This window comes from Poecilia reticulata, chromosome 10 (assembly GCF_904066995.2).
Source record: "Poecilia reticulata chromosome 10, P_reticulata-male-v2, whole genome shotgun sequence".
Lineage (NCBI taxonomy): Eukaryota > Metazoa > Chordata > Actinopteri > Cyprinodontiformes > Poeciliidae > Poecilia > Poecilia reticulata.
Genome location: NC_088839.1, coordinates 19557361 through 19693742, shown reverse-complemented (window position 1 = coordinate 19693742; position 136382 = coordinate 19557361). Strand labels below are relative to the sequence as shown.

The 136382-nt window shown below is 40.5% G+C and overlaps 14 protein-coding genes and 1 long non-coding RNA gene across 28 annotated transcripts; 8 read left to right on the top strand and 7 right to left on the bottom strand.

Moving 5' to 3' along the window:
• The first annotated feature begins 3661 nt into the window (after positions 1-3661).
• ints5 (integrator complex subunit 5) lies at positions 3662-10224 on the top strand. The gene is made up of 4 exons (XM_008420420.3): positions 3662-3932; positions 5216-5468; positions 6278-8278; positions 9180-10224. Exons 1-4 carry the CDS (start codon positions 3676-3678, stop codon positions 9885-9887), a joined length of 3219 nt encoding a protein of 1072 aa, XP_008418642.2. The 5' UTR covers positions 3662-3675; the 3' UTR covers positions 9888-10224.
• Positions 10225-11651: 1427 nt separating this feature from the next.
• ganabb (glucosidase II alpha subunit b) lies at positions 11652-29028 on the top strand. Of its 4 annotated transcripts, none has more exons than XM_008420415.3 (25): positions 11652-11810; positions 12553-12654; positions 12758-12866; positions 14956-15083; positions 15204-15383; positions 15560-15625; positions 17392-17449; positions 17536-17617; positions 17707-17803; positions 17884-18064; positions 18192-18345; positions 18564-18799; positions 19479-19605; positions 19713-19792; positions 20065-20205; positions 20390-20486; positions 20619-20720; positions 21550-21793; positions 22073-22137; positions 23136-23212; positions 23293-23367; positions 23510-23623; positions 23715-23824; positions 23987-24087; positions 27718-29028. In XM_008420415.3, exons 1-25 carry the CDS (start codon positions 11791-11793, stop codon positions 27822-27824), a joined length of 2853 nt encoding a protein of 950 aa, XP_008418637.2. In that variant the 5' UTR covers positions 11652-11790; the 3' UTR covers positions 27825-29028. The 4 variants fall into 4 exon arrangements, with proteins under 4 accessions (XP_008418637.2, XP_008418641.2, XP_008418638.2 ...); XM_008420416.3 differs by lacking the exon at positions 11652-11810 and adding an exon at positions 11879-12025; XM_008420418.3 differs by lacking the exon at positions 11652-11810 and adding an exon at positions 12433-12457.
• Positions 29029-29953: 925 nt separating this feature from the next.
• Positions 29954-38249, top strand: LOC103471424 (pre-mRNA-processing factor 39). Its single transcript, XM_008420414.3, has 15 exons — positions 29954-30079; positions 31495-31727; positions 31831-31956; positions 32045-32163; positions 32578-32745; positions 33275-33455; positions 33743-33847; positions 34500-34617; positions 34701-34855; positions 34930-35056; positions 36004-36275; positions 36563-36747; positions 36830-36904; positions 37589-37751; positions 37883-38249. Exons 1-15 carry the CDS (start codon positions 30022-30024, stop codon positions 37961-37963), a joined length of 2166 nt encoding a protein of 721 aa, XP_008418636.1. The 5' UTR covers positions 29954-30021; the 3' UTR covers positions 37964-38249.
• A 1336-nt stretch (positions 38250-39585) lies between these two features.
• On the bottom strand, positions 39586-43019 carry ubxn1 (UBX domain protein 1). 2 transcript variants are annotated; one of them, XM_008420413.2, is made up of 10 exons: positions 42938-43019; positions 42481-42545; positions 42338-42391; positions 41735-41844; positions 41511-41607; positions 41237-41428; positions 40906-40957; positions 40700-40822; positions 40291-40474; positions 39586-40165 (listed from the first exon to the last, which is right to left on the bottom strand). In XM_008420413.2, the coding sequence occupies exons 2-10, from the start codon at positions 42537-42539 to the stop codon at positions 40125-40127; spliced, it is 912 nt and encodes a 303-aa protein (XP_008418635.1). In that variant the 5' UTR covers positions 42540-42545; positions 42938-43019; the 3' UTR covers positions 39586-40124. The 2 variants fall into 2 exon arrangements, with proteins under 2 accessions (XP_008418635.1, XP_008418634.2); XM_008420412.3 differs by lacking the exon at positions 42938-43019 and adding an exon at positions 42702-42720.
• Positions 43020-48016: 4997 nt separating this feature from the next.
• ehd1a (EH-domain containing 1a) lies at positions 48017-66266 on the top strand. Its single transcript, XM_008420410.3, has 6 exons — positions 48017-48816; positions 54593-54690; positions 61318-61559; positions 62206-62376; positions 64179-64343; positions 65139-66266. Exons 1-6 carry the CDS (start codon positions 48428-48430, stop codon positions 65673-65675), a joined length of 1602 nt encoding a protein of 533 aa, XP_008418632.1. The 5' UTR covers positions 48017-48427; the 3' UTR covers positions 65676-66266.
• Positions 66267-69475: 3209 nt separating this feature from the next.
• map1lc3cl (microtubule-associated protein 1 light chain 3 gamma, like) lies at positions 69476-71206 on the bottom strand. The gene is made up of 4 exons (XM_008420407.3): positions 71101-71206; positions 70937-70992; positions 70740-70846; positions 69476-70412 (listed from the first exon to the last, which is right to left on the bottom strand). Exons 1-4 carry the CDS (start codon positions 71156-71158, stop codon positions 70223-70225), a joined length of 411 nt encoding a protein of 136 aa, XP_008418629.1. The 5' UTR covers positions 71159-71206; the 3' UTR covers positions 69476-70222.
• On the top strand, positions 70356-71549 carry LOC145553081 (uncharacterized). The gene is made up of 2 exons (XR_014089271.1): positions 70356-70441; positions 71124-71549. It is a non-coding gene; the product is annotated as an uncharacterized LOC145553081 (long non-coding RNA).
• A 1847-nt stretch (positions 71550-73396) lies between these two features.
• Positions 73397-87801, top strand: LOC103471420 (uncharacterized). The gene is made up of 4 exons (XM_008420408.3): positions 73397-73976; positions 81539-81758; positions 82125-82373; positions 83129-87801. Exons 1-4 carry the CDS (start codon positions 73737-73739, stop codon positions 85636-85638), a joined length of 3219 nt encoding a protein of 1072 aa, XP_008418630.1. The 5' UTR covers positions 73397-73736; the 3' UTR covers positions 85639-87801.
• Positions 87802-87803: 2 nt separating this feature from the next.
• On the bottom strand, positions 87804-91337 carry ttc9c (tetratricopeptide repeat domain 9C). 2 transcript variants are annotated; one of them, XM_008420406.3, is made up of 4 exons: positions 91104-91337; positions 89909-90263; positions 89630-89812; positions 87804-88374 (listed from the first exon to the last, which is right to left on the bottom strand). In XM_008420406.3, exons 2-4 carry the CDS (start codon positions 90240-90242, stop codon positions 88217-88219), a joined length of 675 nt encoding a protein of 224 aa, XP_008418628.1. In that variant the 5' UTR covers positions 90243-90263; positions 91104-91337; the 3' UTR covers positions 87804-88216. The 2 variants fall into 2 exon arrangements, with proteins under 2 accessions (XP_008418628.1, XP_008418627.1); XM_008420405.3 differs by having other exon boundaries at positions 91030-91333.
• A 147-nt stretch (positions 91338-91484) lies between these two features.
• LOC103471417 (zinc finger protein ubi-d4) lies at positions 91485-100709 on the top strand. 5 transcript variants are annotated; one of them, XM_008420403.3, is made up of 11 exons: positions 91485-91628; positions 92918-93078; positions 93223-93330; positions 93492-93685; positions 95861-95953; positions 96662-96746; positions 97167-97301; positions 97894-98025; positions 98155-98267; positions 98841-98922; positions 99239-100709. In XM_008420403.3, the coding sequence occupies exons 1-11, from the start codon at positions 91597-91599 to the stop codon at positions 99322-99324; spliced, it is 1221 nt and encodes a 406-aa protein (XP_008418625.1). In that variant the 5' UTR covers positions 91485-91596; the 3' UTR covers positions 99325-100709. The 5 variants fall into 5 exon arrangements, with proteins under 5 accessions (XP_008418625.1, XP_017162639.1, XP_008418624.1 ...); XM_017307150.2 differs by having other exon boundaries at positions 95858-95953; XM_008420402.3 differs by having other exon boundaries at positions 93489-93685.
• Positions 100710-101773: 1064 nt separating this feature from the next.
• LOC103471415 (sodium/potassium/calcium exchanger 3-like) lies at positions 101774-112295 on the bottom strand. 3 transcript variants are annotated; one of them, XM_008420399.3, is made up of 17 exons: positions 111776-112295; positions 111548-111646; positions 109965-110041; positions 109793-109867; positions 109540-109624; positions 108876-108979; positions 108378-108452; positions 107376-107401; positions 107244-107297; positions 107015-107151; positions 106160-106248; positions 105460-105706; positions 104502-104668; positions 104303-104417; positions 103905-104037; positions 102974-103039; positions 101774-102799 (listed from the first exon to the last, which is right to left on the bottom strand). In XM_008420399.3, the coding sequence occupies exons 1-17, from the start codon at positions 111882-111884 to the stop codon at positions 102781-102783; spliced, it is 1677 nt and encodes a 558-aa protein (XP_008418621.2). In that variant the 5' UTR covers positions 111885-112295; the 3' UTR covers positions 101774-102780. The 3 variants fall into 3 exon arrangements, with proteins under 3 accessions (XP_008418621.2, XP_008418620.2, XP_008418622.2); XM_008420398.3 differs by having other exon boundaries at positions 103925-104037; positions 111776-112293; XM_008420400.3 differs by lacking the exon at positions 101774-102799 and having other exon boundaries at positions 103901-104037.
• A 773-nt stretch (positions 112296-113068) lies between these two features.
• Positions 113069-117726, bottom strand: LOC103471414 (uncharacterized). Its single transcript, XM_008420397.3, has 12 exons — positions 117509-117726; positions 115808-115855; positions 115557-115715; positions 115306-115417; positions 115130-115180; positions 114864-114941; positions 114435-114491; positions 114259-114318; positions 114072-114136; positions 113831-113984; positions 113499-113563; positions 113069-113390 (listed from the first exon to the last, which is right to left on the bottom strand). Exons 2-12 carry the CDS (start codon positions 115828-115830, stop codon positions 113198-113200), a joined length of 1017 nt encoding a protein of 338 aa, XP_008418619.1. The 5' UTR covers positions 115831-115855; positions 117509-117726; the 3' UTR covers positions 113069-113197.
• A 514-nt stretch (positions 117727-118240) lies between these two features.
• zdhhc24 (zDHHC palmitoyltransferase 24) lies at positions 118241-123064 on the bottom strand. Its single transcript, XM_008420396.3, has 3 exons — positions 122445-123064; positions 121172-121449; positions 118241-120966 (listed from the first exon to the last, which is right to left on the bottom strand). Exons 1-3 carry the CDS (start codon positions 122747-122749, stop codon positions 120674-120676), a joined length of 876 nt encoding a protein of 291 aa, XP_008418618.1. The 5' UTR covers positions 122750-123064; the 3' UTR covers positions 118241-120673.
• A 503-nt stretch (positions 123065-123567) lies between these two features.
• On the top strand, positions 123568-128200 carry LOC103471412 (uncharacterized). 2 transcript variants are annotated; one of them, XM_081611601.1, is made up of 9 exons: positions 123596-123738; positions 124190-124671; positions 125124-125211; positions 125321-125794; positions 125877-126015; positions 126569-127216; positions 127290-127439; positions 127507-127541; positions 127630-128200. In XM_081611601.1, exons 3-9 carry the CDS (start codon positions 125127-125129, stop codon positions 127725-127727), a joined length of 1629 nt encoding a protein of 542 aa, XP_081467727.1. In that variant the 5' UTR covers positions 123596-123738; positions 124190-124671; positions 125124-125126; the 3' UTR covers positions 127728-128200. The 2 variants fall into 2 exon arrangements, with proteins under 2 accessions (XP_081467728.1, XP_081467727.1); XM_081611602.1 differs by lacking the exons at positions 127507-127541; positions 127630-128200 and having other exon boundaries at positions 123568-123738; positions 127276-127439.
• An 807-nt stretch (positions 128201-129007) lies between these two features.
• On the bottom strand, positions 129008-135702 carry pola2 (polymerase (DNA directed), alpha 2). Of its 2 annotated transcripts, none has more exons than XM_081611600.1 (18): positions 135330-135702; positions 134623-134747; positions 134239-134327; positions 134077-134134; positions 133859-133968; positions 133440-133639; positions 133198-133286; positions 132003-132155; positions 131417-131479; positions 131284-131335; positions 131066-131190; positions 130913-130951; positions 130754-130827; positions 130530-130638; positions 129647-129753; positions 129504-129560; positions 129297-129423; positions 129008-129199 (listed from the first exon to the last, which is right to left on the bottom strand). In XM_081611600.1, the coding sequence occupies exons 1-18, from the start codon at positions 135412-135414 to the stop codon at positions 129047-129049; spliced, it is 1815 nt and encodes a 604-aa protein (XP_081467726.1). In that variant the 5' UTR covers positions 135415-135702; the 3' UTR covers positions 129008-129046. The 2 variants fall into 2 exon arrangements, with proteins under 2 accessions (XP_081467726.1, XP_008418615.1); XM_008420393.3 differs by having other exon boundaries at positions 130524-130638; positions 135330-135699.
• Positions 135703-136382: the final 680 nt, after the last annotated feature.

Sequence of the window (136382 nt, the reverse complement as noted above, 5' to 3'; positions counted from 1 at the left end):
CGAACGAATGAATGAATGAATGAATGAATGAATGAATGAATGAATGCAGCAACTTTAAACTCTTTCATACTTTTAGACTTTATTCCTCTTTTTATTAATCATGTTAAAAGCGTTTTCAATGTATTTTGTTGGTAATTTATGGCGTAAACTAACGCAAAGAAGTGCATCAAGCCTGTCAAGAAATGTCTGAATACGTGGCATTCATTTTGTATTAAGGACTCCTGCGTCAATTCTTTATAGAGCCACATTTCACTGTAATTACAGCTTGAGAGGCTTTTAAGGAGTGTCCCTACCAGCTGAGTACACTGAAAACTCTGCCTATTATTCTTTACAAAATAACTCAAGCTCAGGAAGTTTGGACAGGATTGTGACTGTAAGCACCAAATATCAAGTACTGACATATTCCTCAACTCCAATCTCAAGCTCTTTGCAGCTTCTAATATTTAATTTCCGTTTGGGATCAGTTTAGTGTTTTTGAATTTGAATTAATAGCTTTTGTTCACAGATTACCTACATGGCTCCATCCATCTTGGTTTCACATTGTTTCACATTTCCTTGTGTTTCCCCAGACATGACTTCAGGCAAACTAACTGAGACCTCTAATGGTTTTCTTCTCGGCACTTTTCCACAGAAGCCAAATGTGTAGAATGTTAAATAGTTTCTCTGTCAACAAACTCACATCTGAGGTATGTCTGCAGCTGTAACATATACTATTTGTAGTTTTGTGGTATGTTTAAATCTTGGAATATTGTTTTAAAACTTAACTCTGTTTTAAATTGAGTTATTATTCATTACATCTTTTGGTTTCACTCTCAGCAATATAAACAAACTTGTTTGTTGATTTTTTTATAATTGTTCTGTTTATGCCCTTTCTTTCCATTTGTCCAGTACAAATGAATGACTAAATACATTTTGATAAATTGGTTGACATAAATTTAGAAATTGTTTTATGCTTCAATGATATGAACATGTTTTGGTTCCTATCATTGTTTTAAATTGAAATCAACATGTAATAAAAACATCTTTCAGCATCCTGAAAAGTTCTGGTCTTTTAATGACTTTGGTCAAAGGTGCCCAATAAAAGGGCTTGTGTGTACATTATATTGTTTGCATATTATATTGTAATATAATTACTCATCTTTATGGGCGTTTTGAAACACACAGAAAGATTGTATCTTGGAGCATAAAATTTTATCATAGTTTGAGATAACAAAAGAAGGATGTTGATGCAATAGACCTTTACTGTAAATTAGTAAGCAAACAGTATGCTAACTTTGATTAACCAGAGGTTAATCAGGATGAGTCAAACCATCACTTATTAATCATTTAGTCAGAGTTGCACAGATGGGGAAGACGGTGATCTGGGTTTTACACAAAGAAATATTCATTTTAAATTAACAGACTCAAGGTAAAACTTCTTCCTTTATCTCTGATCAATACATTCAAATGAAGTATTGTCTTTCTTTAGACATTACTGTTATTGATATCTGGCCTGAGTAAATATCCAGCTTGGTGAGAGGACTCTGCCCTCTATCCTCATCACTCATGGCATTTCATCACACATCTTACATGTGATGAAATGCTGGGATTCTAAGAAAGAAAATATTGGTTTTTGGACTGTGCTGGTTAGATTTCTTTTAGTTTCTTTAAGTATCTGGATTTATTAAGTTGTCATACATAGAAAGATGACCGGTCACCAGAGCACCACATGCCTGATGGACACAATCATGTGCTGTCAAACTCATGAGGAACCATGAAGAAACTTTGCTTTTGTGGGTGAGAACCACAACACTGCACGCTCAGGCAGACAGCTGCAAAACTCACATCTGCTGAGAGTCGTGACTGTCACAATTTAAAATCTTAGATTCTACTTGATGCACCTATTTCACATTTTTATACAACAATTGTTTGGATTTTCAAGTGAATGAAAAGCTGAAGCGATATTTCTACTTTTTTTTTACCACACATTGCTAGATAAAGTAAGCTCTGTGATCAAATGTAATCACTGCATATTCATCTAGTAGTAACCAATTACATTTACTTGAGTAACTTTTTGGAAGACATGTACTTTTAGGAGTAGTCTTACTACATCAGACTTTATACTTTAGCTTAATATTATTATGAGATGTCGCTACTCTTAGTTGGGTAAAATGTTTTAATACTCTATTCACTGTGAGTAACTTCACTGAATAAAGAACAAACATGTTTCAACCAAAAATACATGAGACACAGAGACAAACCTGCAGTTCATGTTAAAGTGAGACCTCTTGTTCGCACACAAGCTTTTCTTTTTTTATATTATTTTCCAACTGTGAAGCCTGTTGTGACATTTGTGTGTGTGGGTGTGTTTCTTCTGATGTAAATTGTTTATTTATTTGTATCTTTTTGTTTTCATTTTAGTCCTTAAAATACCAGACTTTGGACATAACTTTATAAAAATTTTTTGATGTCTGATGACACAATTGTAAAATATTGAGTCAGACATTATGATCATTTCATAGCCTTTTTACCAATTTTTTTTTTCACTCTTACTTGAGTGATGTCTTGGAGATCTGATTTTAAATTTACTCGAGTAAAAATATATTGAGATATTGATACTGTACATGAGTAAAACTTTTGGTTACCCACCTCTGTTCATCCACCCATTCATTTTCTTCCACCTATCAAAGATTTGGTCACAGGATGGAAACAGACATCCCTCTTTTCAGCAACACTATCTGACTCCTTTAGAGTAATTTTAAAGTTTTACTAAGAAATAGTAATAGTTTCTCCACAGAGTAACTGGTCTGTACTGGGCCCTCTTCCTCCCAGTTGGATGCATTCAGGAAGCATCTTTATCAGTTTGTCACATTATTTCTGCCCCACCCTCCATCTCCCCCTGCAGGGCATCACTTCTGCAGAGGTTACTGATCTTATCTCAAATTAAAAACTTGTCTTAAAAATGCTTTGTAACATCACTGGTTAAAAGGGAAAGTAATAAGAAAAAAAGTTAAAATAGTTATGGACAATAAAGGAAACACATAAGGAAAAGGAAATACAGACATTAACAGCTGAAATATCACCCATAGGAAAGTTTCTTTGGAATAAACATATAAATTGGAGGAAGGCATGGATGATTTAAAAGGTCACATAATTTCAAAATGTTGCACAAACTTACCCTCATAACAATAAACTTGGATTAACTTGGTAAGGATTTATTACATTTATTAAACTTTCGTCTCTTCTGGGTTTTGGGCAGGCATGGAGAAAATTGTCAATAATAAAATTAAACACTATCAAAACCATGCTTATAAATCTTATAGTAAAGTTTGCACTGATGTACTGATAAAATTTTGTTCTTCATAATTAATCTAGTGCTCCTGTTAGGGAACTTCAACATGAGGTAAAATTCTCCATATTTATCCCAAACGTCTACGTTTTCTCAATAGACTACCATTCATATGTAAATACTTTAAAGTAATCTTCAAATAAGAAATCAGAAGTCGCATGTTCAAAGTTTATATTTGATCGACCCTGAGTGACAAGAATCACAATGCGGCTTAGTTATGGCATAATTTTAAAAATATGTCTGTAACAAAAGATTTAAAAAAATAATAATTCGAAAAGGAAAAGAAACGAAAGTTAAAACCCACAGTCGCCGCTAGGTGTCGCCAGTGAGAACACTTGGTGGATGTCATGCTTCCGGTTTTAACGGCAAAAGAAGTTCCAACTTCCGGCTGTGGACCGCCCTATGGTTGTATTTGTTCTGAGTTTCATGAAACAAACACCCAAAAAGCTCCAGATAAACCCCCTGCTCGAGGCCCTGAGACCTACGGACGGGTTAGATGTGCCGGCTTGGTGCTGAAGGATTCCGCCATGTCTGTGGTTTTTGACGGGAGTCCGCTGAAAGCGATGCAGAGCCCCCACAGCCACACAGCTCCGGCCGCTCTGAGGTAGGAGGAGGAGCCCTCAGCCGACAGGACACAGACATGTTCTCTGTCACATCGGAACCAGCTCCAGCAGCAGGGGTCCATTCAGTTCGGGATGTATACAGATTGTCTGTTGGTGTTGGAGCTGTTCAGCACTCTGTATGCTGTTTATCTCCCCAGCCGATACACATTGTATCTATCCCAGAAGGGAAATTAATTGCATATAATTACAGTAGAATAATTTTTTAAAATGTAAACATCATAGATTATGCGAGAAGATAAAAATAGTACCATTGAGAAAAAAAGAGTATGACGAATAAAATGCTCATTTTAGAGACGCCGTCTAAAGAAGCTTTAATAATCTGAATGTAAAGACATAACAGTTTGAGTCCCTTAGTAAAGTATTCATATCTCTGGAGCCATTAAATATATTTTTTTTTTACATAACCTTGAACTTAAATGCGTTTTATTAAGATTTTTATGTCATATAAAGTAGGGCTGCAACTAACGATTATTTTAGCTATTGATTAATCGGTCAGACAATAGGTTAAAAACATTGACACTATATGCAGATTTTCATTTAAGATTTTTTTGTACAATAATAGAAATACAGAAAAATAAAAATAGAAATAACTTGATAACTATTATTTTTTATTAATTGATTAATGAATTGATAGGATAAGGTGCTTAATAAGATAACCTTTTTGCAGAATTTGAAGCTAAAACAATATTTACAGAGGCTTCTTTTATTGTAGATGCAAAATGTATGTATTTTTTCTATAGTTTTGGCTTAATTATTGACCTAAGCTTGTCAGAGTTTGTCAGGAAACTCTGACAAATTTTCTAATTTGTCAAAGTTTCCTATTTAATTGTAGGAAAACTTTCTTTCTAACACTTGATCTAATCCCCAGGCAGCTCTGGTTGTATGTTTAAGGTCTTAATTCAGCTGGAAGATGAACCTCCACCCCAGTCTTGGGTGTTTTGCAACGTCTAACAGGTTTTCTTTCAGGATTGTCCGGTATTTAGCTCCATCCATCTTCACATCAATTCTGACTGATTTCCCTGTTAGGCTGAAACAAAACATCCCACTAATATGCATCACTGTATTGACTGTATTTTCACATTTTCGTGCAGCTTTATGTTTACATTTTTAGCATTTTCCGTGGATGGGGCTTTTCCAGGTGAAATCAATTACCAATTAAATATTGTATGTACTACAAGTTTATAACTAACTTTTACAGATTTTTTTTCTTTAGCAACATCTTATCATTTGTTGTCCTACTTTAATCCTGTCCTTTCCCTCGCAGTGCCCAGGAACTATCCCAGGAGATCAAGTCCTTCATCAGCGGCGTCGACGCCGTTCAGGGCCGGAAGCTCAGCGTCAGGGAGCACGCCCGCTGCGCCGTGCGGTTGCTGCGCTCGGTCCCGGCCTGCAGGGGCGCCGTGCTGGAGCATCTGAGGGGCGTGTACGACGAGCATGTGTCGACGTTTCTTCACAACCTGGAGACGGAGGGAAACGCCAGCTCTGGGGCGACCTCCAACCTGGAGGACATCATACAGGTGAGACTTCATCCAAGTTTCCTGCGAAGCCTTAAAATATTTAGAAAAGTGGTTATTTCCATAATTGTTTAGCGAGCTGCAACTAATGATTATTTTAGTAATCGATTATTCTGACGATTAATCGGAGAACACTTACGGGAAAATGTCTTGTTAAAAGTGGAACTCGTACTTTTTCATTAATATTAGGAATTATTGACTTAAACATGCTGCTATTTCCTGCTGAAAAGTTACTTGTGAGTTACTTTTTTCTTATTTCCAGTGTACAAAAATGTTTGCACGAACAGTTGGAATAACAATACTTGCTAAAATTTGTGTTTTTACAGTTTTAGTGTCATAGATTTTGGTAGGGCTGAAACAATTGAATTAATAATGATGAATTGATTTGCTGAAACAATTGTCAACTAATTTAGTAATCAATTACTCATTAATTGGAGTGTTAAGACAAAAAAAACGGCATTTGCCATTTAAACTCGTATTAAAAAATAGAAATTTGAAAAAACTTCTGTGGTTACATAAAAAATGTGCAAAATATGTCCATTTTTGTGTCTGATTAATCATTGGGTCTAATCGGTAAACTAATTAATAACTAAAATAATCATTAGTTGCCCTAGAATGAAGTGCATCTTAGTTGCTCCAGATATAAATAAAAACAGTGACATGATCCTGAAAAAGAAGCTAAATTTGGCAACTCGGTGATGAATGTTTCCCAAATGTCTAGAATATTCTGAAATCTTGGAATATAAGGGATTATGTTCCATGTATCAAATATTTGTGTGGCTTATTCCTTCATCCCTTCCTGCCTGCTGCAGGAGGTCCATGGCGTCCTGTCGGAGTTCATCCGTCTGAACCCGCGGGCCTGGGCCCCGCTGGTCTCCACCTGGGCCGTGGACCTTCTGGGCCAGCTGAGCAGCAAGCACGCCGGCCGCAGGGTGGCCCCCCACTCCTCCAGCCTCAACGAGCTGCTGCAGTTGTGGATGTCCTGCGCTGCCACGCGCTCCCTCATGGAGGCCTACTCCCAGTGCCTGGCGGCCATGTTGGCCTGGTGTCCGGACGCCTGCGTGGACGCACTGCTGGACACGTCGGTCAAACACTCGCCACATTTCGACTGGGTGGTGGCTCACATCGGCTCCGCCTTCCCAGGAACCATCATCAGCAGAGTGCTGGCCTGCGGGCTGAAGGACTTCTGCTCCCACGGGGCCAAAGATCAGGGGCCCCTGGTGGAGAAAGGCAGCAGAGTGCCGAAGATCGGCTCCGTGGTGGGGATCCTGGGCCATCTCGCCGTGCATCACTCCGACAGCATCAGGAAGGAGCTGCTCAGGATGTTTCAGGAGAGCTTGGCCCCCTCTACTCCTCTCTCTCCCTCGTCCTCCTCCACTTCCTGGGAGGCGTCCCCCCAGCTGCGGCGCGCCGCCGTGCCGTTCCTGCTGCAGCTGGCCGCCATGTCTCCCAACCTGTTCGGAGCCGTGTCTTCGGAGTTGGTGGAGCTGCTGCGGCCTGCGGTGCTGCTGCAGCTGCAGGCTCTGCTGCAGGGCCTCCCCAGGGAGGAGCTTGACAACATGCTGGGGCTGGCCGTCCACCTCATCAGCCAGAGCCCCACGGGGGGCGCCCGGGTCTTGCGCTTCCTGGCAGACACGGCGACGCCAGCATCCGTTATCATCTCCGGTCCGACGCCGTCGCCTCACGAAGGAGTCCGAGAAGGCTGCGACCGCCTGCTGCAGATGCTGCTGCTGCATCTCCACAAACTGGTCTTCAACCGCTCAGAGGGGTCAGATGTCGGCCCTTTCGGTTCAGCCTCCTCTCAGCCACAGAGGGTCATCCCGTTCCTGGAGGAGCTGCGCTCGCATGTCGCTCCTCTCTGCGCAGAGACGCTGCGCCTGGAGAGGAAGCGCCACCTCTGGCTGCATCAGCTGCTGTGCCTTCTGTCGGTGTACGGCGGTCCCAGCGTCGCCACGGAGACTCTCTGCCAGCTCCTCACCCAGGCTCGCAACCCGGAGGAGCTGGCCCTGGCCTGGCAGCTCCATGCCACGCTTTCGTCCTGCATGGTCGGGCTCGTTCCGGCTGCCGTGGCGCACTGCGTGGCTCAGATTCACACGCACACGCTGGGCCGGCGGCAGCTGCGGCAACTGCTGCTCAACCTGGCTGCGGCACTGCAGAGCCAGGAGGAGGAGAAGAAGGCAGCAGCAGGAGCAGCAGGAGCAGCAGGAGCAGCAGGAGCAGGAGCTCAGTCCTCCATGGCCGCCCAGATCGGCTCTGCAGTCTCTGTGCACCTCCACGATTTCGGGCCTCTCCTGCTCCACGGCGACCCGGCCGTGTCTCACGCCGCCGTGCGTCTGCTGTCCTGCAGCCCGCTGCCCCGCACTGCCTCCCCCGCGCACCTGCTGCTGCTCTCCAGAGCCGCCGTCACGCATTTCTTCCTGACACTGCGGAGACGTGGGGAGGCAGGGAAGACGGGCCGAGACGCGGGGCAGTCGGGCGAGGCTGTGAGCTGCTCGGTTCTGCTCCTCACCCGGTTCGCGGCGTACTCCGCCCTCACCCTGAAGGCCATCATTCAGCAGCTAGTGGAGGGGGCGCTGCACAAGGGCAACGCTGAGCTGTTTGGCGGCCAGATCGCCGACATGTCTGGAGCTCCCGTGGCCTCTCCGTCCGTGTCCCCTGACCTGGGCGCATCTCTGCTGGACATTAACTGTCGGTTCGGCACCACGGTGAACTTTTCTGGCAGCGTGTGGTCGGTGTTCCACGCAGGAGTGATCGGGAAGGGACTGAAGGCTCGCACTGCTGCAAATCTGCCCGATCCATCAGGAGTCATCCAGGTGGGTTACTGATGGAGTTCTGATCAGAGGTTTAGTCATTATGGACACCAATACATATTAATGATGATCCTTTAGCGATTAATTTTAACAGCTAGATCAACGAAAATACACAAAAAATTTATACCTGGGCACCAGTTCATTCATTTCCCCTTGAAACAATTTAATGGGGCGTTATTATGTAATGTAACTTTTTTATCCTTATATCATGTTATGTTGTTATTCCCTCATCCAAAACATACCAGGATTGTTGCCTTGACTGTTTGAGAAATCCTCCAATCTTTATGGCAACCAGTCAGCTGTACAAAACACTTGGGTGGGCCTAGCACCGCCTTCAAGGCGCAGCTCCTACTCAGAGCTGCAGTTTCCAAGCTTCAGACTCACAAAGCAGTCCTCTCCTGCAACTCCCTGACTCGGCTCCTTCAGACTAGCCAGCAGCAATTGGCAAACACCTGGTGGAACTGCACATCTGCTGAGCTCTAATTTAATCGTAAAAATGTTGTTAAAGAGTTAATAGAGGAGTCATGTTGTGATAACTTCCTGAAGGCCGAGTTTCTGAAAGAGCAGGAGTTTTTAAAGAAACAGGCCCGATTTCAAGGCATTAAATTTCAAAGTCTGATTCCTTTTAAGTCATATATGATATATCTAACATTTTTATAGCAACTGTTGGTTCAGTCTTATAGCTAATTATGCTATAAAATGGCACATTGTGCCTGGAAGACACATAATACTGCCCCTTTAAATAATTGAAATGAAGGTTAAAAAGAAATGTAAATACTAACTGTATGCCAACTGCTGACCATCACTTTGTCAATATAGTCGTTGATTCCTTCACACTTACAGGGTCTAAATCAATAAGACCAAAGCCAGTTGTGTAAGCGGCTTTTCTGTATTTTCTCTGCAGAACATCCAGACTCTACTAGCCGTCATCGTTCAGTGCTGCAGTTCGTCCAGCCTCAACGGCTCACAGTCGCCGTCCGATCCCGAAGAGCCGCCACCCATTAACGCCGAGGCAGCCAAGGTCATTGCCGTCACGCTAGTGGAAAACGTCTGTCCAGACGTGGCCAACGGGGAGCTGTCCTGGCCCCCCGAGGAGCACGCCCGCACCACCGTGGAGCGAGACATCCACATCCGGCGGTGCTTCGAGGCCCACCCGGTCCTCTTCCCCCTGCTACAGGTTGTGGCAGCCGGACGGCCGGCACTCTGCTACTGCTCCGCCGTGCTCAGAGGCCTCCTGGCTACGCTGCTGTCCCACTGGGAGGGTTCCCGCGAGGCTTTGTCAACAGACTCTCCTTGGCACCTCCAGGCCTCTTGCCTGCTGGTGTCCTGCATGGGCGAAGGCCAGCTCCTGCCGCCTGTGCTGGCCAACGTACACGAGGCTTTCGCTCATCTGACCCCGTTTGAGGTGAGGCTGCTGCTCTTGGCCGTCTGGGAATACGTCAGGGGCAACGGGCCGCTGCCCCAGAAGTTTGTTTTCAGCTCAGACAAAGGCATGTTCTGCAGGGATTTCTCACGGGACGGGGACGTGTCTAGGTACGTGGCACCGATCCACAGCGTCCTGCATAAAAACATCGACACACTGGGACATCTGTGCTGGCGGTTTCAGCTCTGAGAGGGAAACAAACTGGAGATGCAAGTCAGCAGTTATTGTCAAACTGAGAGATTACTGTTGTTACTTAAAGAGTGGACTGAATATTCATAAATGTAAAGCTTAGTGTATAAGTTTGTGTTTCAGATTATATTTTCTGGTACTTTTCCATTCAACTTCTATTAGAAAGCCCTGGGAACTGTTTAACTGTAAAAAAAGATAGTTTTCAAACATAATTTGTCATTTTGGTTCCAGAAAAACCACTAATTCTAGTTGTTGTGTAAACATACTTTTCATCTTTTGTTATAGGAACAAACTTGTTTACACCACATTGCAAAATAAATCTCCATTTAGTCGTAAACTGCTGCTGAATTTGTACTTATTTGCTGCATCATCAGGTCGAACTGGAGATCATTACAGGTAATAAGTTTTAAACGGATATTCTTCACACATCTTTAGCTTCTAAATTAAAATCAGTCATATTTCATTTCTAGTTCTCCAGGTAATTCAACATGGTGATTTCTCTGCTGGTTTACCTAGAGCTGTGTTACAGTGACTAATGGAGGAATGAAACATGTACAATGTCTGCACCAGCTACATGTAAAACTTCATAATCTACAAACATTGCTAGTGATGCCTTAAGAGAACTCAACCAGGTCTTCAAGAGTCACTTAGAGAGCAACATCTATCTAGATCTTTTGCATCTTTCTACCATTAGGAAGCAGGTTTATTTATCCCCAAAGTGGACGATTTCTTGAGGCCTTTTATGCATTTAGCTGTTGTGTTTTTTTAATTATTTAACATGAATTGCGCTGCCTGGAGTCCTGATAATTGTGTAAAAGTTTTGTTTGTTATTGTCGGCTCTGCTGGGCAGAAACAGTATTTTATTTCTATTCAATTCAGTGGACTCTAAATACAAGATAACAGAAGCAATGTCTTTACCAATAACATAAAACCAATTGTCATCAGCAAACCAGCATACAAATATAGAAAATCAATTACATGACAAAAGCTAAGAACTGAACCTTGGGGTACACCTTTATTTAATTTTCAAACTGATTATTTCTTGCCTTCAGATTTTCAAGACAAAAATACTTTAATTTACAAAAAGCAGGGAAAATTCTGTGTATTCAGTTTATGTCAAATTAAATCTAGTAATACAACTTACATGCTGCATATTTTCTGTAGTCAATCTGAAGAAGGCTGCTTCTGTTCTGTGGACTACTGTGGAGATGATGGTGCAACGGGTTCTTTAACATATCAATAAAATGGGCAACCATTTTCATGAGACTGCTTTTCAACAACAGAGGGTTTTCAGTCAGAATCTTCTTCAGATTCGCTATAATTCAGACTGCTTCTGGAAATTCTTCTTGACCACAGCCATCTACAACACCACTGAAGAGCCTGGTATAACCACCTACAACATTTAAGTTCCCTTTGGGGTTGATAAAGTACTTTTGAATTTAATTTGGCCAAAAAATATAAACAGAATAAAGTATAAAAAAGTTCAGATTGATTTATATGTCAATTTTACAGGTAAGGTTACACTTTAACTCATAGCAACGATCTAAGAACACTAGGTGGCTCTTGCAGCCAACAGGCACAGTTTATATTGAGCACCACAATAGCCTGAAATAAATCCAACGTGACAAATCCGGGATGAATGTGTGCGCTTCACTGAGTGGATCTTGGAGGTGACGTGTCCGACCCTGAGAGGATAAATATTCCCAAGAAGTTCCCATGTCTGCTCCATTAAACATTATTCGCATAAATAAATGACTGACTTTTATATTAATCCTCCCTCTCGGTTTGTTGTTGGATTAAAAATTGAGCACTCATTTTTAGGTCATTTGCTGAGAATCTTCCTTTTTAAACGATCTTTGTTGCAGAGTGAAAGGGGGCGGAGCCAAACGGGATCCGAATCGAGATGGCCACCTTCACTGAGAGGTAAAGACGGAGCAGTTCCGCTCTTTTTATTCTTTATTTTTCACCGCTTTCATTCGGTTTTTCTTAGCTTGCTGGCAGGGATTATAAGTTTTGGGTTGAATTTAGTAAATGCAGAAGTCATTAAAGGTTTGGACGCCGTGAAGGAGCCCAGTACTAGTGGAAAAGTCTCCATCTCCGTTTCAATTGAATTAGCGGCTCGGCAGGATGTTAGCAAGGTTAGCATGATAGTGTTCTGATTAACAGAACTTATTCGTACTCTTACAGTTGTCACTCATGTATTGCTCAACCAAAGAGTCGTATAGTGTTGCGGTTATTTCGTTTAACCAGTATGTAACGTGTTTTTTAAATTAATATGGGCACAGATTAATTTTAGCAGTCGTTAGCCGCTGTGTTAGCTAATACGGTCTTGGCAATAGTCCAAACACGTTAATTTGCATCGGTAAGATTTGACAGGAATAAAGAGACGCGTTCGATGTAGTTTTGCCCTTTTAAAATTCAAAAAGCAGTGTTCAGCACTCTATTTGAATACACTTCGTGTGGTTGCAGGATTTAAATGGTAAAGATTTAACTACAATTGATTTAAGGGCGTATTTTATAATCACAACGAGCTCAAAGTTCAGGTGTGTGGTTTAACAGCTCCTCCTCAGGTTTGTAGAGCGTCCCCTCGGGTAATTATTTGGCTATTGCTCAATCAAACCAGAGTGCATGAACTGGAGATGTGCTGTTGGTTTTTCCTCCGCAGGATGGGGCCTGTCTTGTTGCTCTGGGTGGCCGTGTGCCTCAGTGGGTCCTGGGCTGTGGACAAGGGCAACTTCAAGACCTGCGACCAAAGTGCTTTCTGCAAGTGAGTGGAACATGGAAAAGTGATGAATTTACTGAAAGGCACATTTTCAAATACAAAGCACATGCCTGATTTATGACTGATGCCTGTTTTTACCTTGTGCCAGGCGCCAGCGAGCGATGAAGCCCGGAGAGTCCCCTTATCGGGCCCTCCTGGAAACCATGGAGCTGACCAACACCAGGCTCACCCTGCAGCTCATCAATGACAATAACAAGGTAGATTAAAGTTGGATGATCACTTGGGTACATTTACATTAAGCCTTAATGTAAATTTAATTAGCTCTACATTCTTAAGAGAATGAAAAATTTATGAATAATAGACTTTGCGGTATTCTGATGTAATTATTAATGTAATTATATTAGTTGTGTTACCACCCCCACGGCACTGATGATGATGAGGCTTTACTTCCGCGGCAGAGGCTCCGCCGAACCCCTGGGGTTCGATCGAACCCAGGTTAAGAACCACTGCATTAAGGGTTTTAAAGATAAAAATGGATCTAAAACTTTTCTATTTTAAGAATTGGGTAAATCTTGTAATCTTTAAGGAAATGCTCTTATGTTGTAGAACTCTGGGACTTTTAGTCACGATTATTGCACGTGTAATAGATTCAATACCGGGTTGGCAGAAGGGGGAGGATATCTTACTAAAACATAAGTTTGCCTTTACTTTTACTCTAAACATAAATCTAATCTAAAGTGAAATAGCTTACAAAGAAAAATTAACATTCTTACATTAATGAAAATTGACCCATGATTTTTTTATAAAGCTTTTAACTTATATTCTACAGTATTTAAATTATGTGCTGCTATTTTTTTAGTTAAACATTGCCTGCCTGAAACATAGGGTTAATATTCACATATTTAACCCAACAGTAGTTAACTCTAAACATCACTGAAACAGTAACTTTTTCACAAAGATGGATTTAACATCAGCTGTAATTTCCAAGACTCCCACGTTTTCCATTCAAACCATTAAGACACAATGGTTTTCAGTTATTGACTTGCACATCTTTCTGTTTCAGATTCATAAAATGCACAAGTATGTTCAACATTATAAAGGTAGCACCTTGATATTTGATGCATCATATGGGAGCTCTGTAATATATAACTAATGTGTACATATTTTTAAAGTGATGAAAGTCGACTTTGACTAGTCGCCGTCGTAGAAATGCAGAAGAGACTCCATGGTAAATGACAGGCTTTGTTACCTACAGAATATGTACAGCAAATTTCATCTGCTTGGAGAAATTATTTATTGAATGAACTCTGCTTTAAAACTTGCGACTAGTCGAGCACTAGTTAATCTAATCTGATGCCCCCCATATTGAATCACAATTTTCAAAGCTACTATAGTTGTGGTAATGGAAAGTACTCTTCTAACTATTCTAGTAAATCTGCAACAGGATTAAAAGGTAAGACCCAACATGTTACAATAGTCAGGAAAAGATAAGGGAACAAAACTTTATTACCACTATACTGTGTGTGGCGTGATCAGACGCTTAAAAATAACAGGGAGATCAGATGAAACGATTTGAATGGGCAAAACTCTGAATATTATAAACACTGTTAATTGAAGCAGCTGTGAAGTATGGCTGACTGCTTGGCTAAAACAAGAATGAATGAAATTAAGGCATCATAGTCATACAAAATCAGTCTCAGATTTATTTGATTATTCTTAAATTTTGACCTAATTGCAGAATTCTGGAGCATATTTAGTTTTTCTGCACAGACTTTACACTTTTTTTCTTTTGCCTTAATCTTTATTTGATCAATATTTTGTTAGTGTGTGGAATCTGAACTTTAAGTTGAATTTGAATCATTTTAGAATATAATTATTACTAAATCATTTTATTACTTAAAACTGTAGACATCACTGCAGCTGTGCTTTTCTTTTTCCACCACCAGGCTTGTTAAAATAAACTAATAGTCTGTTGTTCACAGTAAGAAAGGAAGGCTGAACCTTTTCTAAATATTTTTGCAGAGACTAAATAAAAGTTAGTTCCAAGAAGTTAAACATCACACATGTGGAAATATGATTTTAGCAGATTAAAAGCACATCATTGTGTCGGTCAGATCTGCCTCAAGGCAACATTCCTTCACAGAAACATCAAGAATGACCTTTCAATTGGATTAAGTATGACTTGCTATCATCAGAGCTGCGGTTTGTTCTCCATGCAGTCAAACTGCATGAAATGCTTTCTATGGCAAAAGTTGAAATTGCAGCGAGTTCCTTGTGTTTCTGGCTCAGTCCAATCAGCGATGTTGCTGCGGTGTTGAAGAGAAATCTGCTGATCTCTGCTTTCAGGTGCGTCTTCTGCTCGAGCTCTACCGTCTCCAGGGAAACATAACGAGGGTGAAGATTAACGAGCTGAAGCCTCTGAAGCCTCGTTATGAAGTCCCAGACGTGCTCATCAGGGAGCCGCCGACCGAGCCGTGAGTGTTTCATGAGATTTCCCTACTGCGTGGCGGATTCGTTTTTAGTCCGAGTCGAAAGTTTAATTCCACTAATTCAGAGTACTTGTCCCCTAATTGGAAGTTTTCCCTCCGTCCCAGTCTGTCTCTCCTGTCCCAGGACGAGAACGGGGTGGTGCTGTCCCTGGGAGCGGAGTCCCAGCGGGTTATCGTCAGCGCCCGGCCCTTCAGGCTCGACATCGTGGAGGGACGCGATGTCCTGATGTCCCTGAACTCGCGAGGCCTGCTCGGTTTTGAGCACCTGAGGATGCGCAAGGACACGTGAGAGTCCACACACACACACACACACACACTTCCACACAAAGCCCTGTCTTTCTTTTTTTTTTATCCACGACGCCACTCTGTGGATAAATTCAGTTTCTGTTCCCATGATATGGTTTGTTTTTTCAGTGCTGTCTCTGACTCGTTGTTCTGTCCTTTTCTCCCTATCATCCTAGTTTCTCCTATAAAGTAACTAGCACAGTGGCTAGCGTGTGGGATAATATCAAGAGGGTATTCTCTAGGTAAAGACCCTTAATGTGTATTCTGTTCCTTGTGCCTCTGCTGCCCGTAGTTACATAAGACACAGGGTCTCCCATCACACCAAGTTTATTTACCCTGAAATTAATGTGACTGTAGGTTAGGGTGTGTGTGGGTGACTGTGTGCATGGAGGTGTTTGGATATAGTTTTAAAACTGAGTCATCCTCACATTCAGACACTTAAAAAAATCAATCTGATCATTAGAAAAATATGCACGGTTAAATTTTAGCTCTGGCATTGATTTAAACAGATTGTTTTGAAACCGTTAACTCATTCATTGTCACAGCAGTAGGTCGTCTGATGATCTGATCCAAATCTTTTAACTGCTTGATTTACAACATGTGGCAAGTAAAGAATGGAAGGTGTAGATTTGAGTATTAATAACTCTTAAACTTTCTCACATTACAGCCACAAACTACTTTATTGAGAATTTATCTGATGAGCAACACAGAGTGGGATATAGTTAGTTATTAAGTAGAAGTAAAGCAATTTGATCTAAAGTTTTTAGATCTGAAAAGTGTGGCATGTATTAGTATGCATCACCGTTACATTATAGAAACAGGTTTTGTTGTGATTCCAGTTGAGTCTTTCAGTTTGTGTCCACCAGCTTTATACATCTAGAGACGGAATTTATCTTCATAGAACTGACCAAGCTCAGTCAGATTGGATGGAGAGCGACAATGTAAACAGCAGTTTTCAAGTATAAAAAAAGCTTCTGTAGATTGTGCCCATTTTTTTTTAATTTGATTAATCATCAGAATAACCAATAGAATGATTGATTAATAAAATAATCGCTAGTTGCAGCTCTAGTATTTTCTTGATCAGCCTCCTTCTGAAGAAAAGCATTCCTGTGGTGCATTCAGGGAGACGTGCAGGTTGTTATCACACCAACCTTTTGAGTATAAGCCATAAACCTTTATGTATGCACTCTCTCCTATGTTGTGAATTGGAAAAGTTTGCCTTTCTTTGAACACTTTTTATTCTTGACTCTTCTCCAGAAAGACCAGTTTTGTGGAATAGTTGTCAAATTATTTTACCCTTGAAACCTTTAGCCTTGTAGCTAGCACTAATGATGACTCCGTGTTGCTCTGTCTCAAAGTTAAAGCGTTATAAATACTCAAGTTCCCATACTGAATGTCTGTCTGAGCCCACATGCAGTCTGTCCCCTCAGGCTTTGCTGATCAGCTCCTGTCAGCAACATCTCTCTTTGTGGTTCTACTTCTGATTGCAGTTTTGCTTTAATTCAAGGTCATTTTAAATCGCTTCCTCTGGACATTAACAGGTCGGGCCGGCTGCCCACTGCAAGTTTACTGCTCAACATCACATATTTCTACAGCTCAAGGATTTTTCTTTCTTTTTTTTTTTTTGAGCTGCTGCTAGGGTTAAACTCTGGTGTTTTTGGATCTTCTCAGTTCTATCTGGGGGGTTTTAAGGTGGTGTACGCTGCAACGTGTTGAGCTCTGGTCTTTCAATACCAAGCCTGAAGTAGCCACAAGGCAGGGAGTTGTTTAGTCCATATTTGTGATCAAAGCTAGATCACTCTGTTTTGTAGTTTTATTTAGTCGTCTCTGCAGTGAGGGGACAATCATTAATCCTGCACCCTGTTCCATGTTGTTTTATTTACCTTTAACTATAGTTTAGTTATCTCAGCATATTATTACCTCTCATGAGACGGTGGCCAAAGTGACGCTCTTTTTTTTTTTTTTTTTTTTTTTTTTTTTTTTTCTGTCCATCCTTCGCTCTGAGCAGTCAAGCCGACCCGGAGGCTGAGAACAAAGAGGGGACAGACCCGGCGAACCCGGCCGAGGTATTTGGAGATTCATTGTTTGGCTCTTTAGGTTTTATCTCGTGGTTTCTGCTCCTCCGTGACTATTTTTGCCTTTTGACTACCAGACTGCAAAAGAAGAGGAAGAGAAAGTAGAAGACGGGATGTGGGAGGAGACGTTTAAAACGCACACAGACAGCAAACCGAGCGGTACAGCATGCAGTTTTAGCTTTAGCTGAAGGTGTTTGTATGAGAAAGGATGAGAGTCGAAATGTTTTACCCGTCGTCTCTCTCCTCAGGTCCTTCTGCCGTTAGTTTAGACTTTTCGTTGCCAGGCGTGGAGCACGTTTACGGCATCCCAGAACACGGAGACAGCCTCAAGCTTAAAACAACAGAGTGAGTCCCAGCTGCAGGTTTCGTCTATCAAAGCCTCAAACGCAGAAGTGACACGTGAATCCCTCTGGTTTTGTTTTCAGTAGTGGGGATCCGTATCGTCTGTATAACCTGGATGTTTTCCAGTATGAACTGTATAACCCGATGGCCCTGTATGGATCAGTCCCAGTGATGTTATCTCACAACGCTCGGCGTACTATGGGCATCTTCTGGCTCAACGCTGCAGAAACCTGGGTGGATATAAGTTCAAACACAGCAGGAAAGGTAAAGTCTGCTCTCCCTGACCAGAGATTAACCAGCAGCATTCACTTCCTGGTTTCCTCTTAAAGCCACAAAGATTTTGAAAATGAGTCTGGGGAATTTCCAAAGCCCATTCTGTTCATTTCTCCAGACGGTGTTTGGAAAAATGCTGGATTATGTCCAGGGCTCCAGCGAGACGCCACAGACGGATGTTCGTTGGATCTCAGAAAGTGGAATCATAGATGTCTTCCTCATGCTGGGACCGACTCCCAGAGACGTCTTCTCTCAGTACGCCTCTCTAACAGGTGAGAAAGAACATGAAATGAGATATAAGCTTTAATTTCCTTGGTTTCATGTTACCTTTTGGCTCCTTCTGAGTAGATTTTAAATGGCGACTCTCAGAATTGTTGATTTGCAAATGAGAAAAATAGTTAAAAACATCTGCAACAATTATATCCATTTCTTGCAACCAGATGGCAGAGATCATCTTGTGTCTGACCTCTTTGGTCCTTCTGCCCCTCAGGCACTCAGGCCTTCCCCCCTTTGGCCTCACTGGGATACCACCAGTGCCGCTGGAACTACAACGACCAGGAAGACGTGCGCTCAGTGGACGCCGGCTTCGACGAGCACGACATCCCCTACGACTTCATTTGGCTCGATATTGAGCACACAGACGGGAAGCGCTACTTCACCTGGGATCCTCACAAGTTTGCATCACCAAAGGAGATGCTGCAGGGTCTCCAGGACAAGAAACGCAAGGTACAGCTGACAAGATGGTCTGTTATTCACAGATTATTATATTTGTTTATTAAGACCCTCAAGAGTTCTTATGAAATCTGGAGTTTGTTTTTTATCCTTTTCCAAATCTCGATATTTATCTATTTTAAATAATTGTTGAATTACCTAATAGACAAAACAGAGATTCTTGAAAGAGACGGGCAGTAATAGATTGAGATATATATATATATATATATATATATATATATATATATATATATTTAAGTTTGTAGTAATTTAAATTTATTTACCATTGTAAGAAATTTATTGTCTGGTTTCATTGTGAAGCCAAATCATTCAGAAATGAACAAAAGGTTTTCCAGACTTGAAATCTTCTTTTCTTCTTTTAGAATCTGCAGGTTAATAAAACCCAGGTTTGATAAATCTGTTTTATCCATTTTTGTCCAGATTCTATTAAAAAGGAGCAGAATATCTATTTACCATGTTGCTCTATTTTCCTGATTTGTGGATTTGAGATAAAAGTTTTGCACTTAAATATCCAGAACATTCTAAAACCTGTTGGAAACATAGAAATCTGAATCTGGAAAAGTGAAGAGCTCTGAAATTAAAATGTGCCTAAATGTTTTATGCATCTTTAGAGCTTTAGAAGTAGATTTTAAACTCTGTTGGCTTGAAGCTCAGCACGTTTTATTCCTTCCAGATGGTTGCGATCGTCGACCCTCACATCAAAGTGGACACAAACTACAAGATCCACAACGAGATCCGCTCTCGGGGTTTCTATGTGAAGAATAAAGATGGCGGAGACTACGAAGGCTGGTGCTGGCCTGGTAAGACTCCTACAACTCTGGCATGGTTTTATTTTTTTTTTCTAGAGATTAAAACCAGATTTGTTCATCTTCTCTTCTGTTTTCCTTCGCTGCTGATGAATAAATAGGGAGTGCAGGTTATCCAGACTTCACCCGTCCTGACATGAGGGCCTGGTGGGCCAGCCAGTTTGCGTACGATCAGTATGAGGTGAGTTGCTCATGTGGAGGTTTGTATTGTTGTAAATAATATGAACCATTCAGCTGTGCAGGGTAAAGCTAGAAAACGAGGCTCAATTAGAAGCTGCGTTTTATTAAATGTTGGCAACTAATTCAACTTTGGAAACATTCACAACACAACTCTCTTTGCTTACATTTGAGGCTCAGACATGATTACCACCCTGGAACTTATTGCATTGTTTCACAGTTTTTAGGTTGTTTTGTGTCATAGTTTAGATTAAACAGAGTGTGTCCGCTGTGCAGGGCACCATGGAGAACTTGTATACATGGAACGACATGAATGAGCCGTCCGTGTTCAACGGGCCGGAGGTCACCATGCACAAAGACGCGATGCACGAGTCCTGGGAGCACCGCGACGTGCACAACTTATACGGCCTTTATGTGGTGAGCGAGTTTAAACCGAGTCACACTATGATTTTTAGGCCACTCTTCTGTCTTTTTTGATTCTAACTAAATATGGAAAGAGTGATTTATTGTAACTATATTTGGTACGTCTACTTTTTGCTAGAAATGATCTTGTTAGGAAATGTAAAGTAGTGATGAAATTCTCTGTTTTCCCGGCCTGCAGCACAGGGCCACAGCAGAGGGTCTGATTGAGAGGTCTGGGGGAGTCGAGAGACCTTTTGTCCTCACCAGAGCTTTCTTTGCTGGTTCCCAGCGCTATGGTGAGGCCGCCAGCACCTTTACCTTCAGATTACCCGCTAACGTCGACTCAACATCTGTTACAAAGATGAAACATACAACATTAGACCAGCCTTTTTATATGTAAAATGTGTTTTGTTTTTTTTTGGATGCAGGTGCTGTGTGGACCGGAGACAACGCTGCAGAGTGGGACCATCTGAAGATCTCTATCCCCATGTGTCTGAGTCTGGGCCTGGTGGGAATCTCCTTCTGTGGTGGTGAGTTCATAAACACACAGCTTAGGTTGATGGTTATATTTGGCTTTTTAAGAAAATTACTGCAATTACTTTAACATACTTGTTGTTTTTTTGTTTTTTGGGATCTTATTTAAATTACTTGCATTATTAATTTTATGTCCCTTATGTTTTTATTTATATTTGAATTGAGTAGCTTGTCAACAAATAAACAATTTCCCTTTGGGGACCAATAAAGTATATTCATGTTATTTTTATACTTCATGTACTTTACAAAAAATAAAGCATGAAGTTGTTGAAGTTTAACATTTACCTCATTAATAATTACAGAAACCTGCCTTGGTTGAGTAAAATAATAATTCTTATCAGCACTGTGGAAATAATCCAATTTAACACCCTGCAGTGTTTGGTAATGTCACTATGGAAACAGGTCTGCTCTGTTGCCATAGTGATGGCAGAAGTTCCCCCACTAATGAAGCGGCAGTTATTTTTCAGTTATGTTTGGCTTGAATTATGCTGCCAGCTGTTCAGACTTTATTGAAATTAATTAATTTGTGTTTAAAACAAAATGAGATCTGGTTTGAGAAAAAGCTTGAAGATCAGTTTGTTGCTTTTAATCAAACCCTTTGGATTGAAAAGTCAGTTTCCTAAACTAAATGTAAAGTTGTGCAATGATCATACAAAACATATTCTGTGTTTAAAAATCTCTCTGATCTCAGGTTTCTATTTAGTTTTAATTTTATCTGTAGATAACTTTATATGCACAGTTCATATTGTTTTTAGATTTTTTTTTTTTTTATTCAAGTGAATTTCCCCACTGTGGGATTAATAAAAGACTGTTTTTATTCCACAGCTGATGTCGGCGGGTTCTTTAAGTCGCCAAGCACCGAGCTGCTGGTGCGCTGGTACCAGACGGGGGCGTACCAGCCCTTCTTCCGGGCCCACGCCCACCTGGACACGCCGCGCCGCGAGCCCTGGCTGTTTGGTCCAGAAAACACGGCTCTGATCCGCGAAGTCATTCGCCAGCGCTACACGTTCTTGCCTTACTGGTACCAGCTGTTCTACCTCGCATATCACACTGGAGAACCCGTCATGAGGTGAGGACAGGGAAAGCTCTTTCCCTCTCATGTGTATCGCTGATGCTCAGAGGAGTGAGGTGTTCATTTGTAACATGATGCAATTATTGTTCATCAGGAAGATTTTTTTGTTTAAATCTTTGAGCTAAACGATCAAGGAGACGAATATAAAAGCGATTGCTGCATTATTATCCCTACTTTGGTTTTTTTCTTAAAACAAGAAAGATGTTGTCCTACTGCACAGAAAAGCTTTTTTCAGGTAAATAATAATCTGACTTGTCTGGTGTCTGTCTGTTGCAGGCCACTTTGGGTGGAGTATCCCCAGGATCCTGCTACTTTTGCTCTGGATGATGAGTTTTTGCTCGGTGAGGCACAAAACGCAAATCTCTCTCTGTAATGAGTACGAAGAGTTTCATCAGATTATTTCATGAATCTAATTACAAACTAGTTCTACCCTAGAACTATTGTGCAGCTGTTTTCTCTCTGGTTTCTCTTAATTCTTACTTCATTTAAAATTGCAAAAATGCAATGAATAAATAAATATAATGTAATTACAGACAGTAACGCAATCATTAATCTAGTGTGGAAGTAGTTCAAAAGTCTTTTTTTTTTTTTTCTTTTACCTTTTGTCAAGTCTTTGCCAAAAATATTCCAGTGGAAAATCATATAAGTGACTGTATAAGGTCAGCAAAAAGTTCAGCATAGTTACCAGTAATGTTCCAAACTTTTGTTTGGCTCATACATTAGAGGATTAAATTAATTACGTTTACATTAATCACAAACTTGTTTAATAATTCACTAACCACACGTTGCACAAATGGCATCAAGTCATTCGTCAAAAATGCAGTCATTACTCTTGTAGCATAAACAGAAAATAAAGCCAGGAATAATTCACACTTCACAACAAAAAAAATCAAGTTTTTGAGCTTCCAAAAGGTTGGTCTTGATCAAGTCAGACTGAAAGATGTTTCATTCTGATCGCCATCTTGGTTTTCTAATGATAATATAAGAACATTTGAACATTTTCACACAGAAAGAAAGAAACTATAGAAAATGAATACTAATTACATCTACTTCAGAGGCTGCTGGTGTCTTTAAGGTAGAAGTTTAGCTTACAAGATGTTTGCAGATGCTTCACTTTGATTGTCCAACTTATTTTTCAGCTTAGAAAATGGAAGGAAAATGAATAACCTGTTTCTGCTGCCATCTTGTGGCCAAATATGTTACACTATGCAGGTTTAAAATTGGTCTTTACCAATTAAATGACTCGCTGTGTAGCTTGTTGTTTTTTACTCATGAAATCAGGATTTTTGGATAGTAAAACATTCATAATGTTTCTCCTGTTTGTTGGTTTCTGCTGCAGGCCGAGACCTGTTGGTGCATCCTGTAACTGAAGAGGGAGCCAGAGGCGTCACCGCTTACCTGCCGGGGAAACACGAGGTGACCGACTCGCTCTGCAGCACGTTGTGATGGTTTTTAAGTTCAGGAGGTGATGGTTCCCCCTGCGTGTCTGTCCTCAGGTCTGGTTTGACATCCACACCTTCCAGAAGCACAACGGCGGCCAAAACCTTTACATTCCTGTCACCATGAGCTCCGTAAGCCGTCACAAAAATTTAATATACAGTTACAATGGATTTTAATGACGTCTCATTTTCCTGCTTTAGAGTAGTTTTTAACCTCTGCTGTATTCTGTCACAAGTTCACTGATTTAGCCGCCTTTTTGTGCTTCCTTGCTAGATCCCGGTGTTCCAGCGCGGCGGCTCCATAATTCCCAGGAAGCTCCGAGTCCGCAGGTCCTCCACCTGCATGGAGCACGACCCGTACACTTTGTATGTGGCTCTTGATAATCGGGTAAAGAAACTTTGCGCCGTCTAAGAGCAGCTGCAGGATTCTGCTGAATCTGCTGGGTGGTTCTAATCAAAGCTCTGCTGTTGTTCAACAGAGAACGGCAGAAGGAGAGCTGTACATCGATGACGGACACACCTTTAACTATGAGAAGAAAGAGTTGATGCACAGGAAGTTTTCCTTCGCCAACGGCGTCCTCTCCTCTGTGTGCGTTGCATAATTTTAGCGTTTCTCTCTTCCCTGTTCTTCCAGCTCAGATCTTGACACTAAAGAATGAAACTCAGGATGATAAAAGTGCAGATTTATCTACTACTGTAATGGTTACACCTCATGTTTGAAGTTGAATTTGTTCCTCTGTCTTCCCCACAGTGACCTTGAACCAAACGCCCAGTTTACAACCAAGTCTTGGGTGGAACGCATCATCATACTGGGAGCCAGTAAACCCAGCATGGTTACTCTTAAAACTGCTGGTGAGTGATTGATGTTCTTCGTCACATGATGCAGGAATGTAAAATAAAGATTTTAGAGTTTTATAGGAAGGTAGAGGCTTAAGATTAAAAATAATGGATTCAAAACACATTTAAAAAGTGGTTATTTTAAGCTCTTGTATTTAAGAGTTATTGGAGGATTGTAATATTCAAGTTTAGAAGTAAACTAGAAAAATAACTAATTGATCTGTCACATTAACAAAGTTTGCTGCATAATAAATTGCAGGGCTTAAAGAGCTCCGGCCGGGGGCCGGATTTCCGGCTTTTGGCCAAACGGTCCGCCTCAACCAAACTAGTCTCCGGGCTTTAAGAGCTCCATCTGGGGACCAGACTTTCAAGCAAAGCGAGCATTGGACCAAACGGCCCGCCTCAACTGAACTGTAGATAATAGACAAAGATGTCTGCCAATCAGAATTCTAGCTCCCGTGTTCTTGACCAGTGACTGTAAAACGGTTTATAGAAAAGAAGCGCATGCGTTCGGTTCAGCGATTAAATCAAATGCGATATGAAAGAAAATGGAGTTTGCCTCACCCCGATAAAGAAACACGTTTACTTGAGAAAGGAATTAAAAACAAGTGGCACTGGGCATGGCTAGAGGAAAGGGGACAAGACGGGAAGTTGGCGGAAATTTTTACAAAAGGGGGGCGCTGGGATTCCTTTGGGGGGCGTTTGGTCGAAGGTAAACTTTACACCTTACAATCACAACAATACCAGTTTAGACTTTGAGCAACCGGGTAAAACTGTATTTCGTAACATTAAATCATGCCTGGCTGCAACTCTATCGATGGCAGCTCTTCTTCTATTCAGTGTTTGTAGCTTTTGGTGCAGCTCCTCTCCTGCTAGTAGCTTCACCATCAGGTCAGCGTTACACTGGCTGATGACGTTGCTGAGATTTACTTTGTCTGGTGTCTGATTTTCTAATATTTTATGTTTTATTGAGAATTTTTGTACATATGTTTTGGCAGTTCTGTGATCATGTCAAAGCAGCAACTTATATTAAAAAGTGTTTTATTGTCCGTCTGGATGCTGCCCGCTTCCATGGAAGGACAACAGAAAATCGCTCTTATAAAGATGTAATTGCTAAAATCACAATACTTTGTATCCCTCTGAAAAATGAACCCATTTAAATAAAGAAATCCCTACACGTGTGATACCATGATGGAGAACGTTAATTTTATAGCGTTAACACCGGTGCTGTAAGTGGTCCGGTATGAAACGGGTGCGATAGAACAACACAGCTTTTAAATTTCAATAATCAAAATACTGAAATTGTTGTTTTAAAAGGTTTATGTCAGTCTGCCTTTTCCCTATCGATACGTTTCACGACAGCCCTGCACCTTAAGGGGTTAAAAAAAAAAAAAAACCGATGCGCACATTGCGCTAAACTCTGAAGCAGGACATAAAACGGAGCGACGAACTAGATGTGAATAATGGCATAAAAACAGAATCCGACGCTGAACAGTGAAAAAATCAACACATGATGTGAAACACATGACGATTAGGCGGCTCAGCAGGTGATGAGTGAAGATTACTGATGGTCAATAAACGATCAAATAAATGTAGCAACAGGAAAGAAACTAAAGTGGACATAGCAATAAACCGAGAGATATATAATAAATGAAACTAAATGGAAATGAATGAAGAACAAAATCAAAAAACTAAGAAACTAAAGTAAACAGGAATAACTGGTATGGCAAGACCTTCGAGCATACTTATACAGAGGACGTATGCAAGAATAAACGGACACCATTTCCAGATAAAGGTAAAAATATTGTTGAAATGTCATGGGTTTGTTGAGACCACATCTATACTGAGAATAAATATATCTTACAGACCATACAGTAAAGAACTGATCACTATTTATGTTAATTAGATTTGATATATTTATTTCTTCAATATTTTTTTTATGTCAGCGTTAATGTCATGAGGCTGATGACTCCATGACACTTCAATTTGACTCATTAGGATTGATTAAGAACCAGATTTGTTCTTTGTAATTTCTGTCCGTAAAATTATCTATAATCAATAGACAGGTTATATAAAGATATAATCCATGTTCTGTCTCATATTTGTATGGCATTAAAAGATCTGGAACTTTGTTTTCCACTGAAAGCTCCGGTTTGCACAATAAATGCCATGTGGGTGAAGTTTATGGTTATACTCTGATGTCCATTCTCCTGAGGCAGCACAGAGCTGCACCACCAGAAACTGACAAACACTGAGAGAAGAAGAGCTATGATTAATGTAGCTGCAGTTCTATCTATGTTTTAATGTTGCAGAGCTCAGTCGTTTTGCAAATAGTTCAAAGTTTAAACTGGCATGTTGTACATCTTTTATCTGCTCATTTTGTGGAATATTTAACAACTAGAAAATGGCAAAGAACAAGAATATTTTTTGCACTCTGACTGGCTGCTGATAGGCCTACAAATTTTAAGTTGAATGTTCATTAAATTTTTCAGACACCTGTGAAAATAATTTCTATTCACATGGCTTTTTTGTTGTCTGGGAAATTATCTTGATGATAAATGCGTAACGATCAAAACATCTACAATAGTGATGGTAATAAAATAATAGTCAGTGCAAAGTAGCCTATACATTCTTTGTTGGGGGGCGGTGAGGGACCTGGATAAAGGCTAGGGGGGGCGCTGGCCCGAAAGGTTGAGAAACACTGATTTAGTTGGTAATGTTGCATGTTCTAAATTACATTGACTGAAAGGACTCTTATTTAATGTTGAGGGATTTTTGCCCGTAAGGCAAACCTTTGGGGCACAGACATTTTACATTTTGTTTTGAGTTAAAATGTACTGAAGTCTTATTTGAGTGTTTAGCTTGTTAATTGTATTGTTAGAAGCAATTGTTTGCACTATTCAAAGGCACTTTTTACTAAACTGTGGCAATAGCAACGGTATAGTTAATTTCTATCATCACTATAAGTTTCAGGCTCAGGTTTTTTTTACTTTAAGCCCTGAAATTGTCTGAAAAATTATTGTGATAAGCAATGTTTTGAGACAATTTTCAACAATATAATAATGGGATAATAATGCTAGTTCACCCTCTCAAAATCTAATAAACTTTAGTTTTATGCAGAGGACTACACCCTGGAACTGGAAGACATTTTAAATATCCAAAATAACAATAAAACAACCAAATATGATAGAAAAAAACATACACAATCAAAAGTAAAATGGATTATGAAGCATCTATAAACAAAATTGCCCTTTAAAAAATATGAATCATCACAGTGGAAATTATCAAGCTTGTTTTAGTTTATAATGCAGTTATTTTTGTATTCGCTTATTATGACCAGCTTGTCTGCATTAAATCTTTAAAATAAGATCATTTGAATCATGAATTCTGGTCTTTACTGTCCTAACAAATAAAAAGTTCAGACTAAGAAATCTTCAGTTCTTAACGTTTCTTCTTGTATTGTCTAATTGACCAGGAAACAAACTTTACAAATAACCGTGTTGCCAGAAAATAGTTTCATATCATGATGTACTTTGAAGCAAAAGAGTTCACCTAAATCACTTTTCAATTTTGCTCTTTGGCACATCAGATCCTGTGCAAAACTTTTCAGAGGATGTAAATATTTTTCTCTTTTCGTTTTTGCAGATGGTGAGAACCAGCTGGAGTTTGATTTCGACGCCTCCATGTCTGTGTTAACGATCCGCAAGCCCGGCATGAACGCGGGGGCAGATTGGACCGTGACCCTGCAGTGACCCCCAGAGACAGAAGACGAAAAAGAGCAAACTAGACTGAAACAAGAGGAGATGGAGAGAGTAGGGACTAGACAGACTCCATTAATACTCCAGACTAACTAGAGCAGGACATCAGAGTAACTGCAGAAACGCAGATCACATTCTCCATCCACATTAACACAGTTCGTTGACACTGAACTCTACCATTTCCTCTTTGTGTTCAGTCACACTGTAAGATCTGACGGCAACGATTAAAAAATTACTGCTAGATAGGAAAATGTGTTTGTTTTTCAGGGAAGAAACAGAGTGGGTCAAGTCAACTTTGGGACTTTTTTTGCTGCTGAATCTTCCTCGGTTTAACGCACTGTCTGCCTCATAAGAAATGCATCACTGTAAAGGGTTGTTGGTGTTTATAATGAAGGTTAACATTCTCATCACACACTCCACCTACTGCTGATTCCTTTCTGAATTTGAAGAAATCTATCGTTCCTCTAATAGGCAAAGTCAAATCAGGTAAGGGCTCAGCCTTCTTTCCTCGTGCGAATTTAAATGTTGAGGGACAGTTTAACCACCGTCTCCTTTATGGCTCAAATCTTTTATCATGCTGTTTTTTTTAAACTGTTTTCAACACCACAAAGACGTCTTTGTTTAGCAGTCCTCGGCGAATCATTTTATTCCAGCCTGTCATTGAGTTTCTCAGTCCTAAATATAAATTATTTCTTCTTGTTGCTTCTATTTTGAAGTAATTTTCTTAATCGCACAGTTTGGGTTTTAAGCTGGGGAGTGAACCACTGACTGTGGATGATTCTAACAATGTGTTTCCTCTTTTGAGCCATTTCCCTTCATATCCTGCTTTTAATGCACTTACAGCCCTTAAGAAATTAGATTTTCATGCGTTTCCTAGGCGTTAGTTGAAATCTTCATTTGGGTTTTGACCATTAGATCAACTAAACAGTTGTCCATTTAAAGCCATCTGAACTACAGAAACATCAATCCAAAATGTACATCAATTTGCCATCAAGTTCAATTATCTGACCTGCAGGAGGGAAGGTTCTGCAATTTTCTGTTTTCAAGAGCATAAATGTTCCCTCTGCATTGTTTTTTGTCAATGGCTTGAATTGGTGAAAACAGAAGTTAGTGATTGCACTTCAGCTGTCAAAGTTGTCTGATGTACTCTAACAGATGAGACCAAGTGAAAATAAAATTGACCAAATGTGAAAAATAAGTCTGATTTCTTCCAGTAATTTTTGTTAAATTATATTTCACATTCAGACTCATTCTGCCAAAACTGAATGGAAAAAGTATGGTTATTTTTAATTTTTATGTCACTGTTTTGTAGGTCTGGATAACTTTGTTTCAGACAGGGCAACTATCTACGGTGCCCCCTAAGGGGACTATACTTAAACCTGTTAACTAATGTTCAGTATTCCACCTTGTAATATTTTATCCAGTATGTTTTTGACTTACTGACTTAAAACAAAAAATTAGGGCAATTTTGCAGGTTTTTGGACAGGTTGAGATGAACTTGTGACATTTTAATTGAGGCTGGTTAAAATGCTAATGGTCCAATAAAAGTGGAATTTTGTAAATGCATTTCTACAAATTAAAGGACAATAGAGTAGATAAAAGAAGTTCAAGACATCTCTTCCATTAATCATAATGGTTAGGGAGCAGCACAAGCAAATAAGTTGGATAAGAAGTGTTTGCCAACAATAAATGCTTCTGAAGAATACCGTAATACCCTGATATTGAGCTGTTGACACGAAATGACTGTCAAACAGCAATGGTCTTCAGAGGCCCCTTCAGGTTCATTGCTAGACTGACTGCTACTGGAGCTCAATCCTGCCCATAGAATCACCGTCCACAATGACTCTTTGAAGATAGTAGTTTAATTATATCAGTTACAAAAAATAATTTCTTTTTCGGATAAAGTATTTTTGAATTGAATTTCCCTTGCGGCGATCCAGTGCAGTTGAGCGCTGATTGACCGTGCTTATGTCCGGGGTATAAAATTAACCATTTAGAAGAAAGCAAAAGTTTTCAGATTTTAAAGAAAATGTTTAATAAAAAAATATACATATATTTTTAATATGTATAAGTATTTCATTGCCGTGTGTGGATAAAACCAAAGCGGAGATTATGACAGCTCTTAAAATTTGTTCACAAATTGCAGTTTGTGTTTTTGTCGCTTGCTGATGACGTCAGTGGTTCTTCCATCATGGCGGCGGAAGGCTGTGAAGAGATGAGCGGTAACGGGGTGCCTGAAGAGTCTTCAGGTAGATTTATTTGAGAGTTTCTAGACTAAAGTTGGCTGCGGGTCGACAGATATGATAATAATTGTTTCAACAAGGCGCTGCATTGTCGTTTCTTTGAAAAGCGGAAGGCATGACATGCTAGGCTGAGCTGCATGCAGCGACTGAGCAGAGCTGGACGTTCAGTGATTCTCTACAAGCTGAACTGATGACTTTTAACTCACAGCTGTGCTGAAGGGGCTGCTGCTCAGCTTCCTGGAGTGACATTTCTTCAATTCAGTTATTTTTACATTCATTTTACTGCGCTGGTATCTGCTATAATGTATGACTGGGAGGCTCTGCAGAAATCTTAAAATTTCTTGATTTTTAAAGAAAGTTTCTTTAGTTTACCTCCAACTATATGCAGAGGTTTTCTTTCTCAGCAGGCTATCTAATTAAATTGGGCGTCTTTATGTGATTCTAATAAATGAATTTGATGAGTGCGGCAGCCTTGTAATGTTTATTACAAGGCAGTCCAATGCAACATTTTTATACTAAAATACGAATTACTTTAAAAAATATTACCTTAGAGAGAATAATTAGCTGAAGTCTGCACGTTGTTTGTAACACTACCATGTTTTTTTTATGTATTTCAAAGTTTAAAACAGATTATATCTCACATTAAACAAGTCACAAAAACATGCATGTAAAAGTCTTTGTATGTCTTTCCTAGAAAAAAATCGCTATTCATCCGCAAGTATCGTAACATCCAACTGTCACCTTGCTCACTTACTGCTTGCTTCGCCGGGAGGGTGATTCCTTCAGATGTTAAGTGTCGAGGTTAAAAAGGTATCAAACTATTCAGAGCAGGGTACTTGGTGCACTTTATTTACTTTACAAATGCATGTAAGCTACAGTTTGTACTGTTTCAATTAAAAGAAACATGTTTTCTCACCACTTCTTTGATTCATTTTGTCCAGCTGTTGACTTTAAGTCTGTGTCCATGTCCAACCAGAGCCAGGTATTGTGTAGTTGGTGCTTTTAATCAGTTTTCGGTTAAATTAATTCAATCCAACTCTATAACAGTCACAAAATGTCACCAAAATCACTCTGTCCCTCTAAAATCTTTCAGAAAATCGCAAAAATGTATCAAATTGTATCGTTTGCTGAATATCGCAATATATATCATACCATGGGCAGAATATCGTCCATCGTATTGTATCGTGAGATTATTGTATCACTACAGCCCTATTTAAAATGGGATGGTCCAAACTTAATATTGTAAACCGAATTAAGTAAAACAGTTTTATTTTGGTCTGCTGTGGAAGGATGCTCCCCCTGGCTCTCACATCTCTGTTGACCTTTGACCTTAACGTATGGTTACACTACAGCAGCCCAATTTTCTTTGGCGAAAAGAAGCCAATACCAATATTTTTTAAATAATTTTCTCCTTCTTAAAGCCATGGATGTCACCGAGGCAGCGCCGCCTCCTCCTGAAGCATCGGAGGAAAATGGAGGTGCAGCTGCAGCCCCTGAGGATCCTGCAGACCCAGATAACTACTCCACGGCCCTGGCAGCAGCGAGCGAACAGGGGGATCTACCTGCAGACTTTGAGCGTCTGTGGAAAGCCGCACATGACAATCCTCAGGACTTCCCCTGCTGGACCGATCTGCTCCAGTACTGTGAGCACGAGGTGTGTGCTTTCAGCAAACCAGAGGGATTTTTTTAGTAGAAAACGGAAATTAAGATTGACTTTCTCTGTAAAGAGGAATTCCCACCCAGTTTCATCTTTTCAGGGTCATGCTGCCGCGTACCGCAGAGCGCTGGAAGCCTTCCTGGTTCGGTATCCTCTCTGCTACGGCTACTGGAAGAAATTTGTTGACCTGGAACGTCGAGGTGGCGACAACAACAAAGCAGAGGAGGTAAAAACTCCTTTACATTTTTTTCATATTATTTGATGTGTATTTGTAAAGCACTTATTTTTAAAAATTCACGCGTGTGCTATGTTAGGTGTGTATTCGTGGTCTTCAAGCAATTCCTCTGAGCGTAGATCTTTGGATCCACTACATCAATCTGCTGCTGGGAACGCTGGACATGAACCTGCCCGATTCAGCTGTTCGGATTCGCAGGTGAACAAGCTTCCAGTCGCATCTTAAACTTAATGTTTTCGACACGTTTTTTTCCAAAGCTGATGGAAAAGTCGAGGGTTCAGCTCCGAAATTTCTGTTTTAATTTCCTTTTGAATGTTGTAAGATTTTTTTGTATGTTTTTGAAACACAGACAGAATCTAATAATACAAATATTATTAGATTTTACAATTTAGTTGACTTATTTCAGACCAAGCCAATTCCAGCACAATATTGTTCCATGACTTGTACTCAAAAATACAACTTATTGTAAAACTTCATAGAAAAACAGCTAGAAATTTGACTCTGGAGATGATAAACATGGAGGAACCGTGAGAGCAGAAAACACAATTATAGTAATACATAAACAATTCTTTGATAACATAATGATTTTTTTCCTCGGTTAAACGTCCTCAGTGTTTTTGAGAATGCCGTTGCGTCGTGTGGTTTGGATTTCCACTCGGACCGCCTGTGGGATCTCTACGTGGAGTGGGAGAAGGAGCACGGAAACGTGAAGAACGCAGCGGCCGTCCTGGACCGAGCTCTCAGAGTTCCCACTCAGCTCTACAGCACCCACTACGACAAGTAAACCCACCTGACCGCCACAGACACAATACTGACGTCCGAGGGCCTTCAACGGGTCACATGTTGGACACTAACAGTAAAACTTGCAATTAAATTCGAAATTAACATTAAAAAAACTTTTGAACAGAGAGTCTGTTTGAACGTTTACTGCTGTTCTCAATTGTTGACTTTACATTTCTCTGTTTTTATGATATAAAGCACTTTAAACTCCCTTGTTGCTGAAATGTGCGATAGAAATAAACTTGGTTGGTTGATAAAAGCTTTGATTGTGTAAAATGTCATCTTCAAGTCATTTTATCTTAAATTAGTCAATCCTAGTTAACTGCAACTCCTCTCTCCCATGCACAGTGTGACGCTGCCTCTGTTTTAGCGGTTATTGATGATTTACAGCAAAAATATTACAAAATGCTGTTAATTATAAAAGTGCCTAAAGTCTATCGATAAACCTTCATCCCCTCCTCTTCATTTGTCTCTTATTCCTTATTCGTATTCCTGATCCTGCTGCGTTGTCCATCCTTCCTGCTTCCAGGTTCAAAGTGCATCTTAACAACAACCCGCCTAAAGACGTGCTCCCCTCTGAGGAGTACGAGGAGCTGAGGGCGACGTGCCGGCAGAGCCAGAAGGCAAAGCGGGCCGAACAGGCCCAGGAGGCGGACGAGGAGAGGCCGCCAGGAGAGGAGGAGCCCGCTATGCCCGAGGGTACCGACTCGGTGAGTAAAATCTGGCTATTAAAAACTTGGTTCTCACTAGAAATGAGCCTTTATGAGGCTCAACCACCTGCTTTATTGCTTAATCTGTGTTTAAATATTATTTAACACGGGAGGAAGGAATTAGTTTTTATGGGTTCTAATGCCTTGTTTTTTTCTTTTTGGAGATTTTAAAGTCCAGCACTGGAAGAGTTCAGTGAAAGCTGAAAGTTTGTCACATTTTCATGGTCATGTGTAGATTTCCAATGGGAACATCTTTATATATACCAGTGATGTATGTCTCTGTTCAGGAGGAGCTGATGCAGAAGATCAGAGACCAGGTTCTGCTTCGCAGAGACAAAGTTTACCAGGACAACGAGGAAGAAGTCCGGAAGAGGTGGAACTATGAAGATGCTGTGAGTTTCTGCCGGGATCATTTCACCAGACCTCTCCATCACTCTGTCTTTTCTTTAGTTATTCTTATTTTAATCTTCATTTATTTCTGTCTTTATTTTATTCTTTTAGCGTTAGTGTTTTTTTAAATTAATTTTATTTTTTTGTTTGATTTTATTTTATTCTTTTTATTTTTGAATTCTTTATGCATTTCTATTCTGTTTATTCATTTTTTTCCCTTTTTGTTCTTTATTATTTTTGTTTTTTTATTTTTGTATTACTAGTTTTTAATTTATTGTCGGCTACTTTAATTTTATTTTAATTCTTTATGTATTTCTGTTTTTATTATTCATTTTATTTATTGATTGATTTTATTCTTTTTCTTTCATTATTTTAATTTGCATATATATAGCATCTCTTCTACCAGGAAGTTGTGTTCATGATGAGCTAAAGATCTGTCATACATTCACATCTTAAAGTTAATAATTATTTAATGAAACAAACCAAAAACATGCAGCATGAAACCAACTTTGAATGAGTGAGCCTGAAAATGTCAGAACAGATTCGATAAATAAAACCATAACTGAGAAAAGTAGAAATAATTTAGTCCAGTTTATCCTCTCCTGTTGTTACTGGCTCACAAACTCAGCAGATTTCCTTGTTTCTTTACGACAGATCAAGCGTCCATACTTCCACGTCCGGCCGCTGGACCGCCTCCAGCTCCGAGCCTGGCACACCTACCTGGACTGGGAGATCGCTGAGCTGAACAAAGACGCCACAGAGTCCTCACAAGGCGAGGACACGCATGATAAAAGTGTTTTTTATTTCCTTTCATGTTTGAAAGTATCTGTATTTAACACTGCTGTCTTCTAACAGATCCAAACCAGGAATCGACGGAGGAATCTGAGGTCACGACGCAGCGTCAGGAAGCATCAGATGATGCTCCCGCCGTCCAGAGCGACCACAGAGTTCGCATCCTGTTTGAGCGCTGCCTGATCGCCTGCGCTCTGTACGAGGAGTTCTGGACCAGGGTGAGATAAATCAGTTACTCACTTTATCTGTGAGGAGCTTGAAACAATGTAACACCTTGCTGTGTGTGTTTCAGTACATTCAGTACCTGGAGCCGCAGAGTGTGCAGGAGACGCGGGCCGTCTACAGGCGAGCCTGCCGGGTCCACCTGCCCAACAAACCCAACATCCACATGCAGTGGGCCACGTTTGAGGAGAGACACGGTACGACACGCCCGTCTCTTTCTGCTCCTCTGAACTCAGAGCTGCTTGTTTATACGACACCAGTGACCAGAGGCTCTTTTTGAAACCAGGTTTCAGAGTGAATCTTTTCTGAAACATGAAGCAGGGGCGTGTCTAGATTTTTTTTATTTGAGGCGCCAGGCAGAGACACAGACGTATTAAAATGACAATTTCCTCTAAATGCACTGCGGTCTTCACCGACTCTGAAAAACAAAAAGTTGAAGAACAAAACTATGTATTTACCCAAACATATCTGTTTAGCATGTGAGAGAACCATGCAGCAGATTTGTTTGCTACAGTGACTGAGGCCTCAGGATAACTTTTCTCAGTCACACGGCTAACATAGCTTAACTTTATACAACTTTATCTTTAGTACCGTAATGCTAACTTCATTCAACTTATCGACTATAAAGTAGAAAAATTTGAACCAGACTATGAAGTGCAAATAGCTGTTTACTTTTGACTGTAATCTCATATATTTATATCTTGATATTCATTAATATATATATTACCCCAATTTTCGACATTTGAAACTCAGAACATTTTCTAAATTTTCCTGGAAAATTTCTGAGGTTTTTTTTAAGCAAATTTTTACCTTTTCAAGCTCACAAATGTTCTTGTATTTTCTAGAAAATGTGTGAGATTAACCTCAGAATTGTTTGGTGGAAATGTCCTCCTTTTTTTGTTCCTGTTTACAAAGGCCCTAATATGCTGATGTAATGAAATGGCCAGGCTAGCCTAAACGTGGAACTTTTGCTCAATCAACATGTGAAAATCCCAGCAGTTTCCAGGAAACGGTTTTGTGTAAACAAAACCTAAGTTCCAAAGGCAAAAATATGATTTGTGCCACAACGTTTAAATGTAAAACAAAACAAAAAAAAGCACATCAGAAAACTTGCTCATGCAAACTTCCTGCCCGTCTGCACCAGGTGACCTCAACGAGGCCCGGCGGGTTCTGGAGGCCCTGGAGAAAGCCCGGCCTGGTCTGGCCGTGGTTCGCATCCGCAGGGCGGCCTTAGAGCGCCGAGCGGGCCGGCTGGACCAGTCGGAGGCTCTGCTGCGAGAGGCGGTGGCTGAATCCAAAGAGAGGCCGACGCTGCACGCCTTCTACTCCATCAAACTGGCCCGTCTGCTGCTCAAAGTGGCCAGAAACCCAGATGGCGCCCGCACGGCTTTACAGGAAGCGCTGGAGATTAGTCCGGTGAGATCAGAGACGGACACGGTTGATGTCTCAGCTGAACGGCATAATGCGTCTCGTTGCTTAGCGGTGCCAGGGAGGAATTTGCTACAAAATAAATGAAATATTGTCGCAAGAGATTTCTCCTTGAGGCTGTAAAAAGATGTTACTTTGTGAGAATTTTGTATTAATTAAAAATAAAAAAGTCTCCCATCTATTCTGGGGCACAAGTCAGGTCAGGATCCACACTTTGCACCCTCCTGTTTTAATAAAAATGTTTTCCTTTTCTCCATAAATGATTCTTCCATCAGGATAATGACAAGCTGCACTTGAACCTGTTGGACCTGGAGTCGTCTGCGGAGCCGGGGGCTTCGGACGAGGCGGTGCAGGAGTGTGTGACTCGGGCGCTGGCGGCTCCGCTCACCCCGCAAACCAAGTTACTCCTGTCACAGAGAGGCCTCCAGTTCACGGAGGAGTACAGCAACTCCATTAAGAGGTTAAGCATCTTGTTTCGGACCATCCTGTTTGGGTCTGGTGAAGCATTTTCATCTCAAAGTGAAGCTGTGCTGTCTCTGCAGCGTGCTGTCCGTCTACGAGGCGCATCAGAAGCTGCTGGACGAGCTGGGAGGCACGAAGAGAGAAGCGGAGAACGGGTGAGAGAAGATGGCAAAAACTAGCCTCAGATTATGATTGTGGAGGGAAAGTTCAGTATGTTGGAGAGATGCTTATTAAAGCTTTTTGTTTTAATAAGGGTTCCAGTGTCATACTGTTATCAGAAGTAGGAAAATTGAACTCAAGACTTGGAAATAGGAGGAGTAGGAAAGCTGATCAGAACCTGAACCAGTTCCTTTAAAGTGACTGGATTATTTTCTGGTTCATTTTAATAAAACCAGAATTACAGATGAATAATTATCTGCATAGGTCTGTTTATTATCATTCAAGGATTTGGAGTTCCAACCGTTCACCGTCTGACCCTTCCTCTGCAGAAACGTTGGGAGTCATTGATGCTTCCTGACCAATACGGCTCAAATAAATAAGGTTCTAGTCCTTCAGTAGAACCAGCTTCTTCCTCTTCTTCACTCTAGTTAGCTTCTTGTGTCGAAACTGCAGATGAGTCGCTCAACTCTTCACTGAAATCCTCAACTTCTGTAGATTCAGCCTTGGTTCTTTTACATTTTGACTTACCCTGATTACGTCACAACCGTTTTTTTTACCCAGTTACTACATAGAAAAGCAGCGACACTGCATTTATAGAATACACGGAATACATGACAGATCATCTTTTTAAATCATGGCGGTGGTTCTAACGTTTTATTTGTATTAATCTGGTTCCTAAGGGACGAGGAGCCAGAGAAAACTAGCAAAACAGACGACAGCTCTTCTGCTGCTGCGCCGGCATCCAGCACGTCACATGTTCCCATCACCACGCCGCCGCCTCCTGTGATGGCCGCCGACCCGAGCGCCCAGGCCGGATACGGAGCGTACAGCAGCTGGTACCAGGTAAAAGTTAAGAAGTTCTGCCATTTGATGTTTACAGATTCCTAGTTTTGTTGTTTTTGAAATGTGAAAACTGATGTTGAATTTGTCTGAAAGTTTTTTAATGACACATAAGTTTATTTTCTGTCTCTAAGCAACCGCAGTACAGCGGCTATGGTGGCTACGGCTACCAGAATGCCTGGAACTACAACCAGTCCTACTATCCACCCAGTTAAGCTGAACAGCTCTGGAACCGGTCCGACCCGTCTGAACGACAGACTTATTTCCCAGCATGCCCCTGTGCTTTCAGAGTCGGTGAATCTCGGTGGAAAAAGCAGCTTAAGGGAAACCCCTGGCACCCATTTTCTGTAAAGTCTTCTGATTTTAATTAAAATTATTTTTGTATTTGTTGTCAAATCGACGCCTTTTCTCATGTTTTAAAGTCGCTCACTCTATCCAGTGTGTGGTGTTTTGTACCAATTGTTGGTTTTTAATGTACATAAAATGTGTTTTATAGTGTCACTTTAAGGCTTTCTCAGATTTTTTGTTCTTCAGATACACGGAGAAAAACAATTCTCCGTGAAACAAACCTGTGAAACAAACTCACAGGTGTGTTTCTATTATTTACCTAAATGTTCAAATACAAGGAGGAACTAATAGAAATGCACCATGACTAAAAGTCCAGTTCACTTCCTCCTGTTTTTATAGACAAACTGATCATTTTTTCTAAATGTTAAATACTTGAGTCTTAATTTAACCCAAATTAGTAGGTTTGTTGTTTTATTAAGATGCATCAGCAGCTTTGGCTTCATTTAGGCTGCAGCATAAATGGAGTCCAGCACCAACTGTGGTAAAAGGTTTTGGCTTCAGATCCCAAAATATCGGCACCATGGTAATGATGCGCTAAAAGCTTAAAAATGTATCTTTTAATAAAGAAGAATCATCTGAAAAATGACGCTGTCCTGCCCGTAGCTGTCACCATCTACGACACTTTACTAATCCCTGCAAGGATGAATAAAGTATTTTTGGATAACTAATGGGGAACTTTTGATTTTTTTTTCTCTCAGCCACTCTTCAAAGTGGGAAAAACAAGAGAACATACTTATACCAACCTAAGTGTAAACAGCCAATTACCTCAACATACACATATGTACAATCAGGGCAAAAGACCTGAAGTGTAAAACAACGAAGTGTGACAAAGGGCATAAAAGAGGCAGCAGAGAATGTATCAAGTCACAATGATAAATTTATCTTAATACTTAAATTGAAGTGGTGCAACTCGTTTTCTGTCATGTCATTGAAAATTATCTTTCTGTTGCCAAAACGTTCAAAACTCTTGGAGGAAAAGCTCGAGTCAAAGAGTAAACTCACATGGAAATGAAGTTTTATTTTTAAAAAAGGTACTTTGCTAGAAGTTCAAATTAAAACCAATGAGTTCCTCTCATGGAAGAGTAAACCAGTTTTTCCTGTCTTAAACAAGGAAAGCATTCTTCATTATGTGCATGTAAAACACACAAGAAGCTGATTTAATCATCTAGAAGGTTTTACAGTATTTCTGTTTTTTTTTTTAGCAATTTAGTTTTTGTGAACCGCTTCACTAATGTAAACAGTAGTGATGTCAATCAGTATTATTTTGGCAATAATCATCCTTACAGGTGCTTTTCAATAGAAATACACAGAATTCAAGCTTACATTTGTTAAAGTGGTATTTTTTTATATTTTGTTATATTTGTTTTATAAAGAGTATTTTCAGGAAGACAAACCTTTTAGCTGCATCATTTCCAGGTTTTCTACTTTCATGAGAATTGGTTTTACAAAAATATGAGAGGATAATTTATATAAAATTCAGAACATCAACTCAATTATCCCAGCCAGCTTTATTGTAATCAGATTCCTGGTGGACACAGCTTTCAGCAAATCTGAACTCGTTAAAAAAATGAAAGTAAAATGTCACAAAGTCAGGAAGATTACAGGAAATAAACTTAAGGCCCTTTCAGAACCACTTTAGCACGTATTTAGCAATACAAGGGTCGAGTTAAAACTTTGTTCTGTGCATTTTTCTTTTTAATAAATGTGTTGAAACCACGAGCAGAGATCCTTGGGGAAGTATCAGTCAGAAACCAGCTATCTTCAGCTCGACTCAGCTGAGGTCAAAGGTCCAGTTCAATGCCTGCAGCAGATCTGAAGCTGCATTCAGTCAGTCTTCAAAAACAGAAACTCACATCAAAGTCTGAGGAGCTCCAACGTGTCTGAATGCAGCTTCACCGCGTCTCTGCTTCGGTTCAGCTAGCTGGCTTAGTGAGGGATACTAGCAGATGGCAGCTCGGCTCCTGGGTCGCTCGGTTCTCGTGTCGACGTCGTGGTAGAGGTGAGGTAGGCTCACAGAGCTGATCCTTCTCACTTTTTGGTAACAACCAGCACAGCTGAAGGCACCAAACCTGTGCAGAGCGCAAAGAAAAGCCGGTTTCATCCCAACGCGAGCTGCACATTTTAATAAAACTCATGGACGTGACGCCATTTTAGATATCTGACAGCATTTAAAACTCGTTTCCTGAAGGCTCACCCAGCTCTTTAAGAGGCTTCTCCATGTCCAGTTCAGTGTAAACGTGGCGCGGGTATGGCGACAGCAGCGTGAAGTCCTGACCCTCGGGTGTGTTGCCGTTCATCTGTACGTAGACGCGCACCGCCGCCAGGGGCTCCTGGGCCTTGAACACCGTGTTGATGGTGGAGCCGTCCAGCAGACGAACCTGCGAAAGATCCGGTGAAAGGAAGCGTAAAATAACTAACAGCAATACAGAGTAGAGTGAAGCTTTATTTACAGGGCTCCTGTAAATAAAGTTTATTTACAGCACTCCAGCAAAGAAGGAATACTAAGAAGGACAGAAAGAATGGAGGAGACAAGGAAGAAATGGCAAGATGGAGGGTAGAAAGGTACAAAAAGCCTTAAATAATATATGTGATATAATATGTACCTGTATCCTGGACTCATCATACTCCTTCTTCGTGGGCGGGGGTCCCTGACCGGTGGGTGACGACGGACTGGGCGGGGTGGGCTGGGTGGACGTCACCGTGCTCGGAGGTGCACCACCTCCAAACTAAACCAGAGGAGTTAAAAAAGACAAAACAGTCAGAATTACAAAGTAAAAAATGAAAAGTAAAGTCAGTGTGTCTCAGTTACCTTTTGTGCTCGCTCCTCTCGGTCTCGTGCGATTTTGTCTTTAACCCTTTGCCTGACAAGAACAAGAAAAAAGGCAGCAGAGTTAGAAACGGTAACAAGAAGTAAAAGCATTGTGATCTTAATTAAAATGTCCTCACAACAAAGTCTTTCCACAAACTAAACCATCATAAATAATAACTGCATCATTATGCGTAAACATCCTGCAAAGTTACAGTCAAATCTTGCACATAAATTGTAGTACCTGCAGAATTTTGCTTCAGGATTTCATACATTATCAAATCTTTACTTTTGTGGCTTTAAACATTAATTGTGAATCCTTTGAGAAGCTAACCTAGCCAGCTTGTCCTCCATCTTCTCTCTCCTCCTCTGATCTGCGAGTTTCTTCATCTCGTCGTCCTGAATCTTCTGCCGGATCTGCTGCAGCTCCTGGCCCTGCCTCCTCCGCTGCTTTTCCCGCTCCACCTCCTCGGCTCGCTCGCGCTCCCTCCTCTCTGCCTGCTTCACTCGCATCAGCTCCTCTAGTCTGAAAGGCGGGGACAAACCAGCTGGCAAATAAAAACACATGACGTTAACGCTGCTTAAAACTGATCAGCATCAGCTCTGACCTTTTGACCTGTTCACGTTTCTCCTCCTCCGTCATTGGTCGTTTCAAAGCCTCTGGGTTGTCGCTGTATAGTTCATCTTCCTCTGCGATTACTGGCGCTAAAAAACGACCACGACGGAATTAATAAAACATCTTTAAAGAAATTATTTACAGAGACAGATCTACCTTAGATTATATGAATTAAATATTTTTTTTCTCCTCAGAAAAACAAAAACATGCACCGACCTTCACCTGAGTCCCCTGCTGTCGTCTCATCTGCCTCTCCTCCTAAGACGTTCTCCGCTGGAGGAACGTACGGCTCATCGATGTCCGGGTCGTTCTCATGTTCCATTAACCTGAAAGAGACGCATCCAGAACAAAAGGTCAGGCAGCCATTCTGTGCTCTGAAATGATAAAACCATACGGACATCATTGTAATTTTAATAATTTCTGTTTACACGTAGACAACCCAAAATATCAATTGCAATACAGCTGAAACCAGATGTTTAAATATTCCATAAAAACATTTTCAGTCAGATAAAAATTACATAAGTAATTTATATTTGCTTAATAATGGTATTTAAAAAAAAAAACGTTTTTAACATTCTTCTCTTTAAAATTTATTATGCAATATATCCAAGGTCGAGTTGGCTTGAGTAGCTTCTTTTAGTTAATCAAAGACACATTCGAATAAAAATAGCTTTTTAAATGCTTAATGAGGTTATCAATGTTTCATAATACAATTAGTTTGAACATTTTGAAAAATTTAAGTGTGAAAAAATAGCAAAAACAAGAGAAATACATAGAGAAGCCGAAACTTTTGACCATGCATGACTGTAAATGTCTCACCAGTCCATGGCTTGCTCTATCCCCTGGTTTCCTGTATTGGCCACAGCTTTCTCTCTGAGGAAGCGACAGAAAGGACAGGTTACCCAGCATTAACCTTTAGGTCACTAAAATCAGTCATATCTGGTGTGAGGATCGTAACTCACGCTCTGTTTCTGCCAAAGCCCATCTCCAGAAGACTCTCCAGTGTTGTTAGCTCTGCCATTTTGACCTGAAACAAGCAAGTTACCAGCTTTCATAAATCATCGACAGAAAAAAAGGGGAGATCAAATAACTCCCTTTAGATTTTCTCATTGAAAGCAAACACATTCACAATACTTTCGGAATAAAAAACGAGAACACAAATTAGTTTCTCCCTGAACAGCACCTTGTTATTTCCAATCACAGCTGAAGTAATGCTAAGAGCTAGCGTTAACATTAATGCTGCTAACGAGGCTAGTTTTACTGACTAAAATGATTAAAATAACCTTGCTGTAAATCGTTCTCGCTAAAAATCGCTTTGTTATCTTTAATGAAGATAGTCATAGTGGTTATGTTGTTTTAAGTGTCTTAATATCAGAGGCACAATACAGATTGATGAAGGAGCGTTTGTTAGCTACTTACACATCAGCCTGCTACAACAGTTCATCAGTACGGAAAGTCATGTGGGTCAAAAGGGACCACGCGAAATTAGTTCAAGAACATCTCTTTTAGATTAAGCTCAGAATTATTAGATTAATGTCAAAATTCTGACATATAAATGGTTAGAACAAGGAATTTGAATGCATTTTGGTCTTTTTAATTTCTTAAAATAATTTTACAATATATCATTAAATAATTAATTGGCCTCTCCAAATTGCCCCTAAGTGTGAGTGTGTGTGTGCCGGTTGTGTGTCCTGTGTGTCTCTGTGTTGCCCTGCGACAGACTGGCGACCTGTCCAGGTGACCCCGCCTCTCGCCCGGTACGCTAGCTGGAGATAGGCACCAGCACCCCTCCCCACCCAACTGAGGGAAAAGGGTGTAAGAAAATGGATGGATGGATCATTAAATAATCATGCAATGACTGATGTAATCATTGACATCATTCATATCAAAAGTTTTATCTTAAATTCAGGCATTTCTGCAGATGCCTGACTGAATATGAAGTGATTTCTATGTGCAGTAGCTCTGCGACACTGCATTTGGAGCCAAATTTATGTCTTTTAGATGCTTCATATTTACAAATCCTTCACTTTTTGGATTTTATCAAATAAAAATATTGCTGGGAAACATCAAATACGCACACCAGGGATGTGCATGTTTAATACTCTCTGATAAAAGTTACTCAAAACCATCAAACAGGAAGTTTGACAGGAAGTAAATTTGATCTATGATCTTGTAACATGAAATATTTGTTTTAAAACACATTTCTATTGGTTCCTTTGTTTTCTAAATCTGACATATGAGCTTCCTGTTGGCCTGAATGATTTGATCCTATCATGGATGGTATGTTCATCGGTGTTCAAGCTATATAATTTTCTGACTATTATGTGAAGGTTGGGTCTGTTACATATTTACAGTAAGTGTAATGATTAATTTTCCTCTACCCCACGCAGTCTTAAGCAGCTCTCAGTCACGAGTTCATCCATTGCTCAGACTTTCCTCTCAACCACTCACTGATATTCTTTCACACTTTCAATTGTAATTGTTTGTGTCTCTTTTCCTCCTTTTTGTATTTACTTGCAGGGTTAATTTGGTAAGTATGAGCTTTTTTCATTTGCATTTGTTTATCAAAGTGATGTGCAATAAAAAAAAAAGAAGTTATTTGTCAATCAGGTTTTAAACCTGTTTTTCAGAAAACCTTTGGCCTATGACCTAGTTTGGTTTTCTGTTAATAAAATATTGTTGTTTTGGTTAGCTATGGTACATTTATGCTATTTTGACAGTAAAAAAAAAAGATTCTATATATAATCTTAAAGGGAGAGCTTAAATTTCACAATCAGGAGCAAAAAGGATTTTTTTAAAACAAAATGTTAAAATTGAATAAAAGTTGATCAGGTTCAAACATTTCCGTGTTTGCTTCTTTTGGAACAAGTTGATGCATGGCTGTTTGCACAGATATTAATGGACTGATACCATCATATATCTTTTGAAGATGACATTCTGTAAAAGTATAATGAAAAGATTTTTGCTGTTGTTTCTTGTTCAACTATTATTGAAAATGTGGCAGTTTATTTCTTTTTGATCATAATAATTTACCGGTGCTAGCAAGTCTTCCTATTGGAAAGATCCTCTGAATAGAGATGGGCAAAGTTTAAGGCAGCAATAGGGGTGAAGGTCTTTTTAGCCTATCTTTGAATTACTTTATGGCTCTGCTTTTATTTCTTTTACAGATTACGGGTTAAAGGTCAAAGTTCACCAAGGATAAATTGAGTCACATTTTGCGAGAAAAAAAAAAGATGAAGCTTTCCAAAAGGAACAGTCAATTATTTATTTTAATGCCGAAATACAAGACTTAAAAAAAAAGAGTTCAAATTCAAGTTGTTTTTTTTTTTTTTGCCACAAATCATGTTGCTCTCAACACCCTGTTCCCGTTTATTGAGTGAGTGACCCTGATTTTATTGGAGTCAAAGGGTGTAATGTAATCTCAGATGCTGTAAAAACCAAGATTAGCTTTATGATATTTCAGTGATAATTCATCAGATGCGGCTGCTATCACACGGAGACTCAACTTTAGGACTTGACTTCATGTGATCACTGAGTTCAACAAAAGAGGGCAGCATTTTATCACACAACTTTACAGAGACTCTGCCAGGCAGACTTCATGAGACAATAACAATGCCAGAGATTATATCTGGGTTAATATTTAAAGGCCATCTAATCCTCGTGGAGGTAAAACGGAGGCTCCTGCTTTGACTCGGTTCTCAGCTGAAGAGTGGAGAGTCGGATCTGGGGGGAAACCTTTTGCTCGGGTCCGTCAGCTGTGTTGTTTCTGCGGGTCTCACCAGCTGTAACAGCATCTCCATTTGGAAAAACTGTGGCATCCAGTGGAGCTGCTGTTATCTGTGGAGGGACACCTCTCCTCATCGAAACGCCACACAGCTCCTTCTACAGTTTGTTTTAATTAAAAGGTTGATGGTTGCTATCGAGTAAAATTTATTGTGTAAATCCAGTTAAGGTGTCAGTGTGTTTTTTTTTCTCTCACCATACAGATTAAGCTGATCTGACACACAGCCTGAGATAACAGTCATGCTGCTTGTCGCTGTCATAAAAATATCTATGCAATGACTTAACATAATACGTCTCAACTTTCACAGGTCACTACATTTTAAAATGATTTTAAAAGCCCCAATTATTTCAGTAATTTAATTTAAAAAGTGAAAAATGTCTGTTGTATATAATTCAATAATTAAATAATTAATTCAGAATCTTAATTTCAATTTTTCATTTAGAAATGAATCCCTCTGTAAATTAGCAGTCTGCAGTATCTAGTTGCCCCGTTACAAATTTCTTCTGTTTTTGCTTTTTAGTTTCTTTTTTGCACATAAATATTTCAGATTATCAAATACATTTTCATATCAAACAATTATAACCCAAGCAAATACAAAAAGCACTGTTCAAGTCAACCTGGTCCCTGGTCCAAAAAAAAAAAAATCACCCCATCTTGTTAAATCATGAATTAACTAAAAAGAACTATTTGTATCCGTCATGCCCTTTAGCCCTGATCACAGCCAGGCCTGAGCCAATTTGAAAGGAAATAAGTTAAAAGATCTCAAAAATGGATAAGAAGCAAAATCTTTGACATCTGTTGGTCTGGAAAGAATGGCAAATTGTTTTTTTTAAGGATTTAGTACTCCAGAGACCCAAACTCAGTAGTTGTTTCTCTGTAGAGTCAGACCTGCCAGAATTACTTCAATAACATCAAAGACTTATCCAGGATGTCACAAAAGAACCACATATAAAAACTGAAACACTGCAGACGTTACTGACTTCTCCCAAAGTTGGTGCTTTTGATTCAACAGTAAAAGAAAGATAAAACACAAATGACATCCATGTGAGAAGCCTCTCCTGACTGAAAGAACACAAACCATTTGATGATTTGAAGTATTTAAGTGATAAAAATAACAAAACAGAACATAAAAAACCACCAAAAGACTGAAATAAATAAACTTTTCAATGGTCTGATTTAATGGAATGCAGCTGGATGCTGTGTGTGAATACATGCACAATTCCTGTAAACGGTAAGTAATTTTCTGGAATAAATGTTTAAATGTTTTTCACAAGTGCAAAATCCCCAAAGATCCCAGTAGCAGGTGGAGAAGAGGATTTAGTTACGGCAGAAATAAAAATAAAACCAAAAGTGAAATTGAACTGTGGCTTTATAGAACCAGTGAGTAATTCCAAGAAGCCTCTTGAAAGTAAAAGCAAAAGGAGACATGACGAAGTGAAGTATAATGAGACCAGTGTGTATATTACTGAACAGATGTCCTAATCCCTATTCTAGAAACATGATTCACAGCTCATAAATGATCATGAAGTAAGAACCTGTAACACAAAAGGCAACACAGTCCTTAACTGTGACATTGAAAGGGACAAAACAGAACCAATTCGCAACATGCTGAATAGATGCTTCAGGATCAGACACTAATCAAGACAATGCTTCCTGCTGGGAAACAAAGTGATGACAGAGGAAAGCAAAAACTCTCTGGGATATGTAAACAAATCCCAAAAGTGCAAAATGATTTGATGCGATGAGGTAACAAACACACGCATGAATGAGAAACACTTCACTGTAACAACTGAATCCACGTGTTTTATTTTTGAAGAACCTGTTTTAATCTGAGGAGAAAAAATACTTCACCATTAGAAACCTTTTATTGAATATATGTTTGTAGAAAATAACATGCATAAATACTTGTTTGAAATATTTTTATTGCCACTAGTGGCAAAAAAAGTGAAGTTCATGTTATGTTAGGACAGGAGATAAGATGTTTCCATCCATGAAATTATGATGCATAGAATCACATATCTAAGTCTAAACTATGTTACAGAGTAAACACAATAAAAACATGCTTTATCTGTGGCATTGTTCATTAAAATGGCACATTACTAATGTATTAAAATTAAATACAATCGGTTCACTTAATGATATTCTATTAGCGATTCAGCAAGTACTTTTACTTTTAATACTTAAGTATTTTTAAAAGCCAGTACTTTTTTAGTTTTACTTAAGTACAAATGTTAATGTGGTAGTTTTACTTTTACTTGTGTACATTTTTGTCTGTGTATTTGTACTTTTACTTAAGCACATTTTTTGAGTACTTTCTCCACCACCGCTTATAATGTTATTTCTTACTAACAGACAAATTAAGGCATGTCTGACACTGTTTAATCAACAAATGGGCATCACTTTAACTAGTTAATATTTTAACGACATAAAACATTAATAACAAATTTATATGACGAATTTACTTTATTGGTTTAATTGGCACAACTTACGTCAGGTAGCAATATATTTTTCCTTCTTCAATCAGTCATTTATATATCAATTCACTGTATTTGTTTTTTATCTGATGATTTAATGCTCGTCATAAAGTTATCATGGACACGGCCTGTTTTAATTATATGTTACCTTAGCCTGCCATACACCTGTTGATTCGAAATATTCCGATGACGTATGCAGGATTTACTGCTTTCGTTCGTTGAGACTTTTATTGTGAAGTAACACTTCCGGTGATGGTGGTTTCTTAACTGACAGCGCTAAGAGAGAAGCTACTTTCAAAAGGTTTTTAACGGCTTTTCCATTCACAGCCTCGGTGCATTTGACGGAAACTGTCCGCCGGGAGCCTGGTATTCAAAGTGGGTCACCGGTGGCTGTGTTGAATTAAGTTAAAGTCAGCTGAACGGAGCCCTCCCATTAATGAGTAAGGCTCTTCGTGCGTGGCCACTGGTAAGCTAACGAAGAGGAGGGTGGGGACTAAACTTGCAAGACCTCGCCCCAGTCGTTGTTTCACTCTCGAGCTCACAGTCAGCTAATCTCCTGTCGGCGTGAGAGACCTCTCACAGCTTAATTAGACAACCATTCAAGGGGAGACCGACACAGGTGTGCCTACTGAAGGGTAAAAACCAGCAACCATGTTCAGGAAGACCTTGAAGAAGGACCCCGAGCTGTTCCAGAACGTGTCGGAGGGGCTGCGGAAGCTTTACCGAACCAAACTGTTCCCGCTGGAGGACACGTATCGATTCCACGACTTCCACTCCCCGGCTCTAGAAGATGCCGACTTCGACAACAAGCCAATGGTGCTCCTGGTTGGGCAGTACTCCACCGGTAAGACCACCTTCATCCGGCACCTCATGGAGCAGGACTTCCCCGGTATGCGCATTGGCCCCGAGCCCACCACGGACTCTTTCATCGCGGTGATGCACGGCGAGCAGGACGGGGTGATCCCGGGTAATGCCCTGGTGGTGGACCCCAAGAAGCCCTTCCGCAAACTCAACGCTTTTGGAAACGCCTTTCTCAACAGGTATTAACCCCCTCACCTCCCACCCCTGTGAACTTTAAAGTGCTCACTAGGAAACAAACTTATATGTTTAAAGGGTAATACCTGAGTTTTTAGGTTATTCTTCGAAGGTGAGTGTTTTCACTAATTAGTGTAGGGAGGAAAAGTCTCAAACATATCATACGTGATTTAACCTCCCCCCCCCCTCCCCCTCCTACAAGTCCTAACATGCACCACACCTTTTTTACTTTCTTGGGCAAATTCACATTGTGCTGTTGAGCAATCTTCACCGAAGGGCCCTGAGTGTGAGGTTTCCTCCTTTCATCATCCTCAAGGAATGCACATATTTAGTGTCAGTAGACAGTTGGAAGAGCCACCTGTGTGTGTGCTTATAGCAAAGAGAAAAGAAGGTGCTTTCCAATGGTTTAATCAAATTAAAGGAAGTCCTTTCACTTTGGTACAAATTCACATCGCAATATACTTTTTTAAAAGTATTTAAAAGTACTTTTCAAAATTCTTCTCGACAGATTAGATCCTGAAGAAAAAGCATGTTCCCTGGAACCTAGATAAATGTGAGCTATGCGGCTTGGCAGCATGCTGACCTTGTTGCGTCCTTATAAGCCAGGGCCATAAGTTTCAGGTCCCTCCTGCTGTATTAAGTATTACAACACCAGCCAGCTCCTATGACTAGGCTCAGCTGTGTTTCAATGCGAGGTTGCGTAGATGTCTTTGATTCAGTTGTTTGCCAAGAAAGTAAATTGTTTGGCCAAATATCTAAGATCTATAAGAATAGGCTCTCAGTTTTCCCCTTAAAGTTAATTTGCTCTGATATCTCGCTTTAAAGATCATATCTGGTTCTAATATTAATTCAAAATGAAGTGGGATTCCTGAACTAAATTCATCCCAAACTTTGAGAAAGTTTCACTGTGTTATAAACTTCTAAGCCCTCTTAATTTTCACTCAAACCCTTGTGAGGTATCCCATGTTTTACAAACGTCTGAATAAATGCTTCCTAGAAATTGCTGTTAATTTGCTTTTCAAAGTAAAACAGGAGATGAAACCAACCTCTTATAAACTTGCTGTTTGTGTCCTATAAAGTCACAGAGGGTTAAATGTTTTACTATCTATATACAGTGTGGTGGTGTGACTGTACAGCTAACAGATGTTTCATTTTTGTTAATTAATTTGGCTCATGGGAAGTCGTTCTGTGAGAGTGATTATCCAGATTGCTTGGGACATTCCAGAGCGCTTCCCATAGGATTGTTGGGATGGATTTTCCCATCTTATGAATGACTTAAGTCTTTCCTAAACCTCAGAAGAGTCAGAGGTCTTTCCCAGGTCAGGTTTCTTTTTGAACTTGCTGACACAAATGAATATTGCATATTAGGAATGGTTTTAAATAAAAACAGTGATATGACTTAAGTTGAAGTGAAATCCAGAGACACTTGAAACTTCCCCCAGTTTTCCGCTAGCTGTATCAAATGAGCTCCTCCCAGTCGGGCTCGGAGAGCCAAGGTATGACTGCTTGCTTAAAGCTAAAACACCTGATCTTGTTATACAATGTCTGAATGTCTTATGAGCTCAGACATCCTATAACATGATGTCACTTCCTGGTTCAGCATGTGGGAATCTCCCATCTTCCAGATAATGTCAACCACAGAGAAACATCCAGCTAAATAGATAGCCAGAACACTGTGCAGTCTGGTTTTGTTTAGTTATTGTAATCTTAATTTGCTGTCGACATCAGATTGTTTGTTATGTTGCCATGAGTGGTAGTAAGATAAACACTCAAGTTGGGACTTGCTCAGTTGGGCCTCTTTCCTATTATCAATATCCTTTGACATTCCTTCCTGGAATTATGTGGAGTGTTGTCCTTATCTTCAATGGGAGCTAATGTCTGCCAAGTAACCATCATTCATAATGGAGAAAGTGTAATAATTGTAATTCACGTATCGCTTTAAAAGAGTAGGAAGTGTTGGTTTTGTCAGACATTATTTATCTCTCAAACTTCATTAAAGACTAAAAAGGAAAGCGGATAAGACTTAATTTAGACAATGGCTTATTGTTTGTTGTCACATCATTTGTCAAGTTGTTGGGTCAAGTACTTTCACATTACATAGTTTTATTGAATTCAGTCTGCATCTTTGTCTCAGGCTAATTGGTGAATATTTGAAGCTGTGCTTAAGATAAATGAAATGTTTGTTAAAAACTCTGTCATTATAGAGTTGTAGGTCTATTGTTGATTAATTGGACCAGATACTTCTGATTTAGAACAGGAATTCACCTGACTCCTCAACTATGAAGCAGGATAACTCCAGTTTGTGATTTATTTATGTTTTTCAGAATCATAAAGCTGGTTTATGTTTTAAAGCTGCAGTAGGTAACTCATGAAAAATATTTATTGCATATTTGTTAAAACAGTCACTGTCCAACTATAATATGAAACAGATGAGCTGTGAAGGAAATTTGAGCTCCTCTATTATTTTCTCCCTGCCATTTTCAGAAATACTCTGCTTGGTTAGAAACAACTGGAGGAGGGTCTGGGTGTTGTCAATCACCCTATGGTGCTGACACCCTCATCCTTACACTCTGCTACGCTACAGCTCCTCCCCCACAACGGAGCCTGCCATGAATGCTAAAACTAGTTGTCATTCCTGGGACAGCTGCAGCAGACTGACAATCTTGAGCATTGTGTATACGAGAGGGATTGACAGCACCAAGACCCTCCTTCTGCCCCTGATTGGTTTTCTTACTGAGTGATGCATATTTCTGTAGAATCACAGGAGGGAGGTGGAGGAGCTCTATTTAATTAAAATGTTATTTGTTTCTTATTTTCGTTCACATATTATTTCTCATAAAAACTGCCAAAACAGAGTGGCAGTTTTAACATTTATGTAAACACATTTATATAAAAGTTACTTTCTTAATCCTCGAGACCAATCGGTGCCCTTAGAACCACCCAGAACTTGTTCAATTTAAATATTGGAAACAGTTTTTTCTTCAATACCAATTGATTAGAAATTATTCTGTTGTCACTAAAACATGAAAATATTAGTTTTAAGGCCAGAATGCATCATAGTTTCCATATGGTGACTATTTTTTACATCCACAGCAATCTTATCAAGATTAATCAAAAGCACATTGCAGCTAGAACATAAACTCTGAAACACAAACGCATACTTTCTTATTAGGCTTAATTTTGTAGTGTTGTTGGCTCCATGGGGTTTAATATTGTACACATTAGTAACTGTAATCTACATTTAGTGTTTCAGCTGGTCTGGACAAGTAGTAGCACATTTCATCTGAAATTTTCACTTAATTATGTTGCATCAGCTGCTGTAGTTCTGCCTTTTCTAAAAGGTGACTATAGAAAATCAAGGATCAGACTCTTAATTGGCTGAGTTGATGAGATTGTGATGTCAGCCCTTCTGTGCAGCTTTTAACCATAGTTATTCAGTCTGCAGATTAGCCTTTAACTACCAGGCTCAGGTGGGTCCTACCTTCAGTGTAAGCAGTTATTTATGAAGAGCATAAACAGAAATCAGTCATGAGGTTCTCACACCTTCAGCACCTGCTTTTGAGGAAACCTTACGTTGTTTCTGATTAGCTTTTTTTTTTTCAACCAAGTGTCCTCAGAATTAACTCAATAGTACTAATAAAACTCCTGACAAGAAGGCGTGTGCTTTTTGGTTCTGATGTACTTTTTGTGCCGCTGCAGTCTGTGGGCTCCAGTGTATTTCTGTGTTTTCTGTAAGCCGTTAGTCAGTAAACTGGAGTCAGCAAAGCTTAGGTTCCGCTCTGGCCCACACTGTCCGGCTCCATCCCGTCCTGTTGTTCCAGGGCGCTGACTTTGCTCTTTACTGAGTCCGGGCCGGAGTCTTGCGAAGCCTCACGGTGTGCTTCTATAATACACAAGAAAGGTACCTGGATATTTTTATAGACAACTGGAAACAAAACAAAAAAATCATGATTCAGATTTTTTTTTTTCTTTTTTTGAAGGAACAAATGTGGAAAATTGCAATTGGTCACGTTTCCAGTGCGAGTGATAGCTGGCCTGTTTCCTCTGCAATATGGGAAGCTGAGGTTACGATGAGAAAGAAGGCTGAAGGTCAGGAGGTGTGTGTCATGACTGGAGGAGAAAATTCCAGATATGATGTTAAATGTTTTCCTTTGTCCTCATCCTGAACTGTCCCAACAGTGACAGTTGTTCTCCAGCTTTTATGATAAATGATCACACAGTAGATGAGTTCTTGTCTCTGTATCTGCACATTGTTTCAGTGTTTCTGGGAATTGCAGCTTAACTTGATCCGAGCATTTTGTCCCGCAAAGCACAGCAGAGACAGTTCGATGGAAATTTTAAAACATTTTTCCAACTGAATGACATTTGATAAAAGATCCGAGGGAGAAGGAGAGGAAAAAACAGAACTGCTGCTATCTTTTCCTAGCAGTGTCACTGTAAGGTGACACCACTCTTCAGCTCTCAATGGAAGGAGTCATTTTCCTACCTTCTTTTTTTTTTTTTGCCTGGATCTTGGTCAATTTTTCCATTTCCATCTTGAATGTGGTGCAGGACCTCTGTTGGGGTTAGTAGTGTTTGTGCGGTTGGAGCAGGAATGTGAAAGCATGGTTTTCCCAGTCTTATGACCTGTTGCCTCTGAGCTCATGCTGTGAGTATCGGTTCTGTTTGGCTGAAGGGGCAGCAGAGTGAGACATAATACTCTCAGCTATGGGGTGTCCTAACAATCTAACTCTTTGTCCTGAGTGGGTCTGTGTGTTTTGGTATTAAACAAGTCATCTTCTCCCACGCTTTCTGGCATGTGTGCATCTGCTCTTCAGATTTCTGTTGGCGTGTGCGACTCCCCTTTAAGGTTTAAAGGCCTGTGAACATCCTGAGGCGCTCCGCTGTTGTAAATCATGTTGATCTGGGAAGGAGTAAGGCCTACAATTTTAAGATTTATTGTTTGTTGTTCCAATAATTTCCATATTCATCTTCCTTACATCATTGTCTTTATGCTGTTGGAAAATCAGTAGCCATGTTGTCTCACTTTTGTTGTTAGAAAAATACACAAACGACAGTTAAAGTTTCAACGTGAGCTCAATTAACCGGTCAAGCTTGATTAATGTTTGTGTATTAGATCTGTACAGAGTCTTCACTGTAGAGTATACAAACATTACCTGCTTCTTTACGACCGTTTATACCTCTAAATACGTGTTTGTGTTCCCACACAGTCTGGAAAAGTCTGTTCAGGTTGCATGATTATGGATGTTTCCAGACAATTTGGATGAATTGTTTTTAAATTCACCCAAAACTGTAATACAAGCTTAGATGAATGTTGAAAAATTGCAATATAATCAGTAATGTAACATTTTTGTGGTTGCAGCTTTGGGGTGTGATGGTTTTTTTTCATTTTCTTCAGCAATTTCATGCTTGATATAATATAACGGCGATTAGAAAAGTTAAGCTTTCTCCTACTTTCAAAAATAACTTTAAGTTTTAAACATTAAATAATAAATTGCAAAATATAACTTAATACTTATGACGTTGATGAAATAAAAATGTTTTTGCAAACCATTTTGCCAAGGATTAAACGAGAACAATTTTGTTTTGTAATGCTAAATAAGGGATAAATGATGACCTTTTAGAGACAAAGAAGTGAATAACTTCAGTTTGCTCATAAAAGCCAAGTTTGTGTTAGAACAACCTCACTCAACTGGTTTTCTCCTCTCTTGGTGCCCCTATCCCTCTCTCTGCTTTCGTTTTTGTCTCTCTAATTTACTCTCCTCTCCGTTCTTTGTCTAGATTCATGTGTGCCCAGATGCCCAATCCCGTCCTGGAAAGCATCAGCATCATTGATACTCCTGGAATCCTGTCTGGAGAAAAACAGAGAATAAGCAGAGGTCTGCTTCTCTCTCTCACACACACACACACACACACACACACACACACACACATTCACTTGTGTTAGTTGCACCATGCCACACCCTCTGATCAAAAACCCCTAAGTGGTGAAAATATACAGCCTTGCACAAATGCAAAATAAACCAAGAGGAAGTAATGAGTTCAGATATAAAAAGAAAGCATTGTTATATTTGTCCTCTTTTTTAAGTGCTTTGTTGCTCGCCAAGTGCGCCTGCACTGAAACTGTAGCAGTCTGCTCAGAGTGCTGTCAAACCTGTATTTAACTCCTCTGACGCCCAGAAGGCAAAGCATAACTAGGTCTTGTCAGTGCGGCAGAGAAGCACACAGCTCGGCAGAAACGAGGAGAGGCCGTGTAACACTTTGAAGCTCATTTCCTGCCTTTCTGCGTGGAGGTACCTATGGCATCTTCTGTATGTACCGTTATTAATGCTGCCCTTTCTTTAACCCACAAGGGAAAACCTCAGATTTTGATCCTCTGGTTATTTTTGTCTTTTGTAGCCCTGTGCGGTAATTTTTATTTCCCAGTGTGCTGTTTGATTAAAACATTGCATATTTTTCCACTTGCTGCCACAACAGCCTGACCTTTAAGGTCATTAGGTCGCTGCTGCATATGTGCTTTTTAAAAAAAGCTTTTAGTGAGCTTACAAAACATGCAGAGAAGATAAGAATACCACTGATCAAAGCTTCTGCTTTTTGTACCTGATTTATAGTTAGTTTATGAGGAAATGCACATACAAGCAGTGAGGCTTTGTTTTTGTTGCTTGGTTATAGGAAGTGAAGTGAAATGGCAAAGTCCCATCAGTCTGCTCTAAATGTCTCTGATTTCTCAGAGGAGGAAGCAACACACAAATAAAAAAATGCCAAGAAGTTTAGTTTAGTTTTTTAAGCTAATGTCAAATGCAAAACTAGTTATACTATCTATAGTTTTTCATTTCTTTTTGCAACCTCTAACCTGTTTTATTTGTCTTTTATATGATGGATCAACATATAGTCTATTAGATAGTGGCATGAATTATGTACATGGTCTTTCAACTTTTTTAAATTACAAAAGTAAAGTGTGTGTGTTTTAAATTTTGCCTTTTACTAGTTTACTTCAGAAGTCACATTTTAGTAAGGGAAAATGTGAGGGAACGGCAGCATCATGGAGAAAATGATGCTGCAGTTCAAAGCACGAGTTAGGTTATAAACTTGAGCACTGTTAAATCCGTCACCTAAAAAAATGAGCCAGACAAAAGTTTTGTTTAGAGACGCAGCCGCGTGGCCCATTGTGTCTCTGGAGGAGCTGCAGAGATTCAAGAGCACCACTTGCAATCCACAAATCTGGCCTTTATGTCAAGAAGAAAGTTATAAGAAGTTCTGTTAAGAGTTGAGGAAGATGCTCTGGATAATTTTTTTTCTTCTTCTTCCGACTGAAATTGAGGAATTTTGATAAGATGAGCAAATCTTGTAGAACAAATATGTTCTGCTGATATATCATGGTAAAATACATTCATGTTTGTGGTTGTAACTTGACAAAAATGTAGAAAAGTTCAAAGTGTGTGAATACTTTTGCAGCGCACTGTATTCAGACACTTCTACTTAAAGGTCGCTTTGAATTAAAATTTAGTTTTGAAGTTCTTAAAGGAGATGAATGTCGTGATAATGTTGCACACACTACTCTCAAAAAGTTAGGGATATTTGGCTTTTGGATGAAACTTCAAGAAAATGGGGGAAAAAAAAAGATGTATCATGAAAATGAAGGAAAGCACCATTGTATATTTCTACTTATCTTAAGCAGAGCATTGAAACAAAAGCCAACAGCAGTGGCGGGTGACTCTTTCAGTCTCTCTCTGTTTCAACCTTGATTCTGAGCCACTTCATCTGGGAACCTCCTGTCTGAAGCCTCGCCGTGCCGAGGTGCTGTTGATCAGATGTTGGGCGTCGTCTTCGTCTCTTGATATCAAAATGTGAACATGATGAGGAAGGCTGTTTAGATACCAGCTGATTGAACCGAGAAGTTTATCGGTCGATTTGTGGATCAAACGCCTGTTGTGAGTTTTGCAGTTTTAAGCTCCTTGTCGGAGAACTGAAACACCGAACGTGTTCATTCAGTAGTTCAGAGAAGGTCAAATTAAGGTCACCTCTAAAGGTTGCAGTGCATTTTAGGTTCATCCTGAAGTTTTACCCGAAAGCTGAACGTCCCAAAAGTTTTATGAGCAGTGTGTTTGTTTTGTTGCTATGACGAAGCGTGTCCGTAGTTGCAGGTGTTTGTATGAATGAAAAGGCTGGCTCAGGTTGAGGTGACCTTCTCTGACGGAGGAGTAGAGTAAATCCAAGATTTCCTCCGTTTTTTTTTTCTATTCATACACACTTACACATTCCTACTCTCAGCCTTTTCTGAATGCACGTCATCCCGGACTCTGTATCTGTATAAACATGGCTACAGTAGGGTAATCCAGACATACTGTACGGTCTGTGTCGAATAAAAACAGACGTGGTTAGGCTGTGCAGCTCATCTGTGACGGGCACATGCTTGTCTGGACCTTTTTTGCAGGAAACTTTACATCGCTTCTTGTCTGATATATTCCAGCAGCACTTCATTCTTAATTCAAACCTGCTCATCTGAAGAAGCTTCAGTAAAACTCCCAAAGGCATTGAAACTGTAAAATCCAACTCATGAATGCTTCCCTCCTGTTGAGAAACTCTGTGTGCTTTTTTTTTGATTAGGCCAGCATGTACGCCTCGGTTCTTGTTCCTGACTAAGCTATGAAGTTACCAAAGCTATAGTGAAACTGTGATTTTTGCAGAACTATCTGGCGACTTTCCCATAGTTACCTCTGATCTGTCATTTTCCAGTAGCACTTTAAATCCCTTCTGAGAAAACAGTAGAGTTATATATTCTGAGAAATCAAATCAAGATTTTCAAGAAAAAGTGCCAATAATTAAGTGACGACGCTGATTGGTCTCTCAAATGTTTACTTTACAAATATACCCAAATGTATTTGCACCAGCATAAAACTGGCCTTTCTAGTTGTTTTCCAAATCAACCAAAGCTCTTTATTTATAGTTAACACACTGATTTGAAAGTAAAACGGATAAATGTCCTTCAAACTTTTATCTCCAAAGGTTCTCAAGCTGCAGCTCAGGAACTCCTGATGGTACTTGAATTGTCTTTTATTCTGTGGTTTTAATGCGATACATATGAACAATTTGGAGAATTATGCTGTTTTAAAAGTCAAAACTTTAATCTGAGAACAATATCAAACAGAAATCAACTCGGCAGCTTTCCAGGTCCAGCCAGTTGTTTCTTGCTCAATGATGTGGTTAGCGACCAAAGTAACTGCTGCCAGCAATGATGATGCATTTTTCTACACTCAGTTCTTTTGAACACTGTGGCCACATTGTCATTTAAGAGGCCCTGTAGTAAGGCTCCGTTTCTACTCTATGGTCTACAGGAAAAGAAGTAAGGGAAGTTATGTTAAGCCAGCAATGCAATAAAAGTTCAGTAAAATGCAGGATGTACATATAAGAAAAAGAACAGTAACATGCATTTGGTTATGGATGGAAAAACTGTATTGCCTGTACAAGATTTAGGGTTTTAGCATCTACATCAAGCTACAACCATAATATTAATGAATAATTATCCCATAATTGTGTTTTTTATGAACGAAATGTCCCCACTTCTTTGTGAGCATTCACATCTCATCACTAAAAATACATGAAGATTGGACATCAAGAGCCGTGAAACTACGTCCAACAATACAGAGTCATTATTGGCAATAAATGGCACTTGAGATGAGCAAATATCTCATCCCAGCAATTCTTTGTGATTGCACTATTGCACACATCAGTATCAGGATCAATACTCTTTCAAATATTGTGCAGCTCTGGAAAAATGATGCAATAAAATCAAAGTGCAAATAAATATATTTTTTAATCTGACTGTAATAAACTTTTCAATGCGATGCGGCCATGTTGGATTCGGACGTCCACTTTGGTGGGAAACCTCAGACTTTGCCAGTTCCAGTTCCGCCTGAGAGACTTTTCTGTTAATTCTGCCAACAACAAATGTGTTAGTTTCTATGAAATAAAATGAAAACAATATGCATTTAAACTGTCATTCGGCCTAACTGTAGACTATGATTAAAATATGGAAAATCCCTTTAAGTCACCAGTTGTAAAAGTGAAACATCTTGTGGTAGGCGACACAATTTTGTACGTGGAAAGAACTGACCACGAAACGACCAAAGCTAAGAAATGACCGTCACTCATAAAATTACACAACAATCTGAAAAAGTCTAAGCTCTGCTGCAGTATGGTTTTAAAATATGTCACAATAAGAGCTACTAGGCCATCTTGGTTTTTCCTGTTATAAATTAGAGAACTACTGTCTTAAACAGGGAGTTGATCTAAACGTTCACTAGATGCTCACTGATATTTATTTGGATCTCTGTTCATGTTTGTCATGGGTTTCTGGCTTTATCTTGTCGTGTCCCTGCAGGACGGCAGAGGCCTCTCAGCTGTTGATGCTATGCGCTACAAGTCAGTCTGGGCCTCAGCAGCTGTCTGTGTGTCTGACTCCCTGAAGTGGGTTTCAAATCCAGCTCATGAGGGAATGAACATTGGACTGGCTGCCTTCTGGGCTTTTGGATTCCATATACTCCCTTTCATTTCCCTCAGTGGACACGCAGTTTCACTCTTTTCTGCTCAAAGTGCAGCTGCCTCCTACGTTGCTCTCCTCTATTTACACTTCTCTCATACTTTCACTTTCACTCGCCCCCATCTCGCCCTCTGCAGTCTCTCCCCTCTCCTCTGTCTTTGTCTCTTCTGAGGTATTTTCAGAGGGGGACAAAGGAAGCCATGTTGGAATGTATGTGCAGCAGATCTGGTGGCGTTTGAACCGCAGCTGAGATGAGTTTTTACACCAGCTGCATTCTTCTCCGATCAGATGATACACAAGAACTAATCGAAACCACAACTCCTGACTTTCTCTCTGCTGCCTCTTGCGCTGCTTTGAATGTTAACTTTGTAGTTGCATTCATCCCCTCTGTGGCATTTTGATCTCAGCAGCTCATGCTTATTTTTATTATTTTTTTATTGCTAACATTTTTTAGGTATACAAAGAGCTGTTTCAGAACGTGCTGTTCATTAACAAGTCAGATTGTCCTGAAGGCTCTTGACAGTCTTTACCTTGATAGACCTGCTCTGTTAACTTAAAGCACCTGGTTAAATGTTAACCAGGTAAGAAAAGACGCCTTTTGAAAGTCTTTTGTAAACATCACTTGAGCAACATGACATTGAATTGGAGTACATTCGAATTATTTCACTTGATCAAGATCACATACAGACAAATGAAATCCAGTGTACACAGTGTTCACATCTTGTGAACAAATGTTCAATTATATCTAAAAGTTTGCCAAAAACTAGCCTTACCAACAACAAGGTCATCCAGCTAACAGCCTCACAGATTATGGAGAGCATTAGTCAGACACTCTATGGCAGGCCATTTTAACATAAAATCAGTTCCATCTGACTATTGGTAATTACATTCTAGATATCTAAAAAAGACATTTTGACTAGAGAAAACTACACTAGGACTATCTTGAATTTTAATTCAAGATATCTGAAATAGAAAAGCTAATTAAAGATAAAGACTCATTTAGAGATATTAACAGGAATTGTGACTAATCTAAATTTTAGTTCCAGATATCTCTAAATTAGTCATTTAATTTAGACTGGTCAAATCTGTAGATCTCCTGTCTAAAAATAGACTTAATATTTTGTATCATATATTTAATTAGAATAGCTAGTCCTTTTACTTTGACTAGTCATCACTGTTATCTGAAATATGTTTTAGTCAGTAATTGCAGACATCTTGAATTAAGGTTTCCATAGAAAATGATGGTAAATGTGACATCTGTATCAGTGTAATTGGATATCTTAATTTACTAATACGTCAAGTCATGCACCAGTTTCAGGTATGTGGAACGTAAGTGCGATAAAAGCGATTTTTATGTTAAAGCAGCCTTCCACAGAAAGCAGATAAGAGGGTCATAACTTTGGTCAGCAGCTCAGATTGGAGAATATACATTTATGTAAAAATAGCAAGACAAAAGCTTTTGTTAAAGGCAAACATTAAGAAGTCCTGTTTTCATTTAGCACACAACAGTCGGTGAAAGAAGATGCTGTGATTAGAAGAGACTAAAATTATTATTTTTGAGCTGGATCCAGAATGTTGTGTGGAGTGAAATGAAGATTGCACATCATCCTGAACACGCTGTTCCCTCTTTGAAACATGGTGGTAGCAGTATCATGCTGGGGGCTGATGCTTTTCTTCCAGGTAAGTGAAGCTGACCAGACGGCAGAGCAGAACAGAGTTGAGGCAGAGGCAGTAGTTTCCCTTCCGGCAGCACAATGGCTGCCGAAGCAACAATGGAGTGGACTCGATCAAAGCATATTCGTGTGTTAGAGAGGCCTCACTGAACCTAAACTATGTGGCAAAGAAGAATGGGCTGAGATTTCAGTCTCTAGGTGTAAAGCTGTTAAACGCATACCTCAAATGCAGAGAAAGTTGGGTCTACGGCACAAAATAAACGACTCACCCTCACCCCTCCTCTTCTCTCCAGGTTACGACTTTGCGGCGGTGCTCGAGTGGTTCGCTGAGCGCGTGGACCGCATAATCCTGCTGTTCGACGCCCACAAGCTGGACATCTCCGACGAGTTCTCCGAGGTGATCCGAGCCCTCAAGAACCACGAGGACAAGATGCGCGTGGTGCTGAACAAGGCGGATCAGATTAGCACTCAGCAGCTGATGAGGGTCTACGGAGCGCTGATGTGGTCACTGGGAAAAATCATCAACACACCTGAGGTAAAGATTTTGTTTTGTCTGTATCAAATTCCTAAGCTTGATCATTTTGTGGGGATATTGTTAAATTGTCAGTTTACTTTGCACTGAAACTACAAAATGACTAATTAGCAGTTTGACAGACTGAGCTTTAGATAACTGACCAGACTGACCACCTTTGGCAGGTCTGGACAGACATTGTCCAGTAAAGAAGGCGAGAAAACTTGTGTTTTCTGACATTTTTGATTTTTCCTTTTGTGATGTTCACACCTGACTGTAATGAAAGCGAAAAACGGTTTTAATCACACCATTTTCAAATCCCATGTCGCATCATGTGACACGGTCTTATGATTCTTCCTGACTGTCGGGTTAATGTTTGATCCAGAGCCGTATTCATCACCCAGAGAAACCTTTGGATCCTGCTGATCATTATTCATTGACTTTCACCCAAAATTGCATTGAGGAGGTTTTAAGCAGGAAATGAACCACAAAACGCCCCTTCTATCATTTTATTTTTGCTTCACTGTTTCCACATTGTGTCACATCCTATTTTCCGCTTTTTGTGCAACAACTGTTCCGCTGTCACGTTTGTGACCTCTGATCAAATGTCCTTAGATAAGAGTAACTGGAGGGAAACGGTGGTTTCTAACCTGTGGGAACTTTATTTCAGGTGGTCCGTGTGTACATCGGGTCATTCTGGGCTCAGCCGCTGCTGGTTCCTGATAACAGGAAGCTGTTTGAGGCCGAGGAGCAGGACCTGTTCTTGGACATCCAGTCTTTGCCACGCAACGCTGCTCTGCGTAAACTGAATGATCTCATCAAAAGGGCACGGCTTGCTAAGGTTGGTATCAACAAGATCAGAGGGACTCAGTGACACCAGCAAACCAATCTAATGTTGGGTCAAAATCTCACTATATTAGCACAAAATATTGAACAAAAATATCATCTGGTTTCCTTTTCTTAAAACATAATTCCAGCTCTTAGCTTACTGTGGTTTTAATACATTGTTAAATTAATAAGAGTGATTGGTGGCGCTCCTTCAGTTGCCACGCCTTGGCTGATTTGGTCATAAACCACAAGCAAAAAGGAAATAAGGCATTTTTGAACCATTAGGATTTTTATCATGTCTGTTTTCTAGGAACGTTTCATTTCCTTAACAGCCAAGGAGGGATGGAGTTTAATTGGACTGAAATTAGTACCACACTTTTATTTTATGTATACAGATATGTTAAAATGTGACGTATATTGTAATTGCTTTCATTACACACAGAAAACACTCAATTAATACTAAATTAAAATACTCAATAATCATTGTAGTACTGTAAAAATGTGAACAATTTTTATTCTAATACAGACGTTTAAGAAAAATATCAAAAACACCTAATATAATTTCAACAAATTATTGATTAGTCAGACTAATCATCTCTAGGTCTTAGCTTATAGTCAGTCATTTTTCTTTCGTTTCTTTTTTTTGCTAATGAATTGAAACATTTTTACATAGCCTTGTCTTGTTTAAGGGAAAAGTGTGACTGCAAGTGAGAACTGTTCAGTTTTGTAGCTTTATTGTTGTTTTTTAAGAGGTGTTGATGTGAGCATATTGCTGAAAAGAAATATCACCACTGCTGCAAGGAAACACAATGTCCGTCTGTGTGGCACAGTAATCGTCAAACTCTGCTGGATTCATGAACCAAGATCCACTAAAATTACCTGAAGTTGACTTAACTTGATTGAAGATCACCGCTATCAGAAAGGTGTGTCTTCTCCTCCAGTCTTATTGCTCATTTTATTGTCTTTCTAATTCTCTTGCACCATATAAATGTTTTCTCCACTCATGACAAAGTTGCTACACAGAAAGTGGTCTCTGTTGTGCAACTTGGAAGCTTTTTGTCATCAACCACAAACAAAAAGAAATGCAACAGGCAAGGAAGCCTTATTTAAATGGCACATTTCAGTCAAAACCAACTCAGTGTTTCTGCATAGAAATTAAAAGCAACATGAAACAATCAACACTGATTTTGGTCAACCAGGATAAAAAAGCTGAAGTGTACGTGTCATTTTTGACCTGGCTATTTGGGCCAGATCTGATTGTCATTTAAAAGTGTAAAGACAAGATTTTTTTTTTTTTTTTTTTGCCTTCTTGGTTATTTATATTAAGATCAGAGGCGAAGTCTGGCTAAGGAAGCGGAGCCATCACGCTGAAACTCAGGTTTACTTTTATTTTCAAATAGTGACAATAGTTGACATTTTAAATGGTCTATCTTGTATTTAATGATCAGCACGGCTGGGATTAATAGCCAGATCTTCATGTAATTGTGAGATTTCTAAAAGGAAACCAATGTTTTCAAATCCAGCATGTTCATGACAGATAACGATTGAACGTAGGCCTGTCACGTTAACATATTTTCTTGGACAATAAATTGTCCCGGACGTTATTGCAATGAATGATAATAATGCTGTTTTTTAACATTGCATTTAAGTAATATTTTGGTAATGGCATAATAGTGTAAATACTCCCTGTAAAAGATCAAATTTTCATTTCTAATGAACTTTAGAACATTGGAACCAGAAGAAATTTTAAATATGCAAAATAAACATTTTTAGCCTGTATGCTAAAACCATTTTCTTTTCAATGTTGTCTTCCAGGTGCAGGCCTACATCATCAGCTCCCTGAAAAAGGAGATGCCCAGCATGTTCGGGAAAGACTCCAAGAAGAAGGAGCTGATCGCCAACCTGGGAGAGATCTACCAGAAAATAGAGAAGGAGCACCAGATCTCACCTGGAGACTTCCCCAACCTTGCAAAGATGCAGGTGAGAGAGAAAAAGAAATGTGGGAGCAAGCGAAGGGTTGATTCACGTCAACCCTGCTTAGTTCACATTAATCCAACTCTAATTCATTTGCATAGAAAGTTCGGTGAGATTGGGGAGGTGTGGGTCTGTAATCAAACTCTGGTCTGCCTAAACATTTCTCAGTTCACTTGAAGTGAACTCTGGTGCGGTTCCAATGCAAGCAGACTGGAGAAGCTAATTATAGCCCAGGGCATGCTGGGTAAATACAATCAAAACGTGAGTCTAGTACTAGCAGGAAAAATGGCTTGTGGTCTTTTACCATAGTCAAAATAGAAATGCTACAGCTGCTAAAATTTGACACCATTCCATTTTTGTTTACATTTCGGGAAGAAGGAAATGTTGCTCATGAGTTTTCATGTTTTCTTCAGTAGTTCTTGGTTGATTCATTTAATACAGAGCCGTGTGAAGGCGAACCGCACCAGCTGAAAATGTAACAAAAGTTACAAATTTGGTCCCCCATCAAACCGACTCTACTGCACTAACAGGTGTGAAAACACCCTTAGTCACAGACTCATTTAAATTGTGTGCTGCATGCGAAGTAGAAAAAAACCTATAGAGTACAATGACCTCCGAACCTTTACTCCTCACATCTCTGCCCTGGTTTCCTGCCTCTGCCCTCCAGGAAGGACCGGGATGGGGATGGGATTTATTTTTCCTGGTTTCTCAGGAAATCCTGCTTCTTGTTCACTGCTTCCATTGGTCACTCTTGAAGACTGATCTATTTCTATCTTCAATTCCTGTTTTGTTTCCTTTCAGGAGCTGCTGAACGGCCAGGACTTCACCAAGTTTGCGTCGCTGAAGCCCAAACTGCTCGAGGCCGTGGAGGACATGCTGGCCAACGACATCGCCCGCCTCATGGCGATGGTGCGCCAGGAGGAGTCTGCTATGCCGAGCCAGACCGTCAAGGGTGGTGCGTTTGAGGGAACCATGAGTGGGCCGTTTGGCCACGGTTACGGTGAGGGTGCCAGCGAAGGCATCGATGAGCTGGAGTGGGTGGTGGGGCGCGACAAGCCTACGTACGACGAGATCTTCTACACCCTCTCTCCCATCAACGGCAAAGTGTCCGGTGCCGCTGCCAAGAAGGAGATGCTGAAGTCCAAGCTGCCCAACACGGTTCTGGGAAAGATCTGGAAGCTGGCCGACGTGGATAAAGATGGCTACCTTGACGACGAGGAGTTTGCCCTGGCCAATCACTTGATCAAGGTGAAGCTCGAGGGTCACGAGCTGCCGGCTGAGCTGCCCAATCACCTCGTGCCTCCGTCCAAACGCCCAGGGAATTCGCTGCAAGATTAAGAAGGTCGGCTGCATCAACACTCATGTTCAGGACTCTCAGTGCCAAACGTTCAACCACAAGCATGAACAGCTTCGTCTTCCTGACACACTGGGACGAGGCGGCGCTGCAACGTGCTTCACCAGAGAGAGACTGGAGTGTTTCTGGGGGGGGAGGGGGAGGAAGGGTGAATATTCAGATTTGTATGTGGGGAGGTGATGAAAGGACAGAATGGGTTTATGGAGTGAAAGGCCTGAATGTGGATTCATGAATCCTGTGTAAACATGTCTAATAAGTATACAGTCCTATTATAATAAGTTGATCCAAAGATATATAGTTTTGTTTTTCCATTTGGAGAGAGAGAAAGAGGAAATGAAATGAAACAGTTGTTAGAATTACTTTATATTTTTGTATTTCCTGACTGTTAAACTTTTACTCTTTCCAAATGCTTCCCTTTTTGTTATTTTGCCAGATGAATGAAAAGGAGTTCTGTACTGTGAGACTTGTGCTTTCTGAAGACACTGATTTATGGTGTGTTAAAAGAAAGCCTTATTCAAAGCCTTTAAAGCTAATAAATATGAAAAATAAATAAATATTTGCTGAATTAACTTGAACTGAGTCACGGTCTTTGTGCTTTTAATTTGTTGCTGAGGTGTTTTTGTGTGTTCGTTTGCCCCCTGCAGGCCAGGAAGCCCAAAGCTAGCCAGCGGAGGACGTATAAGGTCATCTAACCATGAAGTTACTTCTGGCCGCATATTTCTGAACCAGTGGAAACAGGCAGACACTTGACTTTCTCTAGCGGAGTCTGAGGACGCATGAAGATGATTTAGAAAATGTCAGTCCAAGCGCAGACTGAGCAGCACTAAGAATAAACAGAACCGGAAGTGCACCCTGTAAAAGTCTGATATTCATTCATCAAGTGATTCTCTTGGCTCTGAGTGCTGCCGGATGATTGTTTAGCCATGTAAACACACCACTGAGGTTTCTCTCCCTCCACTCTGGCGTGGGGCTGAATCGCAGCTGAGAGCGTCAGTTCCCGCCTTAAAACAATGCTACGTTTCATTCAGACGTTCTACTCACGGTCACGCATTTTCTGTTTCACAAACGCCCAGTTTGCTCCAGCGTGACTCAAGGCTGTCGGCTTCACATGGTGGTCAGGTTTCACCCGTAGGAGTGCAGAGGCGCCCTCTTGTGTCTCGACATGGTTATTACAGGACACCATAATTAAAGAATCATTTGAACAAATTAATTTTTTTTATCTATTTAGGGTAGAATCTATCCAAATCTTTTTGGAGTTCCCTCATACCAACTTGTTAACACTCAGGTCCTTTATAATCTTCCCTAAGCTATTCTGTGTGATTATGTGTGTAACATCATCCATCCATTTTCTAACACCCTTGTCCCTTGGTGGGGTCGGGAGGGTTGCTGGTGCCTATCCCCAGCTAACGTTCCGGGCGAGGGGCGGGGTCACCCTGGACAGGTCGCTAGTCAGTCGTAGGGCAACACAGAGACACACAGGACACACAACCATGCACACTCGCACTCACACCTAGGGCCAATTTAGACAAGACCAATTAACCTAATAGTCATGTTTTTGGACTGTGGGAGGAAGCCGGAGTACCCGGAGAAAACCCACGCATGCACAGGGAGAACATGCAAACTCCATGCAGAAAGACCGTGAATCGAACCCAGAACCTTCTTACTGCAAGGCAACAGCTCTACTATACAAGATAGTGCCACTGTGCAGCCCCATAACATCATCATTTGTAATTGTTACCAGTGTTAAGGCTATTGATTTTAACCTTGCTGGAGGAACAAACTACACTCTACACTGAAAAGAAATGGTTTATTTTCGTCTTTTAATGTTTGTCTAATATTGTATAAAAAAAGCTTCAGTGATCAAATGAAAAATCTGCAAGTATGCAAATTTTTTAAAATCCAATATTTGACAAGTACTCAGAATAATAAATAGAATAATTTTTGTTGCAACACTAGTTGGGTGTACAGACAGAACATTGATCCTTTGACACTACTTAGAATTTATTGAATGTTCTTTAAAAAAAACTAACTTAAATTAACTCCCAAAATAAAGCTAATGATTGTTACAACTCTATGGGCCATTTAAATAGATATTATTTATATTTGAGCCTGTATGGATAGTTTTGATATGACACAGAGGAAATCTGCTAAACTTGTGAACGTTATTGTCGCATAAGAAACATTAATTATTTGTTTTATGATTTGAATAAAGCAAAGCTCAAATGCATCACCAAGAGCTCTGAATTAGTGCAAGAGTGGATTAAACATTTAAAGCTTCAAAGTTCAGACAAGATTGATTTAATGTTTTGTTTGTTCGCATTATTTGCTTCGATATATTTTTATGTTGGTCCAATAAATAAATAATAGGCTATATATATATATATATATATATATATATATATATATATATATATATATATATATATATATATATATATATATATATAAATAAAGCTCCTCAGGTCTTGGTGTTCAGGTTAATGCTCTGGCAGGAAGCTGCTGGAATGGACACTGGAGTGTGAAATGACGGGCAGCACGACTCCACTTCTGTGTGTGTTTTTTTCTGTCCATCGTGTGTTCGCATTACGCTACAGTATATCAGTATATTTACAGTGTTTCCTTTTTCCTGCCGTCTTCCATCGGAGCAACACACACAGTCTCCCCTTCCTGTTCACGGAGCGCTTCTCTCTGTGCTGCCTGCCATCTACACTCCTGTCACTCAGCGTGTCTCCGTCCTCTGGCTCGACTTAGCGTCGTCCACGCCCCTCTGTCCCACTGACCCCAGCCATGGGGGGGGGACTGGGTCGGCCTTATGTAACAGAATCATGCGGTGGGAGCGCCGCTCCTCAGAGCCAGGTGAGGAATGAAGCACCTGAGTGTGTGAGAACCGATCATCTCATTAATGCGCGTCGCCCATGGCAACTGTGCTGAATTTAGTACCGGATGATTAATGATCATGTCTGTTTGTTTTTTATGCTTGAGGCTCTGATCAGGTTTTTTTTTTTCATAGCTTCTCTTGGGGAACTCAAAGTTTCTAGCTAAATTACTGGTTTAAATAGAACATCTAAAATGAGAAATAACAGTGAAATTCAGCGATTAATCACGTATTTTAGTCATTGGATCACATATTAAAACTGAAAAAGTTTTACTCTAATAAATATTTATTACAGTGGCTCGTCAGTCTTTTCATACCACTATTTGTTTGGGGACTGAGGAGATACATGAGTTGCTTCCAAACACTTTGATTTCATGTCAGAACAGATCACATATTCTTTTCTTATGTAATGGTTGTAAAAACAAGCCTTTCTCTGAAAAATATATAAACAACTCTGTAAAAAATGAAGAGCCCACTGCACTGAACCCCATTGAAAACCCTTCTGGTTCTTCCACCAAACATTGATGTCTGAACTCTATGAGTTAAAACATTCATATTGTTGTTTCTAAATTAATATGAACTTGTTTTCTTTGTATTATTTGAGGTCTGAAAGCATCTTTTTTTTTTGTCATTTTGACTGTCTCATTTTCTGCAAATAAATACAAGATTTTTGTTTGGAGTTTTGTAGACATGCTGTCAGTAGTTCACAGAATAAAAGAACAATGTTCATTTTACCCAAACACACATATATAAAAAATAAAGCAGAGAAACTGATAAGTTTAAGTGGTCTCTTAAATCTTTTCCAGAGCTGTATATATAAATTAATTTTGCTGTTGCTCTGTGGTTTATTTAGGGTCATTTATTGCTTTTTATTTAATGCTTAGGGACTGAAGCTGCTGGAGTGACGTTAACCACCAACTTGATTTTCTCTCTTCTAAGGATAAATGCGGTGAACCTGAATGAAGTCAACCTGCTGAAGCCTGAAACAAACACAGCTACAAAATCAGGTGTCATGTCAAATTCAACAAACCCAGCAACAAATGTGGCAGTGAGGACACAAAACAACAAGACACACAGTCAGTAGGATGAAATAGGAATATATTTTTGGTGCTTTGGACCCAGAACGCATCAGAACAGCACAAACAGACACCTAAAAGCGCTACTGTGTTTAATAATGAGCCTGGGATTCACATTCTTTGAGGGAAGCTGAGGAAGTATATTTTTTAAATAAAGAAGAAATAAGTGCTCAGACGGGAGACAGTTTGGTGGCTTTAGATGGATTCATAATGAGCTGACTTTGCAACAATGTGGAAAATGCAAGAACACACATTTCAAAGCTTTCAACAGAAAGAACATTACAAAGTACAATAATTTTATATAATTTGAACACAGGTAAAAAAAAAAATAAAAAATGCAAGGGAGATATTTCAATTAAAAACAAAATGTTTGTCTACATTATGTAGGTTTTGTTTGGAGTCTTCGTCACGTTGTCCTCTAATGTCAACGAAGTTTGAGACGAAGTCTTTGAAAGTCCGGAGGAGTTTATTGAGGTAGGCAGATGTGAAGTTTGGAGCAGCAGTGCTGGATTTTAAAAATGTGTCTCATTTGGCTCAGTGAGTCCCTTTCTGATTTCAGTTCATTCGGTTAAAATCTGGCTCAGTGAGGCGGCTCGTCTGCTGACCGAGGCGCTCCGAACGCCTCCTGGGAGGCGTAGGTGATGTACAGGAAGCCATCAGCGTCTCTGAAGCGGGAGTAGATGTCCCCCATGCTGGAGGACATGCAGGACATGCTCCGCTCTGCCACCAGGAGGAACAGCGTCTGGGTCCCGTCCAGAGCGATCTTATTCCTGAGGGAAGACAGACAGAAAGGTCAGAGGTAAAGGAGAGCTGTTATACTTACATTTAGGTCTAAGCTGCTTCTAAAACCAGCCTAAGCACTTAACCCCACCCCCCCCGTCCCCCCCGCCGCCCCCCTTGCTGTTTTTTTGGTAATAATTTAAGGTTTTTTGGTGTCTGGAAAATGAGCCATTTTGAAAACTTCATCGCCATCTACAATAACTCTTTAATTAAATAGGTTACAACAACATTTTATGTCCCATTGTATCAATAAAGTATTTTTGAATTTCAGTGTCATCCTACAGGCACTGCACCGTTACCTAGCAACAAAGGTTTACCTGAGAAGGCAGAGGAACTGACCCAGCGTTAGCTCAAAGGGAACCAGAAACTTTGTTTTGTCCAGCAGTGGGAGGGTTTTCTCTCTGATGTAACGTTCAACTATCACCTGAGCAAAAAAAAAAAAAAAAAAATACAACTAATAGTTAGAAAGAACCTCCCAAAAAACATGAGTTATGTGTGGAAAATGTCAACTCACAGGCAGCTTGTTGGGGAATTTAGACAGAATATTGCACACTTCATCTTTTCTCGTCGCTAAATACAAATGAGAAGGATTATTTTACACAATTTAAACCATCATCTAAGCAGCATGTGCGGAGTTTGGCGTTTTGAACCGATGCAACAGGACTAAGCGAGTCTTACCGAGGCACTTCCTCTGCTTGAAGGGCGTCATCTCCATGGATTTCTCAAAAGGAGCCATGTTTGCTCGTCGTTTGGGACGGTTTTGGAAAGGCCAATGGTTGGAGAAGTAAGCGAACCTCAGCGAGCTGCAGAGACCGCCGAGGTTTTATAGCCGCAGAGCAGGGAGGAGTCCGAAGACGAGGTCCTTGTCCTGGTGGGTGAGGACGCCAGAGAATCACACTGTCCTGCAACGGAGCATTTTCACATCAGCGTGAGACTTGAAAACTGCTTTTCAGGCACACAAGAAGAAGGGGATAATTAAGGCAGCCCGATGAGACGACTGAAGAAACTTCCTGAACAACCAGAAAAACCTCCTGAGACCATTCTGAAGCTGAGAATTCTCGACCTTTTAACCTCTGCAAGTCCGTTTTTAAAATGATGTGCACGTAAAAATCTGAAAGTGAAGCATCTATTCGTATTCAGCCGTCCTGATTTGATACGTTGTAGAACAGCTTTTGGTAAATTTCCTGCCTCTCTTTTCAAAGTAGCTGAGCTAAATCAGAGAAGATGTAGAGGATTTCTAAAAATCTATTTTCAAGTGTTACCAAAGACTCTCACTGGGATTTAATATCTATACTTAAGGGACTAAGCTGCAACATTTTCCATCACATAAAGATTAACTTGTGTATTTTCATTTAGTGTATGCTAAAATGGCCAGATTTTTATTTTAGAGAGACAAAAGTAATTTGAAAGGACACAGAGTTCCAATCAGGTGGTCTGTCGTGGTGAAACACCGTCCTCTGCTGGTTGAAATTGCGAACAAGGTTAATTGCGATTTGCACTCGGGAACTTTGCCAAAATTTGTCCAACTCTACCCCAACTGACCACTAGGGGTCAGCAGTGCATGGGAATAACGATATTCCCAGTAACTGGGATAATAAATGTACCTGCAGACTGAACACGAACCGCCTTTGGATTCACTTTTATCATGGTTGATATTCGTTGTGTGAATTAAGGCAACTTTCTCAGCAACACAAACTCAAAACCTCCAGATTAAAATACTTACAACATTTATCATTATTATTAATTAACAGTGGTATTAATCACAGTTGGTAGAGCTGTTGCCTTGCAGCAAGAAGGTTCTGGGTTCGATTCCCGGCCCTGGTCTTTCTGCATGGAGTTTGCATGTTCTCCCTGTGCGTGCGTGAGTTTTCTCCGGGTACTCCGGTTTCCTCCCACAGTCCAAAAACATGACTGTCAGGTTAATTGGCCTCTCCAAATTGCCCCTAGGTGTGAGTGTGTGTGTGTGTGTGCGTGGTTGTTTGTCCTGTGTGTCTCTGTGTTGCCCTGCAACAGACTGGCGACCTGTCCAGGGTGACCCCGCCTCTCGCCCGGTACCTGGAGATAGACACCAGCACCCCTCCCGACCCCACTGAGGGACAAGGGTGTAAGAAAATGGATGGATGTATGGATTATTTAACAGTTGAACTAATAGATTTAAAGTGATGCTTTTCCACTGATGTGGTCAGTGGGTGTATTGAGCAAAAATATCGGTAATATTGATACCAAGTTCAGATCAATAACTTTAGTTTCAGATTCCATCTTGAGATTTTATAGTTTCTCGTCTCTACTTAAAAAAATGTTTCGATTTGCTTTCAAATTATATTTTTTTACACTTTGTTTAGGGACACAAATCCTGCTAATATGTTATTTAAGTATTTTATAGACACCTGGACACTTTGTCTAAATTTTGTCTGAGGTTTGAACAAAACAACTCAGAAGAAAAAACTGCACAAACACCTAAAGGTCAGAAGTTTTATATCAAACTTTATAAAAAAACGTTTAGAAGTCAGCATTGATATCAAACATATGAGCCATGTTTTGGTATCACACTATGCCAAAATATGAGGTGCGCCTCTAATCAGAGCAAACAAATGCATGCCACACTTTTCAGAAAATGTGCAATTTTCCTTTGACTTCACGGCATATATGCACGTTGTGTTTTTCATAAAGCAGTTTTTAAAGATTTTTTTTAGATTTAATTGAGAGAGACTGAAAAGCGTGTTATTCAGCCAGCTATAATTCTCATTAGACTCCACCCCTGAGGGGAGGTATAGTCAAATCATTAGTATATAACATTAATTGAATTAACAAAGAAATTCTCCAAACAGTTTCCTCTGTTGTTACTTGTGGTCAAATTCCTGCACACTATAGTCGGACATGCGGGGAGGTTTCTGTGCGTCCATTCGAAAATCCCGTCCGTCCAATCCGTACGCAGGTCCGGACCAGTGGCTCCTCCTCTCCGCCGCCAGCTCCCACATGTATCTCCCCTCTCCGTCTGTTGCATTGTCTCATTGGGGACGCAGCGCACGAAGTCCAGCGCACTGATAGGAACACCGGAGGATGTCAAAGGAAAGTCGAGCCCGGGACCGATGTGAGGAATGAGTTGCTGAGGGTTTGGACTGATTGGTTCCAGTTTGGCTGCAGTCAGGGTGAGAGCTGCCTGAAGCTGCGCGGCTCTGCACAGATGGACAGGGCTGCATTTCAGTCAATCAAAGCTATGTTAGTGTCGTTCGTCTGGAGTTGCGTGGCTCTACCCGGAGCTGCACCGTAAATCCCGGTCCGAAGCCTCATTTCTGCCTCCGCCGTCTAACAGGATGGCCGCACGCCGCGGCTGCGTAAACTCGCTCTGGTCGGGCACCGAGCGGGTCCGCATCGGAGAGCGCCTCAAAGCGACGCTGGCGGGGGTTCTGGAGCTGGAGGTGCTCCGGCGCAAACACCTGGAGATTGTGGACGCCGCGCTGAGGGAGCGGGCGCCCGGGGAGCCCCGGGCGGAGGAGGCGGAGAGCGCCGCGTCGGATACCGAGCGTGGCTCTGCGACATCCCGCAGGCAACAGGTCAGTCAGTGCGTCTGTCAGCTCGTAGCCCGGGTAGCGACATGACGGGGTTATTAAATATGAATGCTAGTTGGCGGTGATCTGCCAAAGAGCCGGTCCCTCTGCGGCTCAGTGGGCGGGTTTTAGGCTGCGCCTGGAGCTCAACGGAGCCGCTTGATTGAGACCGAGCCAAAGCTCATCCGAGCATGGAGGCTGGTTATTAGACTGAGTGGGGGTCACATGGAGCAAATGTCATTTAGGTCAGGGGAACCAGAACCAGCTTCAAGGTCGAGAGCAGACCCTGCTGGTCCATCTCGACTCTAAAAGTCACTTTAACATCCTGTCTGAATCTAAAGAGGCTAGAGGAAGGACTGATCCATCACTCAGCAGTTTTCAGATCATTGGAGCTTTATGGCCAACTGATTTTAAACATCAAGTTCTTTGCAAAAAAGAACAGACTATAGATGATTTCACTGGAATTTTATCAAAACAAAAGTGATGCATAACTGTGAAGTGATGAAAAAACGGCACAGATTACATAAAAATCTTGAACGTGTGTGCAGCCCCTCTGAGTCAATTCACTGCCAGCTTTTTGGGTTTTGTCTCTACCAGCTTTGCACAAGTAAAAACTGAAAATGCTGCTTTTTTTCTAATGCAAAATGACTTGATCTCTGTCATCTTGGAGGGAAAGCATCACTAGCACTGTCTGAGGTTTAACACCCTGATCCAACACACCTGAACCAAATGTCTGAATCCCGTCATCACCGTAACATTCATCTCTGCAGAGACAAGCCATTCATTTGATTTTGAGAAAGGATGCATCTGCAGTAGCTCTCGAGGAATCAACCAGGACATTTGTGTTTGTTCTGCTGGAAGGTGATTTTCCGTTTTGCTCTCAGGTCTTTTGAAACTTCTAATGGTTTTTTTCCCCCCAGGATCTTACAGGGATTGCGTGTTCAGGTGTTAGTTTTCTTTCTAAATGACTCTCTATGTTGCTTGGCATCATGAAGATGCTGTTTTGTTCTCTAAAAACCTCCGAAGCCTTTACAGAACAGCTGGATTCATCTTGAGATTAAATCACACACAGACGGATTCAGAAGTTGGCTGCAGTACAGAGGACAATTGCAAGCCACACTTTTCAGGGTTTTTGTTTGTAAAAATGTTGAAAACAACGTATCATTTTCCGTGAACTTCATAGTTTCGCTCTGTTTTCTCGTTGTTACATAAAAATGTTAACTTGTTTCCCTTTTCCTCCAAACCTGGGCCTGGAATATATGCTGCTGTTTACGTGTTGAGAATGAGGACAATGTGGGTCGACATGCAGGACAGAAATCTATCCATGGATCAGTAAATTATTACATCAATTTCGCTGAAGACGGAAAGATGATGGTGGATTTTGCTGGAAAACCTCCAGTAAAAAATACGGAGATGTTTTAACGTTTTAAAAAGTCAAATCTTTTTAAAATGTTCAAAAGATTTGACTTTTGGTTGATTTCTTGATGCCATCGCAAAACATCTCATTTTTACTCTAAAATAAAAAAATAAGTAGGTATTCAAAGGTACAATATGCTGAATCACAATATCAGTTTGCAGCCACAAAGCTTTGGTAGATATCTGTTAACTTATTTGTATGTGCCGTGTGTTGGCACTCTGCAGCTGGATGGGCTTTCACTGCCCTGTTTGCCCACACAGATTTATTAACAGTAAAGGTCATGGATAATGATGAGAACCTCATGATAACAGAAAAGATAGAGATAAGTGAGAAACATGGGCTATTTGCAATGGATATCCTCACCAGTAATATCACATTTGCATATTTTACTTATATTTTGTAGCTGAAAGAAAATTATTGATGCTTGGCTTTAGAAAATACATTATATTTTTAAATCAGTAAGAGCTTTTTAAAACTAACTTCTACTGGATTTACTGTACGGTTATAAAATGCTGTTGCCTTTTTTTTGTTTTGTGATATCCTTCTTTTAAAAATGGATGACTTCACAAAAACAGGGATACATCGATTTATGTTTTTTGTTTTTTTTCTAGTTCTGAGTTCACCATGTTGGACAGAAATCGTAGCGCTGCGCTGCTTTGGAGGAAAAACCTCTGGATTGTTTCCAGCAATCGATTAATTCCCAGGACAAAATTCCAAACTTTTTTTTTTTATAGCTGCAGCTTAGGCAGATTAATCAGTAATAAATTCACTTTTTCCTTTTCTCGCTTTGGGAACTTCCTGTTCTGCAAAGTGACCGAGTTCTGTGAAAAGATCTCCATGCAGGAATATTCCTGTTCACGACAAAATTCACCGTCAGGGCCGTCGTCTTTGTGGCTGAACCTCACAGAGGATACAATTAGACAGCAGTGGATGTGGTGGATCAGTTCGTCATGGATTATCTCCGGATTATCTCTGGATCTGACAAAGCAATGACATTACAGCTCCGCTCCGTGTTTGCCGGTTTCTCTTTTTAGACATGGAATCAGCCGCCGGTGGCTACAATAAATACCATCTCGCCGTTACTCTGAGCAGATGATACTTCATCACGGTCACTTTGAACAAACTGTTATTACACCGTGAGTCACATTAGTCAGCAGCCTGCAGAATACTGATACATATAAACACGAGATCTCCTGTGCAGAGCGCTGCTTGTGGCCGCAACGTTACGATAAAGTCGCATCTCGGAGCTTGATTTCTGAACAGTGCGAGGTCTGAGAGTGGGCATCTGGATGGAAGCTCGTCTCCTTTTGTGCAGCCTTCCTCGCCACCCACCAGCCAACATCTTCTCCGTGGTTCTCCCTCCCTCCCCGGCTGTGGTGCGGAGGGATCCTGCGGGGAGGCCGGGCAGCAGCTCTCATTCTCACCTCCGAAGGGGGAGCTGCTGGCCGGGCAGAGCGGCCTGGCTCTCTGCCCTTTGCCCCCGTCGGGCCCTTTCCTTACATCTATGCAACGTTTGCATAAACGGGAATAAAAACGGTTGTAATTGTTGCAAGGGAGGACCATAATTAGGTGAAAAGAAATTACAGAGAAAAAGGGAGATTTAAAGTGCAGCGGCGGCAGATTTGTCTCTATCATTTACTGTATGTTGTAATCTGTGGGTTTGGTTTTCAAAAGAATCTTATTTACTCCAGGTTTTTGGTCTGAGATAGATCTTCCAGAAGAATAACTTTGTTCCCAAACAACGCTGGCCGAAGGAAGGAAATGTGCGTTTTGTGACTGAAACATGCTTCTTATCTTTTGACTTTTTCTCACTTGATAGCAGCTTGAAGCAGCTCTTCTCGTCTTTGAAATGGGTGTCAAGGCCGAGTTGGAATCCTCATTGTTGCTGTTCTGTGTGCAAAAATAAGCGTTCCCTCCGAAGATAACAGAGAGATGAAGGGAACACGATGCAGAGTCTCTTAATTTGCATTGGATGAAAAGGGGATGCGTCCACCTATAATAAATTCACTCATTTTAAAGGGCAAATCTTAAATCTAGAAGCAGAAAACCTAAAAAAAAAATCAACCAAAATATGAAAGGTATACAGACAGAAAATAAACCTGCAGGAAGCATCTCTCTGTAAAACAGAATAAACACACATAGATGATGACATAGTGCAGCAGAGCAAATCTACCATTTTTTGTAAACACAAAAACAATTTGTTTTTCTTTTCTGAAGGAAATATGTCAAATGGATGTGTGGCTCTGAGATTCCAAAGGTTAAAGGTCAATACTGATGTTTTTCCTCCATTGCTGCAGGAGAACTGGGTTATATTTCTGAAAGTGAGAAGGATGAACTTTTCCTTTAAAGTAGTTTCTCTTCTGGAAACGCTTTTTGTTTCTGTATGTCTAAAAGAAATGAGAACTTAGATTTAAAATCCAAAGCTAATGTGGAACTGCAGGTTTTGTTTGTGAGCATAAAGTTTCTCAAAACAGAAAATGAATAATTTCCTATGGTTTTAAGATTTGAAAACATTTGTTGCCATCCATATATTTTATTATTAAGTAAAGCTGTAACTACTGTCTAGAAATGCTCTTTATTTTTACCCACAATAATGAGTTTTTCACCTATGGTCCTCTGACTATGATGGTAAAAAGCAAACAAATACAAGAATATGAGACAAACACACAGACATGAGACTGGACTACACAGAAAAAGACAACGAAACATTACTGCCTATAGAAAATAGAGACAATACCATAAAAATAAGCAATACAACACAACAGACACAGTTTCTTTAGTGTTGACAGGAGTTTAAATCAGCAAGTCATTCTTTCAATAGTTTACAAAAGCCTTATAAATTAATCAGTTTCTTTCCTGAGCACATCTCTCTGCCAGGCTGACTGAGTAAAAGCTACTGAAGAAAGTTTTAACCCGACTTCATCCTCCGTACTGGATAAATCAGCATATAATCTTCATAATAATTACGCTGATGCGTTTCGCTATTCTGACCTCACTGCCTTGTTTTTGCTTGCATTTATTCATTTTCTTTAACATATTTCTCGACTTTGCACGCAGAAATTATTGTGAATTATTAGCTTTGCACTTTGTTAGGAAAAATGCACACAAATCGTGTTAATATGTTATTAAAGTATCCCTAGTCAGGTCTTTTTCTCAGGTTTTCAAGAGTTTATAGCATTTTCTTTTTTATATATACTGAATATGTGTGAAATTGGAGCAACATTTAATGAAGACAACAAACCAGTTATAGGGATAATTGTGGGATAAAGCCCTATCACACAATTATGCTTTTTGTGCTTCTATTGAGGGTTTTGTGTCCTAAAACAAGAAATTGGAAGTGTCCCTTTACATGGGAGGGACGTTACTCTGACTTGTGGAGTGAGGCGTCTTTTGTCTCTCATTTTTTTTTTGCCTCTGGGGGTTTTTGAGAGGGAGTCTCTGCAGCTAACAGAGCAGCTCTGAAACGTTGATCCTTGCAGGTTCTCCGTCTGCAGCCTGAACGCAGAAACGCAGCGTGGGCCGCCTTTATATTCCAATATGACATTAATAATGCATGAAACAATAAATAACACGCTGCATGGAAGTAAAAAAAAAAAAGGCTCTCCGCCCTGCGACAGCATCATCATCATCGTTGTGATCATTCTTCTTCAGGCTGTGCCGCTGGTGACGTCACGCACCTGTTAGGAGGAGGTGAATTGCATGTGCAGCTGCATTATTGTCCAATCGACCCGCGCATTTTCTGCAAATTGCTCCAACGGGGAGCTGAGCTCCTCCCTCACATGAAGCAATATCATATTACAGAGCTCAGCGCTGACCTCCTATCCCTCTGCTGTCTTATAATCTGATCACTGTGTAAGACTATACCCCATAATGTGCAATGCATTATGATGTCAGGATGGTTTTTCTGCAGATGCTGATGGGTTATTTCGCTGAAACTTGTGTTAAAGCAACCCAGAACGCAGGCTCAGATGTGTCTTCATGGCTCAGATGGGAGGGTGCGCGCGGATCCAGGCCGAGGATGAGGGAAATATTTCGGGCCTGCATGTTGTGCGGCTCTGAGTCTGTGTGGGAGGCGAAGCGAGCAAGAGTTAGAGAGCTGTAGCTATGGTGAGTCGGGGGCAGCGGGCTCTGAGGATATTAGAGAAGTGGGTGAGATGGTGGCGGCAGCGGTGGGGATTATTTGTCGAAGGGAGCGTGGGGGGAGGTGGGGGTCCTTCAAGATGCCCTTCTCTCCTCGCCCGGCAACCGCTCCTTCCCTCCCTCCCTCCCTCCCTCCTCTGCCTTCACTCACTCAGTGACTCACTCTGCTATTCCTCTTTTTTTTTCATGTCCCTCGCACTCGTTTTGGTCACCCACGAGAAACATAAAGAGCTGTTAGCAAAGTGATAAGAGGAGAGGGGGGTAAACCTGAGCTGGATCAGAGGCTGACATTCTTTCACCCACTTTTTCCCGTCCGTCCCCTCCTCCTTCCCTTCTGCCGCTCTGACTGCTCTTTGTTACATCATCTGTCCTCTCCCATTATCTGCTGAACCCCCTCACACACCCACACCCGCCCCTCGTCTCCTGTCACCCCAGCAGTGAGTCACTACCTGTATTGTTTCCTCAGTAACCACTCACAGTGTTGCTCTTGTTTGGGCTCGATCGGACTCATCCCGCCGCTCCTGCCTGGTCTCCTGGAGGGCTGGGTCGGGGATATGGAGGGTGAGGGGGTTTACTCTAGTGAGCTATTACTAATCTGGTAAATGGAGGCACTTTGCTAACCTGACAGCTGTTATTCCTGCTTGTTCTGCTCAACGTGGAGTGACCTCATCGGAGACATGGTCCTACACGTCTCTGAACTGTAGAAGACATGCAAAGTGAGCTCATTAAATAGTTGAGGAAGGTTTCAGTTTGTTTTCTGGTAAAGTCTCAAAAGATGAAGCAGAAATTAGTCAGTTTCCGTTTTGTCTTTATTTACTGAAGTTTCTCAGGGTGGTTGTTATATTTTCTACTCCTGATAGCGCTCCAATTGTTTCCAAATATTCCTACTTAATTGGGGGGTTTTTTGTCAGTAGTGGTCAATAATTTTCTTTTTCAGCGTGTTTTATTGTAAATTCACATAGTTGACCCACAACAAATATAAAATATGAAGTAAAGGGAAAACTGTACATGGCTTCCAGTTTCTTTATTTTCTCTTTTACAAATTATTTGAAAGTTGTAAAAGATTTCAGATCTTTTTTTTTTATCTGAAAAAACAAAAAAGATCGGAAAATTAAAAAAGTATATATATTCATGCAGTTTCAACATCAACTCCCAGATGTTGGGTGCGTCCTCTCAGCATGATGCTGTCACCACTGTGTTTTACAGTGAAGATTGTGTGTTAGATTTCCATAATATGTAATGTTTGCTGGTCAAAATGAAACAGTTTTGGTGACCAGAGTTCTTCCTTCCACGTGTTTGCTCTTTCTAAAACTGTTTCAGGGAAAAGCTGATTTCGTATTTCTCTAGAGACGAGGCTCTTAATGTGTGTGTAAAAAGCTGCCTGACATCTAAATGTAGGGGCATGTTTGAACCAGTTTTCATGGGAAGATGACACATCCAATTATCTTGGACGCTGATAGGGATCACTACAAAGAGCACAGCCAGCTGCATGTGAACACTAATTTAATTGAGAGTGTTTCTTCTTTAGCACCAAGTCTCCACTCTGACTTGCACGGCGACCCTTTAAAATTTTAAAACATTTTAAAGCTTTTCTTGGTGCTTTTATGGGTCAAAAGGAATTGAAAACTGAATTTTATTTAAAGTTAACCTGCTTTTTGTTGGGTGTAAGTTTGTACTAACAGCTTCCTGGGGTCTCACACTTCTTTCTTCAGTTTCCTGAGCACATGTTGCAATATAGACCTGTCCAGGGTGACCCCCACCTCTTGCCCGAAACGTTAGCTGGAGATAGGCACCAGCAACCCTGCCGACCCCACTAAGGGACAAGGGTGCAAGAAAATGGATGGATGTTGCAATATATGTTGTCGTGGTTCAGATCAGAAAATGAGGGCAAAAGCAGGAAAAAAAAGTTTCAAAATGCCTGAGCAAATATTGATTAGGACCACTTTAAAAGATTACAAGACAGCCTGGCTCCTTCGAAGCAGCTAATCTCATTTTGTTTTGTTTTTTTCAGGCTGCCTCCCGCTCAAACACAATGGGGTCCGGCTGTCAGAGCAGTCCAGAGGAGTGTCTCAGTAATTCGGGGGATGTGACCATCCAGTCTTCATCTGGCAGGGGGAGTAACTCCCGGTGGTCCACTCTCTCCTGGGACGCCTCCTCAGATCTCCTCTCCCCTCCGACCCCAGACTCCGGTGGTGTGGTTCACCTGGACAGCGACTCCAGACCCAGTTCAGGTAAATACACACCCAAAACACACACCCCGTCGGCCGCAGAAGTGGGAGATAATGACCAACGATTTGTCGCCTTCTGGTATAAGTGAGAAATTTCCCATTAAACATTAACCACAATCTTTCTTTAGGTTTATTTACTTGAACTCTGGGTGACTTGGCCCTGACTTGTTCAGTTTCTACTTTTTTTTTTTTACTGTCTTTGTTAAACTGTTTAAAAAGTCATAAACACTGGCACTCTTACACTTCTTAGTTAAGCAGTCAGTGCACACCCTTCTGTTGGAATTTTAATGTTTCAGTATCTAGAGGTGATGCATTTTTAACTAAAAATTAAACCTATGCTGGTAAAAACTGCCCTTTTCTATTTTTAAGGTTTCTACTCTGTAAGTGGGAGCTCTCTGTCGGACTCCTGCTACTCCGTGTCCAGTGAAGCTGCCCATGTTGCACCGGTGACCCCTGCCAGACCCCCAAAGTCGTGGGAACAAGTTCCTGCTTCTGCTGACAACACTGACACCCTGTGGTCAGAAGGTGTAGTGCAGCTGCAGCAGCCTGCGACGGACGGCAGCCCAGAGGAAACCGGACCAGCAGAGGATCCGACTGCACCTGCTCCAGATGATCCAGGTGACCTTTTACAGGGTCTTGCAAAAGTATCCACGGTCCTCGATCTTTTTATGTGATAGGCAAACACAGAGTAGTGTAGTAATAGATTATTCTACTCGTTATTTCCACTATTAATCAATAAACTGGACAAAAAAAATTTAATTTTTTTTTTATTTAACCACTTAAGACTTTTCATACAAATTAATAATTCAGATACTTTTTAAATAATACAATAAACATATTACTGCTTAAAATACAACAAAGTATTTTTTAGGGTATGCTTGATCATTTATAGCAAATGATACATCTGCAGCTATAATGTTTTGGCTCAATTACTCAGTGTGTTGTTCTTTCAGCACATGAGATGTTTAAGTCTGTATTTTCTAGTTAACAATTAATCAGTTACTAAATTGGATTCATCACGATTAATACGATTAATCGTTTTAGCCATAATTGTCATGTTCAAAGACTCTCCCACCTGTTTTCTAGCAAACCTCTGAGGCTTTCACAGAAAATGTAGATTTGTCTTTTGCTAGCTTTCTGAGGTTAGTTGTTGCACTGAAGTTTGTTAGCAATATCAGAGGAAAGTGGACTGAATTTTTCTGTCACTACATTAATTCTCAACTTTATGTTAGTCCATCACATAAAATCTCAATCTACATTGAAGTCTGTTTTAATGTAATAGTAATTGCAAGCTTATATCTGCAACAACCTGGATGATTTAACTGAAAACTATAAAACTGTAATTATTCATGTTTTTCTTCTTGTCTCTACAGCTGTTCAGGAGATTGATGCCTCTGGTCTCAGCTTTCTGTCTGATCTTTGCACGGTGGTCGGTGACTCCCTGGTTTCCTTCATCATCCCCCTTCTAAATCCCTCTTCATCCCCCTCCTCTGTGCAGCTGAAGCCCCAGTTGGACCCCTGCTACTGCACAGACCTGGTGTCTCGTCGAACCAAAGAGGTCTACTCTTATCCAAGCCCGCTGCACGCCGTCGCCCTCCAGAGCCCCCTCTTTACCTCCCTGAACCAAGAACAATCATCCTCCACAACTTCTGAAGGAGTCCAGGACGATGAGATTGCAGAAGCGAACCCTGACACTGCCCCTCTCCTGCCTCAGCAGCCTCCCACTCCGGCCTCTGTCACCCACCTGGAGCAGTACATTGCTCGGCTGGCTTGCCAGTACCACCAGCGGGTGAACTCCTCCACCTCCGATCTCACGTCACCTGCTGCTCCTGGTCCAATCCCACAGAGAGGTCCTTTCACTCCTGGAAAAAGTCACGGCTCCACCCAATCTCTATCCGCCTTTGAGAGCCGCAATACACCTTCCACCCAGCCGGATGGAAGCGCCACTCCTTGCAAGTCCCTGCTGGGAAACTCAGCCAGAGTCAGCCTCAGCGCTATGGGGAAAAAGGCCACCAGGAATTCAATCAACCTGGGTAATCTCCCTTCAGCGACCGGAGAAGATTTAAGCATCAATCTGCATCTCAACCTCAACTTGAACCTGGCTCCAGGGTTGAACTCTAACCGCGGACCCGCCGACGCAGCCAAAAACAACAGCAGTGGAGTCATAAAGAGTGATGTAAACATGACTTCGACTGCATCTTGCAAGTCTCTGTCATCTGGCACTCCCACCCCAGGAATCAGGTCTCGTTCTCGGATCTCAACTTGTCCAAGCAGCCTGAGCCACCGCAGTTCCCTGGAGGTCCCGCTGAGCTCGGGAGCCACTCCCGGGTTTGGATCGTCTTCCTTCTGTCGCTCGTTGGATTGGAGCACTGGCGCTCCGCCTGAGGTGGGACAGCCAGTTTTTGTGTCAAACACGGGATCGGCTCCTGGATCTCAGCGCAGCAGCTTGATCCAAGAGTCTTGCTCCAGTCCCAAGCTGAGCGAAGACTCCCCCATGGTGGGGGAGATCTCGCGCCTCTCGGGTCTGTCTCGGGCCGTGGTGGTGGGACTGATGGAGCAAGGCGTGGAGCTGGATATCGACTGCTTCCAAACGGATCCTGCGGGTGCGGTGAGGAGCCACAGTAAAACTCACCTGACTCCGCAGAGGGATCCATCGCTCGACTACGGCAGGATGATGGAAACCACCCCGCAGCGGCCGATCCAGCTCTCCCTCAGTGTCACCCACTCCCCTCAGTCTCAGTCCAGCCTCACCCCTCCTCTCTCACACTCCAACAGTCCCATTCACCCATACCAGTCCATCCACATCCCTCCCCCTCCTCAGTACACCTCACAATGCCACTACCAGCACATCCCCTCTCCGTCTGATCTTCCCTCGTCTACAGCCTCTTCCCCAGCTTCACACCCCACCCCAAGGGCTCGCTCTCCTCCTCGCCCCCTCAAGCCATCACCAATGGGGGCCACCCCGCTCTCAGTTTTCCGACGGGATTCCCCTTTCCAGTGCTCCCTGCCACACAACAACCGAACCTCCTCTTGGGAGCAAGGAGGACTCCAACCAAGAGGTGGCTCGCTCCGACATAGTGGCGGAGGAGGTGAAGGTGGTGGCAGGTGGAAGAAGGTGGAGAGAGATGGGCTCTACAGGGGGAAACACGCCTCCCATAAGCTGGTTAGGGCCGCTACTGTAAGCAGCTACGCCAGGAGAGAGGACTACAGCTCCGTTTGGGCCGAGGAGGCGGCCCATACACCCAGGAAGTCCTCCAGCAAACTATGGAGGGGCTTTGAGGGACGATTGTGGAGGAAAGAGTCTGAGACTGAGAAGGAGGAGATGGACAGAGCCGAGTACGGATATGGCTGGAGCAGGGGGAACATCGGAAGCTGGAGGAGGGAGCACCGACGAGCCAAGGGATCTTCTGACAGGAAGCCAAAGGTTGATCACTCCCCTGTCTTCTCCAGGTCGAGAGGGAAGGAGGACGGGGAGAGACGCAGCTCCAGCCTCCGGCTCTCCAGAAGGGCTCTGTTCAGGAGTGAGTCGCAGGGTCTGTTGGTGCCTCGGAGCCACAGGGAGGAGCTGGCGAAGAGGGGCCACTGGGTCTCCTCCTTCGACGTGGCGCAGGGCGGCACAAGCAGAGACGAAGGCGTCAGGCTGCTGAGAGCCAAGGAAGAGGACAAGCGGCTGTCCTCCACCGCCAGCCTCTTCAACCTGTCTCGCTCCCAGAGCCTGGAGGGCAGCTGCCAGTCACTCTCGTCTCTGTCCTCGCCGTCGTTTTCCCCTTCCCCTCCTCCACGGCTGCCACTGCAGCGCTCTCGGTCGCTTAGGGATCTGGGGAGGAAGGTGTTCGGCTCCATGAGGTCTCTTAGTCTCAAACGAAAGCCATCCAAGAAGTGACACTTGTACAGCCAACGAACCTCATGTTACATTCAAAACACCGTTTGTGCTTAGTATTATATCTGATTTAAAGGAAGTGCCATCTAGTTTTGTTTACTGATTATTCAGATCTCTGATGCTGCCTACATGAAAGATCCTCTCTGGCACATAAAGTCTTTCCAACTTGCCATTACAATATCTTCATTCCTTCTACTAATAATCTGGTAAATTTGAACCAATATGGCCACTTTTGACATCCTCACAAACTAAAGGAAAAAGCGACAAAATGCTAATGGGTTACTTTGTAGCTGCGTTTCCATTACAAATGTTCGCAAAACTTTTGATATTCTGCGAATGTCAAAAAAACCACAATCTCTTTCTTATTTATTCCACTAAATAAGAAAGGCAATTAAAATCACACACGGATAAGTTTGTTCAGCTAAGTCATTAAAAAACCATCCGCACCTTGATCATCCAACCACTTCCTCTTCTTCTTCTTCCTCGTAGTTTGTGCCGGTGGGAACGTCCGGTTTTTGATCGTGTGACTCGTGTGACGCAAAGAAACTATCTAGTTCAGTTTTGTGAGATAAACCATTTTAGATACGACCAAAAAAACCCACCATATCGTAGCGGCAAAACTTATAAACAAATGAGTTTGTTCGAAATTGACGCGTTTCCATTAAACAAATTTGTTTTCAAAATGTCAAATTGCACAATTATATGGTAAACGGAAACTCAGCTTGTGGATCAGTAAACTTATTTGTTGGGACTCCTGGTAACGGTGAGTAAAACTTTTATTGCAGCAGCACAATTTCACACCAAACATTTAAATTTAATATATTTATTGGAGAAAGATGCATATTTGTCCAGCTATTTTAGGCGGTTGATACGGATCTACTTTTCGTTTTAAATTTGAACAAATGTTTGGACAAATTAATGTATTTTAATGGGGAACATTAGTAACAACACAAAGATTATATAACAATCATAATTTTTGCTTTCTTTTTAGTAATTATTCAGTGACTTTAACTCCAAAGCATACCTGGCTTCAGACAAACCTGCATTTAGTTGATTTGACTAAATAAAGCAAAAGTTTCTCAAATCTTTTCCTTTTTGCTGAGAACAGTTCAGAAAGTATCAGTGGAACTACCAAAGATATTTGGAAACTTAATGGCTTTCCTTTAATAAAACAAACCCATAAAACTATTCTTATGTTTTCGTTCTAGTGATTTTCACAAAAATATTGCAAGATTAATTTGTTGAGCTGGTAAAATAAAATAAAAAAATTCCCAAAAGATTTTGTGTTTATGATTTAGAAAAATAGGTGATGCATTTGCATTAAGAGGCTCTTGGATCATTTGATCAGCGTAAAATAAAAATTAGTATGAAATGATATATGCTTAAATGTAATAGATTTTTAGGGAAACCAACAAATGTACCGGCACTGATTTTAACAAACCTTTAAGTTTCAAACTGTAAACTTCTTTCTAAAAGTAATATTGTTTAAATTCAGAGATGATTTACAAAAAGTACCATAAGTTAATTAATTATAATTACTTAATAAAGTAAATCACATTAAATATATTTTTTTCTTATCTTTTAGAATAAAACTGTGCTACTGCAATAAAACTGTTAATGCATCTTCGCCCAGATTTGTCTGAATAACCAATTCATACGTTTGTGAATACTGACCGAATAACTATCTTTAAAAAAACAATGCAATGGAGGAAATGTCCAATATTTTAAATGAGTGTTTTTACTGGAGGTTTTTGATGTTTCAACAAAATCAGACGAAAAAAAAAAAAACTCTGGGAAGCTTTTGTGGTTCAGTTTTATCATTCTGAATATTAACTCTACTAGCTATAAAAAGCTTAGTTGCATAATGCTCCAACTCCCCTGTAACCATGAGAATGAATGTGTGCACACATACTCCCCGCTCTGCATGCTGCTCTGTGACTCGTTCAGTGATAATAGCTGTTGTGAGGATGTGATATTCTTTAATAATTGGCAATACAGCCTCTGAAGTACAATCATATTGGCCAGATGATGACCAAAACCAGGCAAATACTCTTTAACTTGATATTTTGCTCAGGACTTTGAAATGAATATTGAATTATTAAAATAATGAAGAGTTGTATGAGAATAATTTGTGGCATATGATAAATAAAATAAGCTGATAAATGATGTGTGTCTAAAATATGTACATTTTATTTAGAGAAAACAAACTAGATTTTTAAATAAAAAAAATTCTGGAAAACTCAAAAACCAACATTCCTATTACTGAAAGACAATCATAGAGGCATTTTGGTAGTGCATAAGGAGCCACTTTGACGTTCATGAGCACAGATTACTTGACTTTCTTCATTTTCATGTTGCTAAGAAACTAACTCTTCTGTCCTCTTCTTTCTATTTTCAGCCATGACATGTTTACTGTCCTGCTCGCTGCTTCCCAGCGGTCTGTAATCTGCAGAAACCTTAAAATTCCTATTCCTCCTTCAAACTCAAAAACCTGTCAGCATTACTTTTCAACAAGTGTGTATTTTGCTCTCAGGTGGTCCAGCCTGTCTGAGGTTGAGGTTTTGTTTGGCACAGAGTCCGTCTAAACTCCGTCACCGGCTCTGTTGGGCGGGTTAACCCTCTCCGCTGTGCCGTCCTTTGAGCTGGAGGAGAACATGCCCTGATACATGGCTCTCTCTTTCTGCAGCTCCCGGTTTAACTTCTCCTCTGCCCTCTGCAGGTGCTTCCTCACATTAGCATCTGTGGGAGAAAATAAAAGCAGTTTCAGCATGCTCTACATTATCCCACAAGATGAAATTAGACCAAACATCCAGTAAAATCAAATCAGTCAAAACAATGATTGAATTCAAACTGATTTTTTTAAAATTATTGTAATTTAAAAAATTTTTTTAAATCAAGTGTGTAAATTATTTGTATTTTTCATTTATAGAGTCGAGGAAACATATTTGCTTTAATTTCTTTACATTGTCATCTGTAACACAACATGAATTTCAGGCATTTCATAGGAATTTAATGTTCAAAACCAACACAAACTAGCACATAAATATGAAGGCGAAGGAAAAACATACATTGACTACAACACTGTCATTGTTTCTCTTCCTTTAGTTAAATAACCCACAATCCTTTGCTGCCTCACTATCACATGACCAGACTCCAGAGACACAAACAGCAACAAGATAAATAAACATTGATTGTTAATAGCAGCCACGTTTTACTAATCAAACAGATATTGGCTGATTCCAACCTTAACACCACTATCACTATGCATCCCTAAAAAAACTTGTGAAAAAGTTTGAAGGCTATGAATACTTTTGAAGAGAACTGGATATAACAGCTTACTGGCTTTCAACTGTAACTAAAAGTCCCTTTCTTGGTTAAAGTCAGCTTTTAGTTTACTTTCATCAGAAGAAATAAGACAAAAAACTAGCAAGCATTAATTTGATCGACTTTTTATTCCTCCACAGTTTGGCTCGAGTATGAAAATGTGCCCTTTATGGCTAAAAATTGATAGAACTGTTTACTTGTAAGGTTTAGGATGGTAAATATAAGATACAGCAAGTATTTTAAACCAGTACTTTCATTTGACATTGGTTAATGAGGTGAAATCATGACTAAACTTCCACTACATAGAGTTAAAAGCTAAAGAATCCAGTTAATTATTTTATTTCTGTGGCCATTCTCTCTTCTCCACATTGAAGTATTTTTATTCTCTTCACATCTACCCAGTCTCTCAATGAAATTTGCTTTCTGTTTTAGTGAATGGATCTTAGATTTTCTTTATTTAAGCCGGAGCTTTTTTTGTGTATTAGTAAGCAATACGTCTGCATGCTGTATTAATTTTAATGCAGTCATGTAATAGAGAAAACCCTGTTTAGTGTCTCTTGTGTCATCCTAACCCACTCTAAAGTGCTGATTTTTATCGATAAGTGATCATTCATCAGATATAGTTCTAAAGCTGCTGTGGTTGAATGTCCCACCCTGGCTCCATTCCTACCATTTGGTTGCTCTTTGCAGACCTGGGTGAGGTATTGTTTGGCTGTCTGTGCGTCTCCCATCTCCAGAGTGGCCACCCCCGCCCTGTACAGCGCCTTGACGTTGCCTGGCTGCCACTGCAGCACCCGCAGGCTGTACTCCAGGACCCGAGTGGAATCCACCTTCTGTTTCTGCAGCAAACAGGCTAAAAGACACAAAAGGGCTTCAAATATACATCCACCTCTCCAGCTGAAACACTGAACGTGGAGCAGCTACTGGCTTAGTCCTGATGTTTATATACCAGCTAGGTTGTTGTAGCAGTCAACTTGTGTGTTTCTAAGTAAAGCCTCCTGTTCCAGTGAGAGAGGAGGTTTCTCAGGTCCAAATCCTTTCACTGGTGCCATCACAGTGGAGTCGAGGCCTCGGAGCACCAGCAGGGCGCGGTGGTAATGACCAATGGCAGAGCGGATGTTTTTCTGCTTGTAGAAAGCATTTCCTTTAGTTTTGAACTGGATTGCTTCTTCCAGCAAAACCGAAACGGGCTTGGCAGAAGTCTCGCTGTGTCCAGCAGGACCCGCTTCTGCTGCCACTGCCCCCTCCACATCAGGATTATCGTCTGCTCCAAAAGCCTCCATCTCTGCTGTGCTGCTGGTCAGCTGTGAGAGGAGGAAGAGAAATGTGATTAATCACTTTCTGTAAAGAGAAATAGACAATCATTAAACAAAAGTTTTATTTTATTTCTTAATACTGTGTGATCATAGCGCTTAGTTTAAAGAAAAAATAAATAAATCTCATCACTCATCTATAATACACTCTTATTGTTCTGCCCAATCAAGATACAGACAATACATACAAAATGTATCAAAGCAAAAGAAAAACAATACTGTAAACCAAAGTGACAATATGTCACCTTTAACCCTCGTGTTGTCCTCGGGTCAAAATGACCGAGATTTGAATGTTTTCCCTATACACAGAAAATGAGGACAACAGGAGGGACATTCCTTCCCGTCTTTTTGGGTAAAATCCATCACTGCATTAATTCATGACACCTTAACCGCAATTAAAACATACCCACTACCAATCTGGGAAGTGCACTGCACCAGTTAATTCCAATAGCATAATGTAGGTATTGAATCATGATAACGTAAAAAGGAAACAGTAGAAATGTAATTATGCAGAATGCATATGTACACATGTGTGTGTGTGTGTGCGAACAAATCGTCCGTTTTGGTTCCTTTAATCATTTCAATCCGGGTCATTTTCCCCGTAACCAGTAAAAGAAAACCGTAACGGATTTTAACGGTTTGCCATTACATCTAATTGAGTTAGTGTTCACATGCTAGCGTCGGCTCCTCAAGTCCTATCTCCAAGAGTATTCATATTTCAATAGACTGGCGAGTAACATCAATTGAATTATCTTACCTTATGGTGATAATTAAAATGCAAAGAAAAACTTATTTCTATAAAATGACAAACATCTCAGCTCGCCAGTCTACCTATTTTTGCTTCCGGCTTTTCTTCTTCTTTTTCTTCTTTACTCTGGCACTACAGGTAATCGTGATGCTGCCCTCTAGTGTTCGTTGACCACATTTTATGTAATTTGAGTTTTAGTGGTAATGTTCAGGAAATAGTCATTCTAAAGATATGAGAAAGTATCTCACACTATAAGTCAGAATTTACACACTAGACTGTGGTTGAAATTGGATTCCATACTTATTGATTCTCTTTCATGTACTGATATAAAATTTGATACAAATTGGGTTTATAATTTTTCATATGAATATATAAACCAATTGTACACACAAATGCGCGCACACACACGCGCGCGCACGCACACACACACAGACACGCACACACACACACACACGCACACGCACACACACATTCGACGAAAGTGCGTCGCATGTATTTTCATTGTGGGAGGTAATAACGGTCGCTAACGTCTGTGCGCAGGCGCACTGGCACTTCACACAACCGCAATAAGCAAATATGGCGGCGGCCGTCGACAGTGTTGTGAAAGTGTAAGTTTACCTTTATTTGTTGTAAGAGTGTAAAGACCACCCACACTGAGAGTCGTTTTCATTTGGTTGGTTATCGTTTTACAGCTGAGCTTGCCGTATTTTCCCACGGTCTTTCCTGTTGTTCAATACAAAAATTGTCCCAAGAGAATTACGTTATCTTTGTGCTATGGTTAGCTTTTCTAGCTTTGGGCAGTTAGAAAGGAGCTGAGCTCATTGTGAAGGCAACGTTTGGGTCTAACTCTATCAGTTGCTGGTCTGTTTCCAGTGATTTTACAAATAGTGATTCCACAAGGGCTTATAGACCGCTTATTCGGGATGAAGGGACGACTTAATTCTTCAATAAACTGTCCGATTGGCGGGCGCTTTGTTGCTAACAATCAACCTTTTGTTCTGGCAGCAGTCCGTCTCTACTGTAAATGCTGGCTTTTACTTTGAAACCACGAGACGCATTGCGTATCCTATAAATAAGTATGACTTTAAATAAATAGCCAAAGGCTGAAAGTACAGTAAAACACAGATGCAGCAGCCTGTTTTTAGGGGGAAAGCTGGGAGTGAGTAAAGACTGGCTTTATGAAGAAAGCGACCCTTGTCCTCAGGCTGCTGCTACTTCAAAGAGAGCTGTTGTATTTCCACTAATGTGGTCAAATTACACTAATCAGGTGAGATCACATGAACTCCAGTGAGTGAGAAGATCTTCTCCATCAAATACGCTTTTCATTTAACCGGTGTGTTATGATGAAATTAGTAGCAGGACTTAATTTAATTGAATTTGTCAATAAACCTGGGCTGTGCTATTAGAAATGGGATTGATTCGATTTTGTTTTTCTTTATAACTCAATATGAATAGGGTCTATTTGTCATATAAAGTACTTGGATATGATATGTGCTGTGAATTGGTATAAATTGGTAATTCATTTTGACTTTGAAAATTGTGCAGGATTGGCAGTATTTTTAGTTTATAATTTGTTACAAATGTGTTACCTAACTGACTGATTTTCTCAGTCGTTTTATGATATCTTGAAAATTGAAATTGACCCATTGATTAGTGCATCTGTAGTTTAAGGATTTAATTTTGAACCTGTTTATAAAATGTAAAAATTCTTATCTTTCAGGTCGGATGATGTATATCCCCTGACATGTCTGAATTGGAATAATAAGATAAAAAAAAGCAAACAACATTTCAAACCTTAATACGAATTTGGACTGCAGTACATAATGGTCAGCAACAGTTTTAAAGTCTTTCTTGGTTTTGTTTGTTTACCCATCCGTGTCCTCCATTTTGAATTCAGTCTAGGAGAACAGTATTACCGGGATGCCATGGAGCAGTGTCACAGCTACAACGCCCGTCTCTGTGCAGAACGCAGCATCCTCATGCCTTTCCTGGATTCTCAGACTGGAGTCGCACAGTCAAACTGCTACATCTGGATGGAGAAGAGGCACAGGAGCGCAGGTGAATAATTACCACTCAAGATGAAAGAAGAACAGTTATTTACTATTTTGTGACTCATATTTGATATTTGTTTGTTGAAAGTAATGCATGAGGAGAACAGTCCAACAATTCCCCTGGTGTCCTTTGTTTCCAATGAATGATTAGGTATAGCTCCAGGACAGCTGTACTCGTACCCCGCTCGCCGTTGGAGGAAGAAACGGCGTTCCCATCCTCCTGAGGATCCGCGTTTGGCTTTCCCTCCTCTCAAAGCAGGTATATGCTTTCGTGAAATATCTTATTCCCCTCTACAGACACATTTAGGGGTTGTCAGATTTGAGTAATTCTGGGAAAACCTTAAGCACAGTAAAACGCAGAAGTTTTTTATGAACAACTCTGTGTGTGGTTCATGCCTGTTTTTCTGGATAATGCAGCAGATCTAGACCTGGGTCTGAAGCGTGAGGCTTTGGGAACGGTGGACGGCAGCAGCTTGGAGGCTCTGCTGAAAGGCGAACCCCTGGAAAGGAGGAGCGGCGCATCTGACGTCCGCGCCCCTGAGGACGACCCGGCCACTGTGGAGCCGCCGGCCACATCGGCGGTCACTCACACGTCTTCTGGACGCATTCGTAAGGTTAGACTGAAAGCTTTCAAACACTGATGTGATCAGATGATGAAGATTTTAAATTGAATAGATGATCACTTTTTGATGTGGAAAGCATGAGAGATAAAGTTCTGGTCAGAAGTTTACATACACTCATCATGAGCATAAATTCAAGTATATTTTCATGCTTTTTTCCCCCCAGGGGCAGAAGTTTGCTATTGCTACAAACTTCTATTGCTTGTAGCAATTGATTGACAAAAATCCATAAAAGATCCAGCACATAATCAAACCAGTGCAGCCAAATATCTGTGATTAACGTTAATCAAAGTTGGTCGTTGTATGATCATTCCAACGTGGAGAAAGAATGATTCAAATTATAAATCAAACATTTTAAATCCATTCAGATGTAAACTTCTGACCAGACCTGTCAGAACCAGACCAGGGTTTCCCCCAGAAAACTTGTGTGGTCGGGGCACCGAGGTGGTGCACCATGTTTTTTTTATTAAAATATGTTAAGTTGACAGGAAATGTAAAATTACTACTAATTGTGTGTTACAGGAAAACGCCAGTGAAATGCTATCTAAACCCACAGCTAGTCTTAAAAGCAACAAATCAAAAAAATCCAATTAAAATGAATATCAATTATTTGCACTTCTGTTTAATCCAAATCAAGTCAGCAGCTCCATCAGGGCTTCAAGGGCCCCGTAAAGGCTAATATTTTAACACAGACCACATATATATAAATGTAAAATTTGTTTATTGAGATGATCAATGCTGCCAAGTTTGATTTAATGGTTTCAGCATACATAAATTAAAACATTTTAAATAGTTTAACATTTAAATGTAAGATTTTAAACAGCTGGCAAGTTTATTTTGTAAAAGTTCAAAGAACAATATTCATAGTTAGATTGCTTTGTTACCATAGCTACAATCTGATGCTGTGAGTTTAATCTTTGAGTTTGAGCTCTGTTTGTTCACAAATACAAATTAGTAAACTGCAATTATAACTGATTGTTTTTCAGGTTGGCCAATTAAACTACTCGCTTCTCCCAGATTAAATCTAACACAGAAGCTGTTAGAGATGCTGATGTTTTTACAACAAAAGGGGCCCCTAAGTCAAATTCTGCTCATGGCCTCATACAGCCTTGGACCGGCCCTGCATGATGAGTTAAATCCACTGCACTGCACAGAGATGCAAAACAAACGGGAGATTTAATTCACTGCTGCTAATGTGGCTTTAGTAGCTCTAACATGTCATGTCTGTTGAGTTTTTAATAAGAGTCACAGAAACTGTGATTTTCAGATCACAGTTTCTGTGATCTGAAAATCACATTAACTCTAAGTGGACAAAGCATCTGATATGGTTTGATGCATCGTGTAACCGGAAAAATACTACTACTACTAATAAAATGATATAAAACCAGCGTGAAGCGTGACAACGAGAAGAGCGCGAAAGCTCCTCACCGGGCTGAATCTGCATGATAAGGTTAGCGCTGGTTCATTAACCGCTAACGTTCCGGTCAACCGGAACCACATGCATAAACTTTGCAGGGAAGACAGAACCGCACGCTAGGCGGCGTGTTGAGCTGTAAACGCCTCATATAATTCTTTGTTCACAAAGATAAATCATTCTCACCGCTCGCTCAACACACCTCTGAATTTGCTACAAGTTATTCCTGCGGTTCACATAGAGCTGCGCAACCAGAGCTAACGCAGCGGGTTTTAAACTCTTACCTTCATTTCTCCAAAGAGACATAATTTCTCACAGTAAGTCGATGTAAATATCCATACAGGTCAATCTGTATGGATAGTTACATTGATTTGATCCAGTTTGAGTGAAAAGAGGTGTGCGCGATCCCGCTGAGGTAAAGCAGCGGCACAGCGTGAGGCAAAGCGCAGAGGCGCTAGCTGTGTTATCTATTATCCTATCTATTTAAACCTATCCTATCCTTTAGGAATAATCTTACTCCGCTAGTGAAATGCTCAGAGCAACAGAAACGCTTGCAATCCGGCTAAAAGAGAAGCAACGCTTAGCCTGGCGGTGGGGCTAGTAAAGCATGGCGGGCCACCAGGCTTACAATACACTGGGGGAAACCCTGCAGACGGTTAACTCTGATAACCATTTTGGTAGAAAATATACCTGAACATGTGTTCAGACATGTGAGGAGGAAGGAAACCTTGAGCTAATTCCGATTCTTACAGCAGAGAGTTCTCGACCACGATGATTACTTGGATGATTTGGATGACGAAGACTTTGAAGATGAGACTCCCAAAAGACGAGGCAAGAGCAAATCCAAGGTGAGCGTTCAAAACGACGTTGTGCAATTTAAGAGAAAAGTATGGGATGAAAAAAAACAACTAAATAGATTTCAGTTGGGTCAGTATTGAAACTCGGTGTCAGCTTTTACTATCATAAAAGAGATTAAAATACTTATTTTCAGAAACATATCTTCAAAAGACGTTGAAATAAAGTAGACGTAAAGTTAAATCTCTATGTCTACTGACACCTGCCACAAGGTAGGCAAGCTACAAACAGTCTTTGCTAAAGAAAATGGCTGTTCAGTTCAAACTGATGGAAAATTGAGTGAAAGGAAAAAGTGTTAATCAAGCAGCCAGAACATTGAGATGATGCATTAAAATAAAATAGATCTAAGTTTGTGGGTATAATGCACAAAATGTGAAAATGTTTAAGCGGTGAATATTTTTTTGTGAGCATAAACACAAAATTATAGTGAACACAAAGTAACGAAATAAAAACTCTGTAGTTTTATTTTTCTAATCTCAGGTTTAGAAGAAGATGCTCTCTATCTTCTGTTTGCTTTGTTTACTTTGAGCTGGCTGAAAATCAAGTCAGTTTAGTGATTTAGTTGTTAGTGCTCTCAAATTAGATCACTAAATCAGAGTGAGTTAATTTCACTTTTGAAACGAATGAACTTTTAAGTGATATTCCTATGAGAAGCACCTGTAGAAAGTAAATATTTAAGTTTGTCTCTTATTCTTCTTCAGGGCCGCTCCGACAAGAATGGGAAGAAGAAGACGGAGGCTGCGGCGGCGGCGCTGGAGGAGCGAGACAAACCGTACGCCTGTGACAGTGAGTAGCAGGTCGTCTGTCTGAGCCGTGCATGTCAGCAGGAGAGGCTTTTCGCTTTTCGCCCCTGAAACAACGAGGCGCGCCATTTTGCTGTGCATGACGCGATCTGAAAAAAAAAAAAAAAAAAACGCCACAGGGAAGCAGCAGTGTTTTCTGAGCTGATGCTCTGTGTGTGCGCTGTGTGTGTGTGTGTGCTGTGTAACTTGGTTCTGGCTTCAGCTCGCTGTCCTACCTGCTACCTGCGTGTCCGCCTGAAATGACCCCTTGTGGAAATGACAGAAAAAGAAGCAAAAGCTTTCTTGGGAGTGATGAATGCCAAACTTCCAGCTCGGCTCCACGTTGTTCCCTGTTCTTTTTTTTTTTGGTAAGGGTGCCCGTATCACGATAACACTCTTGTATGACGGTGTGTGTGTGTATTAGTCTGTGGAAAGCGCTACAAGAATCGCCCAGGCCTGAGCTACCACTATACACACTCTCACCTGGCAGAGGAGGAGGGCGAGGACCACGAGGAGATCGAGGCACCACCCACTCCTCGCCAGCCTGAGGAGCAGAAGAGTGAGTTACTCCTCCAGTGCAGAGAGGCAGATAGACAGAGAGGAGGGAGGTTTGGTTGCATGCCTTGTAGCATGTGTGTTGGTGCAAGGGAAGTCTCTCATTGATTTTTTTGTTGTCGTTGTTGTTGTGTGCTTTTTCCCTCCCCCTTCTTTGATTTTACATTTTTATGATTTGAAATTGTGGATGAGACTGAAAGTTTCTGACTGAAACATGTTTGTATAGTTGGGAAATCTGGCACTTTTTCAATCATTTTGTTTTCCTACACAATATTCCATTTCATAGCTGTTGGGTTTCTTTTTGTTTGTGCACGTGACACCATTTTTGCAGATTCATATGTCAGTTTTGTGATTTAGTGTCATGACGATTTAAAGATGGTGCTGAACTGGTTATGTATTTGTGAATCAAAATGGGAGAAGAAGGTGTTTTTTTTTTCTTCTGGTTTTCCTTGTTATAATATCCAATCCATTCGTGAGGTAGTTTGTTTCTAATCGTTGATGTTGGTGACTTTTATGTGTGGCGTCAGTTCTTATGGGTCTAATCTCAGTTCTAATGCACGAGGAATACGTTTCTTTACTTTTTCTCTTTTGTCCAGCCACCAAAAAGGGTCCCAATGGTCTGGCGCTGCCCAACGATTACTGTGATTTCTGCCTGGGAGACTCCACCTTGAATCAAAAAACGGGCCAATCAGAGGAGCTGGTGTCCTGCTCAGACTGCGGACGGTCAGGTATGAGTCTCCTCCTCTTCTCTTTCTCATTATAGTAACGGTGACATCTTGTTTGGTCGGATTCTGGCCCTGTTTTTCACAGAGTTGCTTATCTAGGTTAATTTAAACGTCTCTCCGTCCATGTTGAAGGACACCCGACGTGTCTGCAGTTCACTCCAGTGATGATGGCGGCCGTGAAGACGTACCGCTGGCAGTGCATCGAGTGCAAATGCTGCAACGTGTGCGGCACCTCAGAGAACGACGTGAGTCTCTTTCAACCCTGAATCTTTCTGAGGACTCTTTCTCGTAAATGACATTTACTTGTTTTTATGCTGTTTAAAATCATCTACATCTTCAGGAGCTAGATGTTATAATGTGGCTCATAAACATTTACAGGCTTCATTTACACTAGAAGCAACTTAAATGATGAAGAGGCTTTTTTCCATGGATTAATGACCTCTCAGGAGATTCTTCCCTGCAGGATGGATGCGAAATTGTTTGTTGTTCTGAAAAGCAGATTTAGGAAAGAGGAAGTGCTTATCTTTACAATTAGGCCCTGTTCTTCATTTGTGCTGATCTGGTAAATGTCAGCTGCCTGATGGTAAGAGATGGAAAAGGTCAGTTTGGATGATCATTCTGTCTTGTCAGAGACCATGAAAAAGTTTCGGTCTGTTTGCATGTCAAAACACAACTAAAACCTAAAACCAGCCCTGGATTGTGGATTAAATGGTTTTAGTGTTCATATTTTAAACTTTTTCTTCCACCTTTTTTAAGAATCTTTTCTAACTCGTGTTCAGATTTGATCGGTGAGTGAACGTTATGTTTTGTTTCCGCAGGACCAGCTGCTCTTCTGTGACGACTGTGATCGAGGCTACCACATGTACTGTCTAACCCCACCCATGACCGAACCGCCAGAGGGTGAGCCGACGCTTCACTGTGATCTGTTTAGGTTCACAGGGAGGGCCGATCATCTGAACCTCAATTTATATTTAAACATCAAGGAGTGCTGGAGAGTTTTCTAACTTAATAACATGTGGACTTAAAATATCTTTTAGGAAATTAAACACCTAGGTCTCCTTTACTCAATTTACAGAAAAAATAATAAGAAAATAATTGTCAGCTCCAGCCCTAAGATGACTGACTTTTCTTTGTAAACACATCGATTCAAACACAAAGAAGTTAGGAAACGAATTGTATAAACTTCCTTCATCCTTTCCTGTTTCCGTGTCATCAGGGAGTTGGAGCTGCCACCTGTGCCTGGCTCTGCTCAAAGACAAGGCCTCCATATACCAGCAGAACCAGAGCTCAGCCCCCGAGTGACGTCAGAACACGAAGCCTGCCTCTCAGCACCAGGACCCCCTCGGCCCCGGCCCAAAATGTCAGACCTCCTCTCAGCCCGCCAGGCCGGGCTCTGTCCAGATGTAGCTGAGCCAGATCGCAGGTCAGCTTCACCAGTCGCTCTTACCTACAGTGCTAGCCGGGGGACTCCAAACATAAACAGACCTCAGATCAGTCAACACGGGGATCAAACTATCACTACAATCCTGCCTAGAGCGGCCTCGAGACTTGCTGTCAAACATGTAACATATCATGTGTATTTACATCATAGACACACTTTCTACTGGACTGTTACACACACAGACAAACCGAATGCAAGCAGTACCAATAATAGCTGCTGTCTCCATGGGAACTCCCAGGAGAACAAGGATTAGCATCACGGCTAACTATTTGCACCCCTCCACACTCGAAGACAACAGCGTGGAGTGTGGAGACAGTTTTTCTTCAGCTAAAAGATCTATTTTTACTCACTGATAGTGATGTGGGGACCACGTCACCGTATATCTGGTTAAGAAATCTAATTGTTGTTTCTGGTTATTAGTGGGCTTTTCTAGTGGCTTTAGTCGGTGTGTGCTGTTGTCCCATTCACCAAAGCTTTTACTGTGTTTTGATGAGGTTTCCCTTTGCGTATTTATCATATGTGACATCACAGTGGCGCTTCTCTCCGCTCAGAGCCAACCCAAAGCACCGCCGTTGCGACGGCTTTCATTTCGCTCCATGAAATCCGACGCAAACACTTCAATGTTTGATCATAAGAGTGTAATTAAACTACATGAGTCACTTCAGAGTTCATCGGCTCCCTGCAGGAGCTCCCTGCCTCAAATTTTCCGGCTCCACTGATAAGTTTTTTTTTTTTTCGCTCACTACATGAAACGCAAAGGATCATAAAAAAAACGTGTATTTCCTTTTTTTTTTTTTTTTTTTGACGTGCCATCATTTCACACGTCGCTGTCGTGCCAACGAGACGCACTCATTTCCAGACTAGCTGTTTTTATCCTTCGTCACGCTGAGGTTGATTTGCATGCAACATGCACATAAACTTTCATCACAGCCGTTTCTTTCTAGTGTTTGTTTTTACATTTTATATTATCTGATATTCCATTGGTATTGGGAGTTTTTACTAGTTGAATTTGTAAAGTCCATGATATTGCAAACACTTCGATATATAGCTCCTAATCCATTCTATGTACTGTATTGACTTTTATATTTTTGTTATGACTGTGACATGTTTCAAATTGTTTATGTCAGACTTTCTTCATAAGTATTTGTAAGATGACGTACTTTGTTGTACTATTTTTATTTTTTCATTTTTTTGGTATTGAAGCTGATTTAGCCCGACTAAAATAAAGATCATTTTGAATCGTGAACTCCGTCTCATTGGTGCTTTGTTTCTGATTTATGGCCAATTTAAGAGGAAAAAGCATGTTTTCACTCTGACACCAGGTGACACTTTTTCTTTTTTTAGCTCAGGAAGGACTAAAAACTTTGGTTTTGTAATTTAAAATATTGAGGTAATCCCATAACTCTGTTTTTAAGAACAGAGTTCTCCTAATTATTACAGAGGCTCCTATATGAAATGAAAAAACTTCTAAATTACCAACATGTCTAGTTTTGTCAAACATTCATCTTTTATTCTAATATAGATGTAAAACAACATTAACAGAGGAAGCTGCTGGCATTGGTAAGAGTATTGGGAAGTTTTTTCATGGTCACACCCAACATAATCAATCCTGCTGCTCAACCTACAAATGTATTTCCTTATAAATGTGGCACCATTTAAATGGAAATAAACACATTTCTGTTGTTTAAGATTTACTACCAAGAAACATCAGTACAGCATATAAATAACCAACTAAACACAAATCACCTTAATATGTTTGCTAAGTTTAGGAAATTCTGTCCAACGATCCAGAAACAATCATTTTTATTGATCAGTATTAAAAACAAAATATTCCTGAGTGGTTGAACCATCAAAACCTTAAGAGTATCTGGAGAAAATTAATAAAACTGTGACAGTCTGAGAACTGATAAAGGAAGAACGGGTCACAATCGGTCAGGATCTGGTCAACATTTGATGCCCATTATTAAAAAACAAAGGTTGATGAATTGGATGATTTATTTCTACAAAAATCTTTGAAACCTATAAAATGTTTGTAATTAAACTTCAATATACTATAATAAGAATTTACAAAAATATCTAACTAGAAACTGTGAAGCTGGTGAAGAGCATATTTTCTGTCCTGAACGTGAAGCGTTGAGGTTCAGAACCTGGACAGCTCTTTGGACCGGACGACCGCGGCGGCGCTGTCTCTGGTGCTGAATCCTGCTTTTCATCTCCGAACGACGTTTGAGAAAAACAAAAACCTCAGCAGGTTTGGCTTCATTTATCAGGATCAAATGACTTTGTGGCAAAGAAACATCTCTAGAGCAGTTCATTATGACAGAGTTTTATTTTCAAATATCATCTTGTGTTTGGCAAAGGATAAATTTAAATGAGTTTTTCACTGAAAGTGCTCCAGCAAATGGCAACTAAAAGGAGGTTTATTTTCTTCTACATGAAATACAAGAAGTCACACACATGAACCTCAATTCTGTCACAAAATACTCAAATAAATAAGTAATACTTAACATTTCTGACAAATTAATGTCATGATTTTTTTCTTAAATAATTAGATGGTCATTTGTTTCAATCTACACGAGTGTCTTCTTTTTGGATATCAGCAAAGAGCCAGTTTTATTCCACCATCCACAGATCTGATTCTGCTCAGATGTTTAAATTTAGGTGCAAGAGCAAAACAAAGGTGATTCATTTTCAGGAGGAACTGTGCGTAACATTTTATTGCACTAAAACGTTAGGAATGTGACCCAAACACTCTGACTTGATAAGCTTTTAGGCAGGATAACAGTGACTTAGTGCAAACATCGGGAGCGCGCTGATCAGACATGCTATGCTGTTTACAATAACAAACACAGTAGTGAGATAAAAACTGTGACACTAAGCGTATATGATAAAAGTGCACAAAATGGGAAGCAACCATATAAACCTGAACCTACTATAATCTTCTCTCTGAAGTTCCAAACTCACTTTGGGGTTCAGGTATATAAATTTGACACTTTAGAAACGCTTTTCTTCTGGGGTTCTGAAGTGCTTTAGTACAAAACTGTTTAAAATACTCATTTATCAAAGGTAAACATCACTTACAGACATCCGGTGTCGCGGTAACGCATAGACCCACGAGGATGTGAAATCAAAAACGCGCGTTTGAGAAGACGGGACGGCGTCGGTGAAGGAGGAAAACAAATCAGGGAACTTGTCAGTGTTTTTCGGGGCGCGTTCGCTCCAGCTCTACAGCCGTTCGAAGCCGACGGAGCAGAGAAGGAAGATGGAGTAAAGCAGCAGGAGGCAGAGGCCCAGCCGGCGGTCCAACTTCCAGCGGTTCAGATGGACACACAGGACCTGAGGACGGACAGAGACAAGACTATAATGAGACAAATGATGCTGCACCGCACCGAGTTTAACCTCCAGAAAATCCAATCAGGTGTTTTTAGGCTCGGAGATAAAAACCGATAAAGTCAGAGTGACAGGAGAGGAAACACAGGAAATGATCTGAGATCAGACAGATTTACTCACAGTGAGTGTGACTGAGGCCAGCAGCAGGATGACAGAGTACACCAGGCCTTTACTGTTGATCGTAACCTTAAATATAGAAAAGTGCATATTGTTATTTACATTTTTAAACTATCCTTGTTGGTTATTTTTACAAAGTGTAACTTTAAATGAATCTATTTTACCAAAAAGCTTCACAAATTAGCATTTAAGATTTCATTTGTTTGAAGCAGCAAAAACGACTTAAATTAAATTAAATGTAGCTTAGTAACTTTTTTCTTACATCTGTTTCCTAATTTATGAAGATAAAAAAAATCTGCTTAGCTTGGGCATAATGTTGTCATTACGATGAGTAGCTAAAAGACAAGGTGCATCTGTGTCACATCATGTTGAAACATCATGTTGGATTATTGATTATTAGCTAAAGGTTATTGGAAATAACAGTTGTGGTTAAAATGACTAATTTCTTATTGTGGGATTTTTTTCCTAATGGAATAGAGAAAAAAATAAAATAAAATTTACAGCGTGAGCTTATGCTACTGCAAAAAAAGAGGAATTTATTTAACGACTTTTAACATCTTTTAGAGTGCCAATAAATTAAGATGGTGCTAAATGTTTACACATCCATCATGCAGATTGAGGTAAAATAGCAAAATACTAAAATGGAGATCAATTCTTGTCTTGTGTGTCTGTGCAAATGAAGCTAAGCGTATCTGTAAAAACATCTCGATATTTCAAAACCTCTGTGATTTATTAAGTGTGACTTTTCTTTTCCCTACAAAACAACGCAATTTGAAGTGGAGCCCTGAACAGACTGGAGCTTTACATGTGGGCTCTAAGCAGCAGCTAAAAACAACCACAGTCAAAGTTTTGGTTTCTTGTCTCCTTGCCAGGTGTAGTCCCAGTTTTAGCTGCGCACACAGACGATGTGAAAGGTGCATGCTGTCGCACCTACACACAGACAGCTGGAGTTACCACTGATCCATAGCTGACTATGAGAGTCCTCAGCGCCCAGGGGAAGCCCAGGCCCAGCAGCACGTCGAAGATATTACTCCCAATGGAGTTGGACACGGCCATGTCGCCCATCCCTGCAGAGTGTAAAACCACGCAACGAAAGGTTTAAAAAAAAAAACGTCAGCGACACAAAAGCTTAACAATCTGCAGGAAGATAATCATATCATCATCTCATGCCTTCAGGCATTTAGTTAACTGTCTACAACTGAAATTTTCTGTTCTGAAAATAATCTGGAAGCTTTTTTTTTTGTAAGGTTGTCGCAGAAATAATGTCTTTTTCTGCTACATAGTGACGATGAAGTTCCTGAAACGTTTGCTGCTGCGGACGACATCACACACCTTGCCTGGCGACAATGAGGCTGGCCATGCAGTCGGGAACGCTGGTGCCAGCTGCCAGGAACGTGATGCCCATGATGACATCCGGGATCCCGAGCGTGTAGCTGACTATGGTCACCTTCACACGGGGGAGAAGACGTTTGCTTACGACTGTACGACTTCACGACTTGCACGTGTGTGCATGTCGGTGTGCGTGTCATACCATCCAGACCATGAGGTAGGAGAAGAGAGCGATCCAGAGAGTGGAGGACAGGAAGGTGAGGAGGTACCAGCGCTCCCATCGCGGCTGGTTGCAGTCGGGGATGGTGCAGTGCAGCAGGAAGCTGAGAGGCCAGGACAGCAGCCACTTCAGTCGAACACACCAGCCATCTGCAGAGAGACGGAAAACAGCCACTCACTGTCCCCCCCATCGGCATCATTCATCTCCACTTCTAAATTATTTACACGGCACGGCCTAAATGTGTCTGCGAGCCTCTGCGTCATCTCCTTGTAATTAGCTTCCTCAGCCTTTAAAACCCGTAAAAAGCTGTGAAATATTAACAGAGGGCAAAGCAGGAAGTAGGTGTGGTTTCGCAGGACGCATTCAGGGTTCAAGTTGCATTTTCTAATGGAGATTATTAGTTGGAAGGCTGACAACATCCTGTCCCCTAAATCCTTTTCTCCACCCTCACTGCATCTCATATGTCTCATTTCTTCCTTTGTTGCAAATCAAGCGTAGGCGCTGTCACTCGCATATTGATTTGACTGAATGCAGATGCTCCTCCTTCCTCTAAATATACAATAAAAAGACAATCTGAGTTCCTACACACTACTGAAAGTCTGGAATTGTAATTCTGTTGAATGAAATGTGTAAATATATTTTTGTTCCCTATCTTGTTCTCTAAAAGGTCTCTAGAGTTAGGTCTTGAAACTGAGACAATAAAACATGAAAAACGTGTAGTCTAAAAACAAAATCAACTTTTTACGTTTTTTTTTTCCAAGTGCAAAATAGTCATAATAGTGAGCGTCGCTCCTTCACCCTGACGTTCCTTCCCTCGTTCGGGGGAGGGGGGTCGGGGGGGCGCCGATCTATGTTTTCGCATCCACCTGAATAATGTGTAGTTGCGCCACTGAGTGTACAAATAAAATAAACCACTGCGCTGCAGCCATTTCTCACTCACGTGGCAGGATGAAGGGCTTGAAAGGAGAGTTTTCTTCCTCCCCTTCCTCCTCATCCTCTTCTTCCTCTTCGTCCTCTTTCAGCTGAGCGCCCCCACCGGCCTCTCCCCCTGACTCCTTACCCCTCTCCATCTCTCCCTCCGCTGCCGCCCCGTTTTCTCTCCCCCAGTTCCCACCCGGATCCGACCCTTCCTCCCCCGGACATGCGCCCTCCTCTGGGCTCACCCGAGCTCGAATCAGCCTCTGCCTCTGTGGGAAAGCAACGCAAGATGAGAAACATGAGAAAGAGTCATTGCAATTATTTAATCTAAAGGGAAGCAGAAAATTAATTAACGAAGTGGCACATTCAGCTCGGTGATTTGTGAAGGTTGTGAACTCACTGAAAAAAAAACAACAAAGCTTTCTCATGCAAACATCTTAGAACAAGTTATTGGTGCAATAATCTGCCAGTGAAATTAGTACTTATTTTAAAATCAACATTAAGGAATTATTGACTTAAAACAAGCTTATATATTGCTGAACAGATATATAGTTTTGTCAGTTAGTTTTGTCTTATTTAAAGTGTGATATTTGCATTAGAAACTAGGCCACAAATATTTTGTAAGATATAATATTTTGTTTTTGCTGTAGTGAAAAGTCAACGTGATGCCATGTGTGGGCGGATGAACGGGGGACTTGTGGCGGGATGAAAAGGCGTCTTGCCTCTGAGAAGCTGAGCTGATGAGAGCGAAGGTTCGGCAGCTCATCCGCCGGCACCACGCCCGAGTCTTGACCGGCCACCACACACGAGTCTACGGACAGGAAAAGAGCCAAAGAGACGCAAATGTTTTGTTTTTCTCCATCCATCTGGAAGTTTTACAAAACCATAAACTTTAAAGTGTTTCAATGGAAATTTCTGTGGTAAAATCTGAAAATCGATACAAAAACCCCGTATTTGTATCCAGTCCCATGAAAGAATACTTTGCAAATTATATACATTTCAAGTCGCAACAAAGTATTTGAGATAATCTTAAGAGTACATTGGTGAACATTTTGAATAACACAAATGTAAATTCATCCAGTTGCAGCCTAATGTAGGTTTCCTCTGATTTCCACAGGCGGGCCATCCTTAAAAACATCGTCAGTTTGGAAAGTTCCACCAAATTGCACCCCCTAATTTTTTTCAGGAGGTTTAGACAAAAGTGGATTAAAATCAAATGCACGCCACACTTTTCAGATATTTCTTGTAAACATTTTTGCACTATACTATGTTGGACTGCCTCATGGAATCCAAGAAAAACATGCTGGAGTTTGCAAATGCAAACATGAAAAGGCTCACCAGGGAATGAAGTAGAATAAAGTTAAGACATCACTAAACTAAACTAAAAAAAAAGGACGGAGAAATAAAAGAGGTTCAGTTTTATTTTAGTCTCTGCCAAATCCACGGGGAAACAGAAATCTTTGCCTGGCCGCCTAATCTGTGCTACTGGGTCTTCTGAGCACTGCTCACACACTGAGGGAAGCTTTTGATGTCGATGAGAGCGTCACACACACGCGCACAAACACGTGCTGCTGCACCTGGCTTCAGCGGCACCATGTCATTTTCGCCGTCTCCGACGTTTCCGACGGCGGTCGTCCGCCGCAGACTGCTGAGACACGGCTGACCGTCCACGCTGCAGTGTCTCTCCACCAGGCAGCACAGGCTTCTGTTGAACCTGCACAACAGGAAACACACGAACGCTGCTTCCTCTGCTGGGAGTAAAGCGGGAGCCGACTCGGATCTGGAGCGTGAGGAGAAGAAACTCACTTCATGATGATTATGTAGATGCCGTACATGGAGATCAGGATGATGGTCTCCCACCTGAAACATTCAAACATATCTGTGGATCGGCTTTAAGAAACAACAGATTCCTCACTTAAAATGTTTAATTAGACTTACCACAGGACTTTTTCATCATAGATCACCTGTAAATACAATACAGACCTTTCATGTCTAACAGACGAAAAGTTGAAACTGTTTCCTGTTTGTTGGTTTCGGATCTTTCTGAGTTAGTTCCTGCTCAAAATCTTATGTTATTTCTTGCATTTTGGATGGTAAAAATGATTTGATTCCTTGCATTATTACAACACTGCTTTATATAGATAAGTCAACAGTAAGATTCCAATAATCTTTAACAATAACCAGATTTGTAGACAGAACAGAAGAATAAGCATCTAATGTTCATGTCAGACTCAGAAAGTTGAGTTTTTATATTTATCTAGTCAATCGGGGAGAAATAATACTAGCTTAATCATAATGGAATACAACTGAGTTTTAACAAAAAATAATATTTAAAGTAACATCAAATTCACTAAGACTCAGTGGTAATAGTAGAATATTGTCACCTTCCTAATACAATAGTAAAGTTATTTATCCCAAAATAAATCACCAACTATTTTTACAAAAAATATGATTTATGCAAAAAAAAAAAAAAAAAAATCTGTTTTGGCAAAAAACAACAACAAAAAAACTTAATTCCTTATTTTGATAAATAGCTGAATTTTAAAATGTACTTATTTTTTTGACATTTGAAATTACATGTAGATTTCAAAATGAAACTAAAACTGGAAATAAAATGTGAGGAAGAAAAAACATAGAGAAAAAGAAACAAAATAAAAGAAATGCATTAAATACATGTAACTACAATGAAGGAGTATTAGTCCCCCCCTTTGCAGTTGTGATATGGAAATAATAAAACTATATTATAGTTAAGACACACCTGTTCATTAGTTCACAAATTATTAATAGCTACTGGCACAATTAATCACATTTTGTTTAGCTAGGTTCCTATTATATTTTGGCACCATTGGAGCTCCATATTAAATGTCAGTCAAATGTAGATCTGTATTTTATTTGGTGGTGAAAAGGAAAAGAAGTTAAACACTTAATGTGGTTTCTCACCAGAATAAGCACCACTATGGACAGAATGTAAAAAACAGCATCACGAAACAGAGGCCACCAGCTCAGAGAGATGGGCTACGGGAAGAGAGAAGGGACACATTAAATGTTGTGTGGCGAGTGGGATTTACAATTAAAACCAGATATTTACATACGAAGTAGGAAAAAGACATTAAGACGGTCACTAGTGTTCTCTAACAAATCTTTAAATATTGCAGTTGTTTTTATTTAGAAAAATAAGAGTAAAAAATGCATTTAGCTTGTTAAAAATAATATTTCTATTCCACAGTTGTAAACTGTCTGTGTTGGTTTATCACCGAAAAAACCAAAACAAAATGCATTAAAAGTTTATGGTCGCAATGCAACGAAATGTAGAAACGTTCAGAGATATAAAAATGTTTGTGAGACTCTATATATTGCTGTGCCAAGAGCTGCTTCTAAAACAGGCTGCAGTCTGTTTAACTATGCATTGGTGGTAATAAATATAAAAGCCACACAAACCTGTCCAGAAAAGATGCCGCAGAGCCCAATAATGACCAGGATGTTAAAAACCGCTGATCCCACAATAGTCCCCACACCAACATCTCCCTTTGTGATGAACACGCCTGAAAGCAGAGTGAGTAAGCATTAATTCAGACAGTATGAACACCATCAATTCTCTCTAATACATATTAAAAACTAAATATATATATTCTATTTATCCTTCAGATACATTTTTTTTATATCCACTGACTGTGTGACCCTAACACAATGTTAGTTAGATTTGCTGGAATACTTGTATTTATAAAAGTCTAACTTTTTCAACACTTTAGAAAAAAAACTCATTCAATTAAACACACTGTTTCACAAATATGTTTTTCAACTTCATAAATGAGAGTTTTCACAAAAACACTGATGCGGTAGTTTCATAATACTATGAATCTGCTTCATTTGTTTGACTTTTACCCGTAAAATGGACCAGAGTTATTAGCATTAAAAATAATTACATGTGTTTTACAGGTAAAAAACAAACAAACAAAAAGGTCTTTCCAAGCATCTGGTGTTCATAGTTATGAAAGCCTTGGGACATTTTGTTCAGATGCCTCCACTGATTTAACATTTCGCAGCCCAAACTGGACTCAATGATAACTAAACTGGAACATGTCAGAGTCTAATCAAAACGGACCAATCAGAGAGGTGAAGAGTTCAGGGGCGGAGCTCCCAGCTGCCATGAAGGTTGCCCCGGCAACATCCTGACTGAGCTGGAGGTTCTGTTGGGAATAATGGAACAGTTTGACATTTTGATTTATAAGTGTTCATAAAAATACTACTTACTGAGGGAATTTTGAGTTCTTTGATTGGTTTTTGACAAAACTACTTCTCAGAACAAAGCATACGGTTTGAATTTCAAGACACAGTTCTGAAGTTCATCTTTCTACCTCTGATACTTTTTCCAATGATGGCACAAAGTAAACATCACACACAATGGCCAGAGCATGAAACATGTAGATCGCCTATTAAGAAAAGAAGAGAGATGATCAAAAGCAATTTATTATTTTAGAGAAAGAAAACAGGTTTGTATTTTCAGTCTGCCTCTGAGTTGATACTCACACAAAGAACATGCAGGAGCACGGCTCCCTGTCTCCTCTGAGCCAGAGTAAAGATGTCCTCTGGGAATTCATGTATAGCTGGAAGAAGATGAAGAATATGGATATGAATATAACTAAACTAAAGACATCTGAAGAAGAGGAGAATCATACAAAAATTGCAGATTAGTCGATCATAGGAGATGACATGAGTGGAAACCAGCCATAATAACTGCCTAGACAAAAACAATATAAACTGTTTGTAGTTTTATTCTGAGTTTTATTTCATGTTGTTGCAGTTTTTCTGACCAGGTTACGTTTTTTTCTTTCTTCTTTCTAAAATAACACAGCAGCATCCCACAGGCTCTTGTTTTCTCCAGAAAAAAAGCTGCTTCATGTGGTTCTTGAAAAAAACCAGAGAAACAAATTCTAATGTTTACGATTTCATTTGGTTCATTGAAAGCATCCACTCACTGTCTCTGTAATACCGACAAAGAACCCACGCTGAGAGAACATATGTGAGCTCTGAATCCTGCAAGAACATCTTTTTTGAGGGAAGCAAAAGCAATCATCCAAGAAGCTTTATGCCAGATTTTTTTTTTCTTAATTTACTAGTGAGTCAAGATTGATAAAAATCTCCACTAAAGATAAGGATTGACAGCATCTAAGCAAAGAAACTATTACTAAAGTGAGATAAATCCTGAGGTTATGATTTCTATTGGACACTGTCTTCACAAAGTAAACTTCATCATCGATAGCAAAACACTGCAGCCTGTTCATTTCAATAAACCTAAAAGAAAGGTAACTTAAGGAAAGGAAAACACTCATTAAACAGGACGAAATCTGTGCCGCCATCTGCTGCGACCGACTGATGAAAACAGAAGTGGTGGTTTCATGCTCCTGATCTATCCTCTGGTCCACACAGCACACAAGCATCAGTAATTACCAAGAGTCTGTAAACATAACCCCCATTTTTGATTATAGTTCTCTTGGGGCACCTCTGCCTGCAGGGCTACCTACATGGTGCAAAGTTTGCGTTCAGCTAAGGCTGGCTATGGTAAATGTACTTTAATTCTAACTTCCTTTGAGAATTTAGAAAGATATCCAAACTCTAAATAGTTTGGATTTTTTTTTTTCACTTGTCAAAACACAGCAAAATGAAGAAACTAAAAATGACTCTCAAATAAAAGTGATCACTTTTGTGCGTCTGCTGCTGAATAAACCAAAGAGCCAACCAGCTCCAGTGACAGACAGGCTTGCTACAATCAGCAGATCATCACGACGGTGTGGGCACTTTGAACTACAACAGAGAAGCACGCAACATCCGACCACAAATTCAGCATTCAGTTTCCTAGCAACTGGGTCCCTCAAAGGCCTGGCCGTGTTCAAACATCTAGATGTGCAGAGTTGGAGGAAATGAAGACCGAACAGGGAGGCACATCAAGCAGACATGAATGAAACACCATTAATAGAGATGAGACGCCACACCTTCACTCTCAATTAACAAAACAAATGCACGTCAACAGCAGTAAATTCTCTGCATAATTATGGTTGCAAATGTAAAGTCCAACATGAAACGGGACAGCAGAAGAGGCAGGGAAGTCTCACCAGATCTGGAAATGCTGCCATTGTGGTTGTCTTCTGTTTGCTGAACGAGTTCTCTTTTAGAGAAGTGCCTGCCAGTCTCCCCAGTTTGGCCCTGAAAACCTAATATAAAGCAGATAACCACATGCTCCTGGGATGAAGTTTAAATTAAATGTAATTTCACAAAACTCCTATTCTCGTTCGAATGCAATTGGTGCGTTTGAACGAGAAGACACCACATTCTTAGAGCACCTGTAATTTCAGAGAGGTGGAAGACCCAGACAGCTGCGAGCAGACCCGCCGCGCCGACACACAGCCGGGGGAGGAGCAGCGTCTGCCTCGGTCTCCGCGGAGCCTTCATCCCGCCAGCAGCGGCTGCTCTTCCGGCTCTCCGATCAGAACATGCCGCCGCCGCCGCAGAGGGTCCCCTCCTCTTCCGAACCGGATTTAACTGGTCTGTTGCTCTCCGGCTCCGATTTGTCGTTCCTCAGCGATTCCGTGTCGGAGCTCCATCAGAGTGACAGGAGGCGAAGCGGCCCGTCATCAGCATCCAGCGGCGGCCAAGTTAGGATGCGGCGGACACGAGCAGCTGATGAATCACCAGCAAGCGTCTATTTATAAACATCCCCCGACTCGGATCGTCTCAGCATCCACTCTGCTCCAAATGGGATCCAGTTTGTGGTCCTCCCCCACCGGGAGGGGGTGATTTCCCTCAGAGCAGAGCTCCTTCAGCTCAGCTGGGTGGGTCAACCATGAGGGGAAAAGCTCTTAATGCACCAATCAGCATGGCTGAAGTGGGATTAATATCATGAATGAAGACTAGGACTAATTTCCAGAGTTCAAAAAAATTGACTCTTACTTTGTAAATAATGGCTTGGTCCATGAGAGCTCTTCATTCAATATACACTAAGTCATGAAAATATCAATGAACTAATAGTCAATTCAGAAAGTGAAACTCATATGAAGATTCATTAAATACGGTGTTATAGTTCAAGTATTCCTTCATAATTACGGTTTACAGCTAAACTAAATCTCCCAATTCAATTCCTCAGAAAATTTAAGCCATCACCTAAGACGAATTAAGAAAAAAAGTATTTTCATGTACAGTACACCCGGGGCTCCTTTTGAATGAATTACTGCATCAGTGCGGCGTGGCATGGAGGCAACCAGCCTGTGGCTCTGCTGAGGTGTCATGGCTGCTTTGTTGGGTCGGGTTTCTCTTCACAGATTCTCTGTGGGGTTTAGGTCAGCAGTCACTAAAATCAGGTACAGGTACTTTTGAATTTGAACCATTAATCAACACTAATCAATCTGCTCCAGCCTTCTTCTTAGTAATCCTCTCAAACCTGAACTCATCCCTGCTGCTTGTTTCCCATCTCACTTTTTCCTTCTGCACAACTTTCCATTGATATTCTTGGATTTATCACTCAGCGAACAACCTGCTTCTTTACCAGTGATCTGAGCATTGTGGAGAGTCAGCAGTCTCCCCAATCACTGCTCATTGTCGTAGGCCGCGGCATAACCAGCTTAACAAGACGCTCAAACTGAAGTGGCCACTTTGCAACTTTACTTTTGTGTAAATATAGCATAGCATACATGTACAGAGGTTCTTCAAGTTAAAATTCCTGCAGTTTAATAAAACTACAAACAATCAAATCTCAAACTTGGAACAGGTTAAACGGGAGGTAATGCCTCATATTGGACGCTGACGTAGGGCGGCAACATTATCAAACTGTTGCTGAAAAAGTTGCCAGCGTTTCGAACCCAGCAGCCACAAACTATAAAGAGCAAAACACACACGCTGACGATACACAGCATGATCAGCTTCCGGATGGTGGCCCTCAAGATAACAGCACAGCTGCTCCCACTATCAGGAGAGAGATAAAGACACAAAACAATTACATACAAGAACTAAACACCTGCGAAAGGTTGGATACAGAACAAACGTATTGGTTATGTTTGCAAGCTAACGTACCGTTTGGGCTGGAGTCCAGTTGCAAGAGGGGAAGGTACCAGCTGCTCCTTCTCACCAGTGTTTATCTGCAGATACAACACAACACCAGGCTCATGTCTTCTACTTCATTCACACAGGACTTTCTGAAAAAACACAGCTTGAATGTGGCGCACTCTTGTGGCTACTGCTGGTAATACAGAAAACGAAATCACAGTTGATGAACCGCACTCTGTAAATTACATGGAAGTATTTTCAGTCTGGAGAATGTAATAAATCATTATTATTCATCAAATATTGGTCGCATCAAGACTCGTTTTTTTGCAAAATTCATAACAAAACTTTGAGTATCTTACACTGCTGTCCAGATCAGATGCCACAGAGATCGGCTCCATGGCGTCATGGCAGAAATTCATTCCAGCAGATAAGAGCTGCTGGATTTCCTCAGCTATGGACAGGTGAGGACTGGGTTGTCCCTCCTCCTCTCTCATCGCCTCAGTCACAGCAGCACTGACAACAAACAGCAGCACGTCTCAGAGAGAGGAACCTGTCCTGTGCGAATCCTGTGAATGTTAAGGATCTGAATGGCAGGGTTACAATGAAGCCTCGTCTCGTCTCTCCTCCAGCTGGTGGATCAGCTCCTGCTTCGTCAGCCTGAGGTCCTGCAGAACAGAAACGTCCAACAACCAGACTGTGTTATGCTCAGCTTTTCCCAGATTATGAACACCCTGTGTGAAGCAAAACTGCTTTCGTTTAAAACTGTAATGGTTGTAAACATAATTGCCTTTATGACTTCTGAATATTCCTCCACGGTTTCCTCCAGGTGCTTTAACTGCAAGCTTTTCTGTCCAACAAACACATAGTTAAAAATCCATATTAAGAGATGAATAATAGAGAACTGCAAACATTAATATGCATGATTTCTATTTCATAGCCTGACTCTGGTTTCTGTGCCCCTACCTGATGAATCAGCTCATCCCTTCGCTGCAGCTGTATTTGAACTTCCTCCACCAAAATCTGACACCACACGACAAAGAGTTGAAGTCCATTTGTCCATTTAATAAAACGTGTGAATCTTATTAAATATTTGCAAAAGTAAATGCATGTCTTTGTTGTGATGCATTCCAATAAAGACAGATTGAAGTTTGTGGTTGCCACAAGATAAAATGTAACTTGCATTAAAGGGAGTGAGTAATAAAATAACAAATCACTGTGGCTTAGATTGAAGGCATTTCATTACCTATAACACACACATTACAAATTTCCATCAAAAATCAATTGGCAAAACAACAACAACAACAAAAAACTGTTTGAGAAGATCTGGGAAAAAATCAAAACCAAAACACTGATTTCAAAATATATAGAGAGACAAACTAATTGTTGAGTTACCTCAAGGCTTTCAAATTCAGTCCTGAGCTTGTTTAAAGCGATCTTGTCTTGCTCTTGCTCTTGTTTAAGGTTCTTTATCTGAAAAGGATGGAAACATCTTAAAATGAAAACTTCAGTTTGAGGAACCTTGAATTGGAGAACGTGAAAGCCAACCTATGCATTTTAAGTAATTTTTTAAAGAAATAATGCCCACTTTTTAATTTTTTTTATAGAGATGCGTTATCAAACACTGCTGATTAATCTGAACAGCAAAATAATATAGCTACCTTGACGATTAGCTCCTTATTTTCTTCCTGCACCTTTAATGTTTCCTTCTCCTGCAAAACAACACCATCTATCAGATAGAAGTGATGATGACTAGAAAAGCAACCTACAGTATCTATGCATTTAATCCATATTTACATTTATTGCAGGTATGGAAATAATTCTGATGTTAACGCACCAAATCCTGAAACTTCTTTTCACAGATTTTATTTTCATCAAGGGCATCGGGCAACAGAGGCCCACAAGGTTCAACTTCAACCTGCTGAAGTTCACTGAAGATCCTCTCCAGGCTGCAGACACAGAGGAGCAAAAGAGGAAAATGAGATCCTTCACCGCGGCGACTAAGGAAGTCATTGGGTCAGCATTTGTGGTGGTTAAACTCTAAAAGACAGTTTAAGTCAAAGAAGACAGACAGCATGATGCACTCACTCTTTCACTTGTTTCCTGAGGCTGGCATTCTCTGAGCGCAGCACTGCCATGTCGTCGTCTGCAACTTCCAGCCAGTGCCTCATCTCAGTGTTCAGTTCCCTCAGCTGACTCTGGCTGTAATCCAGCTCAGCTATTTTCTCCAGCATATCCATTCGGGATCTTTACAAGACAAAATGTTATAGGTTGAGTGATCATTTAATTAAACCTGTGTGTGTGTGCATAGAGGTTTTTGCTTATTGAGCGTTACACACGTAGTTTCCTCTGTAATATCCATCGGGGTGGCCAAGTACTCCCCTGTGCTGCAAAAACACATCAATAAAGTGATGAGAACGAAATTCTCACAGCACCAGTTTTAATGTATCCACATTTTACAGGAAGCAAAAAAAAAGAAGAAGAAAAAAGAAGAAAAAAAAGCCAACACTGACATATAGGAAGTAAAGTTAAATCAACAATGGGAAAGTATTTTATTCTAGAAAAAATAGTCAGAATAAAATACTACAACTTTATAATGAATAAAGGTTTAGAGTCTCACTTTGAAGGCATCTGCATCCGGTAAATCTAAGACTCATATGAACAGGCCTTTATTTATAAGGATGTACCATTCCACATTTTTTACTCCCCAACTTTCTTATGAGTCTTCCACACTTCAGCTGGAGTCTTCCACACTTCAGATTAGCTCAAGGACCATACAAAAAGAGCTTCGTGGAATGCCTCCTAGCTTTACATCACAAAGTGTAATTCAATAGGTACACAAAGGTGTTGAACCAGTGGACTCTAGAACGGCAGAGATGTTCTGTGGAGTGATGAATCCTCCTCTGGGAATCTGGTTTGGGTGTGGCATTGGCCAGGAGAACGGCTTTTAACTGAGAGTAATGTGAGAAATGAACTTAGTCACATAGACTATTAGGGTGTGGGGCTGTTTTTCAGGAATTAGGCCTGGCTCCTTTGTTTCTGTGAAAGGACATTTTAAAGCTTCCAGCTTAGCAAAAAATATTCTTTCTCATAACTTTGTGGAAACAGTGCGTGGATGCCCCCTGGGTCATGTTTGAACATAATGGTTACAAATGGAAAAAAATTACTTTCCTCCAAAGGATTATCCGAGATTCCTTAGAGATAAAGGCTTGGTCATCTGGGACGGACTCAGAGCTGCTGCTTCTTCACATCAAGAGGAACCAATTGGGGAGCAGAGGTTTAATAAATAAACCTCTCTTAATCTCATTATTATGGCAAATAGGCATAATTTAGGTATTTCTAGTCGACCTAAAAATAAGATAAGTTTGGTGGATGTGGCTCTGGTTTCAACTATTTGTATAAGCAGACAAGAAAAATATCTTTATCAACTGATTAGATCGAAAGAGTTAAACCCCCTGCGGATGATTGTTAAAACTTAAATGAAAAAGAAAACTGTGATTATAATGTTAATTAACTTTATTGAGTATTTCAAAAAACTTTTTTTTTCCAAATTAAAAAAACCAAACACTTATAACCTTTATAACACAAGACATAATTAAAAATAAACTAAACCCCGCATTTATTACAATATCGTAGATAAGCTGTTGTATTTAGGCTAACTTTAAAAACGTTAACTACGGGTAATCTAACTAACGGATGCTAAAATTGTCAAAACAATAAGCTAAAATGCAAAGGCTTTGTTCCAGTTTGGCGATAAATCTTTCAACATCCTTCATCTAAACTCCGTGGGTAAGCTAAAGAAAGGGAAACCGATGTTTTATACAGTTCACAGCCATTATTCACAGGTCAGTAATGGAGTCGGAACGTTAGCGACAGTTGAGACGGCGACCTGAAGACGACAGACGGTTCTGTTAGCTTCAGATACGCAAATTTTAAATTGGCTGTGAATTTACGTCTGTACACGACTCTAGTTCATAATGTCCCACTAATAAACTGTTAACAGTTAAATAAATAAGAATTGTGGAAAAAAAAAATCTTACCAACAAGATCCTAGAAGCAACAGGTGTGGCAGTTGTCAAGAACTTCTCCAATGGCGGCCGTTGAAAGTCGGACTTCTTCCGTTCTGCACACCGATACTCAATAAGCTCAATTTAAATCAATTTTTTTCTACAGTAAAGTGTACAGGGACACTGCAAGAATATAATTTTTTTTTAGTTTTAGCTACTTTGTGCTGGGTTTTTTTTATTTTGTGTCTCTTAATTTTTGTTTTATTCCCTCAATTTCCTTAAGGTTCTCTAAAGGTTAGAAAACCAGTAGCCTTTGGGACATTCCCTAAATGTTCTTTGTAGGTTGTTGTAAAAGTTTTAAGGGAAACTACCTGAGAAAGTTAGTGTTTATGTGGAAACTGACTTTTTTGAGAGCATTCTTTAAAGATTCCCTGAAAGCTACACTGTAATAGTTGATGACATTTAGGCAAGTTTTAGAGAAAAGTCCCTGATAGTTTCTAGAAAATGGTTTAAACTGGCCTTCTCAGATCAAGACCATTCTTGAAAGGTTCTCTGAAGGGTATAAAATTAGTAACCTTTAAAGGATGTTCGGTAAGCATTATTTGACAGATAACCATGTTCTTGTGTAAAACACTCCTTATAGAAGAAAAGACTGTTGTACCTGTAAGGAACATTCCCTGAAGGAACCTGTGGGGTTAGTGTTCAGGTTTAAGAATAATTTCTCATTGAATTACATTCACAAATATTTAGTAGGAGTAACAGGTATATCATTGATTTCCATAGTTTTAATCAAACATTTGAGAAACTCTGAAGCAGAAGTAAGAGAAAACACTTTTCTGAACATTTTTAAAGTAAACATTACAACACGTTTGCAGATACAAAATAACAAAAACAGTAAAGCATCTCAAGTCAAAGAGTTCGATGATGGACGTCTAAAAAACAAAACCCAACAGAATAAACAGCAATCTTTTTCAAAACAATTAAAATTAAGACAAATAAAAACTGAACAGTTTTTGCTAGATTCACCAACACTTAAGAACCTGTCAAACCAAAGGCTTGTGATTTGTTGCTTCACTTTAAGGCAAGGAGAGTTTGAATTACAAAATACAGGCGAGGTAATGAAAGTAAAGCTGGCATCAAGTGCAGTAAGACATGTTAGCACGGTGAAAAAGGCAATTCTACATACTGGACTGAAACAGGAGACAACAGGAGATAACATATTAAAATTATCAGCCTCAACAATACCTTAAAAAATAAACCATAAAGAGACTGACTGATACAAATATTAAGATACGAACTGTCGCCTTGCAAAGGAAAGACGTTATAAAGATCAGTTTCATGTTGCAGTAAGGAATGGTACAATGACACAATGTTGCTCAAGTCCCTGATGGCCAGAAACACTAACAAATTAGAAACTATGAAACAAACTGTTGACACACCACTGTAATAAAATCATTTTAAATACTGGATTTGTTAGATGACTTTACATGACATCAATCTGTAAACAAAAAAAATTACACTATGTCAGAGTTTTTTTAATAAATGTGAAGGTTACAGATGCACCACTAATATTTCTGACCAAACTTTGATCCACTGGTAACAATTTTAGCCAATTCTGACCTATAAGAAAAATGTTTCTCATACCCTTTTTACAGTGACTGGTCAATGATTTTCTTTTATTTCAACATCAGAGTTGATGTCTGATTGTGTGAGGAGTTCTTGTAAAGCTGGGTTTTTACTATTATTTTAAGGATCAGCTACACAAAACTCCCATCGTTTTAATTGCTGTGGTTTTGGCAAAATATACATGACATGAATTAGATTGTGTACATATTCATTTACACAAGTAACTGAACAGAAACCAAGTCAGGGCATAGTGAGACAAATATTAAATAACCCACAAAAAGGCTCCATTTTCTTTGTGGTTGCTAGCATAGACAAAGAGTGTAGGCAAGTGCGAAGTGGGTTTCAATCATAATTTATGTTTAAAATATCTCCTGATATCCTGGTTGAATATTTTTGCCACCAAGAAATATGCTTAAATATGACAGAGGGTACAAACGAGCAGTAAAACAATTATTAATGTGGAGGACCTTAAAACTAAGACGAAATGATTACAAAGTTGACATTTAAAACCATCCTTAGTATCATATATTAGTGATTAGCACAGTTAACATTGATGACTGTACACATCTGTCTCCGTGTGTATTCCCTAGAGAATGCAAAACCTTATCTTAACTAAGATTTCCAAAAGGCAGAAAAAATATCTAAATCCAGCAGGTTCCCTGTCAAACAGAAGCTGAAAGCTAAAAAAAAAACAAATGCACAATTGCTCAGCCTTCTTATGAGGTGTCTGAATTGGTTTCTATCTCACAGCCTAAGTAAACACCACCAAAGTTTTAACATAGATCACAGAAAATAGTTTCCTTTGTATTAACTTCTTACGTGTTGTTGTTTCCCCGTTTTACATTAAACACCTTGATGTCATTAGAAATACCTTAAGAGCCTTCTCCAGAGTAATCTGCTTAGTGCAGGTTACACATCACAAAAAAGATGAAAATTTTGAGTTCATGATAATTTTTTTAAGGCTGGCCAAGCTGAAACTTCACCTGAATGTGATCGTGCATCTTCAGTTTAGATGTTTTTGTTCAGCTTGAAACGGCCCCCACTAAAGGCCTGTGATATACTCATCAGCAGCTCAGAAGTGGATGAAGAATATCCTGGAGTTTAATCAGGAAAAGTGCAAAACAAATCTGAGTGAGACTGATTTAGGCAGCTTAGGTCTTTAAGAAAAAGTCCACTCAACGTTTAACTACATCACCACATTTGTGAGCTGCAAGTGCCTTCTAAGAAAGATTAAATATTCTACATTTACTTTTAATCATTGATACAGTACATTCTTACTTCAGTGCTGTTTTAAATATCTGTTCAGTGCTCAGTGTTATACAGAATTGAGTAAGTATCTGAGGTTACCCTCAACCGATGCAGATACCATCTTCAGGTCGACCCCTGAATTCCCTTCTCAGCGCAATTAAAAGGCTGATGAATAATTTCAAACGATAAGACCACCACCAAGTATCTAAGCAGCATCCCATCCAAAGCTACCTCCTCTTAAACCGAGGTAATGTTCCGGCTGCTGCTCCTGTCAGCATAAACCATCACCACTAAAGACTCAGACTCTGTCCTGACTTCTGGATGCTACTGGCAGGGTTCCAGCGATCCCGTGACCTGGAAGTTTATCCCGTCTTCAACTAGCGGTGATGGGACAAGCGGGGAGATCCAGCAGATGTACCAGCGAAGGCCCAGCATCTGCCGCAGGTTGTTAACGGGACCCAGGTTGTAGGGGCGGCGAGAAGAGTACCACTCCCTGGTGGTCTGCCCTCGAAACAGCAAGAACAGGTGGAAGAAGAAGAAGGCGGAGACGAGCAGGAAACCCACAACGCAGGTGTCGGCGATGAAGGCAAAGGTGAAGGCCCGCGCTGAAACCTGGCCTGAAAAACAAAGGAAGATATTAGCTTGTATAATTTCAAGAAATGTCTGAACCAAAATGGCTGTTTATACAAATTGTTTCCCTCAACTTTTAATTAATTAAAAAGAACTATAAATGTAACATTTCGAAGCGAATCCTACTTGGAGCTATTATTAAAAGCTACAAAGAACACAAACGAAATCTACAAGGCAGCCAGTGTAGCAGACCTGAAACAAGCATGATCCAGGGTATGAGCAGCAGCAGGATGCTGTGCAGAGTCACGCCCTCCTTCAGAATGACGATGAAGACCTCGGCATTCATCACCATGGCGTAGAGGAGACCCAACCACATGAACAACAAGCAGCACAGGAAGTAGCGGTAGTTGCGGAAGCCGACACACTGGCCGAAGAAGACGCAGTGGTGATCCCGCCGCAGAACGCACACCTTGCAGTCGTAGCAGTGGGAGCAGCGAGGAGGCGTGTGTGTCTCGCACGTGTAACAGTACCTGCGTAACAAAAGACAACAAAATATTATTTAATGCTGAAGATGTCTTAGATAGTTTTACTTTGCTACAGTGAGTATCACAGAAATACAAACTGAACTTCTAAGCCTAACATGAAATTTTAGCTGATACCTTTCTATTGACAGATTAACAATTCTAAGACAGTAGTTAAGCATTTACTATCTTTAGATTAGAAGTACTAAGTTAAACGTAATATCAACATTGTGCTGATTTTTTTTTTTATAAAACCAGGAGAATTATGTTATTATTGCACATGAAAGCTATAATGGAGAAAGCTCAATTTTTGCTTACTTGTGAAAACTCAAAACAACCATTTTAGTCAGGATTCCTGCAGGACAGGAGCATAATAACTCAGAAAAAATTCAGTCTCCACATGTGGAAAGCTTACAGTCATATCCCCAAAGAACTGCAGCTGTAACTGCAATATTTTCTGTAAAGGTTTTGTTCTGGACTAGTGTCCTTATTCAATTCATAAGGACTTTGTATTGATTTGTCACATAAAATCTCACCAAAATACAATGAACTAATGTGGAAATAATTTTAATACTTTTGGAAGGCACTATAACACTGCATTTACATTTTTTAACTCTATATGTTTAGGAAATTTTAGCATGCTAACCAGACACTTCAACAGGTTTTACAGAAAGACCTACATTACTAACTACAGTCTATTGAAAACAATAAATTGACTGCCATCCAGTCTGCCAAAGCTATCTTCTCAAGGATGACAAGCTAAGATAAGATCACTGTGTAAACAAAAAATATTTTACCCAACAAACTGGTATTGATGTGACCTTTTGGATATTGGCACATTATCAAAATAAAAAAGAACATTATCTTCATTAATTTTGTTGTTGCTTAATTTAGAACAATCCAGAATGAAATTAACTTAATTTTGCGTTATATAGAGTTGAAATTGAGGATAGTAGAAAGGCGTGTGTATTTATTGACTGATGGGCTCCTAACCACTTCCTTACCTCCAGCCCTGGCCCAGTCCATTTCCTCCCAGAAACACCCCCTTGATGCTGGGGCTGACTTTCAGGAAGAGAAAAGCGTTCCAGCAGATGTTTCCCAGCATGAAGTACTGGCCCAACAGGTGCAGCGCCTTCCACCAGGAGGACCACGCCGTCTTCTGTTGCTCTGCCTCTAGCGGAGCCTCCACCAGCACCAGGTAGCTCACCTCCCCGGTGATGGAGAACACCAGGAAGGTGTTGAGGAAGACAGGAAGCTGTTCGCAAAACTTCCCGACCTTGTTGAACAACCTGCTGCCCAACGCTGTCATGTTTAAAGTAAAACTAAAACCGTGACGCGGTCAGCGTATTGAAGGAACGATTTTACAGACGCACAGTGGATGGTTAGCTAGAGGCTAGTCAAATAATACTCTGTTCGCTTTGCTACGCGACTCTCAATTAATCATATTGAGTCATAAACCTTCAGGAAATATTATTCTGGCCTAAAATACGAAATCACCTTCATCTTTGTTGAAAATAAGCCAAATACTACTCTTTAGATAAGGAACTGCTCTGTTGAATTGATCTCAAATCACGTCCGACATGTAGTGCTACATGATAATACAACCGGAGGGGGACAACACAATACAGTTCCGCGTGTTAAAATAGCCTCCGCCTTTTTCAAACTTTCATGTCACATACAGAATATTTGCCTTTTATTTGCACCTATTTTACATTATCTTAAAACCCAAATAATATCCAGATATTTAAACTCATCTGTTACATGTTTCTCTTCGAGTGTACATTTCTCACAATTAGATTTATTAATCATTCCCTGTACTCCTCCTCCTACTCCTTCTATTAATATTAATATCATTATTAATAACAGTAGTAATGTTAATATGATCAGCAGTAATATTATTCTTAATAATTTAAACAACAGTAATTATTATTAACAACAATGACAAGAAATAATAATAATAAAAAGTTTGTTATTATCGCTGAATAATTATTAGTAGTAATAGTATTAAAAAGACATAAAACAGACCTTAAAAAGACCCATTAAGATGGATTTTTAAAACAGAATCATTGTGCATTTAAAAGCGCTTCAGAAAGGTTATGTGTGCTGTGAATGTGGATTGGCAGCATGGTTATGGTCCCTCCCCCTTAAAGCATCACTCTTAATCCCTGATAATCTGTTCATCTAAGGAGCTCAGCCAGTCATGGCTGCACCATGGGAGAATTTGCTTTCATTTGAGCATCTTACCAGCATGGATCAAAATACTTTTACCAAACAAAGAGAGCTCTTTATAAAGAAAAGGTAAGGTACTCAAAAAGACACCTGGTAGGTTTGACACATCTGGGGTTTATACTGTATGTAGCTTTGTCTTAAAGCTTCATAAAAAATAATCCACTTGACGTTACTTATTGTTTTACAACAACCTGTTAATGTTACAGTAGTCTGGATGAATGTACAGTGCTGGTTAGAAGTTTACATACATCAGTGATGTGAATGATGCTACTGACAGTTTTAAATCGCCACCGTGATTTCTCCAAAGATTCTTCTGGTCAAAGAAATCTTTGCCTCCTCTGTCTATAAAACTTTCCTCCAGAAAAGATTTGGCTTGTTCACAAAGGCAGCATGCAGAAGATGAATTTTCCCTTCTACTTTAATCCAGTGCCAACACGACATGGCCTGGGGTGCAGATACAGAATGATCCACGCTGCATGCCACCACAGTTTTTAAAGTTTCCCTCTCTTATTTCCTGTAGCAGAGGGATGCAACTTCAGCAGCGTCTGCAGGAGCTGAAGGCGAGAGAGCGCAGAGCCCAGCAGCACAACAGGCAGCTTCTCCTGCAGTTTGAGAGAGCCCAGGACACACTGAAAGAGATGTTGGCCCGCAACGCTGCCATGAAAACTATACGGGTTACAGGATGCACACAGCCAGCGCACAAACACAATGACCTGCACTGTCAGATTCTCTAACAGTTTTTATCTAGCAGCAATCAGAGCGAGACAGAGCAGTTCTGTTGGTGGCAACAGATACAGTGACAGTAAATGCATAAAATGAAATTAAACTCAGTAACTGGGAGATGTTTTAAAGGATTGAAAGCTTGCCTTAGAGTTTAACAGTTATTTAAATGTACACTTTAACATTTAACATTTCCAGGTGGAGTACGAGCTGTACCTGGAGGAAAACCTCCACCGCTGGCAGCAGCAGCTTCAGGAGAAAACTGAGGCCTCTCACAAGAAGGTACAACCACAGCTTTACCAAACTCACTGGCTCACTTCATTACCTTAAAAAATATTTGTTACTGTTAAACTTTTTCCCATTTTGTCACAACTAAGAAAACATGAAAATATTTTTGGAATTCTATGTTACAGACCAACACTAAAGTGTGCTGTGCATTTACATTGGTGATATCATGGTAGACAAAGCCCTCAAAAAAACCTGCAGTGTTTTGCAAAGTATGAATTAAGATCTTAAACCAAATGTGCTCCACATTTTTTCAAAGTTGAGGCAAAATTGTTCTTCCACTTCACAAGTACACATTGCTTTCTTCATATACAATGCAATGACAAATAAAGAAAACCTTTTGATATCACTATATTTTCTCCATAAGCCCTCCTTTAAAAAAAAAGTGTTTCTAAAAAAACAATTTTCTGTTTATTGCTCATCATGTTAGTCATTTATTTCCTCAACAGAGAATGGAAGATTGTTTGAAATCTTATCTACAACACAGTAAAGATCAAGTCTCAACAGCAACAGTTGATCAGCCTCTGATTTCACAAGGTTTGTTTTCTTCCTTTGCCACTTGAAGATATGAAGTTGCAAATGGTTTTTCTTGTTAAAGAAACTGGAAACTTGGAGCTTCTTCCACCAGGTTCCTCTTTATTCACAGATCCTTTCATAAAGGCTCCAAAAGTTGATGCTCCTCAAACGTTTCTCACCGAAGGAAGCTCTGCTTATAGCCAACATCGTTTCTCCTGTTATCCCCATCAGGAGCCCACCTGGCTAACCCAAGCAGGCATGCCTCCAGGTTTCCTTCAAACACCTTTTCAACCCCAGTGTCCCTCACCTTTCCCTCCACCCAACTTCCCATATCCTCATCCACTTCTGCTCCAACACCTCACCCCCCCATTCGATCATCATCGACCGTGGGTCAGGTCTGAAGCTGTAGGCCGCGCTCCTGAACGCTACAGTCACCCCTGCTCTGATGGGATCGCTGTGGGATCTGCAGGTCAGCTCCACACTGAGGAACCGCCAGCTTCTCACATTGTAGAGCGAGAAAATGAGACGAGCGCAGCAAATTCAAAGAGGGTGAGAGGTGGAGGAGGCGGAAGGTGTTTGTCCTCTGAGCTCGACATTAAACCAGGTGAAAAACAGGAGGAAACAAACCCTGTATGTAACTAAAGTGCACATGTTTGTCTGATTGATCATTTCTTTACATCCTGCAGTGCGTCTCTCTAGCGGACATGTGAAAAGCAGTGAGAGCGGCAGAGATTCCAGTTTGACCTGCAGAGACGAGAAGAAAAGAGAGAAGAAAGGAAGAACAGAGGCTTCATCCTCAGAGTCAGAAAGACCCAGTTCTCAGAGGTAACAAATAATGATTATGTTCGCTCAGGTACATCAGCCTCACCAACAACGATAATCTATGACCAAAACGATACACCGCCATGTGCAAATATTTTAACCAATCCTTCATTTCTGAACGATGTCTGAAGAAACGTATCACGATATATGAACATTTCATATTAGTCGATATTGATAATTATTGATTAGGTTTTTGTTTTAAATATCTGAAATACTGAGAAACTGATGACTTCAACTTCCTGTTTCATCTAGTTTTCACTCCACCCACTGTTTTTTATTTTTAAGCTGTTACGAAGCACTGAGGTGAAACCCAAAACGACACAATTACACTCACAGATCTTTAAAATAAGCTACAAATATCAAAACCTAATAAGTTGGTTTTATTTTAGCCGACTGAGGCTGGAAGACAACTATTGTAACTGTGTTCATCATTATGTTGCAGTTTAAGGATTTCTTACTGGAAAACTAAATTTAGATGTTTAGAAAAATAAACTGTGTTCTTGTTCTCACATAGGGTTAGCTCTCAAATCTCTGCGTTTCAACCATCTCTTATCAGGTCATCCAGGACTTCCAGTGAGGTCGTCGCTGCCTCCTGCGCCGTCGCCCTGGACTCAGAAACAAGCTGCTCCTCTGGGGAAGGAGGCACAGCAAGCAAAGGGAGGTCAGAGCGAGGCAGGGGGGTCAACACTGGGTCACCACCATCCGAGAAGGAGGCAGAGGAGCTTAGCACAAGGAGTCCAGCTCAAGACAATAAATCAGGAAGCTGTAAAGGAGATGATATAGCAAAAAGTGAAAATAGAGATGATGAGGAAGTTTACAGCTCCGAGCAAAGTATCGCAGAAGAAAAGGATGAAGAAGAAGGAAAGAAATACCAAAGATCTGTAGATGAAGAGAAAGAGAAGGAGGTGAAAAGTGAAGTGGGTGGTGATGTTGAGGAAGATGATGAGAGCAACAATGAGGTTCTTCCAAATAGGAATCAAAAGGAGAATGAGGAAGATGAGGAAGAATACGAAGATCAGTCAGAAAAACTGGAGAATGAAAGCAGAGATGACGGGGAGAAGGATTCTGACTCCTCACAGGATGACGAGGAGAGAGAAGGTAGTGAGAATATAGAAGAGGAGGAGTCAAACGAAGAGGAAGACCAACTCAGGAGTGAGGAAGCAGGAGACTCTGAGGACAGCATCATTTGTCTGCAGGAAAACAGGTAGGACCATGAAACCATGAAACCTTCTTTTCATTCGGCACAAACTAAACAACATGCAGCCATTTTGCTTCAGGTCTAAACAGATGAAGAACATTCCAGAGGAAGCAGATGAAGATGAGGAAGAGGAGAGCGACACTGGGTCCTCAAACAATAAGTCAAAGGAACCGAGTGATGAAGAAGATATTGAGAATCTTCTGGCTCCTCAAGAGCCAATAAACAAAAAGTGAGTAAATCTTCTGTCATAAAACACATCGTGGGACATAATTTAATCACTTTGTTCCACTTTTCAGACAAAAAGCTGTGAAAACCGAGGAGAAGCCCAAAGGTACGTTCAGAAATATCAGGAAATAAATATATTTTGCAGGTAATTGAAGACGTTCATCATTGAGATTTTTACTGAATATATTTTTCAGCCACATGTCTCAACTTGGGCATTTTCCAAGTGACGGAGGACGGAGCGAAGACGGACCATAAAAGTGACTCGGACGAGTCTGATCACTTTTATGACTGAATGTGAACATGTTGGACACCATGAAATTCCTCCAAATAGCAACTATGCAGTAGAGAAAGAGAGGAAAGCACCAGATCTCTGATTACCTCACCAGGTTGGACAACACTGACGGCGTCACTACGGCGCGGCATGCAGGTGGGAAGCCCAGGTTGATTCATCAGCAGCTTTCACCATTTAGGTCGTGGAGTCTCTGCCTCTCCTTGTTTTAAAAACGCAACGGCAGTCTGGCCCGTTTGGTGGCTCTTGAAACTCTGCATTCAGCCCCCGTCCGCAGTTTGTGAATCCCTGGCGATTCCTTTTGCATGTCCACCTTTTTCCTTCCACCCAACTTTCCATTGTTTTTTTTTCCTTCTTCAACTGAACAAGTTAAATACTTTTAAACTTAAATATACTACTTTGAGATGCACTTGCATCTTTCAAATTTTCTTCTTTGTATGCTTTATTTTATTATTAATAAAATAATTTTTATGTAATTTTATTGTTATTGTATTTAATGTCTGTATGCTGAAACCACTCAGCATAAATTCACTGTGCACACATCTCAGCAAAATAAAACAAAACAATTTTGATAGATAAAAAAAATGTTAATGGCAATGTTTGTGAAATGCTGATTTATTTGAAATCTGCTTTTCATTAAAGTAGAACTTAATTAGGATTGGCGCCGTTGTAAAACAATATTTTAGTAATCGAGTTGTACTCCCAGCATCACGCCACACAGTTTGGTGATGCTCATTTTTCCCCCAAAACCAGGTGAAACACCGGAAAATTCAACGTCACGCCGCTACCAAGTAGCAATAACTCGTAGGCGGAAGTGACAGCGCTGCCCACCACAAGTAATACCGGGGCGGAACACGGTGCGCTAAATAAAACATAATTCAACGAAGCTTCGAGACAGATAAATTATTCTTGAGGGATTTTAATAATCGAGGTACTCAGGTCATTTGAGGAATCGTTACAGCCCTAATTAGGATAAATTAATTTCAACCACCAACAGAAAACACAGTAAAAAACAAAATCATAAATGATCCAAAGAAAATTTTTGTTGAATCAGCACACAGGGCAGAAGTGATTGTTGAGATAAAGCTTTAAAGAAACATTCAGGACAGAACAAAAACTGTAAAAAAAGAAGAAAAAAAGAATTTAATTTATTTCTGCTGCGTTTCTGAAAACAGCCCTTTAAATATTTTTGGAATATAAAAGTAGACCATTAGGATTTCACCAGGAAACAAATGCTTTTAAAATCCTGGTAAGAAAAACAGAAAACTTGTAGATGACTCAGCTCGTTTTACATGTTCGTAACAACTTGAATCTTTATTATATCATATTTTCACAACCTGAGCGGTTAAACATGGGCTCTCTCGCTTGCCGTCTTCGGGTGCAGCGCTGCGTTGGATGAGCAGCCTGCCGTACGTTCCTCCCACCTGGCCTTTGGTGAGCCGTCCAGGATTCACGCACACGCAACCTGCCACATCCTGACGATGCGAGGAGGAAGGGGGGAGTTAAAATATTAAAAACATGGTCAAGCGGACATTTGATCCAGTTTTTGAAACGATTTCGAAATGTTTCTACCTTCACGAAGTAACGCAGCTCAGAGGGAACGACGAGAATATCTGGTGTGACCAACATCTGACCGTGAATCTGGAACTTCTCGTAATCCATGTTCACCTCCTCGGCCGGTGGGTACAGGGGGTAGAAACTTCAGGAAGAGACGGACATTAGTACTTCTCGACGTGATTACAGGAAAAACAAAAAAAGGAAGACTTGGATGACATGTACCTCCTCTGAGTCAGCATGTGGTTTAGGATGCGGGAGAATCGGTCCGAACTAGTGCCGCTGCAACACCGCATAGCTACAGTTATTAAACTGAGTTGACAGGGAGCGGAAAGAAAGGCTTCTGTCATCTGTGAACGTTTCCTCACCAGCTGATCTCCTCTGCTCCCATGTGGAACAGGATGTCAGAAGACGTCAGGCCAAAAGTCACTCCGTCGATCAGCAGGGTGCAGGGGTCAGGAACCAGGGTGACCCGCTGCACAAACACGTTAAACATCGGAGAACCATCAGAACGAGAGCTGAGAGGAGAGTCTCGGTTCACCTGCTTGTATAAACTGATTCCTTTTAGAGGATCCGGTTAGAAAAAACTACATAGTTCGCCTCAGGTGGAATATTTATAATCAGCAATCCCTCCAGGATGTTGTGTTTTTGTGATTACTGCAGCCTAAAATGACTGACTTTGTGGCACCGTTTTCAAACGGTTGTGGTAAAGTGGTGAGTTTTTTTAACTTTATTTTTTACCATAACACAGTCTTACAGAAAAGTCAAGTATCTTCTTGAAATTTTCCCCGTAATACAAATAAAATCGAGTTCTGAGGAGTCATTAGCATGCAAAAGAAAATTTATAAATTTGTCATTCAAGTTAACATGAACAGTAGAAACAAATCAACTCAAAAGAACCAAAAATGGTTTTAGCAAAAAAGAAAAAGGCAAATGTTTGCGCTTAGAGTCACACATTCTTTCATCTTGTGGGTTTGGCTTTCAGGAAAAACAGGAAGTTAAAATTAGAAGGGGATGGGGTGATTGGTCAGAAAAAGAAGGAAATGTAGAAAACGTTAAGGCGATTGGTCAGATTTGGGGAAAAGTTGCGATGACCTGTGAAAATTTAGCAAATGATGAGGGAATTTGCAGCATCACAGCTTTCTGGAGGGATTGATTTACACTTGTTGTATGTGCTGAGTCTACCAGGAGCAGACCATCTATTCTGTGTGCGTGTGTGTGTGTGTGTGTGTGTGTGAGAGTGACCTGGGCCTGGGTCTGGTCCTTGCTGAGGTTCGGCAGGGTGAAGGGAGGCTGTGGGTAGATGAATTCGTGGTGGACGTCTCTCTGGGCCGGGACGAACACCAGGTGACAGCCGACACTTCACAGAAGAAAAAACAAGAACATTCCAGATTTGGGCTCAGCACTGAGTTATGCAGAACGTGTTTTCGTTTCAAACGTCCACTGGGGACATAAACAGCGGAGTCGTAGCGCACCTTCTGGTTCCATCCACAATGCTGTCGATGCAGCGGTAGAAAATTGTCTCAAACGTCTCAGTCACCTTGGCTTTCTGTGAGACAAACAGCTGGGCATCAAACTATGCTGCTCTAAAAACGTCTTGCTGTCTTTAAACACGGAGCGAAAACGAATCGTACCTCGATCTGTTCATGTTTGGAATCCACAAAAGGACCAAACTAGAGAAGAGAAGAAGAATAAAAGGACACGCTGCTCACCAAACATCCAGACTGCACAAAACACACTGAGAAGCTCTTCCTTCACACTGATGAGTCAGCATCTGACAGGCTTACCAGCAGGCAGACGTCAGGACGATCCCTGACAATGACATTGATCAGGTCTATCAGAGGGTCAAAGGTCAGGCTGTCAGAGGGCGTGTATGGTCCACAGGCCACAAGAATGTTCAACGGCTCCGCCACTGAGCGAGATGAGGAGTAAAGAGGAAAACCACTTTTTTCTCACAGATGATGAATAAACAGGAATCTATGAGTTTCTACGGAAAACTAATTACCTTCAATGTTCTCCATTTTTGCGCCGGTGGAGTGAAAAGGAAGAGGATCGCCCTAAACAAACACAGAGTTGATGCAGGACGCGCCAACGGCTCACAACAATAAACAGAGGAAAGAGCAAAATGAGCACCTGACCTCATAAAGCTTGGAGGCCACAAGCTTTCTTCCTGTTGTGTTCATTCCCTCCATCAGCACCACCTGAGAGAGAGAGAGATGGATAAAGAGTGATGATCAACAAACGGATTTACAGATGGATGGATTAAGAAAAACACATGGATGTTGGACGGATGAACTGATTTTGGACAAACTGGTGCACCAGACGGACGGACGGACAGCAAAATGTATGGGAATAAAGTCCAGGAACATTAGTAGATATTTTTACTCCATTTTGTTTTTCTAAACTTCTCTAGACTTGGAAAAAACGTAAATAAAATCTCAGATTTTTCCAGCCTGATGGATGCCTGGACATTTGTAGGTAGATGTTCATGAATAAGAATAAGAATAATAAGAACAAGAAGAACAAGAAGAAGAATTGCTGTTTGACTGTCAGAGTTCTCGGTCAGACGGTGGGTTCGCCTCCAGCCCACCTCCTTGGCATGCTCTGTTTCTCTGGGTGGCCATATAACCTGCTGCACACTGACCTCAGCGCAGAGGCAAAGGAGAAACCACCGCTCACCGCAGCTGCACTTCAGCTTTAACGGAAGCTTCGTGTTCGGCTCACCTGACCAGGAAACAGAGAATACTGTTTGAGCTCAGACAGGTCGACGGGCACCAGCTGGCCGCCGTGCTCTGGTCCCGCCTCCAGCAGAACCGACTGGGCGTTCAGTTTGCCGTTGCTGTCGCAGCAAATCTGACCCAACACAGTGATGCTGTCCTGGAGGAGACGAGCAGAAACAACGAAGCAGACAGTCATCATCATCATCATCACTATTACAAATAAAGGGCTTTGAAGCAGATCATGTTAGGCTGCAACTCATAAAGCTCCAGTGAAGGAGTTTAAAATGTGGACAAAAATAGCCTGACAACAGTAGAATAATATGGACTAAAAAGATAAAAGATAAAACAAGTAAATGTCTTCACTAGACATTCAGAATGATTTTACAGCTAATTCAGAAGATAAAAGTTGTCCAATAAAGCAACTGTACTATTTTCTGACAATATTTAGGTTATGCAATCAAGCTTACTAATCTTCAGAGGTAATAAATGAAGACAAAAAAAATCCCTAATTAGTTATTATTACTATTATTTCACATGTGCATACAATCTGGGACTTGATGGGATTTGAGGATAATCCTGCATCTGAACTGATGCGTCTGGCAATCTGCAGAAAACATCAGTTTCTGGTGATGTAAACGGTCAATAAATGAGGACTTCTATGTTTGTTTGATGTTTGCAGAACAATTTAACTCTGGAAGAAATGAGAGGCTCAGACTGACCTGATGTCTGCCTCCTTTCTACAGAGTGAAAAGATTATTATGAAGCCTCCTCAGATTCACTGAGTGGACATTTTTAAGGTAAATCAAACTGTTTCTTGTCACAAAGTTGCTTAACTTCTGGAATTTAGCTCAAGGAACTACTTAAAAATGTTATTCATATATTTTAAAAAAGTAAACTATTGATCAATACAGTAAACTATTGATCAATACATCCCATAATGAGAGAGTCTGGCAGTTCTGTAAGAAGACAAAGAAATCAGAGGTGGCCAAAATCTTTTACACAGATATTTGGATTCATCACACCATCTCTTATGTCTGTAGGTATTTTTATTTGAATTTGAGCAGATTTTGTAAAATTATTTAAATTTTAAATTTCATCTGTGTTTAAGTTTTGAACTTCTGTGGCACTTTATTTTGCATCTTACTGTATGAAAATAATCTATTAATGTAGTTTTGCTGGTTGATTTAAAAACAATGAACCTGAGCAGGCAGAGAGACGGCTGAAAACTCCTCGATGCTGAAGCGAGACCTCAGCTTTTCTCCAATCTCTTCAATCTTCTCTGACAAAACTGGAGGACAAAAACAAGAAAACGAAGGCATGAAGGGAAAAACGTTGATGGTTGTGTGACTGAACGACACAGATTGTAATTGTAAAATCAATTTATAATTAGAAACAATGACGAGCAAGACTTTCAGAATAAATTTGTGGAACTGCTGTGTACCATTTCGAACGTCCCGCAGCCTTTGGAACATGTATTTGTAGCCGCTGCGGAGGGATTCGTCGGGCTGCTCCAGAAGATTCACCTGGACGTCTGCGCCCGGGTCCTGCCGGCCCGTCCAGCGCGCGCCCTGCACGGCTCCAAACGAAACCACCACCTCCCCCTTACCGCTTCGCTGGCTGTACTTCTGTGAAGGCGTCACACTGTGGAAGAAAATACAGAGACTTGTTGTTAAACAATACTTTCTATATTTAAAAGATTTCTTAGTGACATCACCTCACGGTGTTTCATAAGTAAATAAATAATAATAATAATAATAAAAAAAAAACAGAGAGTAAAGATGCACTTTGCAAGTCTTTGAAAAAGTATAAATGACAAAATAACATCTCTAAATACAGACCAGAGGTGTTTCAGGTTAATACCTGGGGGAAAAGTTAGCTGGAGACAGCAGCAGACCCGGACTGGTCAGCAGAGCGGTGGTCCGTTTGGACTGAGGATGCTCTGGAGTGGAGAGCACTCGTTTCTGAGAGCTCTGTAAGACATCAACCAACAGAACTGAGCAAATTCATCTAAATGTTTTATTTTGAACTTGAACTCAGACGAGCAGTACTCCACGGACGGCAAAGCGGTGACAGCGTACCTTCCCGGGAGTGGAGTAAGAGTCTAAGAGATTCTCCTCCTCTTCTTCAGCTTTTATTCTGGGGAAAAAGGTTTGTCAAGGTCTGCAGTCGCACCCAGCTGGACTTTACAAAAACATTATGAATCACATTTTTTCTTATTGAGCGATCGCCTTAGAGGATACAGTTCCTCCAACGAATGAATGTCTCTGGTTCGGTAATAACTCTCGTCTTTCCAGGAGCTCGATTTGGATTTACTCTTCTTGTTCAAAACCTGAGAAGAAAAATAAATTAAAAGTTGCAGAAACACCGTGTGTTAAGATAACGCCAACAAATCCAAACACAACCCTGTTCACACATGAAGCTAATCAAGCTATCGTCATAAGCAACAGTCTTTAATCGGAGGCCCACAGCATCACCAATTGAATTGAATCAAAGGATTTAAGATAATTTGGTGAATGAAACTAAGTTCAGCTGGGTGGATCTTAGTGTGGAAGCCCTTTGAGTGGCTGGTGTTAATGGAAAAACTCAATACAAGTTTAGTCCACTCAACATAAATGTTTTGTTACCTCATGCTGAAAGTGCTCCAGGTTGTTCAGGGTGAGCTCTAGTCCATCCTTTGTAGTACTGTAGGCAAGCCACTCAAGCAGCACCTGATCTGTGTCTAGCCTGTTGCAGATGCACAGTTCAACCACTGCGGGACAGAAACAATGAAACAGTCCAAAGTCCTTACAAAAGTATTTATAACCCTTTAAATTACAAACACAAACTCCAGAACATTTTTTGTTGTTGTCATTTTACATGACAAACTAACACATATGTGAGGCAAATGTATTTCAGGATTTATAATAATTAAACAGTGAGTAATTTAATCTCAGATTAAATCCAGATTAAGTCTGGCCTTTGTGGAAGAGTGGCAAAAAGAAAGACACTGTTGATGACTGTTGCCACAAGCAGCTGGAAACCAACACTGCACATCACCCTCAACACACCATTCCTATAACATGACAGTGGCAGAATGATGCTGAGGGATGATTTTATCAGGAGGAACAGGGAAGCTAGTATCAGTTTCAATATCAAGCCTGCATCTAAAATGTAAAGAAAACAGGGAGGTGTATGGATGTAACGCTGCCATATATGAAAAAGTTCAGTAAGTACAGACACGCAATGGATGCATTCCTGTAAATATTTACAAGTCAGCATAAGAGACATGAGCAGGCGCACAGAGAACAACAAATGTGACTTAATAAAGGACTACAGAAGGTAAAACACTCACTCTTGTCGAGGACAGAGTCATCTTTGCAGGCAATCTCGAAGGTTTTCAGCTCTGCCTTTAAGTTGTCCGTGGTTACTAGCGCCATTGTTTCTGTATTTAATCAAATAAAGCTTGAGTTCTGTTGATCAGTTGATCCAAATGTTGCGACGGTCCGTTAACGGCTAAATGTTAGCTTTCCGCCCGCTTCATACCAAAACCAGCGCCGCGATTAATGTGAAAACACCTGAAAAACTCAACCATACGCTATGAATCGATCTGATCAACATAACAAGCAAGCCAATTTCATTTTACCGCGAAAAAAAGTCAGTCGGTGTTGGCGGCCGGAAGTTACGTCACAGCGAACGAGCGAAAACAGTTGAGCTACTAAAATAAAAGTCAACTGTTACCGTTAGTTTAATTTATTACATTTTCCAACTCTCCTCACAATAAACCCTCTTTAGACTCTAAATAAGGATAAAAGAAATATCGCAATGTGTTAAAGCAAAGTTTTTTTGTTTATGTTGTTAAGGATAAACCATTGGAAAGATTTAAGCAAGTCCTTCAAATTTTACAAAGTAAAATAAAATAAAACAATAAAGTTTGTTTGTTTTAACCTTACGCAAGGGGTAATGTGCTTTTTAGTTGTATTTATTAAGGAGTTTGAGTAATTTGTGAAAATACCTGTAGATGGAGCCCTTGTCAAACAAGATTTTCTGCCATTAGTTGTTGGGACAGATAATAAAGTTCTTCTGTTTTATTAATTAAACCCGGTTTAATTTAATTCAAGGACAGTTTCATTAAAAGTTTTAATAATACAAAAGTATAAACAAACTCTAAGCTGACCAAATTTAGATTGATCCAGTATCATGCCAGTCAAATCCAATCATCTATTCACAGATCAAATTCAGTCCTAAATTATTTCTGCTCTAATGAAATTATTTATTCCAAGTTGTTCTTTCAGCTGCTGAAACAACATTGTAACAGTCAGAAAAAACTGATACAAAAGAGAGGAAAAGCATTCATGGTTCTTTAAAAAAATATCTTACAATCGCAGAGATCAGTGTATTTCACTGG

Excerpts from the sequence above, each read along its gene's own strand:
- ehd1a (XM_008420410.3), top strand. The coding sequence starts at position 48,428 with ATGTTCAGGAAGACCTTGAAGAAGGACCCCGAGCTGTTCCAGAACGTG. Across the intron at positions 54,691-61,317 it reads AAAACAGAGAATAAGCAGAG|GTTACGACTTTGCGGCGGTG; the intron begins GTCTGCTTCTCT and ends TCTTCTCTCCAG. Across the intron at positions 61,560-62,205 it reads AAATCATCAACACACCTGAG|GTGGTCCGTGTGTACATCGG; the intron begins GTAAAGATTTTG and ends ACTTTATTTCAG.
- LOC103471414 (XM_008420397.3), bottom strand. The coding sequence starts at position 115,830 with ATGGATATTACAGAGGAAACTAC. Across the intron at positions 115,418-115,556 it reads CTCAGGAAACAAGTGAAAGA|CCTGGAGAGGATCTTCAGTG; the intron begins GTGAGTGCATCA and ends CTGTGTCTGCAG. Across the intron at positions 114,492-114,863 it reads CTGAATTTGAAAGCCTTGAG|ATTTTGGTGGAGGAAGTTCA; the intron begins GTAACTCAACAA and ends GTGTGGTGTCAG.
- ganabb (XM_008420415.3), top strand. The coding sequence starts at position 11,791 with ATGGCCACCTTCACTGAGAG. Across the intron at positions 22,138-23,135 it reads GGATGATGAGTTTTTGCTCG|GCCGAGACCTGTTGGTGCAT; the intron begins GTGAGGCACAAA and ends TTTCTGCTGCAG. Across the intron at positions 23,213-23,292 it reads ACCTGCCGGGGAAACACGAG|GTCTGGTTTGACATCCACAC; the intron begins GTGACCGACTCG and ends GTCTGTCCTCAG.
- ints5 (XM_008420420.3), top strand. The coding sequence starts at position 3,676 with ATGCTTCCGGTTTTAACGGCAAAAGAAGTTCCAACTTCCGGCTGTGGA. Across the intron at positions 3,933-5,215 it reads ACAGCTCCGGCCGCTCTGAG|TGCCCAGGAACTATCCCAGG; the intron begins GTAGGAGGAGGA and ends TTTCCCTCGCAG. Across the intron at positions 5,469-6,277 it reads ACCTGGAGGACATCATACAG|GAGGTCCATGGCGTCCTGTC; the intron begins GTGAGACTTCAT and ends TGCCTGCTGCAG.
- LOC103471420 (XM_008420408.3), top strand. The coding sequence starts at position 73,737 with ATGGCCGCACGCCGCGGCTGCGTAAACTCGCTCTGGTCGGGCACCGAG. Across the intron at positions 81,759-82,124 it reads CGACTCCAGACCCAGTTCAG|GTTTCTACTCTGTAAGTGGG; the intron begins GTAAATACACAC and ends TCTATTTTTAAG. Across the intron at positions 82,374-83,128 it reads ACCTGCTCCAGATGATCCAG|CTGTTCAGGAGATTGATGCC; the intron begins GTGACCTTTTAC and ends TTGTCTCTACAG.
- ubxn1 (XM_008420413.2), bottom strand. The coding sequence starts at position 42,539 with ATGGCAGAGCTAACAACACTGGAGAGTCTTCTGGAGATGGGCTTTGGC. Across the intron at positions 41,608-41,734 it reads AGCAGGGGACTCAGGTGAAG|CGCCAGTAATCGCAGAGGAA; the intron begins GTCGGTGCATGT and ends GTCGTTTTTTAG. Across the intron at positions 40,166-40,290 it reads GAAGCCTCTTAAAGAGCTGG|GTTTGGTGCCTTCAGCTGTG; the intron begins GTGAGCCTTCAG and ends CGCTCTGCACAG.
- LOC103471424 (XM_008420414.3), top strand. The coding sequence starts at position 30,022 with ATGGCGGCGGAAGGCTGTGAAGAGATGAGCGGTAACGGGGTGCCTGAA. Across the intron at positions 31,957-32,044 it reads ACAACAACAAAGCAGAGGAG|GTGTGTATTCGTGGTCTTCA; the intron begins GTAAAAACTCCT and ends GTGCTATGTTAG. Across the intron at positions 36,748-36,829 it reads TACAGCAACTCCATTAAGAG|CGTGCTGTCCGTCTACGAGG; the intron begins GTTAAGCATCTT and ends CTGTCTCTGCAG.
- map1lc3cl (XM_008420407.3), bottom strand. The coding sequence starts at position 71,158 with ATGGCTCCTTTTGAGAAATCCATGGAGATGACGCCCTTCAAGCAGAGG. Across the intron at positions 70,993-71,100 it reads CAAGCAGAGGAAGTGCCTCG|CGACGAGAAAAGATGAAGTG; the intron begins GTAAGACTCGCT and ends ATTTGTATTTAG. Across the intron at positions 70,413-70,739 it reads CAGTTCCTCTGCCTTCTCAG|GAATAAGATCGCTCTGGACG; the intron begins GTAAACCTTTGT and ends GTCTTCCCTCAG.
- pola2 (XM_008420393.3), bottom strand. The coding sequence starts at position 135,414 with ATGGCGCTAGTAACCACGGACAACTTAAAGGCAGAGCTGAAAACCTTC. Across the intron at positions 134,328-134,622 it reads TGGAGCACTTTCAGCATGAG|GTTTTGAACAAGAAGAGTAA; the intron begins GTAACAAAACAT and ends TTTTCTTCTCAG. Across the intron at positions 132,156-133,197 it reads CCGTCTCTCTGCCTGCTCAG|GACAGCATCACTGTGTTGGG; the intron begins GTTCATTGTTTT and ends CGTCTCCTCCAG.
- LOC103471415 (XM_008420398.3), bottom strand. The coding sequence starts at position 111,884 with ATGAAGGCTCCGCGGAGACCGAGGCAGACGCTGCTCCTCCCCCGGCTG. Across the intron at positions 111,647-111,775 it reads CCACCTCTCTGAAATTACAG|GTTTTCAGGGCCAAACTGGG; the intron begins GTGCTCTAAGAA and ends GCTTTATATTAG. Across the intron at positions 102,800-102,973 it reads TGGCCTCAGTCACACTCACT|GTCCTGTGTGTCCATCTGAA; the intron begins GTGAGTAAATCT and ends GTCCGTCCTCAG.
- zdhhc24 (XM_008420396.3), bottom strand. The coding sequence starts at position 122,749 with ATGACAGCGTTGGGCAGCAGGTTGTTCAACAAGGTCGGGAAGTTTTGC. Across the intron at positions 121,450-122,444 it reads GGACTGGGCCAGGGCTGGAG|GTACTGTTACACGTGCGAGA; the intron begins GTAAGGAAGTGG and ends TTTGTTACGCAG. Across the intron at positions 120,967-121,171 it reads CTGGATCATGCTTGTTTCAG|GCCAGGTTTCAGCGCGGGCC; the intron begins GTCTGCTACACT and ends TTTGTTTTTCAG.
- LOC103471412 (XM_081611601.1), top strand. The coding sequence starts at position 125,127 with ATGGAAGATTGTTTGAAATCTTATCTACAACACAGTAAAGATCAAGTC. Across the intron at positions 126,016-126,568 it reads GAAAGACCCAGTTCTCAGAG|GTCATCCAGGACTTCCAGTG; the intron begins GTAACAAATAAT and ends ATCTCTTATCAG. Across the intron at positions 127,440-127,506 it reads CAAGAGCCAATAAACAAAAA|ACAAAAAGCTGTGAAAACCG; the intron begins GTGAGTAAATCT and ends TCCACTTTTCAG.
- LOC103471417 (XM_008420401.3), top strand. The coding sequence starts at position 91,597 with ATGGCGGCGGCCGTCGACAGTGTTGTGAAAGT. Across the intron at positions 93,686-95,857 it reads CTTCTGGACGCATTCGTAAG|CAGAGAGTTCTCGACCACGA; the intron begins GTTAGACTGAAA and ends CGATTCTTACAG. Across the intron at positions 95,954-96,661 it reads GAGGCAAGAGCAAATCCAAG|GGCCGCTCCGACAAGAATGG; the intron begins GTGAGCGTTCAA and ends ATTCTTCTTCAG.
- ttc9c (XM_008420406.3), bottom strand. The coding sequence starts at position 90,242 with ATGGAGGCTTTTGGAGCAGACGATAATCCTGATGTGGAGGGGGCAGTG. Across the intron at positions 89,813-89,908 it reads CTGCTACAACAACCTAGCTG|CCTGTTTGCTGCAGAAACAG; the intron begins GTATATAAACAT and ends TGTGTCTTTTAG. Across the intron at positions 88,375-89,629 it reads CTGCAAAGAGCAACCAAATG|ATGCTAATGTGAGGAAGCAC; the intron begins GTAGGAATGGAG and ends TTTCTCCCACAG.